At 43.7% G+C, this 144,179-nt stretch overlaps 1 protein-coding gene across 2 annotated transcripts; it reads right to left on the bottom strand.

Annotated features, from left to right (window-relative positions):
* Positions 1–40,586: 40,586 nt before the first annotated feature.
* On the bottom strand, positions 40,587–135,974 carry WNT7B (Wnt family member 7B). 2 transcript variants are annotated; one of them, XM_009937210.2, is made up of 4 exons: positions 135,904–135,974; positions 81,361–81,587; positions 53,011–53,282; positions 40,587–41,066 (listed from the first exon to the last, which is right to left on the bottom strand). In XM_009937210.2, the coding sequence occupies exons 1-4, from the start codon at positions 135,972–135,974 to the stop codon at positions 40,587–40,589; spliced, it is 1,050 nt and encodes a 349-aa protein (XP_009935512.2). The 2 variants fall into 2 exon arrangements, with proteins under 2 accessions (XP_009935512.2, XP_009935505.2); XM_009937203.2 differs by lacking the exon at positions 135,904–135,974 and adding an exon at positions 129,741–129,823.
* Positions 135,975–144,179: the final 8,205 nt, after the last annotated feature.

Genomic DNA, 144,179 nt, shown 5'->3' with positions numbered 1-144,179 from the left:
CCTTATTCATCAGATACCTAAAATAATACATAAAAATAAATATGCTTTCCTTTTTTCTATGATGCAAATGTTTAGTAATGTTTTTGAGAAGAAGTGCGATATGGTTTGACATCACGCCTCCAGTGAATAAGCTTGTAGGACATGCGATTAATTTGAGCAGACATGTGGGAAATGTCCTAAACTTGTACCAGTCAGCCTACAGGTTTTTGTTGGCAGGCAGTGACCAAGATTAAGTTTTCCTCCAACTTTTTAGTGCATTGGCTCTAGCTACCTTAGAGTAGCAAGGAGAGAGGTAGGGATGTGAAAGAATTCTAATCTAATTGACGGAGCACTGGAACAGGCTGCCCAGGGAGGCTGTGGAGTCTCCTTCTCTGGAGATATTCAAGACCCGCCTGGACAAGGTCCTCTGCAGCCTGCTGTAGGCGACCCTGCTTGGGCAGGGGGTTGGGCTGGGTGACCCCCAGAGGTCCCTTCCAACCCCTACCATTCTGTGATTCTGTGTAATCAGCCTAATGCAGCTTCCTAACAACTTACATTCTGCATCATAGATGATGACAAGAGTACTCCAGAGGGTAAATCTTTGTGGATGTTTACAAAGTTTCACCTTTTCATGAGGAACCTCTGCCAGGTTGTTATGTGTAGCCCATCCAAACCAGTCCAAGTCTGAATGACAACAGTAGCATAAAAAGAGCAAGATACAAGTCTGTTGGCTTTGGCCGCTGGTGCATCTTGTGCACACACCAGTGTTAAGGAGGCCAGTGGAGAGGAGCCCGGTTTGTCTGGTGAGATCATTGATGTCTTGATCTTGTCCATTGTCCTAGAGGCCTCAAAATGGTCAAGGTGCAGCCTGTGTCAGGCAAAGTTGTCTAGTCAGCCAGCCCCCATGCGGTGAAGCCCCTTTGGGGTGGGGGCAGATCAGGCACAGAAGTTGTTAGACGGCAAAGCAGTGCTCCTTTTCTCCCTGGCAGAAGTCATCCAGCAGGACTATGAGGAGGCCAGGCCTCTGTTTGGAGTCCAGTTAGCAACTGAGACTGTTGAGAATGCAGTTTGGTTACCATTGTTTTAAAGTTTCTGCCCAATTGATAGCTTAGCTGTCCTGCGGCTGCAACTTCTGACGATAGGAAGTGAAGCCATGCAGTGATTGTTTTGAAGAAGCCCAGATCAGAAGACAGGACACTGGTTAAGAAGTGAAAGAGCTGATCTGCAGTCTCAGCTTTATGACAAATTCCCTCTGTAACCACAGAGGTCACTATCAATGTATAATGGTCAGAACAGCAAAGCTAGCCCAGGAAATTGGCCCCTAAACTAACGTAGCTGCAGCAGAAGTATTTCCACAGCATCACTTTTGTCCACAGATATTATTCCTACATTACTGTATGGGTACTGGGCCATATTTCATTTTCTCTCAGACTGAGGTGCTTTTTCCTAAATATCTGTAGAACAAATTGTGGCTAAATAATGCCCCAGATGATTTAGCCACTTCGGGTGTTGATATTGTTAAATCTGCAGAATGCTGTTGGCTTTAGAAGCTGGAGAACTGTCAGCCTAAAATCCAGAGAAGCAATGGGGCTTACTCTACAGTAAGGGTAATAATCCAGGCTAATGCTAAAAGTTAGTGTCTCACAGAGTGAAGGTTAAATATATGAAATATTTTTAAATAGATCATTGTGATGGTGGAACATACAAATATTAGATGACAGTTTGGAATCCCATTATGAAGTAATACGCTACAGTCCAGAAACACTTAGAAAGTTGATGAAGTTACAGAATCATGATGTGGCATGCACCTACTGCTGGTACCATTTAGAGGTCTTCTAAGTATTTCCATTAGAGCCAGCTTTGTGCCATGTGGACATCTCTTAACATTTTGATTCTGCGACATCTGCTTTTACCTAGCTACTTGCTTCCTAATGAGCAAATTGTGTGACTCGTGGAGATTTAAACTCTTCATGACAACTTGAGCAATTGCTGCCAAATGATGTGGAATTATAGACCAGTGGGTAGGCATTCTTGTCAAGATCTTTAAGCCCACAAATGAAAACTTATAATTCTAATTTCTTATTTAGGGTCATGAAAACAGTATCTATGTTTTCCATAAAGTTAGGCCTGTTATATCTGATATCTCCTGTCAGAAGATGACTTATACTCCAAATCTTAGAAAACCAAAGCAAATTACCAAAGTGCTCAATGAAGGTTTAGGAACTGCGAAGTAGGCACCACTTTGGGAAATTTCATTTCCAAACAGAAGGAGGTTGGCATAAAACAACCCTGACAATGAAACAGTAGAATCTTCCCCAACAGAAATGAAAGATGGCATGGAAGCTGGCCAACATGAGATCAAAGCAGTGGTAGCAAGGCTGGAGAGAAGTCAGCTGCAGATGAAAAGCAAAGATAAAAGACTTTGCAAATTTTTCTCTGAAGTCCTGTGAGCTTGCCTACATGTGGGTGAGTATCAGTGATCTTCTAATGAGTCATTGGAGCAGTTGGAGCAAATGATTAAATGAAGGGTAATTATGTGTTGCAACAAAATGCTAAAGGAAGCAGGGTGTCCTCAGTCTCCTGATGTCTTCAGACAAAACCTTTTCTGGAAGATTGGCATCGACAAGACATAAGTTACCAACTCTGGTGCTGGGGATTTGAGCGGTATTGGCTTGTGTTACAGGGGAGATCTTTCTGACCTTAGGACCTGATGGACTCTTCAGTGAGGGGGTGACTTGGATACACGGTTGTGGCCCAGTGTTAAACCTTTGATTCCTCTGCTGCACAGTGGGAATAGGGAACAGAAGTCAGGCCAGTAAGAGCAGCAGCAAGAAGTATCGTTTGAATGTGCGTCTCTGATGACTGGCTGTGGGACTGCCAAATACTCATTTGGCTGTAAGGGGTGACCTTTGTCTCACTGGCCTTGTCCAAATAGCTCTTTGACAAGTTTTCTGGTCCTAGAGTAACCTTGGGTAGACTGTTACAACCACAAACTGGATGTTTCTCAAAGCAGTAATTGGATTAAAATTCTCCAGGTTCACCCAGGTTGTGAATACCCTCTATGGTTCCCACCTTTACCCCTGGGTAGTGATGACTTGGATGAGCTCCGTTGCATCAGACAGTGGTTCTTGTTCTCACCTGCTTTGCTGGATCAGAGCATAAATAACTTCCCCTGCATATCTATCAGAAGACAGTGCACAAAATTCAGACTGTCTTTGCACTTCCATCATCCCACTGGCAAAATTGTTTCCGGTTTTATTGAATAACCTTATTTCGTTTACTTCAAAGTAGTTGTGCAGCACTTAGACTGGTCTGCACTTCAGTGTGTGTCTTTCTTCAGTAAGAAGGAATGCAGTTCTAAGTAGCATCCATCGCAGTGACTGTAGTTTTACCCATAACACTTGCTTCGTGACTGCACCTTAACATGCAAGAGGGACTGGATAAATCGATGCAGTTCTGGGTGGGAGGTTGTTTTGTTTTATGTGTAACTTTCAATAAATTACGAATGCAGTTCACTTGGGGGCTTTTTCTTCTCTTGTTCTTTGAATGGTGAGATTCATTTCAGCAACTGGAAAAACCTAGGTTAAATGCCACCATGTAGATTTTCAGATGGATAAAATGATGCCATTGCCTTGTATATTATTATAAAAAGGCCATATCAAACTATCCAAGTGTCCTGTAATGTTATGATTACAGTGTTAGACTCCTACCAGTTGAAAAATGTGACTAATTGAGTATTAGAATATTCCTTCAATTGTATGTTTGGCTGTCCACATAGATACAGGCAGTCTGTTAAAATACTATGTCAATTTGTACGATGGTGAGCTTGGAAGGTTTCCTGAGAAGGAAAGGGGAGGCTGGAAGTGCAGCCTTTAGCATTCATTGCAGCATTGCCTAATCCTGCCATCTCATCAGAGCCTACTCACGAGGAAGGCGATGGGAAAGAAAACCCCAGAGGAACACCCAGGCAGTGCAGGAAGGTGCTGCTGGTCATCAGGACGAGGGCTGCTTTCCCAGCCCGAACCTGTGCCTCGCGGTGGCATGAAGTGGCATCCTGTGGCAAGAGGAGGCCTGTGCTGGATGGTGGGAGAAACCAAGGTGCTGGTCACCCCATGGCTTCTGTAAGTGTCTTTTTGCAAGAACTGGAAGCGCTTTTTGAAAGAACCGGATTTCTGATGACAAATAAAAGCCCACGTAAGTATATTCTGGTTGCCTCAAGTACTCCTGCAGTTTCAACTGAATGCACAAATAAATAATAAATAAATAGATTTAAAAATGCTAACTGGGCAGAATGGCAGAAGGCATAGGGGTGTGGCCATAGGAATTGAAAAAGCATACTTTATTTGATTTTCGATGCTTTTGCCTGAAATAGCCTCATAGTTTCGGGTCAGCTTACGGCCAAGAACAACAGAGATCAAACCAAAGCCCACAGGAAACCGTAACAGCCCTAAGAAAGGCCAGCGAATGAAGGGTGTAGAAAAATCACTGCGAATGATATCATTGACCACTGGCAGTGGGAAACTCTGAGGACTCGTAGCTGCTCGTGAACAGGGGTTGGGGAAATGAAATGTTAAAATATTCTGGAGTTTTATTTATTTGTCTTCTGTTTTCTAAGAATCCTGGGAAAAACAGCTTCATTATGATTGCCACCCATTGCTTTCTGACTTTTAAGGTCCCGTGGATGCAATTTATGCTTCTGAGTTGCTATAGATACAGGGGATGAAAACTGTTCCTGGCCTTGCTAAAGTTGCTGGGAGTTTTGCCATTTAGTAGGGGACGAATTTCACCATAGATTTTCAGTGGCACAATCTTAGCTTCTAACAAAGACAGAACAAGTCAAAACACTGCCACTCCAAAGAGCAACAATTTGCAAAGGAAATTAGCCCGTGTTTAACCATTGGTGGCTTAGAATCACTTCTGTTGCTTTATCAGCATTGGGTATGTTACCACAGTGTGAATGAAGTACACAGAATTTTTTCTTGCTTGTTTTGTTAAAAGCAGCTTCCTTTCAGATGTTGATGTGGACCTAAGGCTAGAAAGTAAAAGTGAGGAAGCATAGGAGCAAATTGAGAGTGCTTCAGGCAGATATTGAGCTGGTCTTATTAGATCACAATCATCTTCAGAAGATACAAAAGGGCTTTGTGTTCAAGTATTTTTTTACAGCTGGCCGTGATCTTTTGTTAATGCATCTGAATGCACTGGCTTGTGGGCTGGGGTTGTATCGCTCTCCTCTGCTGCCTTTCAGAGGCTTGATTTCATTTGTGTGGTAGACTCCATTTTAACGTAAAGCTTGTATCACAGATCACCTTTCTTGCCGTTTCTGAGCACAGATTGTGCTTTTGTAGTATCTGTTGCAATGATTTTAATAGAAACATGATACTGGGAAAGCAGAAAAGATATCATATATCATCAGTTCATGGTTTCCACTGCTCAAAAGTCAAGGAGCAAATGCCACGTGGTGAGGCAATTCTCAGCAGACCATAGTCTGGGGAGTGTGGAGTATAGCTGCACTACTCTGATGATTGGTTGGTGGGATGGAGGGGCGGCTGGCTCCTGAGCTCTTTTTGAGCGTTGGTGTGTAGGCAACCTCTCGTTAGGAGTTCATGGCACAGCCTCTTTGGTGCTCTGCTACTGCTGTTTGCACTTGGTACTGTGGCACAGAAGAAACCCTAGCTTGCCCACTGTTGCAGATATTTCTACAAAAGCGTGCTGCAAGATTACCAAAGCTAAAATTGAAGCAGAGACAAAGTGGACCAAGGTCACAAGTCAGCAGTAAACTCAGGACAAATCCATAGCTCTGTGTCCCAGTCTAATGCCCTGTCCAGCAAACTCCATGGATTGGCATACGGTGCTCCTTTCCCAGCTTCAGCATCTGGCTGACACTGGAATGAGTTGGCTAAAGTTCAGTCCAAACATACTGAAGGTGGCATGGGTAGGTGTTGGTGTGGTTCATCTTGTAGAGATGGTGAAGGAACTGCATTAAATACCACAGTTTTCTCACTATCATCATTTCCCAAAGAGTCACAAAATACTTTACAGTGTTAAATTATCTGTATTAAAACAGTCTCTCCAGTGCAACTGGAGACCACCCAGAACTGATCCTAGATACAGCAGCATCCTCTCCAAGGAGACAGGCTGAAATTATTTGGAGTTCACTGCCCATAAGGCATATTCTGAGCTGGATATACGCACACGGGCAGTGCTCAGGGGACTTTTCTCAGAGCGCTGTGTTTCTGGTGTGCTTTTTTTTGCATTTGTGTAATGGAACCATTTAAAAAATAAACAACAGTTTAAAAATAAATGAGTGATCTTCATAGTTAATGTTTATCTAGGATAACTGGCATCCATGTCCATTCTAAAAACCCTTAACTGGCTTTATGAATCTGTTTATTCAAGTATCTGTATTTCAAAAGAGGCTTATAACATTTGCATGTTAAGCAGCACACTATTTCTTTTATCGAGAAAGTTTCTTCTGTATATAATTCTATGGTGAAGAGAGGATGTCGTGCTTTGGAACAAAGCTTTCAACTAGATTTGTCTCAGTAGCACAAGTAGCTGCAGTGTAGTTTTGCTTTGCCTTAGAGTCTTTTGTTGTACACTCCAGACTTGGTGTGAGATCAAATCAAGAACCCAGCTGTTTGAAATAATCTATTATTTTGTTTAGCTGTACCTGAAAAAAAATGGTATATACTGGACTCACCAGAGGACTTCAGAGAGAGTTTTCTGTGTGATTTTTAAATGAAAGACAAAAGACGTATCAGACAATGATTCTGTATGTGCAGTCTTCATGTATGGTCGGAGGCACTGTGGATTATTAGACAAGGGTTAACAACAAATTGAGAAGATCAGAAGATCTAAGACACACAGCTTTATCACCTGCTCATTTTGGATGTCTCTGCATGGATTTTCCCTTGATTTTACATTAGGCATTTGACAAATTGACTGTGTTGTCCCAAATGTTCACTTCCTCAATGGAACTGGCTCCATCCAAGTCCTCTTTTGGGCTGTGAGTGTTAAATGTCCTTCTGCTGAAAGAGTCCTGATACTCATTTCAGCCGTGTAGGAAAGTTAGCTGGTGTCCATGGTGCTAATATGAAATACAACAACACAAGTGAGGTAATTTAATCATCTAAAGCCATTTTGAACAAGCTTGAATATTTCTTAACCAAGCCTAGTGTAAGTTGCATTGGAGTGAGCTTACTGTGGGGATTTGAAAGACCATCAGGGGGATCAGACACCGAGAGTTCATACCCGTACGAAAGGAACAGAAGAATTACAATGCTCTGCGGAGCTTTGATTAACTGTCTCCAGAGTAAATACGACCTCTGGAAACAAAAGCTTTCTCTCACATCAGGCCCCAGAATTGGCAACTTTAGCACATTCTCTTTGTTCACCTCCAGGATGGCTGGCAGGTTCAGCCAAAGGAGAGAGACTGTAAATTACAACAAAAAGGGAATTAGAAGATGTTATTTTAATCAAACTACTGAATGACTTCATTGCCGAGCTAGTGCGCGGTGTGCACAGTAATCAGACTTCTGTAGACCCGGCGCAGTAGCTTTCACTGAGGGGTTGTGCCGGAGGAGGCTCAGAAAGAAATCTTTCAGCACACGCTTACGGTTGAACGGTCAGGCAAGTCCTGTATCACTTCCCGTGTACTTCTGTTGTATCAACTTCAGATTGCTCTTTGCATAAGAAATCAGGCTGAGTTGTTTTAGCCAGGACGTCAGGCACCAATTTTGCAAAACGTGATCTACTCATGTAGACCTAAGTGCCCACAGAGAGTCCACCGTCATTCCAAAAGAGGGTCAGGGGATCCTTGCTGGGAGCTGCTGTTGAGTGATTAACTTTCACCCAAGTCCCCTGGATTATTTTAAACTGTGTCCTCATTCTTATACAGAGATGCAAAATGCTGGAAATTGCCTTGTGCTGTGCTATGTTTTGTGTTGTCTGAGCTAAAATCTCACTGTTAATTACTGGATTTAGTTTCCTGCCCTGCTGTAGCTCTCCCATGCAGGCAAGCTGAATTTCCTTGCAGTATTTCAAGTAAGACATTTACTGCCAGTGTTAGCCAAAGAAAGGATTTTTAAATGCTCTCTTATTTTGAATTATTTTCCCTGTTGATCGTATGCTTCTTCACACTCACTTTCCCTAGGCTCTAAACATCTCTCAGAAAAAGCAACTTGTCTTTCCCACAGCAGGATTCAAGACTTTTCCCCCAGAGTCTCTTCCTGAGAGTTGGTATGCATGAAGCAAAACCAAATTGCAGGATTGAATTTTTCAAGGGAACATACCTGCCTTTATATAAAAGAAAGAAACGTTTGCCATTGAACATTGCCATCATTCCGGTGGCTGAACGAGAGGCAGCAGGACCAACAGGCCATAACATCGTTGAAAATGTAATGAATAAAGTTACTCCTTGTGAATCTATTGAACAGGATAATTTGCAGAAGAACATCAGTCTCCTGAGTGTTTCTGTGTAGCTTACTGAAGTGGATGCCATGGCTGTTTGAACCCTTTGTATGGGGAGGAGAACCTGGTGGTGCAAGTCAGGACTATTTTTTAGTGCGAGGCGGTGTGTTTGGAGAGACAGAATCACAGAATGTTCGGGGTTGGAAGGGACCTCTGTGGGTCACCCAGCCCAACCCCCTGCCCAAGCAGGGTCACCTACAGCAGCCTGTAGAGGACCTTGTCCAGGCGGGTCTTGAATATGTCCAGAGAAGGAGACTCCATAACCTCCCTGGGCAGCCTGTTCCAGTGCTCCGTCACCCTCAGAGGGAAGAAGGTGATGGAGCACTGGAACAGGCTGCCCAGGGAGGTTGTAGAGTGCAAGGGACTGTCCGTGCAGCCCTGTTCCCCAGGTGAAGATGCACACCACCATCACCAGAGGAGGTCTACATTGCCTTGCTCTGTTTTCTAAAAGCTCTGGCTCAGGTCTGCTCAGGGCAGCCTCCATGTTCGTATCTTCTGTTGTCCACTCCATTTTTCTAATATCACCGACACATGTACGTGCATGCTAAATTCACCATACTCGGTGGCTCTTTGTGTCACCAGGCAGGAGAGCTTCGCTCCACAAAATTCTGAGCCAGCCTTGTCATGCAGCACACTGCTTTGCAATTTGTACTTATTCCGTTAGGAAAGTGGCTAAATTGTGCGTCCTTTTTTTTTTTTTAAGTTGCAAGTTGTCCTTTAATTTTTAATGAGAACTATGACTATTCTGAACTGTGCTACCTCAAAGGGCTGTGAATCATCTTTTACAACAATATAGCAGGTTCTCCTCCTTTTTTATCCTTCCCATGAAATTCCCAGGACAGCAGCCCGTGTTTTGCGAAGTCCCAAGTGCCAGCCAAGGGGCAGAAAAAGGAGCACCAGGCAGGGAGCTTGTGAAGCAGCAGGGACTGGGTGACTGCTGAGAAGATAAAGGGGCAGATGCATGCTGAGGGACTTGAAGATGTGCTGAGACTGTTGCAAGCCAGGTAGGTCCTGCCTCACTGTAAGCAGAATTACGGATGGTGAAAAGCAAGCAAGCCCCAAAAGATGCACCCTACAACAGCACAGGGATCAGGTGGGGAAATAACTATATTTAATCTATTTATTCTCTTCTGTCTCACTTTGAAGGCTTTTTAGGGGAGCGGGGAGTGGAGAATATGAACCTAGTGTTTGAGTTTAAAAGCCTTGTGGGTATTTTTAGAGTGCTTAGGACGAGAGTCTGGGCAGACCCATCTGAGTGTCATGCTTCTCTGGTTAATGCCTCAGTATCTGACATCACTTTTGCAGTCTCTTTCATCACCAGAATTTTAAAACTTCTGGCATTGTGTGTGTTTGATATTACCAAAGTCATGCTTAGTGTAAGGTGCAACAACCAGTATGAGCCTCAGTTTGCAGACAGAAGTCATCTAGAGAGTAGTTGCTAAAAAAACTTCCCGCAACTCAGCCTCCCTGCTGATCCCCCACCCGAACCCGCAAGGACAGATTCATTTAATGGGAGCAGCAGTGATCCCTCCTATTGCGTAGGGCACATGGTACAGCTGAGGACTTCTCGTTGTGAAATGCTCATCCATATAGAGAGTTTCCACAAAGCCTGTTAATCCTAAGCTCCCATAGGTCTGATTTTGAGAGCCTCAGGTTATTTGTTTCCCTCAGACTACTGTCCAGGAGGGTGGATAACCCCAGACTGCTGCCAGGAGAGAAGCAGACCTAACCTGGACATCTCCTGTGGAGGGAAAAGGGACTGCTGCGGAGACACATGCAAAGAGCCTTTGTGAGAAACTGTGCCCAGAACATGAATATAGCTATGTGGCTTCATTAAGGAGGTAAAGGCTAAAGAAAAGCAATTATCTGTGGTGGTTGTGTGGACTTCTGAACGTCCTCTCCTCATAGAGTGCTGACCCATGGTGGTGTCTACATGGTGGTGGCTCTTAGTGACTTGTCTCCGGAGCAGCCATGAGTGCAACACAGAACTCTCCGGTGCGGTTCCCTGCAGAGAGACTTTCCAGTCATACCTGGCAGCGTATCAAGCCACTTTGTCTCCTCAGGTATGCGGGGTCCCCTTTGTCGTGGAGGGACAACCTGGGGCTGCACACTTGCAGATACGTGGTGCACCTGGGCAGCAAACTGGGTGTTGGCAGTAGCACCAGGTTGCTTCTCCAAAAACAGTATGAATGTTTCCCCTGTGTGGTCTTTTGGGAGTGTCTAGAGAAAGGCTTGAAAGGTCATAATAGTTTTGTTGGACTGTGCTTAACCCACTGACTGATGAAGGCTAGGACTGACTGGCCCCCACACTGGTTTGTCCTTCAGCACCTTGGAGCCAGGCCACCCCTTTGGCAGGGCAGGGGTCTGAGGCATTAGAAACTCCTGTTTTACCAATTCATTACTTACCTGGACAGTCATCGTTTGCAGCATATGGTTTGCTATTGCTGGCATCATATTAGAATAAAAAAATATAAGAGAAAAAAGAAAATGGCCACATAAAAAGAAAACCCAAACCAATATTCAAGGTTGCTCCTGAAATTTGGGACCTTCTGTTCCTTGCGTGAGAGAAATGAGGGACTTGGATCTGTTCCCTCCCTCTTAGCCCTTCTTCTATTTTCTAATTTATTTTGGTTACATTAATTTTCTTTCCCAGTTACAGTTCTCTCGTCTTAAGCTTGCATTAAGTCATGAGCCAAGGGTGCGTGTTATTCATCACACCATGAGGACCTCGCTAGCCATAGGTCTTCATGCAGTTTTGTATGGATGATTGCGGAGTCTGCAGATCTTCTCCCCCTCCCTCATAGCTGTTTGAGAGGTTTTGAGCCCTTTTCTTCTGCGAGTCTTGCTGCCATGGTTTTCTTTTCAGTGGTTTGGATGCTGAGGCTAGCGTTAGCGCCAGTGCCATATTGCTCTTTTTCAGCAGCACTGCTGGGCTGTTGAACTTTTTCCCTGACTCAGATCTAATCTCGCAGTTTGGTGATCCATACCGTTTGAAGTTTGCCTTCTGCCATCCTGGAGGAGCTTTGGGGTCCTGTGGGTACTGGACTGCTACTTTTATATCAGCTTCACCATTAACTTCCTATGCGATCTTGGAGAAGTCATTTTGGATGCAGTTTTCAAAAGCACTGTTGAAAGTAAGTAAGACTTATGCTCCAAAGCTACTTCAGCCTTTCTGAGTGTTGTTCTGTGTCTTTGTCGTCTGTTTGCCTTCCCATCTCGCCTTCTGATGGCTGGTTCTAGCTGCCATCCCTGTGGAGCACTGCTGTTTCTTGCTGCTGTTTCTGTGTACGTGCCTAACGCGGTGGGATCCTGCTCTCAGTTAGTAGTGGTGGCATCTCGGGACGGCCAAGTGCAGGACCGAACTGGAGCTCACTGTGAATGAATCTGAAATCTAGGCTGGAATGACCTGACCAGGGGATATTGATATTAGATGTTCTTTCCTGTTAATCAGTTACATATGGGGGCCTGAATAAATAGGTGTATGCAGGCCTGGGTGCAACCCTGTTTAGCGTTCAGGAGAAGGAGTTTGCATCTGCAGACACGGGTCACGGACAGTGAGCGTAGAGGAACGAGGGACCTTTAGTGAGCCCACGAGACGTGGATGTGTCTGACCCATGTGGGCAGGGCAGTGGCTGCTCGTCAGGGCTTGCAGATGTCATACATCCAGTTGCATCTGATGTCCTCATCAGCCAGACCTTAGTCCAAGAGCCGAAGCAATGTTCTGCCGCAGCCACTGCAAGGGGAGGAAGGAGAGAGTAAAGACCCGTTGGATGCTCTTCATAAATGTGTACCTAGCTGTGACATAAAGAAAGGTGCGGAAGGTACAGAGGGGACCATGGGTAGTGCAAATATTTTTTTTTAATTTCATTTTGCTTGAGGAAAAAGGAAACACTGCCGTATGAAATAAGAAAAAAATTTTATTTTTTTTTAAGATAAATATTGCCGGGGAGTTTATTCCTCCAGCATTTTTGTGTACATGTTAAGATATTTGAATCAGTGTTTTAAAAAGAGAAATTTAAAGCAGGAAACCCGATACGTGAGTTTACCTGAATGAATGAAGAGTATGCATCGGTTCATCGGAGGCTGATCTGTGGTGCACAGGAGATGCTACCGGGTAGTGGGAGTCGTTGCTCTTTGCGAGTTTGTTTCTTTGCAACTGGGAATTTGGGGTCTTAAATTTATGTTTTGTAAATCCAGTAGATTTGCTCACTGGAAAATGTTGCAATATATGTAAAACTGTAAGTATTCTGTGCCACAAGTCTCAAATTTCTGTCGCTTGACTATTACACAGAAGCTTAACATCCGATGATAACCAGAAAGTTACATTAAAATGGAAAACCTAGGCAACCTGTTTTTCTATTTTCAGTTAAAACACAAGAACAGACACCACAAATGCATACCGATTGCTTCTGTGGACAGATTCTCTCAAACATTTCCTAGAGGCTTTACTCTTTTAGCGAGGACATAACTGGCTGGATGCATAGCAAACATGTTGGTATTCATGCTAATATTTTCAAATTGGAAGCGATCTGTGGTATGTTTAACAGAAACTGTTTCAGTACTAGCCAAAACCTGAAAGCTGCAGTTACTGAAGGTCTGGCGAGATGGAAGTCTAACCTTGGTTTAAAGGAGCAATATGTTGTGAGTGCTAGACTTGCCTTCAGGAGCAGTTCTGAACAACAGGTTTTAAGCTCGTTAGCATTCCAAGCCAGGCAGATTGTTTAGTGCCTGTGTTGTCCACGCTGATGAACATAAAACTGTCCCAGAAAGGCTGGGCTGAGGCAGAAGGTCTGCTCAGACCGGGAAGCAATTAGGACCTCTCTGTATGGTGGCTCCTGTGCACCACATGCATTTCCAGAGGTGCCCAGGGGAGCGTGGCACCGGAATCCTGTTGCCTTGCCCACTTAAATGGCAACCAGAGAAAGCGAATGTCAGCCCTGAAGAATGTCAGCACGCACACACACACCCCAGTTTTTTGATCCTCCTGCCGCGTCCTTTCCCCGGGTGTAGCTCCTCTCCCACCGGACGGCACGAAGCACAGCACAGCTACATGAAAACTGTCTGGCCAACCATGAGGCTTCCGGTTACAGAGCCAGTTCCAGAGTGAACTTGGCCCCTGCTGCAGAGGTAATTGGAAATATTTGTCCAGCGAGAAGGTGGATTTCTTGTGCTGTTTGTTTTCCTCATTCTTGGTGTTTAATCTGTCATATCAGAACGGGTGGGTTAGTACAGTTGGTTGGTGCTGTCCAGAGGAGTGGGAATCACAGAATCACAGAATGGTAGGGGTTGGAAGGGCCCTCTGTGGGTCACCCAGCCCAACCCCCTGCCCAAGCAGGGTCACCTACAGCAGGCTGCACAGGACCGCGTCCAGGGGGTCTTGAATATCTCCAGAGAAGGAGACTCCACAGCCTCCCTGGGCAGCTTGTTCCGGTGCTCTGTCACCCTCAGAGGGAAGAAGTTCTTCCTCATGCTCAGCTGGAGCTTCCTGTGCTTCAGTTTGTGCCCATTGCCCCTTGTCCTGTTGCTGGGCACCACTGAAAAGAGTTTGGCCCCGTCCTCCTGACACCCACCCTTCAGATATTTGTAGGCATTTATTAAATCTCAGCCTTCTCTTCTCCAGGCTGAACAAGCCCAGTTCCCTCAGCTTCTCCTCGTAGGAGAGATGCTCCAGCCCGCTCCTCATCCTCGTAGCCCTCCGCTGGACTCTCTCCAGTAGCTCCTCATCTTTCTTGAACTGGAGAGCCCAGAACTGGACACAGTACTCCAGATGGGGCCTCTTTAGGGCAGTGTAGAGGGGCAGGAGAACCTCCCTCGACCTGCTGGCCACTAAGGATGATGGGTGAAGCCAGCAGACGGCGCACACCCAGGGAGGCGAGTCCTTTGGATCCCCACTCGCTGGCAAGCCTGGCAGGGAGAGGGGGGTGAGGTTTCAGCCGGAGATTTTGGAGGAAAGGCGTTGATGGACGGCTGCCTGCTGACAGCAGGCTCTGCTTGGATTGTTGGCATTCAGTACAATGCCCTCCTTTGGGTATGAGTGATAGAAGTAGGATATCTTTGTGCAGGATCATTGGCTGATTACCCCAATGTAGTTGCCAAGCAATCATAATTGCATTTGTTCTTTAATGCAAAATGTTCTTAACCAAGTCATCTGAACTCTTTAATGTAGAAGTATTTGTTTTGTTGCTACTCTAGAAATAGGTAAATATCTTCTTCCTTGCTCTTTTTAAACTAGGTGAGCAATACCTTGACTTTATTTTAAAGCTCTTTAGCCAAGTTTCTGTCTTCAGCACCAGTGACAAGAATATGAAAGGAATTAGAAAATTATTATGGGATTAAGACAGAATTTTGCTCATACCGAAAAGACATGTTGATTCCTTGTCCTGCAAAGAGAGCAGTATAGGTTCTGCAATGAAATCTGGTGCAGCAAATACAAAAGGTAATGTATGTGGTAGGTAGGAAAGTAATGCATGGAACAAGCTTTGAATAAAACACACACACCCCAAAACAGTCTTTAAAGGAATACCCAAAAATCTCTTACAATTTTTAGTGAACTGAAGAAAAAGTATTCTTCACCTACATTTGCGAAGAAATTATTATTTCTGTCTACGGTAAATAGCAAGCGTGGGTACACTTCTGACTTGCTGATTTTATAATGTTGTTTCTGTCTCTCTTCCTCGTCAGCAAAGAGATGCTTTGCTGCATGGGTGGACATTTTTTCTAATTCCATAGTGATTTCCCGTGTAGAGTAAAATTAGATGGGGTGCAAAAATAATTGGTTTGATACTTCTTTGAGAGTTGTCCTCCACATTGAATTTTCAGCAAATAGAAATACTGCCCTGCATGTCCTCTTCCTTGTAACCACAAATGTGTCCACAGTTATCATAACAATGCCAAGTATATGAGAAGGAAACTTTTTTAATGGAAAATTACATATAGCTCTCTGGATTCCTGTTTGTTACAAAATCTGACCGAAAAATACTTATTTTGAAACTCTACTGAGTGGACTTTCAGCTATTTGAAACTCCCAGCTAACTGGCGGTCAGTCTTAAGCCGTGAACTCTCAGCTTAGTGCCTGCAAACCATAAAGTTAATGTCAATGGGACTCTTGCATCAGTGAAGACTTCAGGATGTGGCCGTGTGCATTAACTCTGTTGCTTATTCCAGTTCCTGTTTTCTTCTCCCTTTGAAAGCCCCGTTTGAAGTTCCTTCTTAATCTCCTAAGTTGTTGACTTGAAAGTGCATATCTGCCCTCTTAAGTATGAGTCACACCAGCCCTCAGTCATCAGTATTGTCCAGAAATGTAATGTTTCCCTTCTCATCTCTTCTTACCCCCTTAACCAAGGGCAGCTATGATTCATACTGTAAAAGGGCTTGATTTGCATTTGATGTGAGTCAACAACTAATTCAAGATCAAGAAACAGCATTAAACAGGCCTTACAAAAAGGGAAGGAAGATCTCTTATTTACTGCAGCTGATTCAAAAGTAGAGGCATAGACATTATACCTGAAAAATCGTAAGGTAGATTACACTGTCTTATGCCACTTTGAACAGCTAGTACAAATGTTTGAAGAAATTAATGTTAAAATATATTATGTTCCAATAAAATAAAAACGTTGCCTCTTTCTTAAACATCCCTGCCAATGAAACATTTCTGCTTTTATTTCTTTACAGAAATCTTTGTGCTAGACTCTTTGCAGGCAAGGAAAACAAGATGAAAAAATCTCCCATAAAAAATCCTTTCAGGAATGCACTTAAAGTGTACAAATCTCATCTTTATATTAGATATAAGTAATTATATTCTTACCTGCTATTGATGTCTGTAGGCTTTAATCACCTCTTGAAAGTTAAGTACATTTATAAACTCTTTTTCTTCATTGAGGTCTAAAGGCACAAAACAGAGCAGAGATCTAGAGGGAGGGGTCAAAACAGGTCAACTGGTTTCTTCTTGCCCATCTGGAAATTTGTTTCAGGGATCTTAAATGACTACCATTGATCAATGCTGGATCAGTAATAGAGCTGAGCAGGAGCAGACCTTGTGGAATGACTGCACCCCATAGTCTCAGCGCAGTTTTCCTTGGAGCAAATCAGTATATTCCAAATGAATTTTGTCTGTCGTTTACTCTCTCTCTTTTTTAAAATTTACTCTTGGCTGGATGACCTGTTTCTTTAAACCAACTTGAAAGAAGAGTCTGGAGGAGGTAGAAGGGGAAATTCTTAAGAACATAGTAAAAGAATTAGTATGTCTATATTCTCTTTGCCTATCTGTTAATATTCAGCTTCTCTTGCTCCCCTTTTCCCACCTGCCATCATCATAGCTGTCTCCCTGAACTGTAAGTTCCTTGAGGCTAGTCATGTGTCTTTAGGTGGTGACCAGCAAATCGCTTGGCATTTTCAGTGTAAGCTAACAACTGCTTAAAGGAGAGGTTTGGAGAAAGGAAGATAGATCCCTGATGAAAGTCAGGCTGCTAACATTAATAGCTGTAAACTAAGTAGAGAAAATAAGGTGTCAGACCTCACCGAGGACCCATTGACCTTTCATTTCTCCATGAAGAAAGGGGAAAAATGAAGGTATCAATGCAGGAAAGTCTATATAGCTCTCCATCAGGCTCTGAGCTGGTGCTCCCTTGCTTATAGCTCTCCGCAATGTTTTGTCCAGTCTTTCAAACCAATGTTGACTGATCCCATCTCGCTTTTCTAGTCTGCTCTGGTTTGGATCTTGGAGCCTCAGCATGTTTGTCTTTCCTCTTTCTTTTGCGGGAACTTAAGGTGGACACTGTTTGTGTGGACTTTCTTAGTAATCTCCTCAAATTAATAAACTTGTTTCACAGGAAACAAGTGATTTTTGTAACTGCATTTGCTGGCAAATACCTTTTGCATGCTATTTTGTGACTACAAAGACTTTAAGTCACGTACAACACTGTCACAGTATGTCTTCTGCTTCAATATGTTTCAATATATTTATAAAAATTCACAAAAGTGGACTAATAGCATCATTGGTTCTCCAAGGCAGGTAACTTCTATGCAAACAGAAACTTTGTATGTGATATCACATATTTCATGGTTGCATACTCTAATGGTGATATTTCTGGAAACTGGGGATGATAATCTGCAAACAAAACATGAACAGTTCTTCATCTATATACGCAAACCTATATACAACAAATGTGGCTTATGGGTCTAATCTTGTTTAAAATGACAATCAGAGTTTCTTTTTTTCCACCTCCAGTTTTTGAATATTCCTATTTTTGATAATTATTGTTGGGGTGTTGGGGTTTTTTTCCCCCCCTATACCTGCATTAATGCTCAGGCAAATGCCACATCTTTCTAACCAGTCCTCCACTCCTGGTATCACCACACCTTTCATGTACTCACTTTTGTATTTCCCATGTTAAAATTTTACACACTACCTATCTAGAACCTTTGAGTAAAGTACCATCTGCACCATAAATTTCTCCTCTAAAGCTGTTAAAAGGAGTAGGTTTATGTTCGGAAGACCAGACAGCCTTAATCACTGATATTACCTTTTGCAAAGTCTCATTTTTGCATTACGATCTCTTGTAGTGACAGACCGCATCCTGTCTGAGACCGAGAAAATTTTCTCGAACCTATTTACATGAACAACACCAGACTCTGGAGTTTGTACTGCCTCTCTTTTATTGAAAGCTCAGATGGAGTGTCTGCTGACACGAGGTCTTTTCCAGGTTTATATTCTAGCTAGAAGTCACCCATCTGCAATTGAAAGAACAACCTTTTCAAGGAGAGTTGTGTTTCTGAAACCTTCTTCTCCACCACTGTTATAAGCGGTTTGAAGTCTGCCTCTGCAAATGAGGAGCTGGGGATTTTGTGCATGCGTAAGCACCAGAGACTTTTCATTTTCCTGTTGGTATTCACTGGCATCCAGCTGAAGTTCGGGTTCCTGCAGCATGAACTACAGTGTCCAGCGATTCCCATCGCTGCACAAATGTTGTTGTGAGGCCTCACATAGCAGTCTCAGTTGACATCTTAGTATAGCAATTATCATCAGAAAATCAAAGGAAGGGCGTCTTCTTTATAAACTGTTCTTAGGCTAATTGTTATGATTAGTGGCTTTCATACGCTATCCATTTTTTGCAGATTAAAGTTTTTAGATCGACAGTTATGGCAGCCAGATTGGATAGATTTTTTTCAGCCATATTTATCATTCCTGTGTACTTTCCTTCTGTGTAAGTAGGGAAATATTGATAACCATCTATAACCTCCCAAGGCCTAGCAGGGCCCCTGGATCAGTCCTGGTTTTCCTACATAAGTTAATTATTTACCCCTACGTTTACATTGCCATCTGTTAAGTTCCAAACTTACATCGCCAGCTCCGTGTCCGTGACACTGTTCCATTCTTTATACTTACAGCAAAATACCATCGGTAAAGTTCAGTGTCTTCCCGTGCTTGGATATCATTTTGTGAAATGATACGTGTGTAGAGCATAGCCTGAAAGTTGCAGTAAAGCACTATGTTCAGAGGGCCTAAGTTCAAATTTCACAGACGTGAACTCACTTCCTAAAGAAATTTTCCACAACCTGGTGGAAGTACTTAGGGTGAGATGAGAGGGAAAGGGGCAAAATACATTTATTAAGAAACATTTGTCTTGGTAGATATGTGGAGTTCTGTACACAGGCATTGACTTGACTGCTTAGGAGGTAGGTGTAGATAAAGAGTTTCCCCCTTCTCTTCTGGAGATGGCAGAGAAAAGACCCATTCTAAAGGTGCATCAGTACTCTCTGCTAGATTCAGAGTCTAATTTCTTCCTTAAGACTAGTTTCACTTCCTTAAATCTGATTTCTTCCATAAGTTTTTGCCTAAGTACACTTCTAAGTATGTGTTGGCACACATGTAACAGGGAAATTGAGTTCTGTTAATTTTACTTTGTGTTCCATTGATAGCTTTTCTATGCCATTAAAAACATCTGAGAATATATTTTCTACCTTTTAATGGCTTCTGTCCTCCTACTGTATTTCTTAACAACCTAATATTTGGCATTTTCACTCCTTGAGTAAGTAGTCCCTTTCCTGAAAATATTTTCTAAGAAAACAATTATAAATGTTATTTCTCCAAGATTTTTTTATACTTTCACATGGAGTTCATATCCACACATAATGGTTTGATTTCACTCTAGTGTCATCAAAGAAAGCTTTTATCAATTCTTTTTCCTATAAATAGATTTTCTTTTTGAAACCATGTCTGTAACTTCGGCTGACTAGTAGCCTGTACACGCTCTCTGGGTGTAAGAAGAACTTATGCACCAAGGTTGAACCAGTAAAAGTGTGATATTTCAGTTACTGGCTGTAGCTGTATATGAAGAATCCCACAACATTCTCCTCTCTTTTCTTTTTCGCAGTATGGACATGCCCATTCTTTCTTTTTGTCCTTCAGCACCCTCCAGCCCATCCACTCTGGTCCATGGAGTCCTGTGTGTCCCGGTGCATTAAGTGATCCCTAACTTCATCTTCCTCTGCTGAGAGTGCCACAGCATGCCCATGGACTCTGCTAGGAGGCTCGGGGAGCTGGGAGGTCTGATGGCAAAGCCTACCAGTGTCAATGCACTTACAAAAACCCCTTCCTGTAATTCACATCCCTTGCTAGTGCCAGCTCCAGCTGAGTTTTGGCTTTCCCAGATTCCTTCCTGCCAGCTCAAGCAGTGTCTCTATTCCTCCTGGAATAGAGCTTGTCCCTGCTTCCGCCTTGTATGGGCTTCCTTTTGGTATCTAAATCAGATGAGTGTTCCTCTTCAGTTTTTCAGACCAAGATCTGATTACAAATTTAAGCAGTCACAGTCCAAAAGTTCTTATAAGTACCTCAGAAGTCTTTCCATCTTTTTATGTCTCCTAGGAAATTTCTGTCCCCATAGCTTAATTTTTCCTAAAACTGTATCATTGTGATTTCTGCAATTTAGGAAGTCAACTAGTTTGCTCTTCTCAATAAATCTAGTGCTTTTGACCTGGTACTATGAAAATAATAGCTACTTTTGCCTTCTCCCCACTCAGTGTCTTCACGAAGAAGAGGATATTGCTTGAACCCCTTCCAGTTGTGTGCCAGATGTATTGGAACAGTGCTGTGACTGACACGAGCCCTGCACTTGCCCCTTTATCTTCCCCTCCAGTTCTAGAGGCTGCCTCCAAGTTTATGGTACCAGATAATGCTCAGGAGTGATCATTACTCCTGTGAGAATTTTGCATTGCAACTTGTAAACTAAGCAAATATTTTACAGAATAAGCAAACTGTGGAAGGAGCGAAGTAGTGAGAAACCAAGGTAGAGAGGGCTCTCCACAAAGTCAGCTAAATCTAAGGACAGGATAAAACTAAAATGCTCCATGCTTTTTAGAGGGCGAGTTCTCTCGCAGCGTGTGTCGTCTTTTTCTCTAACCCACAAAAACATTGCCATCGTTCTCCCAGGAGCAGTAATATGGACTTCTTTTTAATCATGTTCCAATTACTCTTGTGCTTGATCAGGAAAGGAAAACAGATGAGGCCAATACTTGGCAAACTCATTTTGTACAGCAATTACGAATTAATAGATGTAACACTGAGCTAGTAACCAGAGAAAACGTATATCTGACAACGATTGTGAAAGTATGTATTCATTTTTTGAAAATGTTTTCAAACTTACTTGCCTTCCACAATATTTCAAAGAAATTGTGTTAATTCAGATTTCCCCAGTTTTATCTGTGAACCGTCTTCCTCTGAACAGTCCACAGGCATTCACTGAAGGCACTGGTACAGATGACGTTCTGCTCTTTGTTAGAGACTGCTGCTTTAACAGGATTATTTAAATTGCATAGATTATATTTTTAATGTTTTTTGGGCATACATTTTAAAAATTATTTTATTCCAGTATTCCAGCTTTTGGGAATTCATCTTTTCCCAATATGCTTTGAACTGCTCAGATGTTAGTTAAAGGATAAGAATGAATCATAAACAGAATTGAGTAAAACATTTTTGCATTTCTAATGAGTTATTTACTGATCATCTCACCCACTTTTGCAGTGGAGAAAGCAAAGCCTGAAAAGTTTTCTACATCAGAGCACGATTCAGGTTTTACAACATATCTCTGCTCTGAGTGCAGCAGAGTTATGCTAGTGCATTGCCCATGATCTGTTTGGGCCTTGCATTTTCACTTCAAAGAAGTTCACAGAAAAGTTTTGATTTATTAAAAGATTTGCGAGGATCATACCAGTCCTATGGAGAGTTTGAAGTACTCAGAAGTGAAATGGATAGCTTGAAAAATGCTGGATGAAATGGCAAATTTCAGTGTTCACAGCTGATTTTCGTATGTTTTGGAGCAAGGGAACTCTAAGCCAGTGTGTCACACTACGTGAAGTTCCTGTGAAAGTCAGTCACAATATATCCTGTAGAATTGTTATGGGGCATGCAACCACAAAATATGGATCAGAAATGTAAAAATGGACCCAGAAATCTGCAACTAGTTAGGGCTGTGCAAGTTGTCCACAACGAAAACAGAAACTGCATGAGATTTTTTTTAGTTTGAGGATTTGTTTAGAAATTCAGAATAAAAACTGCATGTGTCTGAAGGTTTGCCCAAGTTCACTAACCTGCCTCCTGACTCTAAATTCATTTTCAAATAAACCTGGGTTGATTTATAAACTGATATCAAAAATCACCCTAAACTTGTGGTTCCGTACAGTTGAAACTGGCCGTGCTACTGAATCAGGTATCACCCGCTGGTTTGGGCTGGGTTTTGGCCGGCCATTTCGAGTTCATCAGAGCCCCGAGCTCAAGGTGGAAAGCCTGGAGGTGCCAAGCCTGCCCTGCTCCCCGCCGGGAGCCTTTGGCCGGGCTGCAGGAGTCGCGCAGGGGAGCAGACTCGGCTTCTGCCGGGACAGGGCTCGAAGTGAAGGAATCGGTCTCTCTCGCAGGAGCAGAGGTGCTTGATCGTAGAAGAAAGCGTGCGCGTGTGTCTGTAAAGAGCCGAAAAGCTGATTTCGGGAGCCTGCGTTCAGGCAGAGGAGTAACTGCTGCAAGTTCAAGACTTATTTATCCAGTCGTGAGTTGAGAGTGTTTCTACTTGCGTTATTCTGTCTGCTGGTATTAACCTCTTTCTTCAGCACACGCCAGATTGTATCAGTGATACATGTTTTGAGAGCCAAGGAGCTGTTTTTGGAATGGGGCTTGTGTTTCCGTGACCGCTTCTTCTGCATCTGTCTTTGGCGATTCGGGAGCAAATTCATCCACTTGTCTTCTCTGAAGTATAACCCGCCGTGCTTCTCCTATTATGTGCATAATTTCACATGTTAAATTTATTCCTTGTGCTGTATTTATTTAAAAACTTTACTCGGTCACGTGCCTCTGTGTGCGTTTAAAAGGAGACGCAAATATTTGCAAGGCAATGTTAACGCTTACCAATTCCTTTTGTGGGGCTTGGTGTTAGAGTTGGTGCTTTAGTAGCTGTGGTTGTATCAACCTTGGCTGGTATTTCCTAATTGTTCATATCTAGAAGTGTTATCAACCATCACAGAGTGTTACCAGCATCATTTTAAGCTCTCTTCACCTTCTTCAGTCTGGGTTTCATTTGAAAAGCAGACATGCAGTCCCCAGTGAGAATTAAAGTAGAAGCATTAGCTTGCAAAATATATGCCAATGACCTAATGATTCTGACATTTCCACAATACAAGCTTTACAAGAAGGCATGCAGACAGCAAAGTCTGTTTTTCTATCTCATATTTTTTTAATGGCTAAATGTTTGGAGGAAACAAAATGGATTTATTCTGGTCAATCCAGGGTATAATATCAGGACTTATCCGGTTCCGGGCCCCAGGGCTTCAGACAACTAACAAAACACATCTTACTTCTGCTCTGCTAGTTCTCTGTTATGCTTTTCACATGCAGGAAGAAAGAGTAAAAGCATAACCCAATTGAATAAAGCAGCATGGCCTGCTATTCTTTGCTTATGAAGCATCACATGATAGACACCAAATTAAGAAGAGCCCCCCACCTGTGGCTAAGTATGTATGCAGCTGTCAAGCTGTTTTATATAATATAGAGGGAATTTTGCTATCCCCTTCACTGACAGAGTGCGGGAATATGTTAAAAATATTAATGTCTTACCAAAGAGCACTTCATTATTTTTGAATAATCCAGTGATTTTATGCCATTTAAATAAAATCAAAGATGCTGCTCCCCAATTTATTTTGAAAAGCTGCAGCCTTTCAAATCTTTTGCTCTGATATATGGAAAGAAAACTAATCTGAGGTTCTCCTTGTAGAGTTTAAGCTGCAATTTGTTTTTTGGCTATTCAGTCACTGTTTATGTAAGGATGTATTGGGATAGGGCTGTCTGCCATGATATGGTAAAAAAAATAACATCTTTTCTAATAAAAATAAGATGCTATTTAAACAAGAGGTTAAAGGAAATCTATCCTCTGCATTGACCTTTCAGGCTGTGGTAAGCATAGAACATATAGTGCCAATTTTATGACACAGTCGTGTCAAATAGATTATATGTGATATATTTTAGCTGCGATTTCAAAGAAGGTTTTGATTGTGAGAGAAGGGAAAACTCATTCAAACGTGTTCTTGTTACTTTCTGTGCAGTAACATCACAGACCAGCTGCTTAACACCGAAGACACGCCATATTCAATAACATTCCCTTAACCACGGCGTTTTCTGGTTCATTCACTTGAAGTGCTCCAAATTATTCCTGTCGTTGCCCTGAGAAGTTGCAAGCAAATCTGATGACAATGTCAAAGTCTTAGAGGTGTCTGGCATTTGTTTGGATACTGGGCTGGCGATTTTCTCTTTTGTGTTTTTTCTTCCTAACCCTCTTCTGCAGGCTTTTATCTAGGTGATGAGCTAGCTGCGGTGATTTTTTTGTGCCTATGTAGATTAGGGTCCTTGCAGCAAATGGGCTTAAATTTCAGAGGTCGCCTGTGTACGTTCAAAGCCTGTACATTTGGATTGCTTTCTTGTGATACACCGTGCAGTAAATAATCAATGAAGGAATCACTTCAGGTTCATTAGAAGGATCTGTACCACATTTCCTGTTGCTGGCTTCTGTGACAGAAATATTTCGAATACCTGGCTGTAGACCAAGGAAACGCAGGCTTCAAGTGGCTCGTCACTGTGTGCGAAAACCCAGTCCTTGCAAAGTATAAGAATCATTAGTTACTTTAGCCTGGAATGAGCATGGCTTCTTTTCTGCTAAAATTTCTTCACTGCAGTGGCTGGCTCTCCCTGTGCACACAGAGGAGAAGCATTGCTAGTGCCATCATTAGCGTACGGCGTCTTTCTTTTCTTCTTAACGTGGGCTTCTACATGCCGCAGAGGTGAAAGCTGCGGAAGCCTTCAGCCTTTGAAGAACCACTTCAGATGAAATGGTTCTGAAGTGCATTTAAGGGAGTTTACTTTAGGCACTTTATTTTTTTCTTTATTTTTATTCCTGTTGGAATTGGCTAATGTTATTCATTAAACTAACAATTTCTCCCCTGCCTGTTCTTAAGTGTGACTTGTGACCTTGCAATCTGTGTATTTTGTCATCACAATGTGTTACCATGGAACTGATTTTGATGTCATGAATAAGGGCATTGTGAGTTTCCACGTTCCCAAGCATATTTGAGACACAGGTTTGGAAACAAAAATGACTTCACCAGTTAAATATTGTTAGATCTTATAGTATATCAAAGGTAAGAACACTTGTGCCCTATATTCCTTTACATAGAAGAATCTAAGGTTAGGAATTTCAAAGCAGATATATACAAGAATGACACTACAAATAACATTTCACAAGATTAAATATTTTGTGAGAGCATTGAACTCTAACCCCCTTATGTTACTGTAGACAAAAATCTTTCATATTGTTCGTGGAGACTTCCCAGACTGTCTAATACGGAGCCTATAGAAGAGGAAGAAACGCTGTGTGCATAGCAGCGCCGGGATGCTGCTGGGACTTAACTCCTTCAAGACAAGAGCAGCCGAAGGGAACTTTCTGCCCGAGATAACTCACAGGCAGACAGAGGGCAATGTAACATTGCTGGGTTTGAAGCTGAGAGTAATGTTTGGGCATTTTTCAGAAGAGAGCCTTGCACAATGCACAAAGGAAAAATACGCTTTCCTTGGGCAGCAGTGAGCGCGTATTGCATGCCTTAAATTAAAAAGAGAGTTCCCTCGGTGATCTACCTGGTAGCATGAGGTTAAAAGAGTTCAGCTGAACCCCTTGTCAAGCTGTTCCCCGAGGAACATCACAGTTAAAGGATTGATAAGATTCTGTAATAATAAAAAAGTTTGAAAATCCTCCAGTGAAGTTCAAATCCCAAGTTGCACAAAAAGTGCTAGTATAACAGCGACCTCAGATACATTTCTGCTTATTTGCTCTGCTATATTTTTTTTCCAGTTGAGCCTTACCCATGCTTTGCATTTTACACTCTAGCTCAGTACCATTTTGCTCCTGGCATCAGGCAAATATGTCCTCATTAAGTAAAATTTATGCTAATACCATTCTGATTAGCCAGCAGTCATTGATATTCACTCTCATTAGCTGAATTGGTTCACTGGAAGACATCCCACTGAGGATTTTTTTTTTCTCTGTTTTAAGTGTAATATAAAATGTATGGATTTGCAGAGATGACAGATGATGATAATTATACCCTGTGTTTACTCAAGCAGGGTTTTTCATCCTAAAGGCTCCCAAAGTCCTTCGCAGCATTTACATCTGCAAGGAGAGAGAGGACGCTTTTTTATTTTCCCCCCTTCAGAGAAAGAGCCTCTGTCAGAAATACAGGAGCCATTCTGGTTTCACTGTTATTAGGGCGGATTGCACAAAGGAATCTTCCGTTCTGGATTCAGGAGCGCTTGTTAATGAGACAGAATGCAAGTCAGTTCGTAGGAAATCTAGCTGGGGAATAAACTCAGTTCTTGCAGCAATGGGACTTTCTATGCACAATCTTTTCGGAGTAACCTTGCAGCTCCGGCTTAACATCTCTGTGAGTTTTGCCTGCAGTAATATTGCAAATTAGCCTCAGTGTGAACCTTTCATCAAAATTACAAGGATTCTGTCAGCCTGCTCTTATACGTCTTGGTTGAGAGGGCTGATAATTTCAGCTGAGAATTTTATTGTTTCTTGTGTTAAAACATATATGATTAATTCAAGCCATGATTTAATACGGTCTGGTATGATGCTGTGGTGAATTATCATCCGTTTTCTATTAACTCTCTTAAAGTGCTCTGGTTATGCAGGGGTGACCAAGTAGAAAGCAGTTATTGCCAAGGTGCGATCATCTTGTCATGACTACTGTTAGGGCTAAGAATACGTTTCTTTGTATCAGAGCCTCCATTTCAAGGGCAAGATGGAAAGCAGGGGTCTTCATGCCTTACATTCTTCCTTAGATTAACAAAAATCTCCGTCGATGTCTATCTCTACATGCAGGCACATCTGTCCTCTAGAAACTCTGCCATACTTTCTTCTGAATAAGCTCTGTGCACCTTTAAATGTTAGTACTGCGTATACACTGTTCTCTTTAAATAGGAAAAACATTTCTATGGTCCATTCGCTCCTCGACCTTACTCGAAGGATTGTGAACAAGGACGTCCCTTCATGCTAATGTTTTACCTTTCCAATCTGTAATCAGTCCTGCTTCATTTAGGCTGCCAAGCAGCAGGCAGATGGCAGCAGCCATTGACCATCGGCAACGGCAAGATGGGAAACGCTGGCCTACAGTGAGCTTCGGCTGGGCTTCAGATTCCTCAGGGTTATTTTTTTTATCATCGCTGAATAGTTCACATCACTCTTCTGCAATAACTGAAGTGTTTTCACATGTGCTCTTCTGTTTCAAATGGTCTCACTCTTCTATTGATCTAATCTTTTCTTCAGTAATCAAAACTAATTTCACATCCAAAAGATGCTTTGGAGGGGAGATCTGTGACCACAAACGGCGATGTGAAACCACCCGGATGCAGATAAATTGCCATTCTCCCTCACGGCGCAAAGAAACTGCGTCCTAATGGTACAGCAATTACCTTGTTTCCATGGTGACGTGTGTGAGAGAGAGCTATAAACAATGTCGGATGTTTATAAACAGTTCCGTTTATACTGAATTATGCTATTTTTATGCTAATATCTGGGATGCACTTCTACTTCTTTCACAGCAATAGAGCAGCAAGCAGAAAGCTGAAAGTTTGGGGAGTGCTGCAGTGAAATGTGTGATTTTTTTCCCCCCCACAATTACATCCAAAGGAAAAATTACATGAGCTAAATCTATTTCCTTATTATAATGTATACACTTAATAACTAGGAAAAAAAATACTAGAAAGAAAAACTCACAGAGTTAACAGATTTTTTTGCTGCCATTCATCATTACTATACCAGGGTTTTGTCCCAAAAGGTAAAAAGCATTTGGGTTACAACTCAGCAAACTGTTTCTGTGCGTGCTCATTTTTAAGCCGCTAAACTGATAAAATATCTTAGTTCAATGTTTTAAAAGGACTTTTTCCCCCCTGTCATTGTGTAATAGCAAAATATTTTCTATGTTTTTGGTTTGGCACTGGATTTTCATGAATACTGCAAAACCAACAAAGAGCCATCAGCATTTGCTCAAAGAAGATAATAAATTCACTTCAACAGCAGCTTGTTTGATAGTCACAAGCTATTGTCAGGGAAAAAAACGGGGCTGTTTCTACTATTTAATATGGTTGCAAGAATACCTGCAATGAAGGCAATTTTTAAGAATAGGCAGGTGAATACCCACTAGCAGGCAGAAATGCCCAGACAAGGGCGCAGCTCTGCAATGAAAGAGCCCTATTGATAGCACCCCGTTAGAGGCACGAAGGGAATTCCTCCTCCTTCCTCCTCGGTGGCTGGGGAAGCACGGTTCACTTCTGCAGCCCCTTGGCCACCGGCCAGCGCTATGAAAACGCTGCGCCCTACCTCGGCGTGCTTTAATTTGCTGCCTACACGCTTCGCGAGCGGTGTTTGTGCTTGTTTAGCTTGGGATCTTTGATAGGCTTTAGCAGCCGGGCTTGGAGAGGGAGGCAAACACAAGCGGACAAATTGATGTTAACAGACGGTAAGTGTCGGCGCTGCCTAACACCTGTGGGCAGACACGTAGACAGCGCTGGCTACGCCGTTTAAACAGCCAGAGAGTGCCATTTACCCATTGTTTAGGAGTAAATGAAATACGTTGCGTTAAATTTGTTCCTTGGCAGTCGTCCCGGCCAAACTGCCATGCTGGTTGGCCGTGGACGCCCCTCTATTTACATTAAAATAGTTTGGAAGATTTTTGCCTTTATTCATGCGCTGAGTGTGCAAACACGATCTCCTCGGCGGCGCGAGCTGCGAGCGAGGAGATGAGGTGCGCTGGAAGCCGGGCTCACGCCTCTCCGGCTCCGCGGTCCGCGCCGCGGCCGTTTGCTGGCGGCAGGGCAGCCTCCCAAGGGCAGCAGTCCCAGTCTGGTCCCCTGAGCAGATGGGGTCACCTGTGCCTTTCATTTCTAGGCGCATGCCACTGCCGAAACAACACGAATGGAATATTTGCTTTATCAGCTGGGGGTGGTTATTTATTTGTTTGCCTCGTCCACACTTGGAGTGACTCTGGAACCTGTGCTGAGCGTGTGTGACCACACGGTCTCATGGCAGCGTGTTTATTTTGCACTGGTTTGTCACTGGTCTTGAAAAGGCACTTGCCACCAGCTTTTGGGAAAGCACCAAGAAAACAAATATAACCCAAGGCTTTCCACTTAATAGAGGCTAAATACTGTGGGATTCAGCAGGGAGCTGTTAGCCTTGGCAGGGCTGCAGTGTCGCTTGAGAAGAGCTCTGTGCTTGGACATCAACTGCACCTCTCTTCTCAAAGAATTTCTCAAACATTGGTCTTCTCCTGAGCGGGCTCCACAATAAGCAGAAATGACCACACCAATGCCAGGACACTGGTTTTCCAGCAGTTCACCAGTGGCTCCCAGAATCAAGCCTGGGAGACTTGCCTCCCGCCCTCTTCTCCCCCAGAAGGTGCAGAGGCAGTCACCACCCAACGGTGCAGAGAAGTCAAAACATTTTTCACAGCTGAAAATCACTCTAGCCGTGAATTGCCTATCGTATGGCTGTTGGTAGGAGTATTTTTGCATATCGCAAATGGCTGTGGTGGTGGTAAAAATGCCTGCTAAGTCTGTGCCTTGTTGGACCTGGTATGTGCTCCCTGGGTTCCCAAGCCTGATTTGGTCTCCCTGAAGTGACCTCTGCTACGCCTGAGCTCATGATCAAGTTCTACCAGGGTTTTCTGAATGGAGGAAAAGGGGACACTATCTAGTCATTGAGCAATATTTTACAAATGAGGTCTAAAGTCTGGCCAGTAAGCTCTTATTTAGTCACTTGTGTTTATTTTAAAATAACTATGAGAGAACATGACGGCCTGGCTTTGTTCTAATATTAGGCTTCTACTATTTAAATGTTGTTTTATGTGTTTGGGTTTTTTTCTTTATATTCCCACTACCTTTAAAAAAACACTTTTAAAACCTTTTGGCTTTATATATTTATCTAAGGTGACGGTATATCCCAGCTATGTTTGTTTCAGGTGTCTGAGCTAGGAAGAATGACATGTTATAATATATAGTATATAACTGAGAAGGTTTAGAAAGAAGCAAAAGAAGGAGCTGTCTTCTTTTGGAACTGAAATACGAAACTCCGCTACTGTCACATGGTTGGTCTTTTTACCAAATTAGGAGGGAAAAAAGGATTACGGGCTTATTTGAGCAGAAATGCTCAAAAAAGATAACAAACTCCTTAAGCTAGGAGTAAAATTATTTTCCCATCACACAGACACACAAAAAGAATCCTGAAAAGCGTTCTCTTTCCAAGGGAGCACAATAATTTATAGTTCTGTGATTTCTTGGATCTAAGATAGGGTCTGGTTTGGACCAGCCAACTTCTTTCATCCAGATAGCTGTGAAATCTTTTTGTTTCTTGTTTCATTCTGATTTTTGAGCATTTAGCTTAAATATATTAAAATATATAACTAAAATTAAACAAATATGAAGACATTGAGGAAGCCTACTCTAAAAAGTTTTCGCACTTACTAGTGTCCCATTTTTATGATCAGTTTGAGAGATTCATCCAAACCCAACCTTATTTTAGTCTTGGTTAACTTCTATGTTTTCACCAAAGAAAATTTTCTGCAAAATTCTATCACAGGTTTGGAGTTGTTTTTTCCAACAGAGGTAGGCGTGTGAACCTGTTATAGGACAGATATACCTGCTAGCCTTATAACTGTTGCAATTATACACTGAGTAGTATCTGTGCTAACATTACTGTTCTGCACAAACTCCATTTTCTTCAGTAGTTTAAATTTTTTAAGGTTCATGTGACTGTTTTTAAGAATTTTTTTCTTTCTGATGCTTCTGTTGAGTATGTGAGCTACATTATCACTTCGAGACTAATCCTGAAAATACCTTGTTGAGAGGTCTTTTTTTCAATAGCTGAATTACTGAAAGGTAGTAAAACATGGGAAGTATGCTAAACGCAAACCTTTTAAACAAAAAGAGTTTCAAAATTTTCAAAACTGAAATGGGATATTTAGGATGAGGTGTTCATATTTAGGATGAGGTCAGAGGGATTTAACCATTTTTGAAGCTGGACTTAGAAAACCCTCTCATTGAGGTCATGGCATCCTCCTGTCTGACCCTGCTGGACACAGAGCTGGAGCTGAATTTGGTGATAACCATCACCTTTGACAAGTTCTAGGACAGGAGCTTGAGCAGGGCCTGATTTAATTTATTGCTTCTTAAGTCGGTGCGGCTTACCTTGCAGTCATCCATGGTTGAAGGGTGAGATCAGTTCCCTCCTCTTTCAGCTGGAGATGATGGGAGCAGGCAAACACTTCACTGCTCTGAAGTGCCAGCAGAAAGGCTTTCAGGGCTGTGGCAAACACCCTCTACAAGTACTTTTTGGATCTGTCTCAGCTTGAGTAGAGACATTTGAACAGGCATCAGATTGTGAGAGAGTGTAGGTAACTAAAATGCTGAAGTGGAGGAAGAAGCTCAAGTGAACCCATCTAGGGAAAAGAGGCATCTCTTGAATGCAAAAGGTTTTAAACAGAAACCTAAGGGTGCTGGGTTTAAAGCAAAGCAAATGGAGGTCCTCAGAAAAGCATGCATTTGGCTGGTTTTTAAAAAATTTTATTTCTGTTTGTTCTCTTTGCTGGTGGGTAGTTAGGGATAGGGAGAAAATTTCAGGAATACCTGAAAAGAAAAATTGTCAGTGCTAGTACTTTTACTAAATGTGTTTTACATATACCTGAGTTGCTCATACAGAGTCAAAGACTACAAAAATGGTTCAAATACTAGTGGATAGCATCTGACTTACAAAATCTTCATTTCCACTTCAGGAAACCATCACAAAGGGGTCTATGACCTCTTATTATCTGCTTGTAAAACTATTTTGAATGAAAATGAGTACTGCCCCTCATTTTAAAAAGTGATATGATTTGAAAAATATGCACCGATTAAAAAGAAACATTTTCCATACGTATGTTATCATTTTAATATTAAGTTTGCAGATAGAGTCAAATCATACAGTAGCACTACCAGGGAATGTTTATGGCTCATTGCTTCCTACTTCAGGTCTTTGGGATGAAAACTGGCATTTAGACATACCTTTAAAATGCTGATATCTCTAGATGAGCTACTGGGAGCATTTCATGCTCTCAGGAGTTGCTGTTCTATGAACCTGAAGACTAGAGAAGCTGAGAATGAGGAGTAAAGTCCTTGGGAACAAGGAAATGTGATGTTCTGACCTGATGCCTGTGTGCTTTGCTATTACCTTTTTTCCATTTATAAAATGAGTTTGGTAATTTTATTGGATATCACAGGGATTATTTCTGTTTTGTGGAAACATTTCAGCACAAAATGAATGGACTGGTGCAAAGGGTTTGGAGATGAAGAGTGCTAGGGCTATAATTAGTCAAAATAAGTGTGGCTGAAAAAAATCCAGGATATTCAACTTCTGTAAAGAGACCTTCAACCAGAATAAAAGAATCTTGTTCAGAGGCTTATACCAAGGATAAAATGTATTATTAATGCTTAGGAGTGGCTCTGTTTGACGAAGAAAATGCCATTAGAACTAAGTATTTATGACTAAACACACTTGAATAGAAAACATGCAGGGAAAACTCTTGGTAGTTCATTTGTCAAAAGCTGGCTGAACTGCAGCCCTGTAATAGTTATGTACTGGATGTCACAGGCAGAGAAGCTGGTGACCACAAACTGACTTCCTCATTCCTGCTCCTTCCTCCAGGAGTGGTTTGGATTAGGTAGTCAGATGAAATTTCCAAAGCACAGATTTTCTTACCCTGCTGCTGTGACCCATCTTCAGGTATTTCTTACTTAGATTCCCGCTAAATGCCCCTTTTCTTTCCCCTTTTGTAGGTGAAATGAAAAGCTTGTCAGTGCGCTGACTTAGTTAAACCCTTCCCGAGTCCCCCTGCTTGCCTGCGTGCGCACACACAGAAATGCACAGAGAGGAAAGCAAGCTATGCTCTGAAAAAAAAAAGGACAACTGGGCATTGCTGAACCTAATCCAACAGCTCTCTGGTTCCTTGTCCCGAACAACAGATATTCTGCATCACCTAATATTCACAAACAAAAGACTTTTTCCCACGCCATTATATATTTACATTAGCCTACTGTTCAAGCTTGGCATGTTGGCTTCCTAAGACTATTTGATCCCAGATGCAGCTCTGTGCCAGAATTGCTGGAACAAAGTGCAGTGGGTGGACAAACCTGTCCTGCTGCATTACTTCTAGCCTTTTAAAAACAGAAAGCATTTATCTGACTCATTACTGTAAATGTACTAACAGAGCATACCAGTGATGATTTTTCTGACTGAAAGTGCCTGCATCTGCTCAAAAGGTTAACACGGGTGCAAAGTAAGTGCGTATCATGACACATTTGCTGATACCAGCCGGGGGCAAATATGAAGTAGCTTATCTTTTAAAGAGAGAGATAAGGAAGAAGGGTTGTGAGGTGCTTGCCAATAAACATATTCATCACAGCCGACGCTCCCGTGCGTTGCGGTAGGACTGAAAGCCAGAACATCAGAGCTGTAGCCCTAACTCTTGACTTTTGCTGGGGCCTTTGGTGAGCGATTTGGAGCTAAATTAGGCTGCCCTCTCTTCCTGAGTAGGTGAAGCAGAGGGAGGTTTCACACATCTCCATTTTCTCCAACTGAAAAATGAGAGCTTTTTTGCTTTTCTTTGAGACCTACAAACAGAAAGACCTACCAGCGAAAGAGAGGATTGTTATCAGGTGTTCAGCCTGAAGAAGAGAAGGCTGCGAGGGGACCTTATAAATGCTTACAAATATCTGCAGGGTGGGTGTCAGGAGGATGGGGCCAAGCTCTTTCCAGTGGTGCCCAGTGACAGGACAAGGGGCAACGGGCACAAACTGAGGCACAGGAAGTTCCGTCTGAACATGAGGAAGAACTTCTTCCCTCTGAGGGTGACGGAGCCCTGGCCCAGGCTGCCCAGGGAGGCTGTGGAGTCTCCTTCTCTGGAGATATTCAAGACCTGCCTGGACAAGGTCCTGTGCAGCCTGCTGTTGGTGACCCTGCTTCGGCAGGGGGCTTGGACTAGATGACCCACAGAGGTCCCTTCCAACCCCTACTATTCTGTGATTCTGTGATTCTGCTGAGGACACAGTACCTCTGGAAGGAAAGGTGGAAAATTTGTATCCCTGTATTTCAGTAAGAGGCCACAAATTCTACTCCCCTTGAAAAGGGAAAAATTGAGGAAGGATCTTAGAGAAATTTCTCTGAATATCTGCACTGTGTATTTTTCAAATGAGCACGCGCATACATTTTTTTAATCTGTTTACGTACATTTGTATGTGTGGATATGGAAATACATGTATGATGTGTGTGCATATTAGGCTTTTTCTGTGGGATATGTGATGAAATTTGAGAAGTGCCTTTTTTCCTCGCTCAGGATAATGTTTTTTAATTTAATGGGTAGGTTAATGATTTTTAAGCAGTTCTGTATATATTTCTTTGCCTTTAAAAGATAGACCACTTACCTCGGAAAGGTGTTGAGACGAGTAACTGTACTCTGTGATGGCTAGCATTACTGAGAATACGTGACTGTTAAATTTCACGGCCTTTTTAGCAATCCTGACCTGCAGGCTGAGCTCGGCCGCAGTGGCGGGGTGCGATCCGCGCAGGCAATCGGGGTGCAGCTGCTGCGAGAGCCTCTGGGCGCAGCCTGACGCGCTCAAGAGCAGCAGCCTGGATGCCCGAATGAAATCACCAGGAAAGCATCGCAATGCCTACCTGTTAGGGTCCTTCACAACCAGCACCATGCTGCTATTGAAGCTTCACCCCGTGGCTTACAGTTCTCTGCACAGCGCAAATCCTAAGAGGAAGTCAAAATGGTAAATAAGCCACTTTGTAAGAAACTGCTTCATCAAATCACTGGCTAATAGCCCAGCTTTTACAATTCTCTTTGAAATCATTTCTGTGGGGAATTAGTTCATGCATAAAATGAGGCATAGGAGATTGGTTGGAAGAGGCAAGAACAGGGTGGCAGTAAAAATGAAAAGCAAAGCCAATTTCACTGGCATAATAGAGTGTCTATTCCATATCATGTAAAATAATAAAATTTCCAGTTAAAAAAAAAAACTAAGAAAAATATAATTAGTGCCCAAGAGCAGCTGAGGCAAACGTTAGAGGGGAAATGGGAGTTCATTCACACAACACAATTTTTGGTGCTTAATTTCAGCGAATAAATTATCCGGCATGTCTCCCTGGGGTTTTTCTCCAGTTGAGAAGGAGGAGAGGGTCTGTCAGAGCTGAACTAACACCTCCCCTGGAGCAAGTTCACTCTCCCTATTGTGGAGGGAGTCCAGAGAGGCTGTCAGCTCACTTAGGCTGTCTTTTAGTCTTTTAAGTTGAGTGGTGTGAATAGTCATCAAAATGCCTTTGGGTTTCCCTTTACCCAAAGATTGAGGGAATGCTCCTTTTCATTCTCAGCCACAGGAATTAAACAATAAGATCAAAATCTTGTAATCTCCTTGGGAATTCCTTTTAGCTGTATGGGATCTGCAGTGCTGGTTTTCCCCTAAATTGATGGGCAAATGAAGGCAGAGGCTAATCATACATCTGGCTTTCGATGCAGACGTTTCCAGTGCCTGGTGTGGTGCCATTTGTTTGGGATCGCCTGTGAAGCAAGTAGCTTAATCAGTTTTAATATCTATGCATAAATTTCAATGTCCCTAAACTGATTCTTTATTGATCTTATAGTCTGTTTACAGGAAGAATAAGAGGACTGAGAACCAAAGTAAACTTTAGTATTCCCATTTTTGGGGGCCTTTCATAGTACCAAGTTATGGAAAGGACCATCCTATAAAGTAGAATCACACTGGGGTCTCCAAACAGGTAATATTTAGTGTCTTGCTTTCAGTAAAAATGGCATGACTAAAGATTTTGAATTTACAGCAGGATTGTTCTCTCTGCCTCAGCACTCTGTGGAACACATTAGAGCAAACAACCATGTATTATGTGAAAACCGCCAGCTTTATTCTTCACCAAAAAAAATCTTTTACAGCAGATTTGTCCGTACTGCAGGAGCGTGCGGGGAAAGAAACCCTAGATCTTCATTTAAAAAATGAGATGCAAATTTTAAATTTCCAACTGCGCCTTCCCTGTCAGAAAAGGGTCCCCTACATTTTCCTAATAGCAGCTAAAACACCGAGATGAAAATACTTGCCAGCCTTTGGGTGTGCTTGTTCTCCAGTGAAACAGTCTGCATTTGCAAAGATGCAAACAGGGACTTTGGATACGAGGGAAAAATGTGGGTGAAGTCCAGCCTGCAGTGCAGCTTGTTTTGCATGCAGGAGGTTTCTTACAATAGCAGCATCACAAACGGAAATTGCTTACAGCTTCCCCTGCCTTTCCAACTTTGGTGGGGTTTTTTTTCCCTTGGACGTAGTGGTAGTTGTGTGTATCCCACATCTCATGGCCATCACTTGGAGAGAAGAATGTTGGGTCTCTGCTGCACCACTTACTGTACCGCCTTCGCTGTGGGAACCGTCGTTGCGACAAAAGGTCTGAAGGACTGGAAAGGAAACCTGCAGTCATTCTGTCCAGTTATGACAATTGTTATGAATGCAAATTATCTCTAGCTTTATGGAAAGCGTTTGCTGTTGAACACCAATAGTGCCTTCCATAGCAAAATGCAGATCTAGTTGTTCGCATGGGAAAGCTAGAATAGAGAAGGTCTTGATTTTTTACGTACAGTAACACTTTTGGGTTTTAACCTTAAACTAAGAAAGGAATCCGTGGAAAAAAGTTTGAAATTTTAAGTGACCTACTTGTAGCATGCTTTAGATTTGTTAAAAGTTTTGCAAACCTTTTGATGAGTTTCATCTGCTTTCCAGATATCAGTGTAGAAACAAATGTGATATAACCATTTGCCGTAAAAACTGCCTGCAGCTCTATTAACAAGTTTCTCACGATGTAATTAGAAAGAGGGTGCAGTGTTTTCTTTGGCATCCATGGGTAAAATTTTGTACATACTTATAGTGCTATAAACCCAGGGCAACTCAATTCATTTTAATGAAGTTATTTTGGACTTAGTTCATGTGGAATTTGGCTATACCTTTATCTATAGCTGGATATCTTCCCCGAGGGGCAAATACAACAAAGGCTGTACATTTTCTTTAGATTTTCTATACGAAGACACTATTCTCAATATCAAGGAGGTTACTATTATTCTGACGGAGGCAAATGCTGTAAAATCTTTTAGGTCTAGATTTGGGTAGGTTTTCAGATGTGTCCGTGACTTACTTGAGTAAGGCAGAGCATGTGCAAGTGCTGAAGTCGGGGCCTTCAAGCCTCCCTTCTATGCTGCTTATTCCTCTCTGTTTGCTTATCTGTTACATGGGGTTCATGCTTACCAAGCATTTTGGAGTCTGACGCCACATTTCTATCACAAAACATTTACCGCCTTCTTATTTGAGCCAAGTGAAGTCTCTGGTAGTAGCAAGGTTGGTGCTTGTTTCTCTGTACCACTGGTGTAGATGACTTTGGACTTTGATACCAAACACAGGCACATTCATTACTGTTTCTCACAAAACACAAAAACTGCTTTGGACTTGGAATCTGCCTATCATTTCTCATCCAGAGAAGCAGGGACAGAAATGGCCTTTGCATACGGCCTTTTTGCATTCTTTCTTTCTTCTGAATGAATAACAAGCAAAAAGAAAGGAAACTACAAGGGGAAAAAATTAAGTTTTAATGGAAACACATTTCATCTTTTGTCTTCTGCTTGCCATAAAACATTAACATAGTAAACAAATTGATCTTTGCTCTTAAATTCTTTAATAACATACAGTATTTTGAGTTTTGTCATGGCTAAGGTATGGTTAAACCACATTGTGTTGCTGGTTGCGTTCAAACCTCTATTGTCTCAGTTCTTTGACATCAAACTACATTTTTTAAAATGAAAGTTGCATGTAACCCACTTCTGTTTATAGGCACCTTCATTAAAATGTTGCCCTTTTGGGGGGATGTTTCGATACAATAGTGGTAATGGTGTTTTTTCTGACCAAACCTGCTTTTTCTTGGGACATAGTTCAAAGCCCATGCATTTTTGTGCTCAGCCCCTGCTTTGTGCCATACAGTACCTTTCTGAATGCTGCACCCCCACATGAGCAAAGCTTTGATAGGATGCTCTGAAACGTTCTGTTCTAGACAGCTAATCCGATTGTAGGACTGTTACTGTGGTGTTACAATAGCTGACAGAGCTATTTGAAATCGGGGTATGTAATAAAAAAAGAGAAAGTGTGGTTTTGGTCCACTTTTCGGAGTGGTTGGTGTTATAATATATAACCTTTTTTTCTTTTTTATCGCAGTGTAGTTCACAATAATTTAAAATACTCTATAGACATTTAAACGATATACAATAATATAACTTAATTGGATTCCTCAATTGTACTTAACAAATACTATTCTAATATATTTACAGTATTTAGTACCATAAGACTGTGCATTCCTGTGCTTGGGAGCTTTATTTGCTTCCTGTCAAGAATGTAGTGAAAGTACAGTATATCACTATTATTCAACAATATCCATCAATCAAAGGGACTGTAAATTCTATGGAGTGACTCTAGCATTTTTAGGGGCACCTGTTATCTTCTGTGGAGTTCTGCTCGTTCGCACCAGGGCTGAGTTGGAATTTCTAGCCGCTATTTAGAAACCGACAGCAGCAGTGAAAAAAAATGAGCTCTTCCGTCTTGGGTTGCTCCACGGGAGACTCATCAAAGGGGTCTGATTTTCAGAGGGTAAGTGCTTGGGGTCAGAAAGGCAGGTGCTCATGAATGTTTGAACGAAGGTCCCCAGGTGATTAGTGGTTTTTGATAATACAAGTCCGTAAATTAGGGAAGTAATCCTGGCTCATTCACATAGACAACGTGGGAGCTGGCGGAGCGGTAGCTCCACCGACCCCTTGCCCCAAGAGCGCTGCGTGGTGTGGGAAGGGCTCCCATGTCAGGTGGGCAGTGCTCATGGCCGTGCAGCCCCTCAGTAGAAGTAATAAAATGAAACAAAAGCTAGAACTGCAGATATCCAGACGTTAGGAAATTTTTAATCCAAGTTTTCCGAAAATCGGGTAGGGACCCTTGCTGCAAGCAAACTGTTATGTGATGAAATGTGCTGTGTTACAAGTGGACGTATCTGGCTCTTGGGGTTAAAAACACTAGATTTTACAGCAGTAAAATATCTGAGGATTTTTTTTAAATCTCTTGTAGGGAAGAGGTGTGTGAATTAGAAGTGAGTGATAGTGTAAAAAGTCAGCTTCTTTCTTAACATTTATGTGTTTGCCAGGAATTATGTTACTGCCAACCTTAGAATAAAGACAACACAGACTAACCCAAATTTTAGCTTGCTTATGCTCGTGAAGCCACCACAGCTCACAGGTTGCAGCAACCTAGAGCTCAGCTACCGTCTTTTTATTAACTTCTCAGTTCATACTGAGTAAAAGTTATTTAAAACTATTGGTAATATGAACTTTCAACTGTTAGAGGCAAAATGCAATGCTTGGAAGATCCTGCCAGTGCATTTGACAGCAAAGCAAAAACCTTTGATATTTGTCGAAGCATGTCTTTGTATCCTAGAACTCCCTACAAGGAGCTGAGGGCAGGTGCTCCACACCTTAAGCCTGAGTCTAAAAAGAGTCATTCTTATTCAGGAGGCAAGCAGGAAAAGTCTTTATCAAGCATTTGTAACCACAGTTTTGCGTGATCTTTTTGCTCAGTTCTGGTAATTGCTTAAGGCCTACAGTAATTGAACTCTCTAATAGTGGAGTGACAACAGATCAGTAGCATTGAAGAACTTCGGGAGAACCAAATACAAAAATCACAAAGTCAGAGTTCCGAGAAGTTTACATTTAGTACAGAATTAAGACATAGCTACCCGTTAGTGCTTAGAATTTTTTGATACTATTAAAAACATAAATAATTATTTTTAATGTTCATTCAAAGAGTTCCAGTGTCACTGGCAGCTGATGTACTTCTGTGAACTTTATTTTTTCCAAACTGATAGTGGAGTATTTCCGCCATAGATTTTGTCTCCCTACCAGTTGTTTTTCTCTACCTGATTTCTTAGAAATTTAGGTTTTTGCAGCAAGACTGCTGTGTTCTAGTCAGTGAAGATTTCACTTCCTTAAAAAAAAAAAAAGTCTTTATTTGCACAGAGCTTGGTGGTTTTGTTGTTGTAAAATAGGAGAAAGTGTCTTTTCTTTTAAATTTCATGGGAGCTGCAATGCAATCAGCTTCTCTGATATGTATAACTTAAAACACTTACTAGGAGAACTCTGCAACACCCAGACTGTAGTTTAAAAAAAAAAAAAAAGGCGAGAAAGTTTCATGTGGTTGTCAACATCCCCTTAATCCTGTTGCCCTTGTTTCCAAAGCAGTTACAACAGCCAGCCAGCCAAAATGCACCATCCTTAGAAGTTTAAGTAGTGGGGAGGGTGTGGTTGTTGTGGCGTTGGTTGGTTTGGGGTTTGTTTTTTTTTTTCCCAAGGAAGATTAGATGTGCAAAATGATGCTGTCATCATTTGTTGTACTCCCACTTTCTTCAGTCGTGGTGATTTGTTCTGTTCGTTTGCACGTGATGCCGTTATTTGCAGGTGAACACCTCTGTCCGCTCGCTACAGGTGTTGCACTTCACAAAGCAGCACCAATGGAATTTGCAGTTGCATTGCCACACCTTCGTGTACTGGTGTGTGTTGTACCCTCTTCCACAGCACATCATGTCGCACCCGTCCGCGTTGGGAGAGGTACGGTTGCAGAGTCGTCCCTGGGTACCGACGCTCCCCGTGGAAGCGTCTTCCTCACAGTAGTTGGGTGACTTTTCGATATACACTAAATCCGTTTCCATGGGTTTTTGATAACTCTTAATCTGCTTGATCTTCAGGAAGGTTGGCTGCCTCAGTCTACTGGCTCGTACCACCTCCACCTGCACTGCAGCATTGTATTTCTCTTTCAAAATATATCCAATCTCTCTGAATTTAGGAAGAGTGGTCCAGCAGGTCTTAGTCGTACAGGAACCTGAAACTCCGTGACATTTGCACTCCAATTTCATCCTCTCTTCGAGAACCTATGTGTACAGACATTTGCATATTGTTACTGTAGGAAAACGGTAAGCTTGCCTAAATCTCAGTCTGTTTAGTTCATATGAATATTCTTTACTACTAGTTGAAATTTTTCAAAGGCATGCTTATAAACCTTCTCACCTCCCAGCCGAATGCTCATAACACCTTTTATTGTACATGGCACCTGCTCAGAAACACAGTGTTTTGTCATTTTATTAGAAAATATTTGCGTTCTCTTTCCAAATATTGGAGAGGATTTATTCACATTTCAGAAGACATGTCTTTAGAGACAAAGTAATTCATGGGAATTCAGTGACTTTAAAAAAAATCAAACAATTGTCATTCTGAAAACAGAATAAAAAGGGTTTTTTAAAAAGTTTTTTAAGATTCAGAGTATTTAACCTTATTTACTTTAAGTAATGTTCAAAGAATGTTTAAAAAATTTTCAGAAGCTTTAATATTACAGAACAATATATGCTGCATGGCTGGATAGGCATTCGTGTTCACTGCATAATTAAAAATTTTGCCTATACCCGCAGTGGTAATACCAGCATACCTGTTAATTACTGAACCCCCAGAGCATACCATCCCCTTCAGAAGCAGCACTCCTTGCAGTGTCTAGCCCAAATACCAAGCAAACGTTCAGCCGCAATTACGTTTTTTGCACCAAAGCAACAACTGGGCAATGTAGTTCTGGGCTCCCCAGTTCAAGAAAGATGAAGAGCTACTGGAGAGAGTCCAGCGGAGGGCTACGAGGATGAGGAGGGGACTGGAGCATCTCCCCTACGAGGAGAGGTTGAGGGAACTGGGCTTGTTCAGCCTGAAGAAGAGAAGGCTGCGAGGGGACCTTATAAATGCTTACAAATATCTGCAGGGTGGGTGTCAGGAGAATGGGGCCAAGCTCTTTTCAGTGGTGCCCAGTGACAGGACAAGGGGCAATGGGCACAAACTGAGGCACAGGAAGTTCCGTCTGAACATGAGGAAGAACTTCCGTCTGAACATGAGGAAGAACTTCTTCCCTCTGAGGGTGACGGAGCACTGGAACAGGCTGCCCAGGGAGGTTGTGGAGTCTCCTTCTCTGGAGATATTCAAGACCCGCCTGGACAAGGTCCTGTGCAGCCTGCTGTAGGTGACCCTGCTTTGGCAGGAGGGTTGGACTAGATGACCCACAGAGGTCCCTTCCAACCCCTACTATTCTGTGATTCTGTGATTCTGTTAGAGGAAATAAAATCCACCGCAGGGTCCTGCTCAGAGAGAAGTGGGATTATTTATTATTGCTGTTGCTAGAGGAGATTAATCTAGAGGAGATTAATCCATTGTCGGGTGGGTCCTAGAAGGGACCCAAACACCAGTGGGTGCTCGGGCTTATGTTCTGCTCGTGACCTCCAGCCTCCGCTGCAGGCGAGCCCCAACACGGCTGGGACATCCCTCCTTCCCTGGGCATGGGCATGTGCCTGGGGGGGACAACAAGCAGATGCGCTCCTGCTCCATGTGCGCAGTGGAGGTGAAATAGGCCCCACAGATGCGCCGCTCTGTTTTTCTGCCCTCATGCTACCACTTAAGCCCGACCACAATTACACCCGCAGCCATCATTAGCTTATGAAAATCAAGGCCTAAGAACAAAGCAAACTGATCTTCCCCCTTCGCAATGGGTTGCTAACAAAGAAATATGAGCTACCAAGCTTGTCTTAAAGCATTACTGATGCTGCAGACCATCTCCTGTAGTGGTTTCGTTGCAGATCCCAGAACATGACTGAAATGGGCAAAGGATGAAAGGGCCGAAATCTGAGTACAATGGCATAATGAAGTAGAAGGGAAGTAAAAAATGCTTACTGCTTAAGAAACCGTCCTTTAAATAAAAGCTGTGCAGATCTGGTTGTCCCTGCAAATAGAGGGCACCCTCCTGAGTTGTTTGAGTTTCAGTTAAATTGTATGTTTTGTCTTTTCCCAAATTTCTAGGGATTCAATATTAAAGAGGATATTTGGTTTTGATTCTCCCTTGCCAATGTACAGTAGCAAGTACAAGATAGCTGAGCATCCTATTCCAAAATACCTTAGACCTTATGAAACCACAAGCTTTTCCCAGGTCAAGGTCAAGTTAGCCTTCGAGAGGCAGAACAGATAATTTCCAGGAAGGTTTACTGGGTTAGGGAAGAAGCTCCTAGAGCTCAACTACTCTAAAAAAAAAAAGGAATCAAGGCTGTGATGAGCAACTTTTTGTGAACACTGGATAGGCCACGGGTCTCCAACAAGCTGTATCGCCTTCCTGTCTTCCCTATGAAGAAGCAAGAAACCAGAAAACTTGCCACCTACTGCTGCAGCAGCAGTGTTTCAGTGGCAATGAGCAGGGGAATGCCTTATGAAATACACCAGGGCCTTTCGGGATTCCTCAGGCTCTGCTTCATGCGTGTGCAGAAGGATGTGATTTTTCAAAGACTCACAAACAAGATTCCAATCCTGTTCCACCAACCTGGATTCAAATAATCTATTGGTATTTAAATGTACATGTAGATACGTATAAAAGTGTTTATCAGTTTTGCTTGATACTGCTGAAATATTTTTAATATAACAATTTAATATAATATTTTTTTTTAAACTAGCCTGTTTCTACAGCTCTCTCAAGAACGGATCAAGATGCAGTTTCATCCATGAGAACTTCAGCAAAATCCGTGACAAAATGGATGGAGGCAACCTTCTCTACAACTTCACCAAGGAGTGCTAATATCTAAGGACTTTCAGAAAAGCATTACCATAAGGAGTGGATCTGCCACACTTGATTTGTGCTCCTCTTCTCCCTAAGTGATAAAACCTTGGTAAAGACCAGGTTTATGGTTTAATACATGTTTTGTCAGGTTCTGCATGTGTTTGTGATGCCTGTTTTTTAGTTTGGAAAGGCCAGGTCAGTAACTTGCTCAGAAAGTGGGAGGAGGTGAAGCTTGTGAGGATCCTTATGCTTGTGTGGGCTCGAGACTCTGGACACTATTCCAAGAATCCTCCGTCTCTCTGGTGGGCGTGCTTCCCTAATACAATAGAAAGTGTCATTATTCCTGAAAAAACAAGATATCACCTGTTCTGGCATCCTAGGAGATATCTTTGTATATGTATATTTATGTATGGATGTGTGCATATATATGTCTGCCTGTGTGTGTTTGCCTTTGGCTGAGATGCTGCCATTTACATACAGCACTGCCCGACACCCTCTGTAGCACAATCTCCAGCAACTTTATCCTAAGTCTTCATTTCTTTTTTTGTTGTTCTCTCTCTGAAGGTCCAGTTTCATGAGTCATTTTTCTGTACAGAAATCTGATTTCACTGCTGTATTTTTTTCAAAGGTTCCCACTGTTTGTGATGGTGGAAGAGCTTGCAAATGCAAGCCACGCAGGCTCAAAAAAGCAGAAGTTTCAAAAAGTATTAATTCATGATCCTGAAGCCAACCTCGCAGGTTTTTTTATTTTTTTTAGAGGCTTCTCTCATGGATGTGGAATGCTTGGGGTTACAACATTGAGCACAGGCCCAATCATCAGGTAGTTAAATTCCTGAATGCTATAATTTGTGTGCCCACAGTCAGCTGTGGGTACAAAACTGTGCCCAAAACTTGGAGGTCAGGGAATGCAAGGCCCAAACTAAGCAGATTCTAAGTAAGATTATTTTTTTTTTTCTCCTTCCACCCAGATGCTGCAGAGTGTTCCTCTTTGCTAACAAGCCAGCATGCCCCGGCTCTCCCAGAGGCATGTCTGTCTGCATGGTATCTCGAGCAGCTTCCCACTTGCCAGTAAGGTGCCACTGGACGCGGCGAAGGTGGCGGGGTCTGACCCCTTTTGCTCAATGCTGTCAATGAAGAGCAATTTAATATTTTTCATCCTAAACGTCCCTCTAGCACAGTTTTCCTCGGCAAAATTCCCATCAAAGCTTTGACCCTGAGCCCTAAAGGTACTTATTTACTCAAACCTAATACACTATGCCAAGCTAGGTGCCTGATTAAAGATTGAAAATCATTAGCTCGTGCAACCCCCTCTCTCAGCAGTTCCATTTGTCATATGTCAGTGCCTCATATCTAATCTCGAATGGTTTACAGCAAGATCTACTTCCAAAGCAGATTCCCATCGTAGGTCTGTGCTGCCTCAGACTAATTGTAGGAACATTCCTTAGGTCCCTTTTCCACATACGGGCCCACTCCCACCCCAGTGTCATCTTGCCAAGTAAAATTTTCTAACTACTGCTGCTTTGTCAAATGAATTGTGAAACAGAATGCTAAAGCTTTCTTCTCCCACGTATTTTTCTACCTATATAAATCATAGGCTGAGAATGCAATTTGAGGGTTGTCCACTGCCAGTTAAGTAGAAAAAGTCTTGCAAAGGCTGATATAAAACAAAATAATATGCATGAAAAGAAATTCATTTTTTTCAAGTTCCGTATCTAGACCCAACTGCATAACATCAGATACAGTTTCTGTACATATTAAAAAACCTATCTGGATAAAATATGTAAAAACAATAGTAACATTTTGTGTGTGTTTATTTTGGCTTGCCTTTTCTGGTTTGTGTTTTCCTTAGTGGAAATGCACATTTTTGGACCAGATGTTGAATGTAACAAAATCCATATTACTTTTTGACTGCAGTATCAAAAAGAAATAGAAGACTTCAGGAGTTTTCACCCATCAAATATGCAAGCGATCAGTGTTTGTTTCGGGTACTACCAGTACCAAAAGAGATGGATCCTGGTCGTAAGATGTCACCACCCCTGTGACGCTCAAGCGTCTGCATCCACGAGAGCTGATGGCTTGCCGACGGCATGTGGGCACTGCCTAACCTTAATCTCAGTGCAGCTGCAGCCTGGGGTCCGCCACTGCTGACAAAATGCCAATCTCACGGACGCATCTGGGAAACAAGGTTGGGTTTGTCTGGGCTTGTTTTTTTGAATCGGATAGCCAGGGTGTAGCTAAAATCAGTAGCGTGTAATGCTACTCCTCTAATGCAAACGTCCTGAAAATATTCTTCATTAACAGCAGATCACAGAGCCCAAAATTGAGCAGTTCATGCCATGTCTCCTCGGGTTGTGCCATGTGAAGAGAAGGAGAGGCATATGGGTTCTTCAGCTGCGTATTTTCTTTCTGCTCCTCTGTGATGCTGCTCCATTGAGCATCAAAACAGTATTTATACTCTGTGGAATGGGAGATGAGGAACTGAATTACAGTGCTTACTCCCCCTCTTGTCACATCCCTGCTTTTCTTGCTGCGTGGTTCGATGGGAGCGAGGAGCCTGTGCTTCGCAATAGGACCGTATCCAGCCACAGTGTGAGATGGCTTTTCCCTGGCACTAGCCAGAGCTCAGCAGGGCTGGTGACCCTCTGAGGTGCTGAGAGGCATCAAGCCACGTCCTTCTGGTCTTCACCTGCATCCCTAGGCAAGGCACTGACTCCCGTAGTATCCCCACTGAACGCATTAAAAAAAAATGAAGGCGGCCCACCGCTCTTTTTACCAAAGTTCTTCTCTTGGATAGCAGGAAAATAAGCCTGGGGTTTTGGAACCTGTTGCCTGTCAGATGAAAGTCCCTACTACTGTGAGGATGGGGTATAGAGACTAACACATCTGTGCCTCTTCCTTACGTTCTAGAAGAAGAGAAAATACCTAACCCATCTGTGCCTCTTCCCTACCTTCTAGAAGAGAAAATAGCTGCAAAGTTTAAGCAATAAACTGCTGTAATTGGTTAAAACTTTCTGTCTTATTTTTACAGTGAAATGTTGCAACAAAACCAAAAGTCTTGAGAAGCACCCTTCAAATCATCCCTAACCAAGTGTGATTGCAGTATTTCACTCTCTTTTCTGCGGAATTTGCTGTAACGCTTGAAGGTAAGCTTTTAAATACCATCTTAAAGAGATGAAAATATTTCATTACTGTTTTTAGTCTGTCAAGCAATATAGAGATGTCAGGTTTGAGGGGGTGCAGTAATATTTTACTAGATGGATGATATCTGTCTTGCATGCATTGCATGGTATGCATGAGCATGCACATTTCTAGAATAAAATCATTTAGCAAGTCCTAAAATATTTGGCTATTCCCCCCCTCTACTTTTACAGCAAAATGTTCAAAAAGTAGGATAGTGCCAGATGTAGCTTCTGGCAGTTAATGTTAAGGGTGTGTTTCTGGAAGAAAGGAATAGGCCAGTAAATCCAGCCCAACTGGAAGCAGGAGAACTATCCTCATGAGGTTTTGAGCCAAAGCTTGCATATTCGGGACATATGGATAAGCATTAGTTATCCATCCAACCCACCCAAGCTGTTACACCAAACTTTTTGAAATGGGGTTTATATGTCTGCAAAGCAATTTATGTGGGAAAGCGGAAAGTATGCCATCAAGCACAACTAGCAAAAGTTTTTCTTTCAAGAGGGTTCTCGCAAGGGATGTGCAGTGAAATAGTTTGTCTCTTATAGAGAAAGAATCTTTCAGCAAATGATGGACTCAGGGCTGTAAAACCTGGAAAGTCACATTCTTTAAATCCCTGAAATGACTTAGGAAACAAAGTCACATTTTGAAGACTATTTTAGACTTATAGGAGCACAAAATCTGTTGGCTTTCAGTTTTGAAACTGGGATTCAGCCTCCGGTGCAACTTGGAGCATTTCATCCCGTGTCTTTTTCTAGAGATTGCTTCTAGTTTTTAGGTCCTGTTACATGGCAGTGAGGGCAGCTTGCAACATGTTAGGGCATGCTGTGCATCTTGCAGAAATGAGCTTATTAATTTAAATGTTTCGTGTGGGGTGAAGTGAGCTAACACTTTCTTACATATCTTATGCACAGACAACACATAAATATGTATAAATATCCATAATTATGTGCACACACACTCTACATACATATATATGTATGTACACATGTATATATATAATGAATGGTGACCAGAAAATCACCTCATTAGCTGTTCCACCGCCAAATCATGTCAGCAAAAAACCCTTCCCAGTACCACAGTCCTGTGGCGCCAGTAACTGTGAGAACAAGCCATGGCTTAGATGGAAATGTTGTCCCAAGGAATTGAATAATCTCTTCTGAAGAGAGGCTGAATCTTTTTTTTTTTCTTTTTGTCCCCACACTCTTATTGTTTCAAACGCAAAATACGATGCTGTCATCTTCCAGGCATTCCAAAAAAACAACAAGAAAAACCCCGTGGCGTTACAAAGGAATAAATATTGGGATGGTACCAGGCTGAGTTGCTGGCAGTCAGTGTGATGGGTGTGTTTCTAGAAGGGAAAGAAGTAGGCCAGCTTTTTCTGCACATAACCACAGTCATTATCTATCGTAAGAGCCTAACTGATTGATAAACTGTCAGAAACATTTCCTTTCTTCTTTTTGGTAAAAGCTGTGATCTGCTACCAATTTCTCAGCTTGTTCTTTTAGCTCCCCCCCTTAAAAACAAACAAACAGAAAATCCCATTTTTATAATTGAGATTCCCCGTGAGAGCCGGTCATTGTTTTGAAGCTTTCAACAAAAAGTTAAGATTAATGGTGCATGTTCCCAGATGTTACTCTTTCTAAGTTCATTTATCCCAGAAAAAAAGATATTTGTTTCTAAAAATACATGGTAGAAAGCTGTCTCATAAAACAGCATCAAAGCTTACTTGGTTTTGTGGGTATTTAATTTTTCATTACTCTATCAAAATTTTGCCCACAGATCTCTCTGTGATTGTTCGGATTTGCAACAAACCATTCTTTCAGTAACATTTGCGTTAGACTTCCACTGGTCTTCCTTTGGGGGCTTGTTTTCATTCACCACACTTGTACTTTCCATCCTGAATGATAGCACCCAGTTAAAAAATGATGGGGAACTTAACTACTTTGCTTTTTTACACAGCACGGCGCTGTTTTGCCGCAAGGCATAAATCTTCCATCAGTAGCATCTCACGTCACCAGTAATCGCTAAGCATTTATTTCTTCCAAATGGCACCGAGGGCCAGTTTATTATTTTGTCACTGGTGCTATTCGTTGCAAATTCATTAGAAACTTCACAAACTTGCCATCAGCTGAATCAATTTTTAGAAATGCAATGCTGAGCCATTAGGGAATGCAGTGCGGGGCAGTTAGGGGATTCATTCTTTCCATAGTTATCACAAATTCCCTGAAAAGTCTAAATAACACCTTTTTTCCGAGGAGATACTTTATAAGAGTGTTGTGCTGAGCATCTCAGCCCCGGACTCAAGTTAAAGAGCACCCAGAACTATTTCCCCCCCTCATCTGTTTCCAAAGTTTGTGCAATTATTTATATAGAACGCTGTTTTTTCCTCAAAGAGAAATTCCTCAGGACTCTAATTTTAACAAGAGTCAAATGCCAGAAGGACAGCTTTTGAGAACGTCCCTATGAGAAAAAAACATAGTAGTCACTGCTATAGTTACGAACACCTCTGACTCCCAGGCACATCTGGGACAAGTGCAGGGAGAGATTGAGGGTGGGCAAAAATCCTTCCTTGAGACATGAAAAATTCCATGTGATGGTATCAAAGAGCATCCAGATAATTGCTCTGGGGGCAAAACTGCTGGTCCGAGTCCTGGCTAATGATCCTAACAATGATCTTCTGGGCACCTGGTAGAGCTCTAGTGAGGTCATCAACGGCCTTCCACTGACTTCAGAGCAAGTTGGAAATAACTGTAGGTGAGGTTGGGAGCTCTTTGCATCCTTTATTCTGCATGTTTCTGTCTTAGGAGGCTCTGGGATTTAAAGAGAATACTAAAATGAAGATAGCAGATTTATTGGCTAACTCGTGTTCTTACCTAATCCAAAATGCCCATTGGTATGAACAGAGCCAGAAGTAAATAAAAACGTTGAGCCTTACCATTATGTGGGTAAATGTGGGGGGTTTTAAATAGTGAAAGTGCTGTGAAATATAAGACCTTGGGAAACACATCAACGTTCATAAAACCCAGTTGTTGGATTTTTTTCCCTGTATGAGTTTTGGTAAGATTGAATTGTAACTAAGAAAAATTTTAATCGTTGGCAGAATCTCTGTAGGAAGCTTACAAAAGCATGTATTTCTTTTACTGTCTTGGCAATATCACCCTAAGGTTGAAAAGAATATTTGAGAGATTCTGAAGCAACAGAGAAGTAAAAAGAAAAATCTGAATTGTCTGTGGTCTCCTTCTTACCTTTTATTCCTATTCAGAACAAGGAAAAATATCCTTACTTTGGTCCTTAAGAATAGTAGTCGTGAACCAGAATCTTGGCTCCAAACTGTTTCCAAAAGTTAAGACAAGTTGTATGCAGATCAGCAGGATAGTACTGACAGATGCTTACTCAGAGAGGTACAAGCTTTTCCCAGTTGTGTTGTGAGATTTTTGGAAGGGAAAAGGAGGAAGAAGGAGATTCAATGATTTCCTTCAGCAAGTGTCCAGATATAAATGCACTTATTTCTGACTTGAACATGAATAAGGACCATGTGTAGTATGTCAGAATGACATCCACGTCTAAGCAAAATCTCCTGGTTTCACTTTTTGCTTCAGGCTCACAATCCCATCCAAGTTTACCCAGGAGCCCCATAAGTGCCAAATTTCAGGTGAATGCAGGTCAGATTTCAAGTTTGCCTGTATTTTCAGAAGGGACTTGTGACTTCTACGTTAAAATTGCACAAAACTCCGTGGCTCCTTTCGTAAAGGTCCAACCCAGAAAATGAATAAACATATCCAGGTTTCCAGAGTTTTGTTCTAACCTTGAGTTTCAGTCAGTCTCCAACTCAGAATGTCTAATTTATACAAATAGCAGATGACCTAAGATGAACCAAAATCACTAAGTATTATATACCGTACAACTTTGCATATTCATTTCATGGGAATGTATGTCATAACACCAACATTATGTCTGAACAGGACCCCCAAACCATCTTTTAAATGAGCGCGTTCCTCAGAATTTGATGGATTGTACTTAAAAACAAAAAGCTACACCAAATCCTTTCAGTCATCTTTAGCTTTTGAAAGCGGTATGATGCATTAATGATTACAACGAAAATATATGGGTATAAATAACTACTGAAAACTGCCAACAACAGAAAAGGGTAGGAATTCCAAAATAATATTTGTGGAAAAGTGTATTTGGGGAAGAAAACAATGTTGTCAGTATTTACAAGCCTTTTTACTCCTATCTCAAAAACTTAGAAGTGAGTGTTATCATCTGGTCTTGCAAGAACATTTGCAGAAAATGAAGGCTTTAGAAGTGTTAAAAGAAATGCATTTGCGTGCATTCTGCTGCCAGAAATATCTGTAAAAACACACGCTTCTTTGGTTTGCTTATGTCCCCCATTTATGAAATTCTGATGAAGGGTAAAAATATAATGTGCTTAATAAGAGTCAGCTATGTGGTCTAGTGGTTACTGGGTTATATTTAGAACTGGGAGACCTGGGATCCGTGCCTGGCTCAGATATTGAGTTGCCTTCTGTCCTTGGGCAAGGGACTTCACTATTCTTCATCTATGCATCTGCTTTTACTCTTTTGTCCCTCTTTCACATCTAGACTGTAACATGTTCAAAACAGGGCATGAATCAGCATCGCCATGGGGGTCGCACAGCGCCCACCACAGCAGATTGCCAGTTTAAGCAGGGATGATCATACATCTAGCAGCAATAAATGCTCCCTTGCAAGTTTAACGTGTGGTTTGCATCTTCTTTTGCATCCCAACACAATGCATGATGCCAGGGTAAAACATTCAGACTAAGAGAAGCTATCAGACCTGGAGCTGGTCTTGCAAGAGCACCTCGTACTGCTCTTCAACTCATGGCAGCAAGTTTTGGGAAAAAGGGTTGTGCCCTCCTAAGGGTGCTTTTCTGTCTGGCTCTTCAGTCAGCTGTCTCCTTCACATCTGGAGACCTCAGCAACAAGCATCAACTGAGTATCAATCCTGTGTCTACACTTGAGATTATGCGCCATAACCGGTCTCTTTCACCACATTGAATTTGTAGAGTACTTTGATTCCAGGGGATGACTGCCTGCGCACCACCTTCAGTTTTAGTGCACAGCCACCTCCCCAGGAGGTTTTGTTGCATGGAATGAGTGTTAGTAAGCAAAATACAGGCAGTAAGAGAATTGCACATCTCAGCTCAGCTGGTGCTTGATGTAAGACTGAAAGCACACACCGTTTTAGAGGAGAAAACTTCAGTTTAACTTTGGGGGCTAGGTGTGGAGTAGTGGTATGTTGGAGTCTCCTAAAGCACTGGAGGGTAGAAGCAGCATTCTTTGATCTGGGGAAAACACTTTGAAGGCTATAGCAAAATCTCTCCTGAGGTACATATATATTATGCAGAAAGATGTGTTATACTTTTTAAAGGGCAAGCTTTGAGAGCTATGAGGACTGTCATTCAATGGACATAAATCAGCGTAGCTCCACGATGTTTATTGTTCCCATTGCAAGCAACTCATTCATGGTTGAAGACATGAAACTGTTTCTTCTTCCAACATGACACTTATGCAGCTGTTTGTAGCCCACCAGTGAGAAATGGACAATTGTGCATTTCCTATGAAGTGTGTATTTCGTTAGAGCTGTGGTCAGAGAAGTGTTTTGGTATCGGGTGGAATAAATAGCTGCAAGTGCTGTGGGAGTTCAGTAATGCAGACACTCAGTCCTGTCCCGTCACAAGCCCCAACAGCTCTTGCTAGATTTTTGCAAAGGAGGTGAAAAGCAGAGATTTATTATTTTGCTAAACAGCTCCAGCAAAGTCCTCTCTGTTATCAGTGGGGCTGGAAAGAAGGCTTAGAAAGCAGAAACATTTAGGGGAGCATCTATAGTACACGGCCAGCTCTGAATTAAAAAAACACAGCAACAAAACATAAACATTAGATGCCATCAGGTAATTCGATGTGGGTGTGGGATAACAGCAGAGAGAGGGGCAAGTTCTCGGGGAATGCCTCCTGCCACCGTGCCAGCCTCCCCCCGTCCTCCAGCACACACGTTTCCCCATCCCTCGTCCTTTCTGCAATACCTTTCTTCCAGCCTCATTGTTGTGCAAGTTCATCAGCCTCCGTGCATTCTTTTTGATTTCTCGGGCATCAACAAACCTCCGGGAGAACTCAATGCCGTATCTGATATCCGCAGAGCAGCCTCCCCACTTCCAGCCCTCCTCCTGGTTGTAGTAGCCCTGTTTCTCTCGGTCACAGCCACAATTGCTGAGGTTGCCCTGGCTGCAGGCGGCCGTGACAGCGTGTGCAACCCCGGCAGCAGTAATGGCATAGGTGAACGCAGCCTCCCTGCTTCCTGTGGAGAGAAGCCAAAAGCTGATGGGTTTGCAGAAAGGCAGCACTTACGTACTAAAGAAAGCACACACATTATCTACAGCAACCGTGTCAGGCAGGAATGTGAGGAGGGCATGAATTCTGGTGGGTAATTCTTATTCTTACAGAATTACATATGTATTTAAAATGCTTGGCTCATCTGGGTCATGTTAGCCCAGGTAAGCCCCAGCCATGTGATAGTCCCATCTGACCCCCTTCACCAGGGGTGAATTTGGCAGTGAGTCTGGGCAGTGGTGAGGTGAGGCAACACGATTTTATTTTACGCTGTCTAGTCAGGTTTGCAAGATGAACTTTATCTATTTCAGATGAATAATAAGCCAGTCACTGGCGGCAATGCTGATCGGAAAACAATAGTTGCTTCTAACCATTGGCACTGCGTGGAAAAAGAAAAGCATTCAGACAACGTAAGAAATACCAGACCCTTTCAGATGTGTGGGAGGGCTAGGACACAGATGGGGAAGATTATTAATCCACCTTTATAAATGCTCTGGTGGCACCCATTAGTGATGCTGAGTGTAAAGTATTGCAAGAGAGCCCTGTAGAGACAAGAGCTAGGTAGATTTTGTTTTCTTTCAGGGTAAATCAGAGACTGCCTCTTTCCTTTGCTGACTTCTCTTGCATATTGGTTTTGCTGTAATTATGCTTTTCCACTCTGACTCAAACCTCCACATTAGCTTAGCTACTGAGCATACAAGGGGTATGACTCTTTTCAGTGGTGCCCAGTGACAGGACAAGGAGCAATGGGCACAAACTGAAGCAGAGGAAGCTCCAGCTGAACATGAGGAAGAACTTCTTCCCTCTGAGGGTGACGGAGCCCTGGCCCAGGCTGCCCAGGGAGGTTATGGAGTCTCCTTCTCTGGAGATATTCAAGCCCCGCCTGGACAAGGTCCTGTGCAGCCTGCTCTGGGTGACCCTGCTTTGGCAGGGGGTTGGGCTGGGTGACCCACAGAGGGCCCTTCCAACCCCGACCATGCTGTGATTCTGTGATTCTGTGATTGGGTATGGAAGTGCTGTGGCAGCATCATTTCCTCTCCAAAAGAAGTGAGATACTGTCATGGAAGCACAGTCTTGTTTACAAAAAAAGTCTTTTTAGGAAGAAAGGTTGGGTTTTCTTCTATGATGCCATTACCTGCCAAGGTTCTGCATTCCCAATTCCATGCTATAGCTGACGATGCTGAGTATGTGAAAAGCGGCAAACAAACCACCTTTCTTAACTAGCAGCCTGTTGGCTGACCTGCCTTTGGGATGCACGTAAGCAAGGAGGTGGAGAGGCAGAACAATCCAAAGGGATGCTACAGCCCGTTCCTGTGCTCACGTGAGACCTCACTCTGTCACTGACTTAATGCAGGCTGGATCACGGCCCTTGGTGTTTTGTTGTTCTTATTTATAACATTTCCCTACAAGTTCTCTTCTCAGCTCTATCCTCATTTTCCACTGTGTGTTTATCTGGTGATAAACAGCAATCTTGTAATACTGCAGCCAAAAAATAACTGTAAAGGATTTGCAGAAAGTTGCTGAAATGCTTTAATGACCACACACAGAGCTTTAACATCATTAATGGATTTAGGAAGAAAAAAAAAGAACAAATTTTCCAGAGGAAAAAAAACCCCTAAAATCTATTTTTAATTTTTTATTTTAGGATTCATACATATAATAACTGTTCTGGAATGATGAGTCCACAGTGCGGGGAGTTTTATGTTTTGTATTTCTTATTTTCATAGACATCTTCCTGAAAGCTTACACTGCTGCCAGATATGAGAAAGATCCTACAAGAAACAATCATAAACTGGGTTTTGGCACCATTTGCTTTTTTCTTCAAAGCAATAAAAAAAGAAACTTAAGGTAAGAGAAAAATAAAAGGATGCTGTGTTCTTCAGGTACAAAGAAGGTTAAACTGAGTTGTGTATTATTTGAGTACATCATGCAACAGAAGGACTGACTTTGCTTTCAGACACAGAAGTGTTTTGTTGGGGTGTACGATGTGTGTAGTCTGGTTCAGTGATTCCCAAACTGTGGTCTGCAGAACACTGGTGGTCCAGGAGGCCACTGTAAAGGGTTCACAACTAATCCGCAGAGCCATATTAAACACTGTTTTTAATAGTGTTTTCAATTAAAAGTTTGATGATAACGATGCCTGGTGGTCCACAAGAAATTCTGAGGGTTGACAGCAATCCAAAAAAGTTTGGGAACCTCTGTTCTAGTTCCTAGTGTGCTCTCGAAAACGCATATCGATATTCACTCCTCTCTTCTTCACCAGCCAACTGAAGTCAAATCTGGGACCCATGTTTCAGAATGTATCTTGTTGACTTGCAGGATTTCTTTCTTAATCTTATTTAAAAAAAAAAAAAATCTATTCCTTATCTATAAATTGAAAGATTAGAAATATTAGGTGTAATAGAAACCACATATGTAGATATGTTTTGCTTTTATTCAGGATGAGAGTAAATGAGAATGCAAAATCAGACCCAGGAAATTTTTTTAGTTCAGACACCTTTGAAACACATGTAGAAATGCTTATAAACAAGCAGAAACATATCCCTGTCAGACAACATAGCATCTGTGAGCTACAGTTCAGTAGATTTACTCAGAGATTAGCTAGAGAGAGGTTGCTTACATTTCATGTTTAAGCTCAATGTATTCCACATGTATCCAGAGTAAGCGATTTGACCATGGCCAATACGTCCATGACCTGTCCATGAGTTTTCACACGGTGCTTCGCTTGTCCAGTTTTGTAAAACTAAAGAATATCCTGCCTTCATCTTCCTTTTGAGGAAGATTGAGGGTTGGACTAGATGACCCACAGAGGTCCCTTCCAACCCCTACCATTCTGTGATTATGTGTGATTCTGTGATTTTGCTCCCACTCATTCCCATTATACCCCTGATTACCTTCAGGAATAGAAGGAATCTTGCCTTCACCCACTTAAGAGCTGTAGCAGGGATGGAATTACCTCAAGTCATGGGATAACACCAAATGGAATCCATACTGACTCTCTGAAGAGTTTAGTCTTCTGTTTCAATGCAGCTTTAAAATAAGAAGGGCCCAGAAATAAGATCTGGCTTGAAAATCAGATTCCTTTTGCAAGTAAAGTTGTCCAGCAAAGAATTAAGTTTTGGGGGGTTTAGCTTTTTTTAACTAGAGGATGTTCCAAAACTTTCCTTGAGCTTCAGTGTAAGCATTACCTCAGCAGTGCTTTAAAGTCCTAGGACCAGTAGAGTCTATCAGAAAATGCTAATGGGAGTGGGAGGGGAACCTCTGTGCTTAAATAATGTGTCTGCTGTACACAAAGCTTTCCATTAGCATGTCATCACTTGGAATCAGTTCTAAGCAAGTCTCTGTTAGGCAGCTAAAAATATTGAAGACTTTTTTTCTGTGACACCTGAATGGAGAACAATAATCTCATATTACGGAATTTTCTGAGATTTCAAAAATATTCTTGTTCCACAATGAAACAGAGACAAGTCTTTCCAGAAATGTTCGTGAAATGGAGCAAAATTATAAATAGTAGAAAATTTGGGATTTGACACAATTTTCAAGCTAGATTTTTTTTTCCAGTGAATAACCTGGTCACCTAGTTGTTTGGTACTATATATCTCACTACGTGTGTCTCAGAAGAAAAATCCTTGTTTGACTTTTGAATGTTTTCTGTCATGTCGACCAGAGTAATTCTATGGAGATTTTATTTTGGTGGCAGAGACATTTTTTTGTGCAACCCTTGGATTCATCCTTTTCCCTCTTAGGAATGCCTGCTTTGGTGTCAAAGACAGTTCTGATTGAATTCCCAAAACACAGAATGAATATTTTCAAGAGTAACGTGAATGACACTCTATCTGATCTAATAACTGTCTGACCTGATAACTGTCTGCTCTTCTAGCTCCAACAGGAGATGACCACCAGTACTAGTCAAAATGAAGTCTTTTGTCTTTGGTGAGGGTGTTGGAGGTCACTTGTTGCAACCTGCCAGGCCATGAGAGAGAAGTCTTGCCTGTGGTCTGCTGGTCTGAGCTACTGCCATTTGCTGGAGTTCATTTGCATTCTAACCGAGGGCTGTTTTTTAAAAGTGCTCTAATACCCAGCAATGCAGGCAGTTGCTGCTCAGACAGACAGATATCGGATCATTGCTTCCTAAAATCAGTGATTTCTGGCAGATAGGGTGAGAGAAGCCTATTTATCCATTGTTGGAGTAGTGGAGCAGCCTATACTTTACCCCTCATTTAGCTGTCATCTCTGACAAAGTTTTAAACAGCTAACTGAGCGCTAAACTTAGCATGGTCTGATGTGGAAATTATTACAAGTTCCATAATTGCTGTAGTTTACTACACTCTAGCATGCATATATTCAACAGCGTATTTTCAGCATGTAACCACAATCAGCTGAGAATCATATATGCTAAATGCATATTTTGATCATTCAGCTGTGAGTGCAGGGTTACAGATTTGTTTCATAGTTATTAGCAAGGCATCTATTCTTCTGAGTAACCAGATGAGAGTATTGCTATTCCACACATCGTTCTGAAATGTCTTATGTCAGCAGCTGGATGAATGACTGCCACTGAATGTCAGCTATTAGAACTGTAATTTATCCAGAAATATTAAACTGTAGAATATACACTATTTAGCCAGTAATTTGCTAAATCATAGAATCATAGAATGATTAAGGTTGGAAAAGACCTCTAAGATCAAGTCCAACAGTCAACACAACACCACCATGCCTGCTAAACCACGTCCCAAAGTGCAATATCCACATGTTTTATGAACACCTCCAGGGATGGTGACTCTACCACTTCCTTGGGCAGCCTATTCCAATGCCTGACCACTCTTTCAGCAAAGAAATTTTTCCTAATATCTAATCTAATCACATCTTGGATCAACAATGATAGAAAATAAATGCTACATGTTGCTGTTAAATAAAACAAATTCCTTATGTACTTACACAAGACACCAGATTGATTATATGACACAATACAGTATAGGTCAGTGGTAAGAAGAAATTAACCGTGGCAGAAGTTTTTTTGCCAGACCTATCTTTTTCAACAGGTCTTCTTTTGTGAGAGAAAGCTGAGGACACTTTGAGTCATTGTTTATGGGCAAAAGACAACAGATACATCTGGATGAGTAAACTAGAACTTGGACAACAGCACCCTGAGTAGGGTTGGATGAAGACTTTTACAGGCAAGTTTAGTTCCTTTGTAGTTTTGCATTTTACTCAACACACTTATTAGCAATTCTGAAGAAAAATAGTACAGGCTCTTCTCTTTGGCTTCAACCCAAAGGCAATACAACTCAGTGAGAGTTCTCTCACTGTCTGGAGCAGATCCTTTCTCTATTTGTATTTTCAATATATTTAAGTTTGGGCTTCTTGGTTTATAATCAAAAAAAAGGGATTGGTTTAATTTCTCTTTCTCTCTAATTTGCTATACCTGGTGCTGCGTGTCAGGACTATAGACCACTGAAATCACTTTATACAAGCAGAAAATACACTGTAGAAAATCAGGGCTGGCAGGAACCTCAGGAGGGTCGCTAGTCCATCCCTCATCGCTAACGTAGGCTACTAACACAGGTGTCCTTCACAACAGCTTTTTATTTATCCTGTTCCTAAAGATCATCAGTGGTGGGGATTCCACAGTCTATTCCAGTGCCTCGGGACCCCTGATGGGATGTATTTTATTAATATTAACCTGAAACTGTCTTTCTGAATGCAAACCCACGGTTTCTTTCTCTACAGATGCTAAGAACTGATTACTCCCTTCTTTTACAGCAGCCGTTAAATATTTAAATACTTCCACCCCTTTCTAGACGTGTTCCATCGTCAGCCCTTGCAGAGCAGTTTCAGGGGTTCTGGTCTTTCCCCCAGATCTCCCAAACGGCTGCCCTGTGCCTTGCAGTGTGGTGCCAGAGGTAGGACAGGGTGCTCAAGCTGAGGGGGCAGAGCAGAAGGAGCACTTCATACGTCTCACACGCTGCACTCCCATTTACTCATGCCAGCATGGTGTTTTCACAGCAGCAGGACATTTTTGACTCTTACTCAGTTTGCAGTTGTCTTCTGTGCAGCTGCTGTCACACCAGATGTTTCCCATCTTGCATTTGTGCAACTGATTATTCCCACGTATAGATCTCCGTGTATTTGTCTTTCTGATTTGCCTCCTCTTGCTTTTCTTATATTTTTTCCTCCTTTCCAAACCATTTTTCCATGATCATTTTCAATTTTTACCCAAACTTCCTCCAATTTCTTTGCAGTCCCTCCCAGCCTGACATCATTTGTAAATTCAATGTGCACAGCTTATTCCCTTGGTCAAGTTAAGAGTATAATACTGACTGGTACCAGATCCAGCACAGATCACAAAGGAAACCCAGTTAGTACATCCTTCCATTTTGATAACTACCCTCCAAGTATGATTTCCATACGATGTGTACCCATTTGATTAGCTCTTCCTTAGTTCTTTTATGACAAATTCATATAAAGCAGTGTCAAAACCTTCATTTAAGTCCAAGATATACAGTATAAACTGCTTCTTCTCTGCCTCCAAGGCCCTGGGTGGCAAAAGAAGGAAATTAGATTGGTTTAACATGATTTGCTCTTGACAGATCCTGTTGACTGTTACTCATCTCCTTGTTCTCAGTTATGAGCTCACAAATGGGATTTTGTTCCCATATTTTTTCATTTACTGTATTTAAGCTGATTGGGCCCATAATCCCTTTCTTTTTTTTTCCTTTTAGACAAAGGCAATACATTTGTCTTTTCAATTCCTCTTGATTAGAGTTCTCCACAGCTTTTCAGCACTAATGGCTGTCAGGACTAACGACTCTAATGTGGCTTCATACATGTTCTGAGATGAGGGACTGGAATGCATTCAACCTGCACACATACTTCCCTCTATCTAATGTTGAGATGGTATTTCTCTGCTGATTATATTAGTTCTATAACCATCTGCTCTCCATTGACCTTTTTAGTGAAAGCTGGTGCAAGAAGTTCCTGCCTGCTTGACACACTTGGTTTACACTCTCCTCAGGGGTCCAATCCACGGAGTAGTAGACTAGCTTTTCTTCTTCATCTTCCACTCACTGGCAAAGAACTGACTGAATGATTACCATGTAGCCTGTTGTCAAAAAAACAGATACAGTCATCCATAGTCATGAAGTTCCTCTCGTAGCACCTGTGCTCAGAAGTGCTCCTGAATGATGAACCTCATGCAGATCAAGTATATGTTGCTCTGGCAGGACTTCCCGGTCAAATCTGATGGAGTCTTCTGATGATCATGTTGAGTAATGTTCTGTTTAGAATATTTATTCATTTCCCATTTCCTCCCTAAAATCTTTTTTTTTTTTCCTACTGCAGTTTAATCAAAATAGTCTTGTTTAGTTTTGCTTCATCCAGATAGAGCTAGCGCAGGAGGTGCAGATGATTTCAGTGCCTTCTTCCTTGACTGCTTGTGACGTCTATTTCCCATTACACATGGTTGGGACAGAGAATATTGCAGATTTCAAAACTGAATGCGTAGTGCTATGACACAATGGTTTATTTACAGATTCTTCTCTTATTCAGCATTTTTCATCTCTAGACTCCCGCTAAGTTTTTATGGTTGGAGGTGCCAGAATTTTGGCCATCTGTCTAGAATCACTCTGTCAAATGGATGGTTTTCTGTTGCTCATGTGGGTTTGTCAAATTTTCTTTTAGAATGGGCTGTACATGAGCCAGATTTATTTCACACTTGCCTTTTTGCAGCTCCGTGCTGTCATTATTTATATCCTTTTGGAAGCATGTCTGTTAAAAAGAGCTATTTACTATGGCTCTGCTTTTCGCATTTTTTTCAAGCATTTTTCCCATTTCATGGTTATTTTCTAAAGACTTGGTGGTACTTTCTACAGTGGTTTCTGTAATGAGGCTTCCAACAATTTACAGGTTTTTTTTGCTTAATTTACCCCCTAAATACATTCAATTAACTCCCGGCAACCGTAAATAATAGTCAGCATTTCTGTTCCAAAGTGAGCGTAATTCTGTTATGTTTTTGACGTTTGGCAGCATGTCCCTCGGTGGAGTTTTCTGGGACAGCTCCTGTGAGGTTAGTAAGTTAGCAGTGATCTTTGAAAAGATGTTTAGAAGTGCCTAGAGAAATATGAAATTTTGGGGCTCTCCCTTGTAAAACTGTATTTGTTGTAACAAATGTTTCTTACTAAGTCAGCCCTAACAAACAATCTGTATCTCATTCTTACAGAAAACGGGGAAATGAAGTTTTGATCCAAAAGCACTACCGCTTCTTTTTGTCCAGGTTTAATCAGAACATGGTGCTAAGCATTCGTTTAAAGAATGCGCAAGAGTATGGCTTGAGAAATGCACAGTGCACAAAGCGTGAGGGGGTAGTTCCCAGATGTGCTGTACCATTGAGAAAATCCTGTGCGGTGCCACAGCCGGCTGTGTTTTCACAATGCTGCTGCTAACACTGCCAGAGTAGTATGTGGGAAGCAATAGCTGGAGCACAGACAGCGTGTCCTGCCTGTGTTCCCCTCTGGACTTACTGACGTCCCACAGTGGGACTTAATGCTTCCCTGCTGAAGGTTGGGTGCTTTTTCTTTCCATTGATGACTAGCGGTTTGATCTATCGTTACATGCGAAAGCTCAGCTGGAGACATCTTGCAGCGTACTGTGGTTTTAAAAAGTTCTTTGCACCCCTTGTTGGAAAGCATGAACTCCTGAAGGGACCTCAGAGAAACTGGGTCCTAAAGTATGCTACAGTCCTTCAATTAAATGGGGCTATGAGGAACCAGATGTTGTTATAATATTTTGATCACCTCAATCTATTCATAATAACAGTTCTTGCATGTAGGATTTGCCAGTGCATTATGGTCTCTTTTTTAAGGGCATTTCACAGGGAGAAATAAAAACAACATTTAAAAAAAGGGAAGGGGCTCTATAGCCATGTGGACATGTTTGGATTTTCTTTAAGCTTGCTCTTGATAATGTTCTCGCACTGCAGTATGACCTGTTAAAGATTTCTGAGATAGCTGTGTGGTGCTCAGCAAGGTAAATGTCCACTCTGATTGAAGAAATAGAAATTATTCTTGCCACATAATAACAAAAAAACCTCACCAGCAGAAAACAAAACTCCACTCCGAAACTGTCAGGCAGGTGAAGGACAGTACTACCACATTTATAAAGTAAATTTGTTTTCAGGTCAACTTCATGCTCAGTTTAGTAGGATACAACAGCAGGGTAGGTTGAAACCAAACCATTTTAGTCACTGAGATTTTCATGTACGTGGATTGTACAGGCTTGAGCCTTTAGTGAGTGAAGTGGTTCAGAACGGATATTCTCCTTGGCTGTCAGCAGAGGATCCTTCCAACCTGAATTATTCTGTGACTCTGTGAACATATTTGACTTTGCTATGGACCTTATTTCACAGATACTCTGTCATCCCTACTACCATGCCCTTGAATATTAAGAAGTCATCGCCTTGCAGACTCAGACCTTCTCAGCGGACTCTCTGCTGGCTCAGTATTTTAATTAACTCATTTCAATCATTTCAGTGGCCTGACATAAATATACTGTGTTGAAGAACATGCCTAAAAATAAATCTGCACTACCATTTGCATGAAGTCATCTTTTCCTGTATTATCTTATGTCACTTCTAACCTAGATAACAAATCCCTGAGGGCAGTGGTCATGTCTGTATTCTTTTGTAAATCACTGCACACACCTGTGCTTTGCTGTAGAAACATGTTAAATAATAACACCTTTTAAAGGGTTCACTGAATGCTGAGTAGTTGTAACTAAGCTCCTATATCTGGTCATGCCAGAGTGTCTGAAGGTGGGTGTCTGTGAGTGCGAATGTCTGTGTATGTCGCAGATGAAATGTCAGCTCTTGCTTCAGAATTTCTTGAGGTGGTTTAGTTAAATCATGAATGTTACCTCAATATGTTGTGCAGAGCCTATCAGTGGACCAGTAACACTTTGCCATAATTATGGAGTTACAGATATACTCAGTGATACCCAGCTGAAATGGCTGTTAGACACAAATCTGTTTATGCAAGAGGTAGTTCTTGCCTAATGAAGCTGTGTCTTTCATCTGGAGAGGGCAACAGAAAAGAGATATTAGTACCTCTCTTCCACAAGGGCATGAAGAAGTTAAGGCATATATCCATATGGTAGAAGGACCTCTGAGAGAACAAGCTGTCCTCTTGTTGGACTCTCTTCGTGGGGAGACCACAGAGGAATTTAGCTGTAGACTGCTTAACCAACAAAGGAAACACAAATTTAATCCCGTTTTCAGGGAGGATGTCCATGCAGCTGCATGGTGGGACAGGAGAGCTCCAAGAAAGCAGCAGGAGCTCCTGGGACTGTGACTCCTCTGCTTTGCTCTTCAACATACCATTCTAGCATAGGATTGAGCTGGTCGTCTACTGCTAGACCCATAAAGGGGGTTTGGACACAGCAATGCTCAGCATCGCTGTTCCTGCCAGAGAAGTACATGGCACTTAGAGCTGGCTCTTGACGTTCTGCACTCACACACCTTCACAGGCCACACCTGCATATTGTTAGATCCTTACTTTACTTTTGATTTGAATAAAAGGACCAATTTAAATTTCTTGCCAGAAGTTCTGCTGAGGTTGCATTTGCTTCTGTTTCAGAGAGATGACAAATATTTTCATGTCCCCATATGGAGCTGATGATATTTCCTGACTAGTAAGACACGTGCAACTTTAAGCAGGATCTTAAAAGCTGTCGTCTTCTATTTGTCAGCTTAGACTTTTTTCTCATACTTACTTTTTATGTTAGCCAACACAATTGTTTGATAAAGATGCGTATTAATCTAGAACCCCCATTTTGGAAATACACACAAAGCAAGAGCAGTAGAAAGCAAGTGTAGCCCAAGACATATTGCAGGGATGAGGTACTGTTTTCAGACTAGATGCCAATGTTTACAGTACACAAAATTAATCATGTCTACAAGGCAAGAGCTAGATGCCTAGAGCTAAACCTGCAAGGAGACATTGGCTCTTAATCCTATCTTTTAGATGTTCTGCCACACAGTATTTTCCATGTCAGCAGGATAAGAAGCCAGCCTTACCAAGTCCTGAGAGAGTTAGACTCCAAAAAAGCAAGGCTTCCAGAAGCTATCAAGCTAGATGGGGAAACCCCAAAACTGGGAGCAGAAAATTCAAAGAAAGGGACAGAGTCTAAACTTACCCCATCAGAGAGTTAAACCAGATTTCAATGCACAGTGCCTTCCCAACTATGCTGGCAGTCATCTAAGTGTAATTGCTGAGGGTATATGGTGGTTTTAGAAAAGGAGATCCCACCCTTAAAATATTCCACTATCAGTCCATTATCCTGTTTTATATTCTGACTGGGGAAAAAAGATCTCGTTACATTAAAAGCCAGAAGATGACTTTCTTGGTTTCACTGATTAGGATAAAGTTATTCTACCAAACACAGTGTTCTTCTAGTGGTTTTTTTCTAGGTTTTTTCAGAGTATCATTTAACTTTATCAAGTACAGAATTAGGATTATTCTGTATATAATAAAGTACTAATTCTACCTAAACATGACATTTGTAAAATAATGTTTATGAAGAGCAGCAATATATTTTATTAAACAGAATCACGTACACTAGGCATCTACTTGGTCTAGACAGGATCTAATATTTGTTTAAATTATTTGTCAGAATTCTGATCTAAATCCAGAGAAGTATCATAAAATGTAATAACCATCCATCACACTGTAGCTTTCACTGCAACAGCAATACAAGAGGAGTACTACGTCAAATATCTATGAAATAATGACATCTAGAAATACCTTGATCTACACACCCTTTTGTGGTAATAGCATTGAATATGGAGGAAGTACTGCCCAAACTCAGCAACGGTGTCAGCCAGACTGGGGGCTCTGAAAAACATTTCAGACTGCTGGTCATGGATAAACAGTTCCCAGATGCCTGGGATAGCACTTTCCAGGCACAGAAATTGTTAGGCTTTTGTCTTGTCCAGCCACTGTGCTCTTCAAGGTGGCCTCAAGTTGTTCTTCAAAACTGCATAAACATAGAGAAAAGATCATTTTCTAAGCTTGAAACAAGGGAAAAATAATTTGTACCAAATAGCGTACCAGAACGTTGCCTTTTTCTGCAAAAATCTGCAGAGGAATGTAGCAGAGAAATTCTCGTTGCGTTTGCTGGGAATTGCTGCTGGACTGTCTCCTGGAGGATATTTCTGCACATTGTTCATTACGATTGTCCTACAAATCTGCTGCTCACATAAATTCCTGACATGGTTTCCGATGCCTGGCAGGACACCTTTGAGAACCAACTCAATAAGTCGAATTTCGCAAGCAGATCTATAACATGAGCGCTATCGCTGGTGACTCACCACTCAACCTTTAGGTGTGAGGGCTTCAATGTGTTTCTCTGGTGCATTCTTGGCAAGGTAGACTTTGACAGGTGAGATGTGTTGAGTCTTGAGGTGGCTGTTTAGGATGTTACCACTCCCTTGATGTCTCCTATGGTAGCAGAAGGACCGTGCCTCATCGGGTTTAGCTTGCAGCCCAGCTCAAACCAGTCCTTCCTCAGTAGCTGCAGCAGAGAGGCTGGGTTTGCAGATTGTCAGCATGAGCCTGCGTTCTGCTCTGCTAACGCCGCTGCAGAGATCACATCTTCAGGGCGTAAGGCAAATAGATGGGCAGTAACTCCATAAGTCACTGGTGTCCCCTGTCAGAGCTCAGATTTTGTGGAAAGCAAATGAGAAAGTTCTGGTGAAAGGGCTGGGTTAAAAGTTGCTTTCGAATTTGCTTAAATATTTTCTAAATGCTCTCATGCTTCTTGTGTGGCTGAATTCACATTTCTGATACTTTTGACTAGCCTTACAATCTTTCTGAGAGAAGAGCTACGTTCAAGTAATGATGTTCTAACCTTCTTGGTGTTTAAAGAGTCGTTGCCTGATAGTCAAGTTTGTAACGGCACAAATCACACATATGAAAGAGATTTAAAAGAGTAAAGAGCTCAGAGGGTTTTGGATAAATATACAAAGTTTAGATTCTGGTCCAAACCTCTCTGGTTTGCAAAATGAGTCTGGAAGCATCACAAGAGCAAAGTCTTTTTTCAGCTCTGGATTTTCTGGTCCTGATAGGAGTTGTGAAGTGACAAGATTCATATAAACAAGGAAGAATTATATGAATCTTCTCAGGACTGATGCAAGATACTGAATCAGTGTTTAATCTGAACCTGTCCAGATAACCCTACCAGTCAGGTCATCTTGTCTAGTAAGCTAGTGGTTATTATTTGTTATTTGTGTTGTGCTAAAGCTTGTGTTTTGCCAGATACTGAGCAAGCTCACACTAAGAGACTGATCGATACCTGCAGGAGTTTGACGAAACGGTGGATGCCAGCCCTGTCAGTTAGCTGGCCTTTCAGCTGGAAAAAACGAGTGTTATGAGGATAAAATGATCAGACTTCTAGACCACAAAGAGCTTCCGTTGTTTTGAAGTGTGATAACCTGGAACTGAAGGTTGAGTTTTAAACAAAGACCAGAAGGAAATTCTGTAGGTTTTTAAGGTACTCCAGATTCAGTTCAGGATCCAGGCTTTGTGACCAGGAAAGGAGGGACAATTCCCTTTCTACAGCATAAATACAGCAGGTTTCTAAACAGATAGATTGGTATTAACAGTAGTCTTCATGATGCTGCTCACATAAAAGCACATTTGAAAATGCTAGCAAGTGTCTCTAGAGCAAATACACCATTTAACAGAGATATGGGTCTCATTAAATAATCTTTTCAGCCCCTCGCTTTGTAGCAGCCTGTTTCCAGATCTGAAATTTGAAGCTGACCCCTGTCTTTGTGATGGGCCAAACCAAAAGCCAGATCTGAACACCACTGAACTCTGGGAAAGTTCAAATCTATCGTTTGTGGTTCAGGTTGAGCTCTAATTAAAACAGACCAGTTAGAAAGGCAAATGTCTTAAAACCAAAATAAAACAAATGTTTCACGTGAAAAGTCTTGGATTAGGCTATATGGTACCAAGTTGTGTTTTTGTCTATCACATGATGTAATGTTCCTCTGGCTAACAAAAACTGACAGCACACATGCTGCTATGTGAGATACTCCATGCAGACACTTTGAATTTAACTTTGAACAGGACACAGTATTCACAGAAATACTTCATGCTGTGCAGAAACCCACCATCAATCTTACTGCCACTCAGTTTTGAGGGTAGTCTGCTGCCTTTCAAAATTTCCATGCCCATCCCTAATAGCACAGTAGTCCAGGGTCTTTTAAAAATCAGTGTCTTGCCTGCTTTGAGCAAAGCTTATGCCTCATTATGTCAGCAGTATGTGGAATATTGACACTAATCCCTGAAAACAAACATGAAAGTGGTGCTGCAGAAACTCGGGTTGTGTAAGAGGGCAGGGAAATCCCAGCTAACTCTCCTGCGAAGAGCTTCTGTTTATACTGTAGTTAATACTACAGTGTCTGTAATAAAGCAACATGGTTGATCAACGGGCAAGGAAAAAGCAAACAAAAGTGAAGGGAACTTGGCTTCAGCATTACTGAACTGCAGAGGTAAAAGAAAATGGGAGACAGCAAGGAGAAAAAGAATGGGAAGGAGGAAAAACTGGTTCAAGCCCCACTGCTGGTGTCAGGATGTCACTGTGCACCAGTAGCTAGAAAAAGAGGGCTTTGGACGGGAAGATTTACTTGAATAATCACAGCACACGTACAGCAAGTGTACAGTAAGTAAGCAGCAGTCACTCCTCCTGTGGGCTTCATTCTCTCTCTTTTAGGTTACATGTAAGTACCGAACATGAAAGTATTTTGTCTTTGTGAAATTTGAGTTTAGGCTCTTTGTGGACAACTGCCAAAAGTTTCCAAACTTCTTTCTTATGCAAACTAAGTCAATAATCTTACCAGGCCTATTCTACTGAGATTTTTCAGTATGGTCTTTTTTCAGGCCTGGACTCACTTTCTAGAAGATCAAATCCCTCCATGACATTTCTGTCCTTTGCTTCCTGTTTGGATAAGAGCATCCATTTTTGTTTGAGGATCCCAGAGTACTTCACAAATGTTTAAGTGGAGGTCAGTCCACATTAATTAAGTCCTTCAATTCCGCACTGAAATTAGTAATCTTTAGTCTCCAGACGTTGAGGTATGATGTGACTTGCCCAAGGTCACAAGAAAAGTATATGGCACAGCTGGGAACAGAATCCAAATCCATTATCTCCTAGTCCATGCTTTAACCATAAAATGATAGTTCTCACATTGAACTGGGAGCCACAGGGTATGTGAAAAATGATAGGAAGGGAATTATACTGAGCTTCTTGATGTGACGCCTTCCTCTCAGCTTGGACAAAAAGAACAAAAAATTATTTTATCCATTCAGAATGAGTACTTCTCAGGTTAAAGAAGATGCAAATATTTTCACTCTTTGCTCAGAGGAAATTTTCGTTTCAGATGTTTCTTTACTGGTCAAGTTGTAATTAAAAGAATAACCTTTCTAATTAATGATTCTTTAACAATATATTAAGTTCTATTTAGGGCTTCCTTTAAAACATACCAAAACAATAGAAAACTGTAGGAGACACATCTACACAAAGTAGTAAAAGACTCATAATATTTCCCTGTGCATCAGTTTCATAATCTTCATGGAAGAGGATTGCCAGGAACTTACATATTGCTTCAGAATACTCTTTAAAGCAAGGAGCAGAATGGGAAGAGAGCCCTACACGTCCTACACGTGATAATATATTGATTTACAGCAAGTCTAGTTGAAAGAACCATGTGGTCTTGTGACATTGTGAGAAATATGGAAGAAAATATATGCTTATCAACATGTGCTAATCTTTCTCTTGAGTAGAGAGTAATACAAGTGCTTAGGAATGAGAAGCAGTTAGAGAATAAAAATCACTTCACTGTTTAGGTGAAAGTTCACCTTAAAGTTCACCACCTTTGCTATGCAGTTAATAAAATACCCCATGTGTTTTCGCCTGGGACACTAGCATTGGCAGTTTTCCAAAACATTTACTTAGTCATCAAGAGTATCCTTCAGAAATGCACTGACCTCAGCCTACTCCCATCTACCTACCATTAATAGCCAAAACTAGCCCAGCTTAAGGAAACGGCGATGCACAGATGCTCTGTGCTGACCACTTCCGATTCTGGAGCCTGCTCATTGCTGTCTGCTGTTACCATTTTTTCCTGTGCCTAGCCCATCTCTTTTACTTTCCTTCTCCCTTCACATGCACTCGCAGATCTGCTATGCTCTTTCCCACTTGCTCGTGTCCCTAGCCAGGCGGTTGAAAGGCTTCCATTACAGAGATTGAAAACATACTCCATATTAAATGTAACAGAACAGTATGACCGGCAGGTCCGTGTTTCAAACACATTCAATTTATATCACAGCTGAGAATAAACAGCAGGCGAAGCAACTTGATGGGTTGCTGGAGGCTGTGGCTACCCTTTCTTGTGGAACATGTCTCTGTCACTCGCTAAATAGGTGCACCATCTGGTGGTAATTTTGGACTCCCACTTGCTCTTAAATTTCCGAATAGCAGTGGTGGAGTTACGCCTGTGGTTGCAGCATTTTTTTGTTGCCAGTCTCTGTCTGAAAGTCATCAGCTAAGACAACTTTTGCAGGTACTACTGGTGAATGAGTACCAAGAATAGCTAGGACTTCAAATGAAGGTCATGTTTCCATGTGGGTCGAACAGTTATATTAGAGGACCACATTCTCCCCTGAGACACATACATGGAGAGGAAGAAAAATTTCACAGACAAATCAAAATCAGACGTTAACAGGCTAGATATCTAATTAGGGAGTCTAAGTTCCCCGCATAGTCAACAGGGACCTCCAGACAGTCATGCAGTCAAATTAAGATCCAAATTGCCCTCTGGAAGTGCTTCTCTCTTCTTTGACCATACAAGGAATACAGGCTGATTAGGTTCCTATCTTAGACATCTTGTACAAATGCCTGGAGCTATGTGGTATGAAACTGGGCCAAAGGAAAGAAGTGAGGAAGGGTCTTCACGTTTTTCTGCCTTTGTCATCCGAAGCCCTTTAGTTCAGCAACAGAGACCAAAACCACTGCTACCTCTTGCGCCATTCCCCTCAGAAACTACAAGGTTGTATTGACCATGTCAGATGGGACATTGCGTAGAGACCTCTTGTGAGCAGGATGGGTGGAGGCTGAATCTGACAAAAGAACAAGTTGCCGTGTTGTCATGAAGAAATGAGTGAACAGGCGTAAATAAATCATGATCCATGAGAAAACTTTGTTCATTTTAGCAACTTAGAATTTTCCAGTCTACAGCAATTCTATTCATGTCTGTTGAGTTTCTATCTAGAGATAGAAGTCTCCCAGTGCACCAGTGAGCTTTCTGGGGTGAGAGCAGTCTACTCCTCAGTCATCTGAGCCCACTTTTTACACTGACACTTGTTAAGTCTTAGGAATCATCTTGCTTTCCCAGTCCCAGAAATCAGAGTTTGAACCTCTGCAGTGGAGAGTATTATAGATTACAACAGATTACGCTTGTGGCTAAAAGTTGTCTCCAAATCCACTTTAATCCAAAGGCCAAATCCAATCAAAATCGAATAGGTGCAACACTTTTTACTAGCTGAAGGACCCATCGTCAGCTCGACCTTGCATGCTGGCTTGCACTAGGACTTCTGTATTCTGCAAACCACTTTGGCGTGTATTTAAAGTCAAACACTTCCAAATCCTCTTTTACTTTAATAGGACTTAAAACAGAGGGCTTAAAGTTAAGCACATATAGGGCAAGCAGAGTACAACCACAGTTGTTGGCCAATTTGAATCTTGAGAGAACAGTTACCTTGGCACTACCATGCTAGATTCATTTTTTCAAGCCTCCAAATGTAGATGATGTAGTCGTCCTGCTTGCTTGCTTGCTTTCATTTTGATTTGACTCTTGTATCAGTAACAGTAATATTATACTTCACAGTTATGGACATACAATATGTCAGTAAGAAATAAACTACAGTCATGGGTAATTTAATCCAATGCTAAAAAGTCATGCACAATACTCAGGGAGGAAATTTTGTCAATTAGAAAATAAGATATTTGTCAGATGTAGTATTTTGGAATACGCCAGCCACTTCGTTAGAAAAAGAAATTACTTGTGACAAACTGCATGGCTCGGCCATCTAAGCCTGAATGCTAAAACATTTGTTTGCAAACCAAAATGTACAGATCAACAAACGCTCTGTTTTTTTGTAATGTTTGTAAATGCCTCTTTGTCCGTTTCAAGCTTTTCAATTTAGAAACAGCTGGTTTACCAAACACAACGTATCCCAAAGAATAGAGGAGGAAAGGGAGGGATGCTGCTACACATGTAACTCTGAAGTCTAATGTTATGTTTAGCCTGTCCTGCTTGATGTAGAGGTTGAACTAGATGACCAAACCTATCATCTGTAATTCTAGGGAAGAGATCTTGACAACATAGTTAACCGCAGTAGTAAACTCAAGGAATCTCCAAAGTCATTAGAACCCCAGGTTATGACAGGATCACATCCCAGCAGGTTAGCTGCTGTCCCGCGGTACCTGTCATCTTACGTAAAGAACTTTCCTTGCCGTGGCAAGATTTGGCAGTACCCGCCTGTTTGCAAAGTTGCTCCGTACTTAAAAAATCATACGTTGTATAGTTGATTTACATTTAACTTCTTAGGATTAAGCTGAGTCCCTGCTATGAAATTCAGTTCCAGTTTGAACTTCTACTTGTACCCAAAAGCCAGGAGCCTTTTTAGTGGCTGTAAAATCCTGGATCTGGTGAAAACAGTGGCAAAATTTCTACTGACAGAAATAGCACGAGAATTCAGCCCCCGTCAGTTTGGATTAAGCCCAGCACCACTTTGTTTAACTTCAGATGTTATTTGCCTGCTTGTTTTAAGCATGCATTACATTGCAAGTCATTGACCAATAGGACTGGGACACTGGAAGTAACTGATTGAGTCAGCATGTGATGGATCATTTGTAGCCAGCAATATTTTTACAAAGTGATGTGAAAAAAAACATTAAAGGAAAATTAATGTTCCAAGTGAGGCACTTGAAAGTAAGGAAATGCTGAACTTCATGCTGCTATGCAAATTTAGCCCTGTTGTGTCCAAATTATGGTACAGTATTCAATTAAATAATAGCCTAGAATTTGCATACTATCTTTTCCACAGGACCTCTGACTCACTTATCCCAAAGCAGACCAGTAAAGTAACGTGGAAGATTTTATCCTCAGTAGCTAAAGACAAAGTTAAAAGCAATAAAAAAGGAGGATTTTTATTCTGGCCAATGCTGAGCAGGAGCTGATCAGAGTTACAGGTCATTACAGACTCTGCCTGTAAAGCTGCGTTATACAAAACGGTACCCTTTTCCACTACATCTAATTGCATATTTATCAGGATTGTCACAGAATACCAAAAACCAGAAGTACCCACCCCTTTCCAAAAAGATTTTTCTTTTCCATACCGATACTTAAATGGAGCTATTCCATTTAATAAAAAACAGGTCCATTTAGTTTTAAAGCATTGAAACAAAGTATTAAACTGATCCCTATGTCAGTCTGTTATTTTCTGAGAGCAGAATGGCCTTTTTTTAACCAGAAGGTAGTGTCATGCTCCGTGACATCTCCTATCAAGCTGTGCGATGTGTCGTGGAACCATATAGCTTAGAATACATACGTAAGCGTGTGAGAGCAGAGCTGATGACATAGACACTTGAGTCTCCCTAGTTACAGTTCCCTGCACCAATTTACATCAATGCACTTTACGAATTTAAAATTAAGTGCACTAACAAACAAAAGTGGAGCTGTTCAGAGTCAGGTATGTCAGTGTATTTTAGCTTGGAAAGGTCTACAGAAAAACATCTGTTCCAAGAAAATCTTCATTTTTATGTGTAAAAACGGAATGAAACAGAAGTTTTAAAAGTCAGCAGTTCCCTCAGGATGCAAATTCCAGATTTCATTCAGGTCAACGTCTACCATTTCTCATTCAGCTGCAAGCCATGCAGAGTTCATGAAGTAATTGTATTAACATATTAGTGCTATGTTTAGAATAAAGATGTCTGCCTTTTAAAGTAAGCGTGCTGCCGAAGAGGTAAATATTAAAATGACAACAATAACATTTTAATTTAAGAAAATTATACTTTTCTTTAAACTCATGACCCTTGAGGAGAAAAAAAAAATAGAACCACAATTGAGCTGTACTTGAACTAGACAGTAGTGCCTTACAAAAAGACTAGGGAGAAGAGAATATAAAATAAGGAATATAAAAATTCGTCTATTCATGGTTGGAAATTATTATATATGCTACAGATTATATATGCTAGACATCTCTTTTATAAGGAGACACAGAAAAAGAGAGGTGATAAAATTAATGCAGCAATGCAGTCAAACAAAATTTATTACTGTCAACTCATTATTTACAAATGATATTGTCCGTTCATGTTTATCTTTTAATCTATGATTTTCAATGTGTTTTGAAAACATTGAGCCTCACCAAATCATTGTGAGACTCTGGCATCTAAACAAATTTTTAAAGCACAGAGATATGATCACCCACAAATTTTCGAATTTATTCACTAAACTGGGAATCCTCCATCCTCTCAAAATAGGATATTTGTTTAATACAACAGTACTTCCTTACAATAGAAAGATTTTTTAATTTTTCTGAAAACCTCCAAGTGACAGAAATCTACTAAAATGAAGAAGAGACTGAACCTACCACTCTCCCAATAGGCTGTCTCCTCTGTCTCCTCAGTTAAAATAATATAAATTCTTAGCACAGTAGTTGTTTCAGAACTTTTATATCAATCCTTCCCAACCTCAGAAGCTGCCAGCTGGGAGGTTTATTTGCCTGTTCTGGTTTGGGTTACTGTCTTGCTTTGCTACTTGTGATAGTAAAAATCTTATCCACCCTTCTATAACCCGAAAGCAGTTTGAATCAATTCTTTAATTTCCCCCAAAGATGATAACGCAAATAAAAACAGCCCTCTCATTTACTTTGTAACAGCTGGATTATCACAGCTTTTTCCCCACTGTTTAACTTTCCATCGCAATGAATTTCACTGGGAAAAAACTGTCCTCATAAGGCAGCTTGCATACCTTATAGTACTTACTTTACTACCTCTAAGGTAACTAACACAAGTGCGTGGGTCTTTAGGTGGAATAGCCCAGGTTTGTTCCAGCGTGGCCTTTCTACCTTTGTAAGGCAACTTGTGGGGGAGTCACTGACATAACTGAAATCTTTCTGCAATAATAGATATCTAATAAGCTAGAACAAATATACTGGAGACCCTTAAGGTTAAGGATATTTTTGTTTCTCCTTCCAGCAACAACACGTCAGTTGTGAAAAGAAATGGGCTGTTTGAGACGTTTCAGGAGCAGGCTCTGCAATGAGCGTTTGCAGTTTGATAAATCTTTCCTGCAAAATGAGCATTCGGAGGACATCCAGATTCAGGGGGTTTTCCTCTTTACCAGCTGCCTCTGCCTGCCAGTCACCCAGCTGGCAGGGGTGGAGGTTCACTGTGCATGTCTTGTTGTGTTGTGGGTTGTTTGTTTTTTTTAATTCAGCCTAATGATGTGAAAATTCTCTCTCTAAATAATCAAGGATAGTACACCTTGTTACACACCACTGTGCTTCTGTTAAAAACTATGCTTGCATAAGCCACAGTTCATTAAATTTGCTGTGGTCTTTATAGCATCTACTAGTTTCGCTAAATCTAGTGGCTCCACAGGACATTTTGTGGCATGGACGTCAGCAGTCATTCCAAGGTAGCCAGGTGGGTAATAAAAACCCAGTTTGTATTGGTCCTACGTGTCCTTCCGGAAGTTGCACGCAGTCCTAGTACAGATTTCAGCTGATTGAATGCATCCTGTGTACCGTTCTCCCGGCATTCCAGGCAGCCTGCTGCACTAGGAGTTGAAAGCTGATGCCATTCCTTGAGAAGCCACCTCTGACACTGGAATGTTTTTACCGTATCCTAGCACTAACGTAGACATCCAGTTCAAATTCCTGAAAAGTTTCTTTCTGATCAGTTGCTTGAATGCTCAAAGGACGTTGACGTCCGGGCCCGTGTTACATGACAACAACAAAAAAACAGAAATTTTTCCACTTTAGGTCCAAAAGCCACTGTCAAATTGAGGTTCACAATAACTGACAAATGCCTAAACCAATATAGCATCTACTGCTACGACAAAGATAATTACTGCCTTTCTGTCGGTGAAGTGTGTACCCTGTTCTGTATCATATTTAAAATAATCTAATTCCAACTCATTTTCCCCCTCCAAATTGTTTCCAGCTGTACGATTCCCTTCTTTCCCCCATATTGTTTTTATTGGATATAACACAAGTCTGTAAAAATAGATTTTCCCATAATAAATACACAGATGTTAGAATAATAAATGTACAGTCAACCTGATATATTAATAGTACTAAGCATTAATAAATATATAACTAACAAAATAAATCGATTAAAAAATTGGAAAATGAGAATGTAAAATAACAGAGAAAGAAATGGCAGGAGGAAAGCAAGGCAAAATGTGAGATAGAAATATACTTACTTTAGGCAAACTATCTGGATTCATTTATGGTTCCCTTTATTGATTTGCTGATAGCATTAAAGCACAAGTATGGTTGTAAAGCATTCCTAAGAATGCCGCCTGTCTTCATGTACTGGAAGTTTTCTGCTCATACTGAAAGTCAAGCTTTCCAAGTTGGCCAACTCATACCATACTAGACACTACTGTGCTAGATTAATGTATCTACACATTTCCATTTTTGGAGAATAATGACTCTCTCTACTCCTCCCATTTTTGGTAGGAAGTTTTTATGACCATTTGGCATCTCGGTTAAACCACCATCGTAGCCCAGAATAAAAATTACGGGATTCATATCTGAGCCTGAATCCAAATTTAATTAAGCCTATATATGGCCTGAACCAAAAATAATTTACTGACTGACACCCTCTCAGTGTGCATGATAAAATGCGAACCATTTCTCCATGGTACCATCACTTATTTATCTTTCATGCCCCATTCCCGTGGTTTTTTCAGGCCTGCAGCTAAAACACTGGGATCCAATGTGAATTTAGTTACCTGTTTCCAGAGCAAATATGGAAAGAATCACTTTTTTTATAAGTATCTTTCCTTCAGAAGATGTTCCCCTCCCTTTCTTAATCTTTTGTTTGAAATTATGCTGTCTTCTTGGCAGTTTATGTGTATGTGTATGAGTGCATGTTTGCATATAACAGTGACATTCAAATTTATTTTCCGACAGTGTTTCTCAAAATAACTTGTAAAGTCTCCTTCACCTGTGAGTTAATAAAATCCATACACACATTTTCTTAGTCTTTAAAACTGTAGTTTTCTCTCCCATCCCTCCCCCTTTCTGCCTGGAGCGTGGACCAAAAGTTGAGCAAATGTGTGGCAACAGGAAGCTTCTTAAGATGTTGTTCTTCTCCTAAACCTCCCACAGCAAGCAGGGCTTTAACCTCATTTCAGGTGCATCCTTTCAACATGCCAGAAATCTACAGATCAATACAAAAGATCACAAATTTAAAAAAAAACCTTCAGAACTCCCTTGCTCTTTGCCAATTTGTTGATTCTTCCCTGTCAGATGTCCAGTTCAACGAGTTGGAAAATCACTGTATCAATGATACAGCCAAATGAATACTACTAAGTCATGATCATTTTCCACATCATGAGTCTGACAAAGGAGATGTCAACAGATTGCTTTTTATCTCTTGACAGCTATATTTTGCAAAACGCCTAATTTTGGCCCTGGAATTAGCACGGGTAAGAGCAGTCTGTTTATAAGCACTTCGATTTGGAGAATTCCAGCGGAAATGGTTAACGCACAAATAATTAGCCACAACAATCCACTGTCAAAGAACAATGGTAGGTTTGACTTCTGTCATTGATTCTGCCTCCATACTTCAGAGGCTGCACTGAGCACTCTTTTGCGTGGAGTTTATTGCTTCCAACTGTTACTAATGATCTGTGACTTTCAGAGGTACCTACATAACAGATTGCTTCAACCATGCTTTGGGGGAATAGAGACTTAGTGCTGGAGCTCTTTTGCATTAATAACGTGATAGGACCATAGGCTATACTCTTCCAGATCAGGGTCCTTGTCTTCAACAAATTAGAATGACAATTATCTTTCAACAATGGTTATCAAGCATAGAATATCAATTGATACTTCATTGACCAATTAATGTGTGAATTCATTTGTTACAGAGGCAATATTTAAAGAGGTAATTTGTCAAAGAGCCTTCTAGCAAGAGGAATGAGTAGAGAGTGCAAAAGATGACTTTATGTGAGAAGCTGGCATGAAAACTAGGGATGAATGCATGAAGGTGACAAATATAAGTATGTACAGGGATAGGATGAGCAAAGTGAGTGTAGTAGTGACTTTTCTTTGGCGATGGCATAACTGTGGAAAAATTCCTAGCTATAAATATGACAAAAAAAGCTAGACACACTGCTTGGCTAATTAATCCCATGCTAGATCCTTTGTTCATGCTACTCATTTGGAACTCTCTTGTCACTTATCGTCTCTGGCTGCTATCAATCTTTCACACCAACATGAATGCCCCATGTCTAACATAATTACTTCCGTTGTCTCTGAACGAACTATTTCAACTGTTTTTAATACAGACTCCCCTGTATTACATAGGTGGTACATCCCTCATCCACTGAAGTGCCTCTTTGAAAGTAGAGCTCAGGACCAACCCAGCTTAGCTAGTTTACTGGGGATTCCCCTGGCACAGTAGGATCCCCAGAAGTCCCAAGGGTGGACATCTGCTGCTGTATCATGTCTTCTGGCTGCTGCTTGGTTGTGGCTGGAAGACATGCATAGTTGCAGTGCAATGGCACCCAAGAGGTGGTGCTCGCAGCTCGCAACAGATGCACAGCTGTTGGAGGAACCTCATGTTGGGTGAGTCTGGGGGTTTGCTTTGAATTTAGAGGGACGGAGTGTTGCACTGGGATATGAAAATAACCCTAAATCTGCACTTGTCAGTGCTCATGGTAGAGCCTTGGCCCAGTGGCTAAAGAGTAGGTCTTCTCTTTCCCATACAGATAGAGAGCAATCAATACCATGCTATCATAGCTTACTCGCCCTCTCCTCCCTATGACCAGAATAATTTGCCTTGATAGTCCATCTCCCTAAGTGATTCTGGGAAAAATCTGGATGAGCTTTCCTTTGGGGTGAAGTACTTAAGTACTTCAGACTTTTTTAGTCTTAATCCTTTCTCCAGTGTCTTCAGGCAGAACCAAAATGTCTGGTTTAGTGTTTCTGTATGTGTCAGACACCGATGTGTTTTGTTACACATGAGAATATTTATGATTACAAGTATTTTGTACCTTTAAAGTTTGGGTGGGTTTTTTTTAGCTTTGTCCTTCTTATATTTTTTTCCCTCGCCAGTGTAATAACACCACTTTCTAAACCCTGTCCTTTTCCTAGATACTGACCACATTGTCTCTGAGCGCTACTCCACTTATAAAACAAATAAAGACATGTGGATTACGGTATCCTTTATAGACCTGCATGGAACTCCTCTGGCTCAGCTGGCAGGGGTCATGTAAACCTTCTCCATCCGTTACAGTTTGTGTGGTTTCACACCCAACAAATGTCAAAGCAGAACTCAGCGGCAACTGCCAAGTTCAGTCTGTGTCTGGGTTAAGCCATAAAAGAACCCACCAAATTCCGCATCAGTCATTCTAGAGCTGCAAGAAACCACCCAGGTTTGGTGAAGAGGTCAAAAATCTGGTGAACCAGATTTTGGCAAATATGGCCTGAACAGTGGCTCGAGAAAACCCTGGGTTTCTCAAACTTTGTGTAATCTGACCAAACTGATAGCTGGTCCATCCTGACACCAAACAATTTTTTTTCCCTGTAGCTCTTATTTTGTACCAAAATGTTCAGAATGAAAGCACAAGCATGACTTGTAGTCCTCTTTAGGCATTTGGACTGTGCTTACTTGCAAGGTTTCTGAGGATGAAAGAAGTCTCTCTGTGGTGAAGAAGAATATTACTCATGAGTACAAGGATGGAGCTGATGAGGTGTCACAAGATTCTCAGCTTGAAGAGAAAAGCGGAAGTGGTGAAAGCCTCTTCACTGCTTAGTGATGACACCAACTCTGGTACAACCCTTCAGAGTGTGCCTCTTCAAGGACGTAAATGATCTCACAGAAGTTAAGAGGTTATCTAAGGGTCAGAGCATGCCTGCAAACTTTGGCAGATCAAGACCACATAGCAGGAAGAAGTACAGTGATAGCGTGCTTCGCAGCTGTGTGTTTTCTGGCAGCAACATCGTTTTGGACATCAACTTAAGACAAACAAGCAGAAGACCAGACAAGGAGGACCAGACCTGTGCTTCTAATAGTCAAGACAAAAGTGACTGGATTTTTTCTGTTACTTTTTAAATTGAAGTTAAAAGTCAAATGTTAGGTTATTTTCTGTGTATGGTGTCTTAAGAGTGTTGAATGCCTTCAGCTTACACTCTTTTTAAGAAACAAATGTTAGGCAAGAAGTGTTCTCCGAACAGAATTAGAAATATCTTAGGACAAATGTGGGAACAGATGCTGACAAGCAAATTCCTCACCACCAAATTTTCAGCACCAAAACCAAATTCTACCAAACTTTTTTCTGAAGTTCAAAAAGTTCAGATTTTTTTTTTTTGCCATTAATTTTGTTTTGTGGGTCTTTTTATTATGAGTTTTAGCCATATTCACTTCTGTGATTTGGTGTGGAGTGATGCTCATAGAATAAGTCCGTTCACCTGATGACAATAGATTTATTCAATTGCAACGCTCCACAGCTGGGCCACTGCGCCCTTAAGAAGCCCAGACCTCTGTCAGACTCTCAGACTTGCACGTTCTTTGAAAAAATGTTCAATTCCATCATTGACTGAAGCATACCTCAGATTTTGGGATCTTTTTCACAAGGGTGTTGGAAAAAAAAAAACCCAAAGCCTTGATCCCCAGTAACAACCAAAGTACCGTGTATCTTGTTTCCTTTTTGCACAGACAGGATGAAATGTTGTGCCTTTTCTTTGCACAGTTTTGAAGAGTTCTTTTGTCTGACCACATTCAATTGTGTTGCAAGCACTAGACTCACCCAAACCACTGAATTCAAGAAAGAGGTGTCACCCGAAGAAGAATCGAATACAAAAAGAACGTGCTCCAACCACGCTGAGAAGCTGGATGGTATCACTCTGAGCACCCATGTGAGAGCCACACACCTCAAAATGTTACCCCAACACTCAGCAGCAGACAGCATAGGAGAAGGTACTGGGCAGCCCTTGGGGGAGAGAGGGAAGGTCAGGAACGCTGAGCTGGGTGGTGAGAAAAATAATGATCTGAGTGCTGGAAAAAAATTGCATAATCTTCTCTATGAAATAATATCAGACATAGGGTAAATGGAAAGTGATCATTTATCTTCTGCCAGCTAACAGTTTGTCAGGCCAAGGTCCTATATTATTTTCTTTGAATAGGTTTGCTGCCTCAAATCACTGGCACTATTTCTTCACATTATTATAGCAACACTAAAATGGATATGTATAATTGCTGCATATGGGAAGGCCAATGTTGTATGCACTGTGCTTCCATCAGTTAATTGGGATTCTCCCATTACTTAAGCTTTTGGGAAGTCTGCAGAGGGTTTTTTGGAGCCGATCTTAGTTCCGTTTTTGATTGACCGTAATATGCACCACAGTTATCATGGTAACCTTGAATAGGATGACAATTGGAAATGTTTTTTCATGGGGTGTGATGACTGTGTCCTTGGATGCCCATGCAGGCATCTGGGTCATTGCTGGGTATGAAGTTGCACAGATATGAATGACTTCATCTAGAGAACACTGGAAATCTCCTGGCTCTTGCCAGTTGCTTTTCATTGAGTGAAAACATACAGACCACAGCTGTTCTGGGAGCATCACCGTTCAACTCCAGCAGGCAAATGCCAGAGGGATATAAACCTTTGCAGGACTGCAGTGAGAAAGCTAGAAGAAAAACAACCCCGATGTATCACTTCAGCACCGTATTAGAGACACCCTTACCTACTCGAAGCTCTTGTCCAAAGACTGTTTTCTCCCCCAGCGCGGAGCAGTTCCACCTCCCATACCGAAACTGGTACTGGCACTCATTGATTCCCATTTGTGCCCCTTCCCCAATCACAATGATGGCATCAGGGCGGCTCTGGCAGATCGCTCGCTGCCGAGGGGCCAGGCCTGGGATTTTGTTGCAGATGATATTAGCTCCTAAAGCCACCACGGATGACAAAGCTCTGAAGAAAAAAAGCAGAAAGACACATTATAACCAAATTGAGGCCATTGATTGCTTTTGCCATGTGCTGCCATGTGGCAGGCAAGGCGCTGGGCAAAAGGGGAAGGGTTAGAAGTTGGGTTCCTATAATAATGCAGACTTATCCTGACCCCTCTGGTCTGGCAAATGAGGTTGGAAATCTTGCAGTAATTCCTGATCTGGTTTGTGCCAGAAACAACAAACAAATTCAGCTCTAGCACTTTTGCTTCCAGTCCTACATGCAGCCATCAGCTGATGAGATGTGGAAAGCAAGATATATTTAAAAGAAAAAATAGTGATAATTGGTTGTCCGCAAACTTCTGGAGATCTTGTCTGCTTTGAATGGCCTATGCAGATTCAGGCTCAGTGTTTTAATTACTGCAGCCAGTTCATCCATCCCTCATTTGAAACCGTTAAACACAATTTAGAGAATGACTCTTGCCCATTGTTACACTCAGTGTATTGAGTGAGAAATGAAATTTCACCAGCATAAATGTGCTTACAGATCTGACAAGTATCATGGAGCACATGCGAGTGATCCTTTATATGTGCCATCCGGACTTGAAATATTTGTAGTTCTCATTCTTAAAGTATATTTCCAGAATTCATTATAAAGTTTGCATATAACTGACACCTGCCTTATGTTTTCAGTTTAGTGCGTTTATTTTTAATTTTTCAGCTCACTTTTCAACATCTTTACAGGCTACATTTTAAGTGGTAATATTTTGACAAATAAGACAACATGAATACATGTTCAGTGATGCCTCAGGTCGCATCTGCTGGGTACCAGTCAGGCCCATGCCGGGATGGTTCAACCAGCTCTGGACAAATCAGCAGGAGCAAAGAGAGCAGTATAGCTGCATTAGCAAAACAAGCCTTGCTCAGCATGGTGTGATGGACCCTGAGACAGCTATGTGACCAAATCCTGGAAAAGCCACTGCCACGCTGACCAGCTGGCTGCCCTGCTCCTCAGCTGGCAAGCCGAGGTGTTGAGAGCATCGCTGCTTCTTGGCAGCTGCGAGGAAGTACCTCCACAAACCCTCTCCCCTCTTTAGTTCGGCCCAGCCTGGTATTGGATCACTGGATCAAATGCTGTTGTTGACCGCCTCTGTAACATAAAGATGCTTGCCCAGCTCATGCTGCAGCATCCTGGGTTGTAGTGGAGTTCCACAGCAACAGAAGTTGCCATAGATAAATAGGTGAGTAACAGGATCCAGACGAACTTCCCCATTACGTCCATCTTAAATACTGACTTAAGCCTTTCGTCTTAGTGTTAAAAATTTCCCACTGGAAATGCTCTTTTTGGAAAATGCTGACTACAGAAAATTGAAGAATTTTATAGGAATTTATCAACTTGATTCAAAGGTAACTGCAAAATTACATAAATGTTGCATTTCAACAAAATCAGAGTGTTTCATTTTGTCATTTCAATAAACTACAGTAAAGCCAGAGCAAAAAGGGCCAAATGGAGAACTCTTCCCTGGCCCAAATGAAATACCACTTTTATGGTGAAATGGAAATTCCATGATGATTCACTCTGCTGTTAATAGGTATTTGTGCATCTTTTCCAAAGTTAACAATCCATGAGAAATGTGGGGTTTTATTTATGGCTGGGGGGGGGTATAGATATAGAGACAAGATATTGCAAACACAGAACATGCATGCCATGTGATACTGCCTATAAACCAAAAATCAGAGCAAAATGCAGTTGCAGCTCAGACCACTCAGAGTGTTGGGAGCAGGAGCGCTCAGACCTGTAGCTTTAATTCATGTTCCTCTGGGTACTGAGCTACAAAGCTGGAGCATCCCTTGGAAACAGCGAGTCCCCAAGATTCATGCAGGTTTTGAGCTAAGGTTTTGAGCTAGGGTTTTGCTTCTAGCCCATCTCTACTTAAACAACTGAATAAAATATTTAAATTATGAAGTCTTTAAATCAGGACTTTCCAAGAGATATGATAATCTTGTAAAAGACATTATGAGTTTGATGTAGAGCTAATAAGATTCTCTGACTTTTACAATGGCATTTTATGTATTAATTTATGGCTTCAAAAGTTAATGAAAAACACAGGGGAAAGTATCAATGTGTAATTTTTTAAAAGTCAGGCACTTCTCAATACTGAAAAGTGTTGCTTTCTTTCATAACTCGTGGAGCTTTTATCTCTCTGACTTCAGCCACTTTCCACATCAAATGGGACGTACATTCTGAAAATGTCGCAGTAAAACACACAGTATATTTCCTTTATAGCTGATGTGTTGTATTCAGAAACATATACTCTTCAACGACTCTAAAATGCCAGGATCCTTTCCCAAATCATTTTAGGATCCAGGTCTGGCCCTTCCATGGTTTTGAAGTTCTGACAAGGGAAGGATATCTTGTACAGAGTAAGTAACCTGAAGGTACCAGGGGGACAAGGGACTCTGCCGTTACAGCTTAGCCTGTGCTTCTTCTCCTCGAGGGAAGCTGCGGGGAACCCAGGTCAGCCACTCGCTGTCTGCCAGGGCGCACAGGCAGTGAGTTGGCTGAGGAAAGGGTGAATTTCTACAGCCATCCTTCAGAGCAGAATAACGGCCAGGGCTCCCTGGTGGCAACACCTCCCCGGCTCCGCGTATGCCGCAGTCCTCCAGGTGCCTCTCAGGCTGTGCTCCATCCAGATCCCACCCCCTCCACCTGGCTTTGCCCAGTTCTCTGGGACTGAGCAGGTGCCCAAGCGTCCTGCAAGACCTCCCCACCCGGTAACCCATTTCCCTTGCAGCAGGAGCTGCTTCAGACGGTGACCTCTCAGGGAAAAACCTAATCCTGAAGAAATCCAGGGTTGGGTTCCCAGAAACAGACATGCACAAACATTCAAAATTTAAGCTGGGGCTTGACACACGTGCACAAGACACACAGTTCTGGTCCCCTGGCTGCCCGACAGTCATTGACTTACTGAGGCCACGTGACCGATTTCCTGATAGAAATTATATATATAAACTATTTGTATATGACATAAATATTTTTAAAAAGTAAAAAATAAAAATACTGATAAAAGCTATGAGATAACTTTCTGACATCATTTTTTCAAAAGTGCTGAGCCCCCAGAATGTCCACTAACTATTATCTCAAGCTGAGCTAAGCAAACTTATGACCTTTCAAAACAAAGGAAAATAAGAAACAGTTGGCTACAGTATCTACATCACATATAATTTTCAGTTTAGTTGCTTCCTCCATACTCATTGCAACTTTCTTTTAACTAGGCTAAAGAGCATATTGTCTGGTCTCCCATTGTATTTGCAGCAGGCCTTGGTCAAAGTATTTTGATACACTGGGTCAGTTTATTCATCCAGCAAATAAGCATGATCATGTGCTTCGGAAGGCACTGTGAGGATATCGTAATTATTATGCATTTGTCAAGTGTTTTAAGATATTCCTCGTTAAAAGAATTAAACTGCAATTATTGGGGGTGGAGGAGGTCTTATTTTTTTTTATTATTACTTGCAGGGACTTCCCCCTCTCTGGCCTAAACTTACCAGAATATTCCCTCAGACTTGTTTAGCCTACTTTTAAATTGTTACTATAATTTCAGTGCCAAAAGAAATGCTGAATCAAGAAACTGAGGTTTCGGAAAACGTTATTTATATTAAAGAAATGCACCCAACAGCATTTCAAGCTTCCTTTCTGCTGCTTCTTGTGGCGTCCCTCAGTTTGTGCGTCTGTCACACGTTCGGGAGGGTTGTGCCATGCTCCTGCCCCTTGGCAGGTTGAAGGTTACATTTTTTTTTTTACTAGATGGAGAACGTTTCACTTTATAACTGTCAAAAGGCCGATCCCCATGCCACATTTTGGCATCTTCTCCCATGTAATCTTTCCCTGCAGTGCAAACTTCCTTGCTTCTTCTCACGAGGAAATCCTGAGTGCAGCGTTTTGTCAAGATTTCTGGTGTAGTTTACGGTAATTGCAACCATCCCACACCACGACCGCCCACGTATGCTTCAGAGTTTTATGTTGGGTCATCCACATGGGTTATCCAATTAAACATCATCCATGTGGGTTGTCCAACTAAACAGCGTTAGTGGAATAATGTCACATTTCCTAAGCAATTAATGGTAGCGGCTGGCATATGGAGAGTCTTCACGTTTCTTCATCATTTAGTCATTAATCCAAGGGAAATACCAGCACTGAAATTGAGCAATAGTTGTAAAAAGAGTTACATCCAAATCAAAAAAACACAGATCTGGGCTTGGATAGGACCTTGCAGTTCAAACTTCCAACAAACTAAACCTGAGGAGCCATGTTTTAGAAGGCCTGGTTTCTGCATCAGAATCCTGAAACATCAGGTTCTTCATTCTCTGAAAAAATAGCTATGACTGCAGTCATAGCAAGCAAAAGTTCATGGCAGTGGGAGACAAGCTGCGTCTTATTTTCTGAAATATTGCATGTTTAATCATGCAAAGACAGAGGACTACTGTCACAAAAAATGAAAATTCTCCCTCAAAATGTATCTCCTATTATGGTTGTGTCTTCTCTCTGGGACCTAAACAAATACAGCTTTCCTTTTCACAAAGTCACATGGAAAAATTGGAAGATCACAACCATGAGAAATATTATATAGTCCAAGAAATTCATAAAAGTAAAGGTCTTGGAAAACACTTCAGAAATTAAACACTAAGGCCTAAAATCATGTGAATTTTAAGCACATAAAATTTAATGCAGTAATGCAGCCCTCATTCATAATTTGCTATTTCATATTTACAAATATAGGCATTTGCGTAACTTGAACACATTAGTCATTTCATTGATTTCAAATGTTGTTATGTTCTTGCAGCTTCAGATGAATTTCACATATAGGAAGATCATCACTTACACCATACTTCACAGAGGGTCTTAGAGTCTTTGCACAAGTGCAAAATATAGAAATACAAAGTAAATAGTTACAACAACAGTTGTTCAACCACATTCACTATATGACGAAAATTCTAATTTTCATTGTTGTTAGAAGTATCTGAATTTTGACAGAATTATGAAATAGAACTGTCTACCTATAGATAAAGAGCAGGAACTAACCAGTCTTCAGAGTGGTCCCCAAGCTCCTGTACAGGCACAGATACCTACTGAGCTTTCTCCAAGGAGCTTAAAATTCAGTTCCGACAAATGTATAACAAAACATGCAAAATAGAGAGATTAAACCAACAACACATTGCATACAGATGAAGCACTTAGCCAAGTTGATTTGAAGCTTTTGACTAAAAAAAAAATATTGCCCTAAAAATTGCTTTCTAGTAATCCTTTCTCCTTGGACAAATAACATTTTATTGCCGGCCAGGGGTGGCTTCAGGAGCTACCCCTTCTCCTCCGACACCCTCACTCATTTGTATTCCTGGCTGCACACAGCACAGTGCACGTTTTCCCCTGAGCCGCCGAGCCAGCCTTACCGCGAGCCCTTTGAATAGGTGCCCATAGGGTCACCACGATCTCACCCCTCAACCTGCTACTCGATATTCACCTGAAGCTGCTGTTGGGCAGGGGGTTCATTTCCAGCAAGGGATGAAGGGATTTAGCCGCATGAATCCCATTAACAGCACAGGACCTGCACGGCTTAAACCTCGGCACACAGTACTGAAAACTTACCCCGCCAGCTCTGATAAAAATCCCCATAATGGATTCTTTGTTAGAAGGAACCACCGAGGCATTTTGTGGTGACACTACGACTCATCTGAAACACTACACCACTACTGAATGGTTTACTTAATTAAGAATTCCTAAGTAAATATTTTGAGTGTGCACCAGTTGCAGAAATTGGCAGGAGCAGCCCGGGCTCTGAATGCCATCTGCATATGTTTAGGCTTTCGATTTTGTTTTCCACCGCTGGCTTTGGGAAATCATTTTTCAGCGCATGTGTTCTTGAAATGGAAATCGAATAGGGCTGCGTGGGACAGTCCTGCGGTGCACTCGTCACTGCTGGAGCTCCAAGCTGAGCCTGCAGACCTGGGGGCCATGGACAGCAACGTGTTCGCTCCCATTAAAAGAAAGGGAGAGATTCTTCTGAGGAGGTCACCCAAAAAAAGTAGCCCACTAGATTTTATAGTGCGGTTGCTGGCATGGTCAACGATGAAAGAGGTGGGATAGGTAAACTGCAGGGATGACTTGCACAGGGGCAGAGCATGCCTGGGGCTGAACACCTGCTTTAGAAAGGAGTGGGAATAAGGACCTCATCCCTGTACGCAATAGTGATGGGTGGAACGTCAGCAAAGCCTTGGATTCACACCATCCCCTGCCTGCCAGCTGGGAGGCACGGAATGGCTGCTATGAAGCTGGCAGCAAACGGTTAGGTTTCAGGAGGAGGGAGGGGAGAGGTGGCCTAGCAGAGAGATGTCCCTGGGTGACACTGCCGGCGTGGCCGTGGCCTGTGTGCTGCCCCTGGGACCCACGCTCACAGGCTGCAGCTCAGCAGCAGGCACCAGCTCTGACAAGGGGTGTCCTCGGGGCCCGCACGTTTTCATCTCCTTGGATTTGACGCTTGTGTGCAATCCCTGCTGATGTGGCATTTACCCCACTAGTTTTCTAACATATACCGAATAAAAGCTTGCACCAAGTACCAGAAGCAGCAGTGCAGGTGTGACCCACAGAGGTCCCTTCCAACCCAGAACATTCTGTGATTCTGTGATTCTGTGATTAGGAGACAAAATGCAGATGGTAAGAGCCCCATTACTCAACTCAGAGCACCTTCCTCTACAAGAAGTGTTTGTAGTTTGCACTGTGTCTTTAGCTGCTGTGCAAAACCATAGGATTACCAGTGGTCCTGAGCCTGAAACAGAGGATAGGTGGGAAGCAGTACTCGCTTTGGCTTTCTATCATGAGAAGCTCCAACTAAAGGCCCAGGAACCTCATCTAACTAGCATTTCGGCAGGGTAGGAGGGCTGGGAGTGGTTAGAGACAAAATCTGACTCTGCAGCTCGCTAGCTGTCACAGACCCCATCAGTGCTTGGTCCAGGCTTTTTGCTGATTCTTACTGGTTATGCCACAGCAAGAGACAGCAAAAGCATCTAAGAGTCAGGAGAATTCCTGGCATGACGTCTCCTGAGAACTGTCCTCAAAATGACAATCCAATCTGACTGAAGTTCACCCATAGCTTATTTGGGGCACGACTGGTCCACTGTAATAATTTTTGTTCATCAGCTAGTGAGGCAAAACTTCATACGTGACGGGATATCTTAAAGACCTGTTACATCTCTAGTTTACCTACATTAAATTTTTTTACACCAAAGGAAGACTCACGGAAAACAGAAATGCTTCACGTGCATCATATGTTCAATCGTAAAGATCACACTGGCAAACTGGACTTTTACATTTACACTGGACATTTGCAGTCTTACAGCAGGCGTTCTGAATTTGCATGGCAAACTACTGTATAACAAGCTTTCTCCAATCGCAGTATTCTAGGAGCTTCTTTTTATATGGTGGAAAACATTCACTTCTTGTGTGTATAAAAATCAATAAAAGCAAAATAGGATGTCAAAATGTCTGAAGTGTGGGAAACATTGATTCCAAAGCAATCTGGGTTTCAAGAAGCGTTTGGTTTGCTAAACCAGAGTAAACCGATAGGCCTGTGTTGGAAGCTGCAGGAAAGCAGCAGCTCTCCTGGCATGCACGGGGCAATTCGTGGAAGGCTGGAATGTTCCTGCTTTGGTCTTGCCAGTGATGAGGGCGGTGAAACACACGGCGTAATTGAACTTGTCTGAGTAAGTTTAATGAAAAACGTTGTTGATATAAAATGATTTGATTCCTTGTAAAAACCCAGGACCTTATCAGATTTAGAAATCAAACTGAAACACTTCTGCTTCATACAATTTTTTTCTTATAGCTATATAAACACAGCTAATAGGACCCTACCACTTCAGTTCTGCAAGCCTCCACACACCTGTGTTACGCCCTGCGAAGTACCAAGCAACATCCACCATCAGTAACAAAAATGTCCATTCCCAAATGCCGAGATGCCTGCTGGGCACTTGCAGTCGGTATCGATGTCTAGCGCTGTTATTAGCCTTCCACCCCATTTCTGTGTTCCTTTAGCAGTAGAAAGAGTCGTGCTAATATCTAACAGAAAGAGCTGTTTGCCAAGTGGTGATCCACCACAGTGGAAAGCAAAATTACCTTGCAGAATAGCTGTGGTTGGATATTGCAGTTCCCCTGTGGGAGAACACAACTTTGAAATACCAAAAGGCTGCAAGAGGCAAGCTGCAGATTTTCTGTGTCCACACAAAAACAATTCAATATTATGGAGGAATAAAAATTTCTCACTTCCAGATGTAAAATCCATGCTTTTGTTATGTTTTCCAGATAGCAAATAAGAATGAATAAACTCTCTCTGTTGCACATGACATAGATATGGGCATTTTCCAAACTTTATCAATTCCAAGCCTTAATTAAGCATAACTGGAGTGCATATTCTGGCTTTGTCCAAAGTTTAGCCGTCTTTCTTGCTCCTGTGAATGGGTTAAAAGGGGAAAAGAATGGTGAAGTCCTTCAGGCAAAGTCCAAGACTTGGCAAGACCATAGCCTGTTTAATTTGTGACATCTGATGAAAGTGTGTCACAGTCATGGTGTGGCTCTGAGACTGTGGTAGAAAGGTTCTCATGCATGGAAGTATATATTCCTTGGTAAATTCACTCTAGAATGTCATTCAGTTAACAGCAGGTATGCATTGTGGGTTTAAAATCTGATGGACTGTTGGTGGAATCTATTTTAAAACACATACTTCGTTGTATTTTCCATTTAACATTTAAATATACCATATATCTTCGTTTTTTTGGCTTTGCATGCACAGGGCTTCCACAGATATGATACAAAAATTGATAGAGGAAAGCACGTAGCAGTGAGTCTACAGGCAAGGAAGATACCTGCTTCCCCACATGAAATCATCTGGATTTGCTGCTATGGTGGTTCAGGTAGGAACTCCCTTCTGTAACCAAGAACTGAGCACTAAATGAGAATAAATTCTGAAAAAATACTAATGAGCCATTGTGATGGAAAATTTAGTCCTTTGTGTTAATTTAAGACTATACCACAGTGGCTGGTAATCAAGAGGATGAAAGCATGTATGTCGCCTTCAGCTACACCTGAAAAGCCACACAAAGCAGTCTCAGAGGCCCACTGAAGTGAGGAAGGTGCAGAGGCCATACTGACCCCACATACAATGTGCAATTTGGACTAAATGACCACTGGAGGCTGCTATTTATGCACAGATACATGACCACAAATCAAGCTGTCTAACGGGTCTTGAGTTAGCAGAAGAGGAGAAAAATGAAATCCACTTTGTCAGTGACATTGAATTTTTATACCTTAATACACCAATACACTCTGAGTCATGATATATTTCCTCTTTTCCTTTTCTCACCACTATTTTCATGGCGGTAAATCTTTGCTAAGATCATGACATATCAGGATATGAAATTAAATAACATCTGCAAACAAAATTACACCCAAATACCCAGAGGCTTGAGGCTGTCGGGTTTACTTACTGGCCTGTTTCTGCAGCTGGGATGGGGACATTGCTCAAAACAGTGGCAGCGTTTGTTGTTCCCATCTACTCTCATTGTCCCACTTCAGGCAAGACCCTTGTCTGCCAACACAGAGGATGAAGAGCATAAGAACTTCTCCTGATTTTTCTCTGCAGCTGACGGAGCTCTGGGATGTCACACCACCAGGGGAAGGGCAGCCCCTCCTGCACGGGTGTGCAGGAGGGAAGGAAGCAAGCGTGATGATGGGGTGCACCCTTGACAGGACCACAGTGTACCAGGCAGAGCGCTGGCTCCTTGACATACTCCCCATTGGGCTGAAGGCCCTTGAGCCCTAGACTTTTTCCTCCTCAATGGCCTGATTTTACCTTTCCCCCAAATTACACCAGCTGGGGTACACTCATTTACTGTGAACACACCTGCGTTGTTTCCAAGATGCAGGAAAAAAACAGGAAAGAAACACAAGGTCTCATAAGCAGAAACTGTTGACCTCTCCAGGTTTGGAATGAAGACAGGTATTCTTTGCCCTTTTTCAGAGCAACTAATTACATCACAGTTTCTCCCTGGTGATCTGCTTTTGGAATCAAGATATTTTGCCTCTAATATTTTTCTATTGATTTAGAGGTCCCACACCCATGCTGTGGTTAGTACTGCCATGTTGCTACCAAAATGCCACGTCACATTACTCAGTGGCAGGTTGGCACAACAAAAGAGAGACCAAAGCATATTACACAGGCACAAGCTGATGGAATCAGCAGAGCGGCATCCGCTCAGTTTTAGGTGACTTGGTAGACACAGCCTCCCTCCTGTCCTTGGTGTTGGAGATGCAGAGCAGTTGCACAGCCAGCCTGCATCTCAGACTCGGGTACTTCTGCACCATCGCCCAGTCGTGAGCTCAGCCTCATGCAGACATATCCAGACTAGCTTCAGGTGACCGTGTCAGCAGTTGCAGTGTAACCACCACAGACCTGAGATCGGGACAGGCTGATTGCCTGGGGACTTGTCCTGCTCCCGGGACAGGTTTGGCAGCCAGGAGGTTGTGCTATGGCTAGACAGGTAGCTCTAAATGAGCTCACTAGGCTGGCTGTGACACGAGCGTGCTCCTCAAACGGAGGTGCCCCAAAAGTCCCCTTGAGCCCACACAGCTCGGATAAGATCTTACAAAGCACTGATTTAAAGAAGGAAAATACTGTTAGGACCAGCATATTAAATATAAGAGATCTGTCACTGATCTCAGTGTGGTAGACGCGCAGTTGACACCCTTCATGAGTTCCTGGTCATGTAGTCCTATTTGGTTCAGCGGGAAATTTGTCATTAAGCTGCAAATCAGCCTAAGTAAATGTATCTGAATACATCCCTGCATCAAGTCTTCATAGGGGGTTGGACTAGATGACCCACAGAGGTCCCTTCCAACCCCTACCATTCTGTGATTCTGTAAACAGCAAATCCCAGAATGAATCCAGGAGATAGAAGCTTGGCACTAAGGCAGATATCTAAGTGATACAGAGTGCAAGAACACTGCATTCAGTAAGTTTTTTATACTTTTAATAAATAATTGTCTAAAAGCAGAAGAAAAATATTGCAGTATATTTTTAACAAATACCAAACTGGATTGCCCTTGTAAAAATATGTTTTTAATAGCCTGTTAGTGCGTTAACTAATCAAAATTGCCTTTTCTCTTCAGAGTCTGTTTGGTGACCTTTATTTCCCAGTGACAAATTATTTGCAGCCCTTCTGCACCATCGTAACTAGCCGTAAGCAAAAGTGTTTGCTCTTTTTACGGAGCAGGCCTGCATTCCTTGCAGCCAGCGAAACTCCCACTGGCTCTTAATAATCATGCAAAGAGAAATTCTGATCCATCAGATAGATAATTTATGCCTAACTTCCTTACATGAATTATCCCATTGAAGTTGCGAGAGGTTGTGTACGTGAGGTTATTCACGTTAGGAAGGGAACGAAAGAGGATTTGGTTGTCAGTACACTACGAGGCTCAGCAAGTCTTCAGATCTGCTCCCATAAGTTGGACATTATTATAAAATGCCTGCAGTCTGAGAAAGCCCTGAGGGTAAAAAATAGGGGAGAACCCCCCAGAAGCGGTAGAATATTAAAAATGTATTTCCTATGCAGATTTCCAAACATTCACAATGTTGTTGTATTCAGCATGTGGGCTTTCTGCAAACAAGAACATTGTGTTTTATAATCTGAACTGTCAACACCGGCGCAAAACAACGTAACACCCAACAGGGCTATCCATGAATTTCTAAGGTTTCTTTCAGCTGCTTATTTCAAAATTTTAATTTTGACTGATGCAAGAGCCACGGTAAACCACACAGTAACTTTTCTAGTTCCCTGGCTTGTTGAGCTTATTCCAGGTGTTCAGAAGGATTAGCAAAAGCCATTTCTGAGTTGTTTCTCCAGAGGGAGTTTCTACATTTGGTCAGCAGCCATAAAGATCGTGCATCTGTGTTATTATCCCAGTGGCTCGTGTTGGGTGTGTCCCTGGCTTTTTGCAAATTGCTATAAGCTTGTGAAAGCAGCTGGATGAAATACTTCTCCTTCTAAAATCTTCTCTCAAAAGATCACACACACACTGACAATCATACACATGCAGGCATTTAGCTGCATTTATGTTATGTTGTATATTGACCCCAATTTAGCTTCTCCTCGCTTTCAAACTGAAGATGCTGTTGGCCATGGGCATCCTGCATGCCCTCTTCCTCCAGTTCTCTTTCTAAATCTAATAATTTGAAGAAGTCCCTTTATGGCCATGTAATCCAACGAGTGAACATATTTAAAGAGGTAAGTGATGATAAACGTTTGGGATTCACAGCTGAGCGAGCAGAGGTGGTACTAAAACAGCTACAGAAGAATGAAGCATATGAAACCTATAGAGTATATAGGAGGATGGTGTGGCACAGGCAGCCAGCGAGCGAGCACTCAGAGCAGGTCGAGCACGGCTGAACAGCTACATCTGAGTCACACTCTAGTCTTCATCTTCTGCCAGCCTCACACTCTTAGATAAATCTTCCTTCATTGCTAACACTCACTCTGTTTTTTCCCCAATTCTGTCACTCTTTTGCCACTGATTTTTTTAATGTTTTTACCCGAGAGCCACAGAAATTGATACAGAAGTGTAATCATTCTGTCTGAATTACATTTAACCATTCTAGAGAAGAAAAACTTCAGCTAACAACAGCATCACAGACTATAATTCAGTTGTGAAGTTATCAAATTTTCCTAAAAACCTACAACTTCAATATCATTAAGCCCTATGGCACATACCCACTACTCAGAAGGTGAGGTTATTTTAAAAGCATAGTGATTACAGCCAAGGATAGTCGCGGGCCTGCTCTAAGGTGTGAAATCTGCAACCTGCATCCTCAGTTTCTCCCAGGGGGTACCCAGATGATGTGGCATGCCTTTGTACGGGGTGTTAACCAACCCTGGCAAAACAAACACGTGCCTCTCTTTAAGCATACCAGCAGAAACCATGCATCAAAGGATCTGTAAGCGCATGCCAAGGCACTCTGTTGGACTGCCATATGCCTGCACAGCAGCGTGCAGAGCGGGCTGCTGTATGCTTACATCGAAGGGCTCCCGTTAGGATATTACAAGACCACAAATGCTGGAGACTGAATGAGCTGCCATTCCCGGGAGAGAGTTTTGTGAGAAAGCAGTGTGGTAATCACTTCTGTCTGCGTGGTGATGGGAAGGCACGGTATTACCAACAGCAGGGAGTAAATAGGGCAGAAAGTGACCTTAAGGAGACAGTAGTCCCTCCACCTTCCTTGAGGCAGGATCAGCCACACCTTTCTCACTCCTGACAAATACTTGGCACTATTTGTTAAAACACTCTAACTTCATTTTCCCAAAATTTCTACAAATTCAGCTCATTTCTTCTTCTCTGATGCCCAATGAAAACAGAGAATATTTTGTCCCCAGAGGCCTTGCACCATCTTTTACATTTTTGGCAAATCTTCTGCAGAGCAAAACAGTCCTCATTCAACTTCTCTTCTAAGGCATGAGACCTCCGATCATTTCTATCTCTCTCTTCAATGTTTCCTCCCACTGGTTCATGTTTTTCTGCACAAGAAGCTAAACTGAATGTCATGACTGTCACTGAAGGAAATACATCCCCTTCTCCTCCTCACAGGGGTACAATAAGATAACTAGTTTTGCTACCCCACACATTTAGTGCTATTCTGGATCCTCGGCTTAATTCTAGTTCAGACAATGCCCCAATGCAGTGGTGATCAGTGCTGCTCACGCTCTTACCCTTCCTTGCTCACCAACATTACGTCCCAAACCAAACCCCAACGTGCCCCTCGTTCCTCCAGATGATGGTCTGCAAAGGCACGCAGCAAACCCTCTCGGGTCTGGTCCATGCCCTGTACAAGGGGGATGACCGACTGCACTGACTTAGTAAGGGCCCAGAGACTTCAGGCCATTTGCAGGACTGAGGATCTCTGAGTGCCCGTGTTAGATCAACCACCACACTCTGGGGGAGCTGCTGGTGAGGGGAAAGGAGCTGATTTGAGGAGTTGTTGGTATTGTATTGAGAGTGAAACTTAATACATCGAGTGTATCAAAACCAATACTGGCTTAACACTGGTATTTTCCTTTGTATCCTCCATAGCAGTGTAGGAGGAAAAAGAAGCAAAACACTGCCAAACCTGAAAACTGGTATATGTGGAGGGAGGAGAGAAACAGAGTTGAGACGTGAAGTGACTGTTTGGTCCACATTTTATAGTGAGTTTCCACTGCTTCTGACTTCTTCAGTTCTTGCATGGACCCACCATCAAGGCCATCCTGCAGCTGTGTCAAACGGGCCCTGCAAACGTATTTTGGCTCCTTGAACTTGTGTCTCACCCCCTCGTTAGTGGAACAGTAGCAATTGTGCAATTAGCGTCCAGTTATGAGCACTCTTGATTTGCAAATAAGGGCAGCTGCAGCATCTGACTTTGAAAACATGGGGCAGATGGAGGGGAAGTATGGTAAAAAGTAGTAACACAATTTGCATAGATAATGCTTGATATTTACATTAAAGCTTTTAGAGTCTGAGACAGAGTAAACTCTGGCAAGTAAAAGTATCCTCACTAAATACTTCAATACAAAAAGGTCATGTTTTAAAAAAGTCTATTTTAAGAGTCTTAGAAATATTGAATGTTTTGGCTCCCACCGATACACAGTCTGAATAAATCCAAACCAACTTTTTGTGCAGTATTGAGTGTAATTACAGCAGAGGAAACGAGTTTCCCAGTAAGCCATAGGCAAAGTAGGCTTGACCTGCTTTGGTTTCACTGCACTTCTGAGAATCAAAACAACTGGGCGGGAGAATTGGTCTAGTCGGACATCTGTGAACTAGCTAAGAGAAATGAGATGGCATCACTTCCAGCCTTTCTGGGTCATTCTCTCACGTCTCAAATCAAAGTCAAAGAAGTTTTTGTTGTAAGGAATGACATGTGTTGGTGAAAAAGTGTCTTTCAGCTGCAGCCTGAAATGCAGTCTCCATGTGATTTCTAGGCCAGTCTGTATGCTCAAAGGGCCCTAGGAGTTAAGATTAAGACTCTAAATGATTAGATGCTTCTGAATTTGCTGTAATTCATGGAATTTCTGTAGAATGTAGTATAAAGCTTTCCATCCATTACCATTTATAATAAACAGCTCTAGAATTACACCTACATTTACGGGGTTTTTTTCAACTTCTGAGCACTTCATCCTAGTAAAAATCAAAGTACCTGATTTTATCGGATTACCATTGTGTTATTCCACCAAAGTGAATCCTTAAACTCTAATTTCTCTATCTTACACACAAAAGACTTGTTCCATATCCTCGAGCTTTCCTAGCTTAGCCTATAGCATCCAAGATGAAAGTTTACCGTCACGGCAAAAACAAATATGTAGCATGGGAAAGACATCACTGTAATACAAAATTATGTGGAAGCTGAAAGCCCAAAGTAACTTTGAGAGCTGGGTTTTGGCTTCTTTGGATCTTTAATCCCCAGAATGGCTCAATTTTTTTGTCCAAATTGTTCACCCAGGTCTAATGGCCATTGAACAATCTAGCAGGCACTACACATGAGATAGGATTAGGAGGTCATGAGTTCAGTCCGTAAGTAGGACCACTCACCCCTGTCACAAATCTACTCAGTTGATAGACAATTCTTTGTGATGAGTTGGCCACCCATTTGGAGGGTCAACAGAAATCTCACTTATTTTGAAAATTGAACCATGAGACACAAACTGCCTTTCTGTGTGAGGAAGCCCACCCCACAGATGCCCAGAAAAAAAAAAATCACGGTTCTTGCTGTTCAAAATCCATCCTTCCAAGGCTCTTCCTGTGGTGGCTAGCGTTTTCCAAGCTGAGTGCTTTTATTCTGACTTCTGGTGTGTTCTAAAAAACACCTACAGAATGCTGTAATAACCTTTATTTTAAAGGAAAATCTAGTTGCACCTGGTGAATACCATACATATTTGTTCAGTAACTTTAATTAAGAGACATGATAAAGGTATTCTAAAATGATACCTTAATGCCATGTCTTCAAGTATACTTTAGACCTCTCTTACGTGTCTTGTTTGTTATGCTTCAAAACTTCCTGTCACCCAGAAAAAAAAAAAATCCACAGCATTCTTTCTGTCTTACAGAAGTACAAGAGTAAGAAAATCTTCCCTTTGGGGGTTTCTGTTTAGTGTTTGGAAAGCTATAGCTTCGTGAAGGATCTGATAACTAACCCATATGATGCATGATCCTGATAATGCAATCCAAACATCACAAATCAACTCCCAAAAGCTAACAAGAATCAGCGTCTTTGTTGTAGAACAAAACAATGCGATCTCATGCTAACCCAAAATCCAGTTCCTCTGGAGATACCAAATGCCTAACTCACAGTGAAAATAGATGGTGACAGATGATGACGCATGTCCTGCAGTTTGATGTTGCCTCCCAGAGATGAAACAGAGGGCTTGATCTCTTGTGGTGTGAAAAATCCTCTGGCATTTTTTGGAATCGGAGAACTGACGGAAAATCAGATAATTATACTTGCCTGCATAAAATTCCTGGAAGTATTAACCATATATTGTATTCTCCTCTTTCTGCTTAAATCATTCTTCTGCATTTGGTCTGAACAACGACCATCCTAGCTTTTTTCTGGTAGAGCTAGGGGCAAGAAACCTGCTGATCACTTGAATAGGTTTGCTACTTTCCTGCTAAATGGCTGCTATTTTCCAGTTCAGAATTGAATGATTCTACCTAGGAATTTAGATATGGTTTGGTATTTAACTGTATAGCCCAGTGGGACAACCCTGTAAATGTAAAATTGAGTACATGTGTCAGTGGCCTGCAACTGTTTTGGGACAGTCCCTTCAGAAGGGACAGAAAGATCACATATTCTTGACTTAGTGATATATAACACATACAAAGTGTAGGTGGCTGTGTCTCTAACTCAGAAAAAAAAGGATGTATGATTTGGAGTGTTTGTTAGGATGCTCTCTAACTGGAGAAGTGAAGAGATGCCAGGATGGATTTTGGCCATAACCTACCACAGAGGAATTGTGAGTGGCAAAAGAGCTGGCTTACAGTATGGCCAGACTTATGAAACAGGATTACTACTTTAGAACTTAAATAATGTACTTCGAGGATGTCAGGGCTTTCCAGAAATGGCAATGAATGAATCCACACTGCACAGAGGAGGATGATCACCCTTCTTGGTTTGCTAACGGAGGAAAATGTGTTGCACAGAACTGGAGACTTCGAACAGGAATCTCAACATTATAATGATTTTTATACCATAGACCCTTTTTGAACCACAATGTCATGATCAGTTCTCCAGCCAGTTCAGTTATTTAGCTCAAAGCCACCCTGGTGCTATTTCAGTGAAAGACATCAACATCACCAGTCAGTTTCTTGGTGAAGGGAATATTCTCTGGTCCACCAAATGTTCAGCACAGCATATGCTCCATTTCTACACAATATCACTGCCTAAATCCGTAACACAGAGAAAAGTTCATCAAGAGTAAGAAATTTTTCCCATGACAAAAAAATCGGTCACTCAGAAGGAAAAAGTAAAACCAAAAGAGAAATAAAATAGTTTGTGCTACAAGGTCCTAACACATTGCAGGCCACTAAATTCACATTTATTGACGGAAAACTACACAAGCCCTCACCGAAATGCTAATGACTTACAGGAATAAGATAGGAAAGACCAGAGAAAACTGGAAATTTAAGCGGGAAGATACCTCATAAGCCAAACTCCCTGCGTTACAGTGTCACCTACGCCTGTAAAGTGGTCACAGCCATGACAGCAGCATGGGAAAATCTATGGAAGAGACCAAGCAATGCAAAGAAGGCAGAAGGGACCTCAGTCTGGTCTGCAGAAGCTGTGCTTGGTAGGGCTGCTAGTCCACGCCAAGCACCACACGGTGCTGCTAGTGGTACCCAAGCTACTCAGGGTCTGGTGGTACCAACAGCTGCAGTGTGCAAACGTGGTAACAGTGATCCCAGAAAAGATGTGCGCTCTGAGATGGCAGAGATAACTGAGCTGCTTGACCGTAGATGATTCAGTGTGACAAATATGGGGATTGCAAAGGAAAATAAACCTCGACATAACCAAGATTAAAAAAAAAAATGTGATAATTCAATAGCAGGTTTTTGCCTGATGGCCTTTTTTCCAGTTGTATAAAAGATTCTTCTCCAGCTCTTCCAATATATAGTTTGTGTATTTTTTTACGTGAGAATGAGAGAAGAAAAAAAATTCTGGCATGTATCTTTTGGTAACGTTCTCCCTCCCTGTTTTCTCTATCCATAACCAAGGACTGCAATATTCAGCACCGAACTGGAAAAACCTTCTCTGAGAGTGAAAAGGTAGTTTCTTTTCTGTAACGGTTCAGTCCTTGAATTCTGTGTAGAAACTGTTAATGAGGGAATGTCAGATAATGGCAGCCACGGTGTTCTGGGCTGCTGGAAATTATCCCAAAGCTGGTCAAACTCACATCATTCAAAACTACTAGTTTCATCATGATGTGAATCAATGGTGTGCAGATAAAAAGCTGTGTTGTGTTTGCCTACAGCAAGCTGTCTCCTTGGTCACTGATGCTTTGCAATGCTATTCTGTCTTCATGGGTTTAAAATTCTGCGTAAAATACCACAGATTCCACCAATGTCACCCATGCTTCACTTAACTCTGTGAACTCACACAGAAGTAAGCTAGTATTTTCAAACTGTTGTTACTTCAAGCTAGAGGAGACGGAATTAAATATCCCTTGCTCCAAACATGGCAGACCATTGGGTAGCCTTTATTTTTGCCTTATTGACAGACTGTGTTCCTGGTGGCTGAGATCCTTGGGTTTGATTGCAAGCTGTTGACTTGCGAGCTTACAGCTGTCCTGGCCTGTGTGAAGCCGTAAGGAAACTTGTGCAGAACGCATCCAAATCGTAACCTGACACTGGTATAGATGACTGAAAAGAAAACATGGAGAAGTTAGGCCCTGTAAAGACCTTGTGAGTTACTGCAGCCAGGAGTCAAAGCCGGACTCCTGCGATTTCTGTACAGCAAATTTATAAAGGAATTAAACGTGGCTGCAGCAACTCTACACTTATCCTTGCTGCAAGGAGTTCGTTTCCATTGCTTTTTTCTTAATTGGCATCAGCTGTTGGTGGGATCCAACACATTCCGAACCTTCCTCTGAGCATGCTGAGACACTGTATAAGCAAACCAAATCATTTTCAAACCTGTCCTATGTGAAATAAAGAAAAGCCTAGGGTCTTAAAAAATCAGGGATTGAAAATTCCTGGCAATACCAACAGATGAGAAGTGGTACTGTTAGAAATGCGAATACTGAGGCACAGAACTACGCAAAAAACTGTATGTTTTGAATATGAATGCAGCAATTAATCCAAAACATCTTTTTCTTCACAAAGCTTTTAATGAACTATAATTGAAAAGCTTTTTCCTGTCACTGGAGAAGAACATCTTGAATGGCTCCCTACCATCTTAACTTTGTGAAATTTTTCACATGCAGCTTCTTTGCCAAGCAAACTCTTACTCAGCTCCTCAGTGCTTATTAAAACTTGCACAATTACCCATTCGCTTTTGGAGATGAGTGATTCCAACCATTACAGTACAACATAAAAGCAAAGGATCAAAACCCCACGCAGAATTTTGTAGAAAATTGTTAAATATAGTTTCCAATAAATGTACATCTTTAGATGGGATCAAAACCAAGCCACTGGACACTAGATTAAGTTCTGCTGGTTTTAATTGTTTGTCTCAATATCCTCCACATTTTAGAGGCTTAGAGCTTCTAAATGGCATGGGAAGTCTCGCTGGCATATACTTAGTGTGGTATTTTATCACATTTACCTTCGTACTGTCTTTCTGAATAAAGAACCTTAGCACTATAATGTCAAATCAGGGACATGACAGGCCAGATCATCCCACATCTTCATGTTTTGAAATGGAAATCTGGGAGATTTTCCTATGGAGTCTCAGGCCCATAGAAAATCAGGCAACCTGACTCAGGTCTCAAGCTCCAGGGTATCAGCTCACTTCCCATGTTCCCAGCCTGACTCAGGTTGTGTGAGGGGTGCATCACATAGGTGCAGGATAATTGAGTCTCCCGGTCCTGAAGAGCAGCCTACACTTGCTCTCCTTGCTTACCTATTCTCACAGGAGGTCCACAGACGAGAGGTGGAGAGCCACTTCTCCAGTGGACCAAACTGACAAGATCTGCCTCTAGTCCTGCCTCTGATTTGCTGTGTAACTTTGGGCAAGCCACTTCATTGCCTCGTGCTTCTTTCCCGCTTCCTTGAATTTGTCTGCTTTACCTTCCTAGACAGTATGTGGGCCAGGACAGCAACTTGCCCCTTCTTGTAATCTCTGCCACAGTAAGGATGCAGTGCTAGGCATCACTTTAGTTGTAAAATTAATTAGAAGGCACACACCAGCTGACTCCCACGTAGGTACCACCCCTAACAAACAAACTGACAGCAAAGAAGAGAGGTACTAAAAAATTAAAGAGTACCATCATTTTTAGTGCTTCCCTCTGCCATCCAAATTATCCTTTTCAAACTCTTTTACATGACCCTGATCATTTTTTGCTGTAGTTGCTGTTATTCATTTGCATGGAAGAAAGATGTTGGGTTAGGATTTTGTCATGTCTTTCTAGCTGCCCTTAAGGTTTTTTTCCTAGCTGAACTGATGTTGTTTCCAAAGTAGTAATTCTAAAACAAACCTTTCTCTTCACTTTCGCCAAACATATGTCAGTGTTTTCCAGCTCCAGAGAAGGTACATGAGTGGAGGCATAGCAAACCTTAAATGTCTCCTTCAGCAGTACCACCTTAAGGACCATTTCAAATTCAGCTATGTTAAACAGCCTAACATTAACTAACAAGTTAGTTACATGCTCAAGATGTTAATGTTATGTTGTGTATCAATTATCTCCTACTAAAGGCAAGAAGGACCTGCCGAGTATATTATATCTCAAATTCTTATCGTAGATGCAGCCCAAGTACAAATACTTTGGAAGTTTTGTGAATTTATAAATGCTGACTATGTTGACTCCCCACTTGGCAACAGCACAGCTCTGCTTCGGTCCTTTTCTCCCTTGCTTGATGAACATCCCCCTTGGTCTGGAGGAACTGAGCTCCTCCCAACAAGCCGAAGCTACCACACTGTGCCTTGGCTAGTGCAACCATGGGACACCCATACCTGCGCTGCCTCTCAATCCTCCCACCTTGGAGGAACCAAGTGGATGCATGCTGCCATCCAAAACTTTGTAATATCACCCAAATCCTCTTTTGGCCACTAAAGAGGTCACAAATTACTCATCTGAGAAGCCCATCACTTAAGCACATGCCGGAAAGGATCCAGACTTCACATGAGCACTTCCCAAGGTGAACAGCCTGTCACTCCTCTTAGTGGTGTGCTTTAGTGACTCCTGCTGTAACGTCTGCTGGCATAAAAATAAGGATGGTTCTGCTTTCAGCTTCCAGTCGTTGATTCAGACACTAACGCTTGTCACACGAGAGCAAATGACAGACAAAAATGAAACAGAAACCTCTGCCGTACGAAATTTAGTTCTGTCCTACGACACTGACAGTAGCATCCTAAGATATAATTGCTTTCTCTTTCTTCTCTAATAAATTTCACTGCTTTTCCTTGGGGTAGTTAAATGGTGAGATAGTGAATTTAACCCATGGCTTAGGTTCTTCCCAGCTGCCTACTAGCCTTGGTTGTCCAAAGGCCAAAGAGTACTACAGTACTCGCTCTACGAGTTTAGCCACAACCTCGGAGCCTCTCAGAAGGAGAACTGCCGCCTTTCCACCCCTGCCTCTTGACCTTGGAGCTGACACTGGAAATAGGTGTGTTAATTACCACTGGTTACAGAAGTGGCTTGGTGGCACCTATGGGGGAGCCACTGTCAAGCCACAACATCCATTTTTCCTCAACCACACAGCCACCATGGTGTGATGACGCCTGCCAACTAATGCTGCTCTAGACAGAATTTGGGCTGATCACCATGAAGCTGGGAGATCTCTGTTCCATGAGCTTTGGGAGATCTCTGTTCCATGAGCTTTGGTCAGCCTCAGGCCACCACTCCTGCTTCTATTCCACGATATCATGCTTCTTCTACCACCCTTCTTCATTTATGCTGGCCCAATGCAGCCAAGCTGGCTTGCAGGCTGTACCTTTCACAATTATTTTTTCTTTAAAAAACACAAAGTAAACGCAGAAATTGCCGGGGTTGATTTTTTTCTTTCAAATAATAATTAAATTCACCTTTGTTACAGATACCTGCACACACATACACTGGTACACATGTACCTATGCTCACACACACCCAGAGATTCATCTTGCTTTCCTTCTCTTGCAAAGTGCAATCAGCCATAGAAATTACAGTGTGTTCTAACGTCTTTACCTAAAAATACACCTTGTTTTAATAAGGCCTACAGTTTAAGAGTTAGAATGGCTTTAACCAAAAGCCTGTAAGCAGGGTGCAGTCTTTAGCAAAACGCCGTGTGAAATTACCACTTAGCGGTTTTCCATCAGCTATGTGGCAAAGTTTTAATTTGCCCTGTGAATGCTTCTGTTTCTTTGGCAAGACACAAAGTAGTTCTTTTTTTTGCCCTGCAAAGGCATCCAAATATGCCTCTTCGTTTACCGAGTTGTTGACACAAAGGAGTCCAGTGTAATAAGCCAAGTCGCTGTATCTCTTCATTGTGAGTAAGGCTAGCAGGATTAACCTTCCAAAATGAAAGGGGTGCAATAAGCCAAATACCAACGTCATTAGAGTAATATGAGGGATGAATTTGGGCAATGCTTCTAAAATCCCAAACTGTTAAATTCTCTGATTTAATAGGCTTCAAAGAGCTTGTTAATTTAATAGTGAGTGAGCCACTGTATTATGATATGTCATAGAGGAAGCCTCAGAAAATGAAGTATGGAAAGAACCGTTCCCTAAAATGTGGTGGAAAAAGAAAAGAGAATTTACATCAGGGTTTCATGTCCTAGTTCATTCTATCAGCCCTTCTATTAAAAAAAAAACCCACAACTGTAAGTATAGATAATATTAACTGATAGAAAGCAATTCTACACTAACATTTTAAGGTCGTGAGATCAAGCACTTATAAGTTAGGAAATGCCACAATGAGGCTGACAGTGAAACTTTAATTCATCTGTCTTCAGTGTGAACACAGGGATACAGCCAGCAGTTCAACGGCAACACAACATTTTTTTCCCACAGGACCCTCTCCTCCACTTGGTGCACAGGGTAGATGCACCCCCTTGATGAGGAATTGTTCTGTCTCGCTTTCTCCTTGTTCACTGTGCACACTCCAGGCTTTATTAGCACCTCAAACTCCATTTTACTGATGAATTTTGAGCTTGACCTTGGCTTTTGTATAGTGCTGATCAACACAATGTGTGAAAGAATCACAGAAAAATCATTTCATAATACGCCCTTGAGGTGAGGAGACATGATTCCTCTCACCTTGGAGATTTAGCAAGATTTAGCTATGAAGTATTGGCCAATCCAAGGAATTCAGTTTGACAACGCTTAGGACGCCAGCCTTCAAAATATTTTTTTTTCTCTGAAAGACTGATCCTTCTGACTTCCACTGCAGCTGGGATTGCTCCCCATTGCAGCAAGTCACATTCTGGGAACCCAAATCAAGCTATTAAATACAGAGAAGAGCTACCAGTAACTTTAAAAAAAAAAATAAGTTTAAATTACTCAGCTAGGAATACATGGGCTGTTCGGCCAGGGAAAGGAACAGGATGTAGTTCCTGATGGCAACACTCAAACGCTTGACCCACAGGACCTGCCCGCTCCCCCCTAGACAGTGCGTGCTCATTTCCAGTCCCTGGAGGGAAGCCTACAGACCCAAAGTTGCCCTAAGTAAAATGTCCCAGAGCAGGCGCTCCTGAGGCAGGGATCCTGCAGAAAAATGTGACTGCAAAGTTAAAGACCACATGCTAATGCACACCTAGGCAGGAGCCACACTCAGGAGCCATCAGCAGTTCTTGGGAAAAAAAGAAATAGCTACTAAATTGAAATTTTTAACCCAAACTTCAAGCTTTCAAATGCCAAATTTGGACACAACTCCAACACTGACTGCAAACTCCTGTCGAAGAGCACCCCAGAGATTATGCGACAAACAGTCATGAAGGTCGGGGCAGTATGCTTTTCTGTAGCCCCTTTCTAAGAGTCTTCTGAACTGCCTTGTCTCAAATTACTGAGGCTATCACAGAACAGGAAAAGTCTTGACACCAAATTAAATACATAACAATCCCTTTTATAGTTTCAGGTAAAAATTCTCCCTCCCTGCTTTGGCTTCTATGTGTAGTCCTAGCTTACGTCAACTGCGGCCCAGTTTCTCACCCTCATATCCATTCTGAGTAGTGCTTTACTCAACCTGTAGACAGAACCACCTGAGAAGGTTTAGAGTCCAGCATTGGCAATTATATCTGAAATTCACTGCTATCTGTCCTCCAGAAAAGAAAAAACAAAATCACTTCTGTGTGTTGGGAATGCCCAAATGTTAGGCTTTATTTTATAACATTCTAAAAGGGTGAAAGAACACGCTGTATATTCCTAGGCATTGTACTGCTGCCTTACCTTCAAAGATGTATTTCTATCATTTTTTGCACAATGTCTGTTTTGTTACTGAAATCAAAAAGCTGTGTAAGTATATTGTTATAATGCTTATCATCTCCTTCACCCTCCAGTGCATTTTCTGAAGGAAGAGGAGAAATTAACCATTGATGAGCTATTGCACCTCACAGGGCAGGCCCTTGTGAGAGGTAATGTCGTGAAGTAAAAGTAGTAAATGGCGGTCTCCACATTGACAGAGTTCCCCAAAATCAACTTTCAGAGTTAAAAATAGTCCTGCAGAGATTGTAAGCCTCACATTCAGTGCCATCTGAAAACCAAAGCAAACGAGTCGCATAAAACTGAAATGAAGTAGCACTTGAGAAGAAATGTATCTTGCAGTGCTTTATGGGGAAAACTTACGGAGTTGTGGAAAGAAAAGCCACTAGAATAAGAAGGGTTTTTCTTGTATTGTACATGCATGGTAGCACCCTTTTAATAAGAGATTACTGGGAAAAACAACACAGCATCTTTCTGGAAAATCTAATCATCTGATCTCGTTGTCCCTGCCACATAATTGCTGCTAATCCGTATTCCATTATGTCATACTCCGCAATACCCCTTTCCTTGTGTTCACCGTCCTGTTATCTCTTTTTCCTCCACTTACGTCTTCTTCTCTGGTCCTTCAAACCACAGGAAACAGTTTTCATTTACGACTTTCTGAGGGTCTGCGGTTGCTAAAACCTCTTTGGTATTTATGATAAGTATTAGTATCTGTAGGATTGAATTGACTCACACAGCAGCCCTGTGCTCTTGCATGGTATTTGACTTCTACCCACACTCTCTACCTTCCCAGACTTGAGCTCGCTTCTCTTTCTCTCTCTCTCTGTCCCTCCCTGTGACTCACCCTCACTGCCTGGAAGTCCCAAGCACACTTCGGCAGCTCTAGAGCTTGTGTTACCTCTCCCCAGACTGCTGCTGAACCCCTTACCGGAATTAGAAAACCAGTTTGCTCTGCCTCCTCCTCAACTGTACATTGACTGTGGTACTGATAACCCACAGCAACAAAGTCTAAGAGGTTGGGTTTCTTGAGGAACAGCAGTGGGTTGGTATAAGTGGGCCTTCACTATCCCACCTTCAAAGAAATGTTGCTATCTATCAATGCCAGCACCCTACTTGGTCCAGCAGCCTAAAGAAGGATGCCGCTGCTGCAGCACCTCAGGACTATTTTAATTTCTAAGGGGCTTTTACAGCTCTAGTTCATCAATCTGAAAATCCATGCAGCACTAAGACTTCCAGTGCTGCATTTTCCTTTACACTACTTGGTATCCACACGTATCATGGGCACAGAGCAGAGTTTTGTCCATTGTCTCTTTAGCATTCCATTTGCTCCCTTCTAACTCTCTTGCATCCCAGCATTCAGGCAGCCCGGCTAGGTTTAATTCAGTTTAATGGGAATTAAACAAAGAGTTTTGGTAGCCTTCTTCACTGGGCCCCATTTTCTGTACCGTTCACAGTGCCGCCAGAGGTGCCTGAGTCAGGCAGCCAGGTGCCCCAGGTTCCCTCTACCACCAAGGAAAGAGCCAGCCACCTCCCAGGATGATTCAGAACGGAGGTGGATTGAATTACCCCATGGACCTGCCTGTTTCTCCACTAACTATAGGAGGTACCCAGGGAGGCCAGACTCCTAACCTGAGAGCCTCTTCTCATTGCCTAAATTTGGTTGTATGAATCCACCTCTGCATGTTGCTGCAGATAAACATTCAAATGGATTGCAACATGCCACTGCCTTTCATACCTCCTTTTGTTCTTCTCTTTGTTTACCTCTTATCATGGAGCAATTGCGGTTTCCGCATATTGAATTTTTCAAAGGAAAAATCCCATGCACAAATAGATATTCCAGCTGACTTGGAAAACAATTTTGGATATTAACACCGAGGCCAATTTTCTGCCGCTCCACAGAGGGTCATCTCTGGGGACCCACTCTGATATGCCTTGGCTTTAACAGGAGCTACCAAATGTGAGCAGAAGCTGTGATATCTCCCATCCTTCTGGGCCACATGTTAACGCTCGACGTGCATAATCAGCCACCCCTGGGCTTTATCCAAAGCCTATTGAAATCAGCAGGAGTCTTTTCACTAGATTAATTGGACTGGGAAGTCAGTTCTCATACCAAAAACAGTACTTTGCATGTTCATCGGTACATGACAGACAGGTGGGTTTCAGATGTTTCATGAGAAAGGACTCTCAGCTAAGACTGGATTGAGGTGTCAGTTCTCCAAAGATCAGGGGCCATTTGGGTCCACTGTCACAGTTTCTAGTGTCTGTACATTTTAATGCTGCTGGTGGTGCACTAATCTTCATTTGTTAGGCTGGAGATGACTTGTCATAACACATGAGTGGTTTAACAAGTGAAGATAAGAGCCTTTTCTAACACTAAGCTCTTCTATATCTGCTTCATACAGCATTCTGCATTTGAATAACAGGACTGTCGAGTAATCTCAGACTTGCACTACCATTTATGGCTTAGCTTTTGCCTTTTATGCAATTAGCAGAAGTGGTAGCATTTATTTGCTTTCAAAGGAGACTATTCCCTCTTTCTCCCTCCTACTGCAACCTCCACACCCTCTCTTTCAATCAGCTGTGTCTCAAACTGGGAGGGAACTGGTGTAGTTTGACTCACCCCATTAAAGCAAATGATTGTATCAAACAAAGGTGGCCCGAGCCAAAGTCCATTTAAGTCGACAGGAGTCTCCCAGGACTTCAAAGAAATGACTGTCCTCACTGCAATAGTTGCCTGGCACTATGTATGTAGAAACCCAGGCTCAGCATCAGCTCTCATTAGTGTTGCCTTAGTGTTCCTGTCCGGCACAGGACCTTGTCTGTGCACAGGCTTTCCCCTTTCCTTCCCTGCTAGATCGGCAGATGGGCTGTAGATGTTGAATGTCACTGGTGCTGGTGACCGGCCCTGCTAGAAGCTACTTTGTATGGGCAGCTGTAGAGCAAAGGTCCAGCTTAAAAATAAATACATAGCAAATGTTAGAATGGAAATGAATGGGAGAGGACAATGCTGAGGGAGGAGTGACTGTCCCTAAAGCAGAGCTGGAGAAGACCCAAAATAAGGGGTCGTGCCACATCTCTGTGTAGGGGGTGGTGAGGCAGCCGGGGGTGCAGCTCTGTGAGAAGAGGCACCGGGAAGGGAGCCAGTGCTATATGCATAGCGAAGGAACATGTGCATCTTCAGCTGGATGTACGGACAACGGCACACATGGAAGTGGATGAATGTTCTCCAGGCTCTCAGGGAAGGTCACTACCTGCAGTAAGCTTTTAACAGTGCTAGGGATGACAGTGGAGGCAGATAATTAAAAGGAAATCTGTCCAGCACCCAGATTTTCCAAAGAGTGAAAAGCCAGATTTCCGACACAGGAGCAGTCTAGTTGCCTAAAGAGCTCAAATCTCCTTTAGGCATCCACGGGACATTATACGTTCAGCATGTTCCATATGCAGACTTGTCCCTTTCGGTTTTGATGATTGCAGGCATATTTCCCAAAGAGGTCTAAGCTCCTGCGTTAAAGGCAGCTCTTAAAAAGCGACACAGACTGCCCAACCAAAGGTCTGAGAGCAAAGGGACAAACTAAACAACCCTGGTCAGGAAAAAAATGCAACTGAAAACAGTCTGGTGAAGCAACCGCCCACCCGAGGGAGCGTGCTGTGACCGAAGCACGCACGTCACCGGTGGCTGCTGATGACACTCAGCCTTTCGGCGTTCGTCCCGTGGAGCACACCGGGCACGGGCCTTAGACACGCTTTTAAGAGCGTGTGGAAAGTTCAAACGCACATCTGTTCCCACTGAGCTCGAACCAGAGCCAGTGGGATACTCCCAGGCTTAAGCACTTTGGTGAAATTAGGCCACAAAGCGTCAGCCTCTTGCTGAACTGAGCTGGGCGGGAGCTCGATACAACAGATTGCTTTGTTCAGCACATACATTGATATCGCTTAAGTTGTGGTGATATCAGCTGGTAAGCTGCGGAAATGCCTCCTGCGTTACTTACCCTGCACCTCTCCTGCTCTCAGTCCATTAACCCCAGCTTGCTGGAGCCACTTCTGAAGCTCCAAACCTAAGCAGCAGTTACAAAACCACTAGAGCATGAAGAAACCTATTTCCCAGCAAAATCAGTATTTCCTACATCAGACATGCAACAGTCAGCCTTGGATGATTGACAGCCTTCATGTGTAATATCTTACAAGTCATTACCGCTGGAAAGGAGCGTGCTATACCACGGAGGAGCTGGGAATTGTCTTCTGCCCATTTCTAGGCATCATATGATTGTGCTTACTGACTCTGGGGCATTCCACACTTTTATGCAGATAGTGGCCTCAGGTTGCCTAAAAAGCACTGCTCTTCCGACACGTTCTCATTTGCCCTGTGGCCTGTAAATTAGGAGGATTTTTACACTCACAAAAATACGATTGCATTTTCTCCTGGTTGCAAGTAACTACACTAGACAACAAAATATCCCATCCAGCACCGGGACCAAAGTGAGAGGACACGATGCTGGACATCGGTTTCCAGATCTACACCAACTGCCAAGTCATTAGGGCAGCGTCAGCTGAAGGGATTTTGCACAACTGGACACTTTCACAACTCCAGAATGTTGGTGCCGTACTACAGACAAGTGCCTGAACTCTTAGTGTTAAAAACACCTGGCTTTAGAGGGAGGTGGGCATGACCAGTGGTAAAAACAACATGTTTTATAACACTCTCAGGCATTCCTAGGATAAATCTTTTTTCTAACACTCTCAGGTATTCCTAGGATAAATCTTTTTTCTCTACAGGGTACCACAGAAGAACATACAAGGCAGGCACCGCCGGGCAGAACTCAGAATCACAGAATCACAGAATAGTAGGGGTTGGAAGGGACCTCTGTGGGTCATCTAGTCCAACGCCCCTGCCGAAGCAGGGTCACCTACAGTAGGCTGCACAGGACCTTGTCCAGGCGGGTCTTGAATATCTCCAGAGAAGGAGACTCCACAACCTCCCTGGGCAGCCTGTTCCAGTGCTCCGTCACCCTCAGAGGGAAGAAGTTCTTCCTCATGTTCAGACGGAACAGACTCAGGGCACTGTCTGGCTGCAACCGCATCCCAGCATAGAGGAGCACCCACAGGGTCTGCTTGTGCCATGCGTGGGGCTCCAGGAGAGCCATCCCTGGAATACGTGATGACAGAGGCAACAAAGCTTTGCTGGCAGAAGTCTACACACACCCAGCAACGTTTTGCACATGTACCAGCAGGCTCTCACACAAACAGTAATTGGAGCCAACTACACTAACACATCCTCGCTCACCATTTGGAAGCTGCAGCACCATTCTGCTCCTGAGCATTTTCTTAGCTCTGTCGTTAGCCCTTCGACATACAGACTGCTGTAATCTCGCAGTTCCCCTCAGTCTGCAAGGAGTCTGAAACAACAGCTCTGAGAGAAACGTGAGCTGTGCAGTTCGTGCTACAAATCTGCTTTTCTTGAAATCTGACAAAAATGGCCATTAGTGTACTTCACCATTTCGCTCCTAATAATGTACCCGAAAGCTTTTAGGCAATGTGCTCATGTGTCACTTTTGGTTGAAGTAGCAGCTGAAAGGGATGCAGCACAGAGAAGGTTCCTCAGAGCCATCGTTGGTTGTGGGACTTACGGAAGGAATTCAAGGCCTCCACCTTTGCATATCAGCCCTGCTCCACCTCCTGCCTAGAAGACATGCCAAGGCGTCAAGCCATCAAAAACCCTTCCTGTGGAAGCTTCCCAAGCTCCAGAAAAGCCAGCTCCCAGATCCTTGTGTCCAAATCTCTACTTCTCCTCTGACAACCTCTTGCACTAAGAAGGCATGGGGAAAGGATTAGTATTACATAATTAAAATCTGGAGCAACACAAAATGCCATGTATTTTATATCAGAACATGTAAATCCACAAAATAAGTCTTTTAACAGTATAGCAGGTCATGACCAACCAGATATCTTGTGTGACTTCAGAGGTATAATTTAGCTGCAATGTTGCTGTGACACGTTTTGCTGGTGCAGGGATAGGCCATACGAGCACAGCTCCATTGATTTCCTCTCTCTTAGAATTCAAACTTGTTTCCAAAGTCACAGCTCTAGTGAGACTGGAGATTTTGATGAAGAACAGTATTCGAGTTAGTCCTCAGAGCTAGTCCAGCTCCAGAGGTGGTGCAATACAGAGGAGGAGAGAGAGAGCAGAGATAAAAATACTAATGAGGATGCACGTAGGATCTTAAAGGAAAAGGCGTAGAAAAGTATCGTTCTGACGTTAGCTTTCCCCCTGTGCTCTGCAGGAAGATTAGCAGCACAATCCAACATTTTTCTGTCTGGTCTGCAACGTGCCAGCATACTGACAGACAATGTTTGAGAATTCCCTGCTCCTCAGTAGTTAAATTTTGTCCTTTACAATTTTCAGATTTCTGACAGAACTTCTGGTGACAGTTGCAATAATGCTCTGTAAAATGTTGTGGTGGTGATTCTTTGAATGCCTCTGTGGTTTGCTGTCCAGAGTTATAATAACCTACGTTTGCCCAGATATGTGTTCTCAAGTTGGAAAGGCTGGAGCTAGCATCTACTCTTCTGCCTGGGTGACTGCACGTGTCTGCCAGCGTGCGTTGCTGAACGTGGGAGCGAGTCTCTCTCCAGTTATTTGCCAGGTGCTTGCTGGTCCCTGGGAAGCATATTTTGGGGTCCACATCTCAGGGAAAGTGGGTGATGTGAGGTTTATTCCAAAGAGCAGAATCCATCGGTGGGGATCACCGGTGGCTTCTGAGCCTCCTTTCAGTTTCATGTGTTTCTCTATCAGTTATCTCCTTCCTTAATAATGTTAATTTAGAAATAATAATGGAGAGAATAAAGGAGAAGGAGAAAAAAGCGAAATACAGCTCTGTGATTGTATAACAAGACTGAGATGGGCATAGCTACACTGAGATTAATTTTTATATGCTAGTTTACTTCAGATGACAATCTTGCTCTGTTCATCTTCTGAGCTCCTCGGAAGGACGAGATACAATACCCAGATTACATTAACTTTTGCCTGGTGTTAGGTCTATGCCTATATGTCCTTACTGAAAACTGCTGCATGAAACTTTGGGAGTCAGGCTTGTGAGACATAGATTGAAATCATATATGTGTGTATGAGGCACCAATTTCAACTAAAACTGTGTGCAGCTTTGGAAAGAGTACTCTAAACAAAGCTAAAAAGAAGATCCCAAAACCACTCATAGTCAACCATAAAGGACTTCTCCAGAGTCTTTCTATGTCTTATAAACCCTGTCTATATATTTGTATCCATGAAGAAAACAACAGAAAAGAAGAGAGAGATGTGAAATATGCATGGTACTGGACTTAGTTTTATATAAACAAAGACATATCCCAAAAATATCTTACAAAGTAAGAAACTAGACCCTGGTAATACATGGATGCTATAAAAGGCAAGGTCTCTATTCTGTGCCAAGCAATAGCTCCTATATATATTTTTAAAACTGGATCCCAGTCAGCTGAAATATTGAAAAGAGTTAGCTCTAGAGATGGGAAGAAAAGAGCTGAATTTAATTTGGGAAGAAAATCCCTCATGGTTTGGCTGCACACAAACGATGCTATACCCCCTGAAAGCTTGGCTTTTGAAACGAATTCGTGCACTAGAGGAAGGAAAAGCTGAGCATCCCCTCAGCAGTGGCTGTCCCAGTTCAGCCTTGCACACCAGTATTATGCAGCATTTGCTGTGACTGAAGAAGTGTAATATTATGTATTGCCATTACGCACTCCAGTTGTGGTACTCTCAGGCCAAAGAGTACGTTTACCCCAATACTCACAAATGAAATCCTGTAAAGAGAGCCTTTAAACCATGTCCTTTTTAACCAGTAATATTACAGCATTTCTGAAGCTCTAAACTTAAAATTGCACCCACATAAGGATTTCGGTTTCATGGATGGTAGCGTATTGGGATGCTAAACAGTAAAATTGCCCTTACAACTTCAACACCCTCATCAGAGACCTCAAAATCCTACAACTGTAGAGCTCAGCCATGCAGAAAATCTTCTTCCAAAGCCAAATTCTCATATTGATGTAAACTGTGCTTTGTCTCTTACGTTCCTTCTCCCACATCTCTCCCCCTGTCCCCTCCTCGAAAGGGGGATCATCCTCAGCTAGCTGAAATCAGCCAGCTATGAGTTGTGCTCTGTCCTTTGCTGTCTCTCTTCCTGACCAGTGAGGGTCAGTCGCATCCTGGCTGGGGACAAATAATCCTCAGCAGCATGGTGGGTGTCTCTGGGCTGAGGTCGGTTTCCCGAGCTGCTCTGCTCACACTTTCTGATCATGCTTCCTAACCCCGAGCTTGCCCCGTGGTTCCAGGCCGTGCTCCTCTCCTGGCTGTGGTCCTCACGCTGAGTTGCAGAAAAGCTGCTCTCAGGTGATTAAATTTCCGGCCAACTGATCGGGCCGTGACTTGGACTGAGAAGACAGGTTGAGCCATGATTCGGCTAAATGCTGAACCTCTCGAGAACTGCCTCCCTCCCTGGCAACCATCCTCAAGCCTGTTTCATCCTCCAGCTCCACCTTTTCTGTTTTCCATGCTTCCCTGACTTCTCACTTTCTTCCTTCCAGCTACTGCACTCCTTCCCCTTTTCTCTTCCTCATTCACTCACTCTTCTTCCTGTTGGGTTTTCCACCCCACACTTCTCTCCATTCCCTTCTCCGCGGGAAACACGCAGGCCCTGCCCTGGCTGTCCCTCTTTTGCTACCCATCACCCCCCAACACCTTTCATCTCGAAACTCCTGAGATGGTAAGTTTGGTCCTCGCGCATAGCCAACAGGCTGAAAGGAAAAAATCTGTCAAACTCCAACGTCCCAGGCTGAGATTTCACTGACACTCTGACACTGTAGGTTTTCAGCTCAGTTTCCACGGGTTCGTTAGTGAAAAAGTAAAATTGAGAGCTGTCACCTATATTTAGAACGTGGTTGAGGAAAGACTTAAGCATGTGCTGGAATCCCTTTGTACTCGGGGAACATACAAGGGTGCTGGGCACTGTACATGTCCCGTATTTTCTGTGTTCGGGACACAGTCTGCTTAAATATATAAATGTAACTGCAAGCTCTCTTCAGCCAGCAGGCTTACATTTCTCCATGTGTTTTCTTGAATTGAAGCCTCAGCTGCTGTTGAAAGGGAAGTTTCTATTCTGGAAAGAGAAACTATGCATAAAAGGGCTCCAAATGAGCAGAGAAACTTAAAAAAAGAGAGCTTTGTAGTGATGCATTTATTTTTTTAGGAATTAAAGAATTATAATTTCTATACATATCTGTGTGACTGCATATAAACTTTCAAACACAGATTTTTCCTAGTTTTCCCATCTTCTTCTATTTCTCTTAACAGAAACAATTTTTCACAGTGGAAGGATACATTGAATAAAATAAATTTTTGGTTATTATTTTAAAAATATAAAAGGAAATCCAAAATCTATGTTTCACAGTCTAATGCCTATAAACCACTGTGAGTTATCTACTGGTAAGTTGTTCCTGACACTTTTCTCGCGTGATAGAAAGCAGATTCTACCACAGACTCACAATACCGTCAGCTCAATACCATCACTTTTTCCACTATTTGTTGCTTCTGAACATCCACAGCTGTAATGGATCTGCTCAGAATTTTCTATATCATCTTAACAGTCACTCCTTTGATAACACAGCATGCTTCACTTGCGCTTGTGATAGAGAAGAAGGCAGGTGACTCACTGTTCTGAGGAACTAATGCAAGCAAAGTAGTGCCTTCATGCTAGCATAAATGTAAATTACCTCCAGGAAAGAGAAACCCAGTCACCTCTTAGGATTTGCTTCAGCTCAAGGGAGAGCTGGTGGCAATATTACGCAGCTTTGTATTATCTGAGAAAGGCCGGAAAGATGCTCCTCCAGCATGCTGACAGTGGGCTTCTCATCCCAGGCATTCTCTGAGGCTGGGTCTTTTCTGGACACGAGACATGGCCACAGGAAACAATATTATTCATTGCCAGCTAAACTAAGAATTTCACCTGGGCCTAACTCCACCCTCCAGTGTGCTGAAGAGAAGGACTGCTAATGGTTTGGGGGCTAGGCTGAGATCAGGAAAACTCCACTCCCGTTCCCTGCCCTGCTGGGCTGTGAGATTTGAGCCAAATGATTTAGCCTCTGCCTCCCACAGTTCTGCAGCATCTGTGGAACAAGTCCTCTCCCGACAACATGGGGTGATAGCGGGCATGCAAGAAAGTGTGTGGTGGGTTTGGCAGGGACCACTGACAAGATAATTAGCTGCTGGAAGAGCTACCAGAAAAGCTGGTTGATGCAGCAGATCCGACACAAATACCCAGGTATCTCCAAAAGAAGGAGAGCAAACAAAGCAATGTCATCTTCTTCAGTTTAATAGTACTTTCCCTGCTGAGGCACTGTGTGATAAGTTTGAAGGTGTAAGATCAGTTTTAGGTCCAAATATCATGCCAATTGAGGCACTAGAGTGTGTCACCACGATCTCTGAGAGCTCATTTCGTGTCACACCACATGGATCTGCCACCTGCCATCTACCAAAATCTTTCCCAGCATCTGAACCCTCTGCAGTCAAGTAATGAAAATTTTGCACCTTAAAGGGCCAATCTGCATGCTAAAAATCAGCAGATCAAAGTAGAATCTAGGACAATAAATAATGTTTTCCTTCTTTAAAAAAAATTATTCCGGGAAACTGTATGGCTCAGGGGATTGGTACTGGGATACGGAGCCTTTCATCGCTGATCCAAACATGACCCAAGTCAGTAGTGACCAAAAAAATGGTTACCGTTTGGCAGATGCTTTGTGGCCTAGAGTATTTGAAATGAGTTGATGGTCTTAATCCAGTTCCCAGTGGACAACTATCCACATCACAGAAACCACCACCACAATTGGCACCCTTATTGGCAGCCTTAGCAGGTTGGCCAAGGATTAAATAAGTACAGAGCCTGAGCCACCCGCTTACGCCTAGCTAGAGGTTGCCCCTCTAGGTCATGGATGAGACACAAGGATGGGGTGGAGTGGGGAAGCTCACACACCCTCTGCTTGTGCCGTACTGGTTTTGTGGGTAAGGAGAGGAATTCATTTTCCAGGGCTGTGATTCAGGCACCCTTCATAAGCAGTATATTCATGTACATGTGTTTAAACATGAACTTAAAAAGGAGTCAGAAACGGAGAGAATTTCAGGATTTGCTCTCCAAAAATAAGGTGCCAGATTCATTTCTGGGAAATTCATCAAAGTCTGGGTAGTTTTACCAGGGCTGCATTTAACTAAATGCATACCAGCAACCTGTAAAGCAGCTCTACTTTGGGAAACATTCCCTTTGCTGTGCTATGTTGTCAGTCATCGCTTTAATTATCTCAAAAGATGTCTCAGAGTGAGCATAATCCGTGCCAGCTATTGCCAGAAAGCTAAAGCTGGTTTCTAATTAGGGATACAATGGCAACTATCATGTAAGCAAAGACCTGATACACCTCAAAAAACATATCTGTGCAATATGAAGAAAAGCAGGGCTTTTGCTAACGCTGAAAGTGAAACTCTGTTTCGGAGAGGTAAAATACATCAGTCCCTCTGATTTATCTTTACTCAACGTAGAATATCTTCCTTAATGAGTTGACGGATTTTACCATTTCTTTCCAATAAACAGCACTGTCCTAACAAAATACCTTGAGCTAAATCCTGCAGTTATTCAGGCAATGTTTGGATGAAGTCAAAATTTAAACCTAAGATTTAAATTAGGCAGCACCTATGCTGGCTGAGTGAAGGGCAAATAGCACAAATTTTGCACATTCTTCCCTGTGTGAAGGCACTGAGAGATCTTACCCCGCTAGCAGCCCAAGCAGGCAGTGCTGGAAGAGAAACCTCAGCGGGGAGGCAGCAAAAGGCTTCCCCAAAGTCATACCAAGACCTCGGCAGTACTTGACTTGAAGCCACTTCTGTGCTGTTTCATTTTATACCTCTTACAGTATTTCAGCAGACGTGGCAAGCAACGACAGCCCTGCCCAAGTACAGACATGGGCAACAAATTCTGCCAGCAGCCGGAGACCCCCCCTGTCCTGTTCATCCCTGTGATAGCCGGAGCACCGCGTTGTCTGTTGGACCTTATTACACCAAGTCTTTAATAAAACAGGAACCTGCACGAGTGATGGTATGACTGTGTGACTGGTATTTTTCACTACCAGACTGATTTAACACCTAGCTTCCGTACCTATAGTAAGACTGAATCACACAGAATCACAGAATGGTAGGGGTTGGAAGGGACCTCTGTGGGTCACCCAGTCCAACCCTCCTGCCGAAGCAGGGTCACCCAGAGCAGGCTGCACAGGACCTTGTCCAGGCGGGTCTGGAATATCTCCAGAGAAGGAGACTCCACAGCCTCCCTAGGCAGCCTGGGCCAGGGCTCCGTCACTCTCAGAGGGAAGAAGTTCTTCCTCATGTTCAGCTGGAGCTTCCTCTGCTTCAGTTTGTGCCCGTTGTCCCTTGTCTTGTCGCTGGGCACCACTGAAAAGAGTTTGGCCCCATCCTCCTGACACCCACCCTGCAGATATTTACAAACATTTCTAAGGTCCCCTCTCAGCCTTCTCTTCTCCAGGCTGAACAAGCCCAGCTCCCTCAGCCTTTCCTCATAGGAGAGATGCTCCAGTCCCCTCACCATCCTCATAGCCCTCCGCTGGACTCTCTCCAGCAGCTCCTCATCTTTCTTGAAGTGAGGAGCCCAGAACTGGACAGAGTACTCCAGAGGAGGCCTCACCAGGGCAGAGTAGAGGGGAAAGAGAACCTCCCTCAACCTGCTGGCCACACTCCTCCTAATGCATCCCAGACAGAATCACAGAATGGTAGGGGTTGGAAGGGACCTCTGTGGGTCACCTAGAAATGAAGTGCAAGCCAGCCTGTGAAAGCAAGTCATTTTCTGCCTACAAGCAGGAACGGTCATTTGACCTGTGCTGCAATACGGGCCTCATATGTTTTAGTTTTTAAAGCACTTCTTGCGAAATGGAAACCCCAGGAAGCGAAAGTGGCAAATTCCTAAAAGGTTCCTTGCCTGTGACGCGTACGAAATGGAGTACCTTGTCCCAGGGAGACGTTTCCATTCGGTTGTATTTGCAGCTGAATTAATGCTCAGATTAGTGGGTCTTCACGAAGGGAAGGTCCAGGTTCGGAAATAAGCAGAGAGCAAAGCAGCAAGAAGTAGGATCCTTCCCTGGTAGTTGCAGGAACGTCACTCAGCACAGTGCATTGCCTGACCCTGGACGTCCACATGCTCTTGCCATGCCAACACATGTTAGAAGTGAAGAGGACCCTAATAGAAGCACTTGACCTAAACTGAACAAATTTCCTAATTGCAGTAAGACAACACTTGAGGGTGTGGTTACCACAGAAAATCACACCCATGGACAGATTAGGAGCACCTGGCTGCACCTTATGCCTCCAAATGTCCCCGGGGCATGATTATCTCATCAGGTGCCACCTGCCAAGTCTTGTTGTTGAGGAGCTGGCTTTGGCATGCTGCGTAGCTGGGGTGGGGAGAGGAGAGGAGCACACAGGGGCAGGCACACATGCTTGTCTCAAGTGCATTCCTGAAAACTGAGTATTTGCACTGAGAAGATGCCTTGGTTCTGCTCAGCAGCACGTCTGCGTTTGGGGGTTACAAAGGAGCAAGCTGTTGCTCCTAAATCCTCTCCTGCACCCCTCGCATCCTCAGCACAGCTTGCGTTGTGTGCTACTGGTGAACGGACATCCCTGAACCTGCCGCTCTCTGCCCACAGCTTTTCCAACCACTCCATGCAGCCTACAACAGACCCAAACAGATGGAGGAGCCTAAACAACTGCCCTACTGGCAATTCTCAAAATTTTTTGCCCCTTTCTCCCAAAAGATAACAAAGCCAAAGTGAGGCACAGGCTCTATGACTTCCAAAGTGCTCTGACCCTGACAACAGCACTCTGACTTCAAAGAAGATGGCATGTATCCCGGGGAGGTTATGCTGTGCAGATTGTCCCTGCATGCAAGTCCTTCTCACCTCTGCTGTTCTCTTTCATCTCCAGTTCAAGGTGTGAAGCCTAACCTCCACACCGCAATCAACGGATCATGGCCCAGCAAGAGAAGGCAGACCAAACTTCTACCTCTGCCAGGCCTGTTGAGCTCCTCTGGAGCAGTGAGCATCGTAAACCCCAAGACAAAGCTCTAAGCCCAGAGGTAAGTTACTCTCGGTCGAGAGGATCTGTCTGGGGAACAAACTTTCAGAGATTAGACTAATCCAGAGTCTGATGACCTTTAGGTCATAGTGCAAGAACTTCCTCTTTGATATGCCTTTCACAACATAACCAGAGTGACGTTAACAACAATAACCTGACCCCATCCCTCCCCTCAGAAGCACCTACCCTGGGCAGAGCTCCCCAGAGACAGAGAAGGCAGAAGAACAAGAGACTCCAGGAAGTCTACCAGGGATGTGCCAATCTAATTATTATGGGCGGTGCTCAGATACTGTGATGAGAGGTGCCAATAAAAGAAAACAACCAAAAACTGTAAAGCTAGATGATGTACCCTTTAGGCCATGGGAGTGGAGAAAAAGGAATTTACTATGAATCAGATGAAGCCATGTTTGTTTGCTCTCCCACCCTTGGCCCTTTTGACAGCGTTGCAGTCCACTGGGTTTGAAGCTACCCTGACAGGTTTAGCGGTAGCCCACAGCAGAAGGGAACAGATTTAAGCCCCTTCCTTTGCTCCTTGCTCACTGTTCTGTACAGCAGTGCTGTTCTCCATCCAGAAACGTCCTCCTCTCCTTTAAGGCTCAGCACAACAGCTCTGATTCAGAAATGTTCCCCTTCCTCTTCACCCCCCATGAATTTCTCACCCCCAGTCATCGGACTACAACGTAACTTCAATGCGGAAAGTTTTGTGGGTACGTTTTGTTTTCTTTTAAGTTCAGAAAAGAAAAGGTACAACCAGAGGGGGGAAAAAAAGTGTCTCATGGTTGAGAGGACTCTTTTAACCAAGGAGTCACATGGCTCCCCGGCGAGCAGCCAAAAGAGTCATGAGAGATGCTGCCATTCCCCTCAGCACTCCCTTAACCATGTCCTGCCTGCTACCCAGGCTGGCACCGGCCACCTCGCACCCCGAGGCCAGCAGCTCGCCCCGGCCAAGCTTTGCTCTGCTGTGCCCACGGGTGGCTGGCTGGCTCCCGTGGAAGCGGGAGACACCATCAGAAGTGATGCTCCTGGCTTTGATAAGCGGAGCTTTTCACCTGCCTGCTCCCCAAGGCCGCAATGGACATGGTGGTGGAGTAGGCGATAGCGATGCCACATCTCAGACGAGCCACAATCACGCCATCTCCAACTGCTCGTGTTCGGAAAAGAGTCGCCGAAAGTGATGACGTGGCACTTACGTGGCGTTTTCCGTTTTCAAAGTGCTGTGGCAGCTTTCGCTCTCCTGCCCCTCCCCTACCTCCGAGCCGTGCCAGCGTTGTTATTGCCGTGCTCAAGCTGTGGGAAACTGAGGCTGGCAGGAGTCAGGATGCTGCTATTCAGCATCTCGGGCATCGGCCCAGTCTCGGACCCCACCTGCCTTCACCGCAGAGCAGCTCCCACCATGTAAAAGCGTAACCTTTAGAGGGGCTACCCCCGTGCCCTGGCCAGGCTCCAGAGCAATTAGAGATGCACTTGGGCTTCTTCAGATGCTTTCTTGCCTTGCTGCCGGGGATGTTAGGCCTGGTGCCGGAACTGCGTGTCCCTACAGCTCTGCCGGGCACTGCATTGCAGCTGCCTCATTCCACCCCAGCGGTGAGTGAAATGATCCTCGCCCAATTCACTTGAATACTGGGAGGATTAATTCACTTACGATCCTTGAATGAAAGAAACTATTATTAAATAGTAGTTGCATTTCATAATTATGTCTCACTTCAGCCAGATTAAGAGGGTGGATGTGATATCCAGTCCCAGTACTGCAGCACTCAAACAATTTTAAATTAAATAACCCTCAGATTGTTTTCCAGGCCCTACTCGAAGGCAGACAGTGGTTTATATCTTTACAGCGTACTCTTACTTCCAGCTTTGAAAGCTGGGCTGCCTCTCAATGCCTTGCACAAAATGAGCAAACGCTGCAGTGCTTTTGAAGTGCTTCTCCCCTCAAAAAATAAATAACATTTTATTTTTATGTCAGCTCTTACTGGCACCAGAAGCCATAATGATTCTTTCACTAGCCCATAGAACTGATTTTGGGTTTTGTCTGACATGGCCTCCTATTAATATTGCTTTCGCTGTATGTTCTTGGGAACTATGGCCACATTCCCTTTGAATTGCATAATATGGCAGCCTGTGCCAAGGCTGTGCTGGAGTGGATGCTGGCTTGTGCTGACTCTCTGTTTGGTTCTCCTCTCACTTGCACCAGAGTCACTCCGCTGACAGCAGCAGAGTCACTCCTGCTTTATTAACTTGCTGGCCTGCGGATGGAACCCCAGGGGAGAGAAGCCTTGGGCCCTCAGGCCTGAAGAGGCAAGGTATAAGAGCTTCCCAAAATGATGCACAGATCTATAGCGATGGCCATCCAGAAGAAAATATTTTTTAATGCCTCTGTTGTGCATACCAGGTACGTGCTGGTGGAAGGTGCAACTCATCAGCATTACCTTTGCACCACGAATCTGCTGGTAAAGTCCCCTGAGTTCAATCAGTTTTGAAAGTGGTGCCACCAGCTAGTAGCAGGGTGGCTCTACCTCAGATCAGCAATCTGGGACATGCAGTACAGTGACCAGTGGACTTGGTGCCACTTCGCAGGGGAAAATTCTCCTGCCACATGTTGAACATCTGAGGCTAGATTTTGCCCTCAGTCGCACACTTGCTATACCACTGGATGGCCTTTTTTTCTCATTACTTAGGAACTCAGGGTGAAATTTGACCTTGGACAAAGAGCTGGAACAAAGACTATGTCACCATGATGATTAAGTGGGATTTTTGCATAAACGTGAATTTTATCCTTTGTGGGTTCCTGCCACGAGGGAAATCTGATCCACAAGCATAGGCTGAAAAGAAAATAAACGTTCAAAACTGTAACGACAATGTGGGTACAAACTGTATGCACTATTAAAATTATTTCCAGAAAAAGTTACAATAACTCTCTAATTTAGCCTGTCTTCAGATTTTCTAAAAAAGGTATTGTTGTAAAATAACGAGTAGGTGATAATCATCTTGCTGTCAGATCCCAGTAGAAGAAAGTCTTTTTTTATGACGAGAGCAATCATTTGGCTTTAACTATCTTAACTTTAGAAAAGATGCCTGAACTCCATTAGAACTGAACGAGGCAGGTAACTTTCAGCTCCATTGCACTATCAAGAATACTGTCATTTAGAAAGAAAGCCCAAGGGGAAAGCGTGGAAAAGCCAGCTCCGTGCTTTATACGAAGGTTTGTTCTAACAACATTTAGGCTGTAACAGAAGAGAGAAGTCGTAGAAATACATTGCATACGGACAGAAAAAGCTACGGAGAAAATACTTTGTGTTTCTGTGTCTAGAATTTCTTCACGTTTGCTCTAGTTGAAACATTTGCAATGCTCCTTACGCGTGCGTTGTAGCAAAAGCACATACATAGGAGTTTTCTTGACAAGAAGTAGTCAGCAAGCCCTATGCAGCTCTCCACGATGGAGGGAAAACCTATCCTTTTACCATTGGGGGAGGACTGAAGGGAGAGTAAAAGAGAAGGAAAGGGTGCAAATAACCCTGAAAGGACTGAAAGACATTCTCCAGGAACCTGACTTGCTCGGCTTTTCTTCCAGAGCGCTCCTGTGCCTGAGCTCCTGGTCTTTCTCAGCCTCCCAAGTAATTCTGGGCTTGTGATTCTGTGACAAGTTTGTTCAGCTCATTGGCACTGTATTCCCACATTCACAGCACAATCCCAGAACCCACCAGTCATGGAGATTTGGCTTCCATGCATAGGTATCTTGGTCACAGCTCCCACAACTAGAGGTCTGACTGGTTCCCGTACGACTCTTCCGTGAAGAGCGCTATGCTGTAATACTCTAGAAGTTCTACACCTGCGGTAATGCTGTACAGCAGGGCAGTGAAGCATCGAGGAGGAAAGAGCAAAAATAAGGAGAAGACTCAAGCAGGCAGGTGAACCTGGAGTTGCAAAAAGCCATCTGTCAGGTAGTTAGCAGGTAGAGGTGGTCTGCCGGCGTGCACGAAGGACACCAGCGAGAGTCCACTGAGGGTAAACCAACACGCAAAGCCTACGGGCTGAAGAAACGGGGCTCACAACATTACCCAGTTCTGTAACGCGTTGTGTCAGCACGCCTGCAGAACTCCTTTGATCTGTGGCTGGTCCCAGCCTTCTGTTTCTTGTGGGAACTCGGAAGGACGAGAGGGTTAAGCTGTATTTTGGGGGTTAGGAACCTCTCTGACAGTATTTCAGTCCAAATTACGCGGTCCCGTGCACTGAGAAAACACTCGGCACCATTCTACCTTTAGCACACCGTATTGCCAGGTACACACGCTGCGTTTTTTCCATTGCATAAAATGTGTTTGTCAGTCTAACTGTATAATTGCAGCTCGCTCTGTTTAGCTCTTCAACACCTCCTTTGAAAGACTGTCTTCCGAGGGATTAGCCTTGTTCTTTGTGTAGAATGCGAGCGTATCTGCATTTAATCTTACCTACTCATCTGAATATTTCATGTTGCTTTATACCCACTTGTTATACTACTAACCTAAAATAACAAGTGGGTGTAAAGCAACATGAAATAATGTAATAATAATGTAAATAATGTGATAGTTCCACACTGTTATCCTTCAAATTCTGAATGCTGCCACCTTTCCTTCTAATTATTTAAGTCATTACTTCTCTTTCAATTTTAAGGCGTGCTAGACATCTAATTCCCAGAACCTGCTTGCCCCAGAGGATTGAGGGAGGTGCCTGCATCCAAATGCATTTGGATTCAAAGATATTCAGAACTTGGGTGTTTGGCCCAGACTGTGGCAGGGAGAGGGGTGGCCAGTCACAGATTTGCTCCGTGGTTTTAAACAGGGAATTTTAGTCTGGGTCTCTCAGAGAAATGATGGACTTTATCTTCCAGAGCTACCAAGAAGTGAAATCACAATCACTCTCACATCTTTGCGTGGCAGCTTCAGCACATGGAAGTAGCCTGTATCAGGCAAATAAGCCAAGCTCGTGGTGATCACGGCAGCCCAGCAGGCAAACATTCTTTATCTTTCATGTCTCTGCTAAGCAAAAGCTTTAGGTGAGCCTGAAAATAACAAATAACCCTTTGGAGGTTCACCTGTTCTGTCTCTAAGCCAACACTTCTCTGCGGGATGGTAAAGTCAACGTCCTATTCCAAACCCTCTTATAGATGACTATTGCTACGGTACCACATACAAGGAGTATCGAAGGGTCTCAGCTGAGCTCTCCTTGGGCACAGGACACTGCACAAATAGAGGTCGAGAGAGCAGGCTTGCCCTGAAGAGCGCAAGATCTCAGTTATAAAATGAATAAGGTGCAAAAGCAGGGAAATTACGGATCGATGCTGCAATCCAGTGACTAAGCCAGGGACAAACCTGTGTCCGTAGCACCCAGTTTTATCACAGAGGTCGATACAGCCCTGATCTCACCGCGATGAGGAGAGTGGGATGGATCATGTAGCCCTGACTGTATCAGCTAATGTGGGAGCATCAGTCTCGCTGGTTGCTATTAACGGGGAAGCCGTGCCCGCCGTTCGCTCACAGGGTCTGCACCGCAGGACCTTCCCGTAGCTCCCTCCCTCACTGCACAGACCAAGAGACAAGCTTCAGGGACCGTCTCCAGAAGTCCTAATCTTGCCGGATTAGGCATGAGTACTTTCCTGTAGGCATATGAAAAATATGCATTCCTTCTAACCCGCTTCCCACGAGCATGGAGAAGCCCTGTTGTAAGGGATGTGGAATTGTAAGGACAGGAGAGCATCAGCAGAACGGATGCAAAACGTGCAGCGGATTTTTTTCTCTCTACATTTCCATCTATCCACTAATATAAACTATTTGTTGTATTACAGTGTTAGAATACGTAGCCCTCTGAAGATCTATGCTACTATTACTACATACACACACTCTCTCTTATGAGTTATTCCCGATAGCTTTATAGCAAATCACTGAATTAACTCTGTCTATGTACCAGCAGATAATCCCCAAAATAAGCTTCTTAAGAACTGACTCTCCTGTTGCTGGTGAATGCATCCAACCCTAAAGAAGGTGAACAGTGAAAGGAGTACACAAATAGAAAGTTAGACTAGCACGATCTTCATCAGAATAAGCTAAATCTGTATATGTGTACAGACACCTGCGCGCTCAAACAGGCGCTGCAAGAAATGGTGCCAGACAGTATTCTATATAATCCCGGTTTTTAGACATTTATACTAATTACATCGATATTATTAAATGTCAGTTTTATACTTTAAATAAGTAATTGGCTTACCAAAATACGTCCAGTGCATTAAAATGCATCAATCGTCCTACTACCAGCTACCCTAGCTGCAGTCAGTATTCTTTTTCGAAAAGTCAGACACTAATTGCTCTGGTTGTAAAAGTGTTTACAGCGTCTCAGAGGGCCAAAGGTTAGTAGGCAAGCACACCAAAGAAGATCACTTTATCAGATAGCATACTTACAATACAGATATCAATTTTATAAAGGAGTTGGCTCTTTAAACTAATTTTGGATGTAGTCTACTGTAATTTAACTTTTTCTCCCAGCTAGTGCACGCAAAACACTGAGGCCCCGGTGCCTTTTCCATTCTGAAAATGAAATTTCATTTCATCACTGCCTTTTTCATTCCAAAAATCCCACTTCATCACGAGGGGATTTTCGCTTTTCGAGCAGAATAACTGAGCTGCGCCGTGTCCCCCCGCTCCCTGCACGCACCCAGCGAGACGGAGCACGGACACCCTGCGCTCGGTTTGCTCGCCCACCACATGTTGCCCCTGGTAGGTTCGCCTCTGTCCCTGAAGGAGCAGCAGCTCCGAGGCCGAGGGGTTGTTGCCATAGCCAAAAGATGATAGAGATCTCGGGGAAAATTAATGTAACCGTTGACAGCGCACGACAGCTCACGAAACAGCAGCTTGGGAAGCATCCTCCCCACCAGCGCGAGAGGGTAGCAGCAACAGACACCAGCAGACAATGCTCGAACAGGCTCTGCTGTGCTTTAATCTTCAAAAGCTACCATTAGTAAGCCAGAGGAGTATATTTACCCACAAGATAAACACCACAAGTTCTCTAGGCTACTATCCATTAAGCACTGAAATAACTTTCGAAGGGGAGAGAGGCGAAGCACCGCAGCGTGCCCGGCTCTCCCCGCTCACCGGGGGCGAAGCGGGGGACACGGCTGGGATGCAGCAAGCCTGGCCGGGATGGAGGGAGGGAGGGAAGGATAAAGGGAGGGAGGGAAGGAGGGAGGTGTGAGCTGGTTTGGGGCTCCGCTTTGTTGGGTTTCACCTCCTGATCCCTTTCCCTTCTGCTCCGCTGGACCGCAATAGCCGCCCCGGCCCCGGCTCCGGGGGTCCAGCTCCCAGCGACCCGCCGCCGAGGGGGTGAGCCGGGGGCGGCCCGGGGGAAGGCAAGGAGCCATTATTTGTCCGCAGCAACTCCTCATTGTCGCGGGGCAGCGCTCAAAAGACCCCCGAGCAGCTCGCTCTAAATAAAGCAGGCATTGCTTCCCTTGTATTTCCCCTCAGCAGTCGCCTTAGTATTATTATTATACTTCTATAGCTTTTGCTTTCGGACCTTATAATTATGTCACACAGCAAGGGAAACCGCTAGCATCCCAGCATCTGGTGTGCGGTTTAAAACTTTTGTTTCAAGATTGGAACTATTTATAGCAGGAAGACTTTGTAGGATAGTAATTTCCTACGGTTTTGAGAAAAATATGGCTACGCTTCTATTAAAAGGGTGCATTTATTTATTTATTACCACTCCTTTCTCCTGTTTTAAAAAAGATAGCACTGCTTTTTCTTTTTTTTTTTTTTTTTTTTTTATAAGCTACTGGTCACCTACCAGCAGACACATCCCGCCTGTGAACAGAAACAGGCAGCTCTGGCTATTTGGCTTCATCAACAGCATCCGACCGAGTTCATCTGAACGCGCTTCCGTAAATCGAGCGCCTGTACAAACCGGTAGCCAAGGCGTGTGCGTTTCGTTAGGAATTAAGCACGCAGAAACCGGCGTTTGGTTTCTTTCTAGGGTTCCTGCTTTTTGTTCCATAGCGGTGGGTGACATCTTTCTACAGCCCGCAGAAAACACGCACCCCCGCGCATCCAGACAGAGGGAAAAAAAGCACTGGGGTGTATAGATCTATACGTCCACACACAGCTCAGGGGCAGCAGCTCGAATTTTGCACCCGCCGGGGTGCGGGAAGGTCCGAGCTCGGCGCGGGGGTGGGAGGGGAGGGAAGGGAAACCCGTCGGGACCCCGCAGCCGAGGTGAATGCGGGGCCGGGGATACCGAGGGGGCTTCTCCCAGTCACCGACCGAGGCCAGGCGACCCCCGCTGCCGCGGTCCCCGGGCCAGGACCCGCACCGCCCGCTGCGCTCCCCGGAGCTCCCCCGGGCCCGATCCCCGGTACGGGACGGCAGAAGCCCTTGAGAAGTCCCCGGCAGCCCCCTCCCCGCGTCCCGGCACGCAGCCCCGGCCCGGCCCGGGTCCCCTCGGCACGGCGGCTGGTCACCTCGGCCGCCGTCCCCGACCCCGGGGAGGGGACAGAGACCCGCCGGGGGACCCGCCGGGGCACGGCGGAGGACGCTTTCCCCGCAGCCCGCACCCACCGGACCCGCCGCTGCTTTATCCGCCGCAACGTTAGATACAGATATAGATATTAAAAAAAAAAAATAAATAAAAAAGGAAAGTAAAAAAAAAAAAGAGCCCGAAACTCCTTGCAGTCCCACCCACCGACTCTCGTTTCCCCCACCCCTACCTCCACCCCCTTCCTCACAAGGAAAAGGTCCCGGAGCCAGCTCTAACCGCGGGACTGGGGATCCCTCCGGAGCGAAAGCAGCCGGTTAGCGAGGGCCTCCGCGCCCCCGGGGGGGAGGGGGGGGGGGATTCTCCTCGGGCCCCCGCCGCCGGCAGCCTCTGCACCCCGGGGGTCTCCGCGCAGCGATGCCCCATCTCCGGTTGGGCAGGAGGAGGAGGAGCCGGGGGTCGGAGTCCCCCCGGTGGGGAGACGCCGGCCGCTCGGTGCCCCGTCGCCGCGCCGGGCACCGGTCCCCTCCGGTGGGACAGCCCCGGGAGTTACCTGGCGGTGTGCGCCTTCCTCCGGCAGCGTCCGAGCAGCGGCACCGGTAACCGGGCACCGGGCGCCGGTCACCGGTCACCGGCACAGCACCTCCGCCGCCGTCCTCACCGCCGGGCACCGCACGGAGCTGCCGCCGGTGCCGCCGGCTCCCTCGGCTGGCTTTGCGCATCGCCCCCGGGTAGCTGCCAGCGGGCTCATTTCAAACAGTATTTTTGACCGACACCAAAAATAAATTAAAAAAAAAAAAAAAAATCTGGATCACTTACAGGTAACTCCCACTGGTAAGGATGAGGAAAATCTGAGGGTAATACACTGAGAGTAACACACTGCGAGATGAGAAAAGGATCATGGCTGAATCCCGTTTACACTCTTGGAGTTCGCTTCCTTGGTTATTCCTTTCTGGCCCCCCCCGGTCGTAATTCCCCACCCTTTTTGGTGTCAGCTGTGGCTTGAATCTGAGTTGGAATCCAGTCCCTTGGGCTTGGGGGGGCTTTGTCTGTTTGTTTGTTTGTTTGTTTGTATGGTTGTGCCTAGTATTCCCCTGGTGCTAATGCTGCTCCCTGTGCAGAGTGTGTGCTGCTGCGGCTGGTGCTGCTCTCGCTGCTGCTGCTGCCTCTGGGCTCCTGCCTGTCATGTCTCAGTGGTTGGAAGTTGTTACAGTGGGTTCTCGTGTTGGAATGAGGATGGTTTAAGGGATTTGGATGGCAGAAAGTGCCTCTCTCTCTCTCTCTCCCTCTCTCTTGTAACTCTCCTGAGACCCGGGGCTGCCATTGGGCAGTCAGTCACTGCAATCCGCCTACTTTTTTCTTTCCCTCTCCCTCTCTCTTTTTTTTTTTTTAAAGGGGAGGATGACAATGGAGAGACACGGATCCAGCCCAGGCTGCAGCCAACCCGCCCTCCCCGCCCCGCAAGCGCTCCTCGCCCTCTTCGCGGGGCATTTTTAAAGCTCCCCCCCCCATCCCCCCGGCCCTCGGCGGGCTGCTGGCTCCCCCGTCTGCCCTGGCACCCGTTCCGCTCGCCCTGGGAGAGATCCCGAAGGGAGCTGGCAGCTCCCGGCTCCGCTCTCCGTTAATTGCTTCATTACGGGCGGCTGCCCCAGTTCCCCCGAAGGGCTCCGCCGTCCCTCCAGCCGCGGGGGGGGGGGGCTTGGCTCCCCTGGTCCTCGGTGTTGCAAATCAAGCTCCGGTTTCGGGGGGATCTCTCCGAAAACCACACAAAACAACAACAAAAAAAAAAGGTATCTGCTGTCGTAGCCCGCCTGAGTGGGAAATCAGGACGCGCGCACTCGCGGCTTCATGGCGAGACCGGGTTTCTCGTGGGAGAAGGGGAGGGAAAGGGCTGGGGTGAAGCCGCCGGCCTGGGGGGGGGTCTGCCGGCGGCTCCCGGCTCCCCGCACCTCCCGTGGGAAGAGCCCGCATCTCCTCTCTTCCCTCTCTCCTCCCTGAGAAGATGCCAGTCCGGAGAGCCGTCTGCCGGCAGGTTAGCCGCCTCTCCCCCCCCCCCCCCCTCCCCGTTTGTCCTTTTTATTTTTTTTTTTCCCCCCTCCGGAAAAAAATTGAAAAAGAAGTTTTAGTGGTGGGTGAGACGGCGGAAAGTCGTGCGCTGCGGATGCCTGGGTTGGGGCTCGAAAAAGAACCCCGACAGAGAAACGCGCAGCGCAGACGGTTTAGCCCAAATGCAGCCGAAATGAGCAAGAACCGGGCTCCGGCGTCTCCTCGGTCCGCAGGGTTCTGTAAATGTCCGGCTCGGGTTAATCGCCTAATGACGGGAGGAGTTTTCTTGGCCAAGTGCTCTTCCAAGCACGCCGGGAACACCTCCAGCCAACCGGTCCCGGCACACGTGTGCAGCCGTCTCGGTGACACAACGAAATCTCCCTTCAGACGGAACGGGAATCGCAGAAGAGGTGTGAAAACGTTGCCTGCCGCCCCGCATACCCCAAAAACCTTCCCGGGGTTCGGTTTCCTTCAACCGCTCTCACCTACGAGCTCAGCGCGGGCGCTGGGACAGCCAGCGTCCTTCTCGGCAGCGCTGATCTCGATGAAGAAGGCACAGAAGCTTCAGCCTTTCAACGACAGTTTGCATCCCAGAATCGTCTTATTTGTTATTTTAAGAGTCTAAAAAGGTCCTATTTATACTTCTGTGTGTGCGTGCGTGTGCAGATAGATAGAGAGACAGAGGGACGTATAGATGTGTATCTCCCGCAGCGCCCGTTCTCCCTCTCAGACACGCAGGCTGTGGCTGGGGCAGCTGTGCTGAACGCGAACTGGGAGAACGGGCAGGCACTTCTGATGTTTTATTTCTAGCACTTGTTCGGCTTCGGGTATATTTTTAAACGCGCATCTGCTTTTAAAGATGTGCCCGGGGAAAAGAAGGGGGCTGGGGGGGAATGAATTGTAAAAATGAAAAGTAAATGCTGGCGCTGGAAAACTTCGAACGGGTGCTGGCAGAGTTTGACTCGCCCCAGCTAAAACGAAGACGGTTTAGCAGTCTCCACAATTTTCGGATCGAAGCTGGTGTTATCCACAGCTTAGCTGCGTAGGGGGAGGAAGCTTGTGTAAAAGAAGCCAAATCGTGCCGTTTCTTTTCGGGAAGTTAAATTTTATTCTAAAACCACTGGCTGGTTATGACGTCGGAAAAACGACAGTGATGATGATGATGATGATAAGAATAACCCGCTAAACTCCATCCAAATGGTCTCTACACCTGTGTCAGCCGCGGGTAGCGAGCAGTGCACGTGTTTTATTGATTGAAGCCGAATATATTCCCTTCCACCAAATGGTGTGGCACTGGGGGAAACGGTATTGCCGGTGCTACCTAATGTGGGCATTTCAGCGTCCGTCGTTCCCTCTTCCACGAACACGTGCGTTTTGGACAGAACAGGGGCAGGACGGCGCTGGAAATGGTTGCCGACACCACAGCCGAGAAGGTGGAGCAGAGCAGGCACGAATAAAGCCTTTCCTTGCCTTTGCTTTATCTCTCCGTTCCCAGCCGCGGCTGCTTTCTCGCCCCGAACCCCGGGAGTGTCCGGCACAAGAGCACGTCGGAAGCCGGTAAGAGCTTCGAAGGCGGCCCGGTGGGCAACACACCGGGCTCCTTCCTGCTCGGAACCGGGGGTTCCTCGTAGTTCACCGAGCTGCGAGCCCGGTGCCGGCAGAGAGAGGAGGGGGAGGGGGAACCGACGAGACCCTCGAAAGGAGCGGCCGGGGGGGCGGCGGCACAGCGGAGGGTGCCCGCCCAGGGGCCGGGACCGTCTGGCCCCGCCGCGGGGGACGGTCCCGGGGGGCTCCCGGTGCTCCCACGCCGTGCCCGCCGTCTGGCCCCGCCGCGGGGGACGGTCCCGGGGGGCTCCCGGTGCTCCCACGCCGTGCCCGCCGTCTGGCCCCGCCACGGGGGACGGTCCCGGGGGTCTCCCGGTGCTCCCACGCCGTGCCCGCTGCCTGCTGCTGGGCCGGGGGCGGAGGGGTCCGAGCCGGGCCCCCCCGCAGCCGGGCAACTCCGCGGGCGGGCGAGGGGAGCGGGATTTCGTTGGCGTTAATTAAATTCGCGGGAATTTGGCGTTAATTCTTCGCGGGAAATGTTTCTGCTTCAGTCCTGCTGCTGGCCGGGGCCAGTATTTGATGCGATCTATTTTCGCGAGGGGATGCCCGGAGTCGGGGGGGTCGCAGGCGCTTAACGCTTCTGCGCCTGGACGGGAACGTCATCGACGGAGAAATACCCAGGGATGCTTCACCTCACGCCTCTGTCGCTCTTTCCGGCAATCTCGGGGACAGAAAACAGAAATGGGAACAACGGGAATTCCCTGAGAGGAAGGACCGGTGGAAGATGTCCCTGCTCACTCCGGGGAGGTTGGGCTGGATGACCTTTAGAGGTCTCTTCCAACCCAAACTATTCCATGAGTCCATGACTCTGTGACTACCCGAGCGGGCTCTTGCTCTCTGCTGCTCGCAGGACACAGCGGCTTCTTCACGGCACCCCCCGGGACACCCCTCGGGACACCCCCCGCCCCGTCCAACAGCTGGGCGAATTCTCCTGTCTGTGTTGCGCTGCTTTCTCTCCCCCCGGTCTCACGTTCGCCACCGAAAGTGGAGCTTTTAGCACGTTTTATTAAGACCTGAACACGTGCTCTGCAGCGAAGGGGGAAAAAAAAAAAAAGAAAAAAGAAAAAAGAAGCCTGCCGAGTGTAACCTCTTTGCTACCGTCGACAAAACGGCTCTCTCCTTCACGCTGCAAAATAAACCCAATGCACTGGAAGACAGACTACGTTTTATCTAACTTCATTCCCCCCCCCTCCCCTTTTCTGCGCAAAGAGGTCACTAGAAAAGGTATCATTACACTCCAAGGATAGGGTTTCAACAAAATGGTAGTTCCAGTGGCTGATGAAAGAGGAAATAATTGCATCCCACATGCCTAGCCTAGAAGTGGCCCTGGATCTCACAGAAAATTTCTCTCCTGTTGTTCAGAGAAAGTGAAGTGCCCTCATCGCCTTACAGGCACGGTGACGGATCTGATGGGGTTTCTGTCAGGGCTTCTGCCGTTCCTGCTGCCCACTCAGTTTTACTCCCAGGCTCAGTCCAACAGCAATCTTGCGATTTTTGCTCTGAATCCCTTTCTAAAACTGCCACAATCAACCTTGAAAACAGGTCTGCCTTCCAGACTGTAACACGCGCCCAATCTTCTGTTCTCTTTAAAAATAAAACCGCAGTGAAAGCGAACAGCAATGCCATCACCCTCACTCAGCACCGCGTTTTCTCTGCCCCTCTGTTGCGCGAAGCCCTCCAGCTACTGAAGCAGATGGGGGGTGCCCCCTTCACGGCTTCGCTTACGGACACACAGCCCCACCGCATCCTCCCCTCCTCGAAAACCCCCGTCGAGAGCCCGGAGGACGGCGGAGCTGCTCGCTGCCGGGAGAGAAGGCCGGCGCAGGTACGCGGCCCCGCAGAGGTCAGGGCACCGCAAACCGACGAGGCAGGGTGCGGGGCTGCCCCCGGGCAGGGGCTCCTCACCGGGGCAGGGCGGGTCTGCTGCGGGGCGGGCCGAGAGCCGTGCCCGAAAACCAACAAATAAGCAAAAAAAAAAAAAGGGACGCAGCCTGGCTGGTGCCCTGCGAGCAGCCGGTTGAGGACCCCCGGAAGGCAGCCCCGGGGAGGGAGCGGGCTTGGGGAGCACCGACCCTCGCTGCTCATCCCCGAGGAGGCTGATTTAGTTCCCCCCCCCCCCCCCGGCGTAACCTTAATCCTCGGCTCTGGTGTCCTCCCTCCTGCCGATCCCCCCCCTTCCCCCGCCAGCCCCCTCCTCCCCGCCGCTGCCCGGGCTGCGGACAGCCGGGACGGGGCTCTGCCCGCCGGGGACGGGGCTCTCCCGCTTGCCGCTGCCCTCCCGCTCCGGGACGGGCTCGGAGCTGCGGGCCGGCCCGCCCGTCCCTTCGGGGAATTGCCCCGGGCTCTCCCGCCTTTGGGGGCTGCTCCTCTGCTCCCCCCGCCTCTTCCCCGTATCGATTTCCAGGCGGGAAGCGAGCGTTTTCGGATCGCAACTCACCTTATGCATTCTTGATCATTAAAGGAAAAAAAAAAAAAAAAAACAAAAACCAAAAAACAAAACCAAAAATCCCGCAGCTATGCAAAGACAGGATCTTTAAAGAGTTTGTAGCTCGACAGGTAAGGACTCGGCTGGGGCTCAGGAATGTGGAAATTCAACTCAAGTCAGCCTACTGCGACGAGCAATATTAATAAGGGCATACAGGTACCGGGGGGGGGGCAGAGGGAGAAGCTTGGCGACTGAAATAACAGCGTGCTCTCGATCGCGGCGATCAGACACCGAGGGGCAAAGAGCGGGCTGCCCCTCCCGGTGTCCCCGGCCGGCGGAGCCCGCCCGGCCTGCCGGGAGCGGCGGGCGCGGAGGCGGCCGGACCAGCTGTCAGCTTCATTTCAACACGTCCGTGTGACGGATAGAAACGCAAATTGTGTCTAGGCCTGCATAAAACAAATCCCCGAGTGCAGGTTCAGAGCCGGGATTCCCCTCCTCCCGCCCCTTTCGCCTTTTTAATACTTCAGCTCCGCTCTATTGTCCCGGCAGCAGCGGCTGAGTTAACTCCGCCAGGCTGCCTTTATTTTTTTATTTTTTTTTTCTTTTTCCTGAGGGTACCGTACGCCAGAGATAATATTTTAAGTTCGCTTAAGCAAGTACAAAATCAAAGGATCCGTCGTCACCCGCGGCCGGGCATCGCCCCGGGACCGGGACCGGCAGGGACGCCGGCGGCTGCTGGGGGCTGCCCGGGCACCGCGGGGAGAGCGACAGAGACAGACAAATATCTCTTCCTTTCCTTTCTTTTTTTCTTATTTTTTTTTTTAACTCCCTTTGCAACGTTCTGTCCGCAACTCCGCGATAACGTGAGCCGAAAGCCGAGGAGAGCGGTCGTGCGCGAGGACTTACCCTAGTTTGACATAGATGACTCCAAAGCATAGAAACACGTAGAAAATCCACTTCCGAAAGTTTCTGTGCATGATCTAGAGAATGGACTGAGCCATAAAAGAAAATTGCACAAAAAGCCGAACTGATCTTGTCGATTAAATCCCAGTCAAGAGCACTGCTGAAGCTACCCAGGAGCGAAGCCGGCCGAACTGTAAAAAACCAACGCCGTGCAGATCAGCAGCGCTTCCCAGAGCCATGGTGACCGAAACCGGCTCCGATATTAAAGCTAAAGAGGGAGGGAAAAAATAGGAAGAGCTGCTCGAAACGGTAAAACAAAAACCCAAGACAGTCTGAGGGAGAAAATGAGCAAGCACTGATCTTGATCAACTGCCTCATAGAGCCCTGAAGTTCAATGTGTTTTTACTTGTTCTGACTTCCCCAGGTAACACTACGTATCTTGCAATCTGTGGCTCCAGGTAGGAGGATCTCTCTCTCTCTTCCCTCTCTCTCTCTCCCTCTCTCTCTCTCTCTCTCCCCTGCTCTTCCCCCCACCCCGTATGTGTCAGGATCTAATACCTATCTTATCTGCCTGTGTGCGTGTGCGGCTTGTGCGTGTGTTTGTGCTCCAGAAGGCACGTCCTTAAGCCGGGCTGCTGGGGAAAACGCACCAAACGTATCCAGCGAGGGAAATGAAGGGCTCGTCCTCTCAAACCGAAGCATTTTTTCATTTCCTCTAGCACGGTAACGCGGCTGGATCTGCTATGTAGAAACTTCGCAAAAGTGATTGTTAAAACATTTTTCTTCTTCTTTTTAATCAAAAAAAGGCAGGCGTTAACCCCCCGTTTGCTTACAGCTCCGTATCCTAAAAGGCGATGTGTGTGTGTGTGTGTGTGTGTGTGTTCAGACTATTTCTCTTTGGCCATCCCACCCACCGTTGCACACTTACAAACGCCTGTCACTAACTTTTAGTTCATTTTCCACCGTAACAGAACATTCTTCCTCCTTTAAGAAACAGACCTACGCGGCTTTGAACACGAGTTTGGGATATTCAGTTTGCTGCTCCTAGGGAGACTGATCGCAGAGACAAAAACCCACTTTGTGTTCACACCCCAACAGTCTAGCAAGGCTGCCTTTTCTTTCTGTCTTTTCTGTCTTTTCTGTCTTTTCTGTCTTTTCTGTCTTTTCTGTCTGTCTGTCTTTTCTGTCTTTTCTGTCTGTCTGTCTTTTCTTTCTTTCTGTCTGTCTTTTTTTTTTTTTTTTTTTTTTTCTGTCTGTCTGTCTCTCTCACCGATTTCTGAGCTGCTCAGTTTATTCCCGCATTCTCTGGAATTATCTATTCCAGTCTACTACACAACGTGTGCCTGTCTGGAGGCATATATCTGCATGCATATGCACGCTTAAATAGCACTCAAAATACAAGTCTGTGGGCTGTGGTAAGTTATATAGATACGGATAAACCTATGCCCACTTACACGCATACGTTTGTACACACGTAGTAACAGTAAACCCAGACAGCTCTGGGCTTCTCTGGGAGAGGCTCGGCTGAACACACACCAGCGAAGGCTGGAAGGCAGGAGGGCGAAAGCAAGCCAAACCTGATGGCAAAGTGTCCGTCCTGACGGAGGACACCAAGGGATTTCGCAGAGCCCAGCGGCTGAAGGGACGCGGTGCGAAGTGGCAGGTCGCTTCCAGGCGCTTCCCGCAGCCACGGCTGCCCGCACCCCGCCACCGCGCACCCCGATTTGGGGCTCTGCCCGGGGCACGGAGGGGTCACCCCGAGCCGGTCCCCGGGGAGCGGACCCGGCGCGGAGGGGGCTCACGCCGGGTCCCCGCGGGGCGGACCGAGACGGTCGAGCCCCGCGTCCCCCCGCCGCTGGGTCTCGCCCGGCCTTTCCCCCCGCATCCCTCACGCTTTGGTCTTTAACCCCCCACGGGCAGCCGGCCTCGGAACGCCGCGTCTCCCCTCGCATTCAGACGCCCTCTGCTCTCCTCCTCTGACCCGATACCGCTTTGGTTTGGGTTTTTTTTCGCATCCCGACTATTTTTCCGAGGGTTTTTAGGTAAGAGCAGGCCCCGTTTCCCGTCCGCAAGCCCGTTTCTCCGAGAGCCCCGTAACTACACCCAGAACCGACACCCTGAGGGCATCCCGGATACAAGCCCCCCCCCCCCCCTCCCCCCCGTTTTCCCGTTACCCAAGCGAAGCCGGGGCGCGGCCGCGTCCCGCGGGGTGACACCGCCACCCGGCGGTAACACCGGCGGCCGGGCCGGGGCTGCGGGGCGGCTGCGGGGAGAGCGCGGGGTGGGGAGCGGGGTGGCGGGTCTCCCCGTTGCCGCCGGGCTGCGGTGGGACCGTAAGCCGCAGTTCCCGAGCCCCGGCCTCCACCCCGGGCCTGAACGAGCTCTGGGCTGGCATCGCTATCAGGGAAAAAAATCTGCTCCCGTTTTTCACCCTTACGCCACCGCTCTCTTCAGCTAAGTGATCTGAACATGCGGGGCTGAGGCTGTGATGCGTTTTTCCTTTCCTTCAAATACTGGTTTAACCATTGCTGAAAGTTTAGGTTGAGGATAAGAAGATTTCACGAAGCTTAGTAATTCTGTGATTTAAAAAAACCCCAACCTGCAGAGTATTAACATAGGTAATTTTTACATTAGCGTTCAGAAATTCACAGTTGCTTTAACTTTATAGGCAAAATATGTAAAGCTTGTTAAGCTACTTTAAATAAATACCACCCTAGTGATGCTGAAAGACTTCCAGAAAGCAAGGTAATATTCATAAATACAAAAGCATCGGTAGATGTGGGTTGAGATCATTTGCTGAACGCTCTTCTGGTGCACAATCATCATTTATTACTCATCCTAAATAACTGGCATGGTAGGTGGCACAGTCGCTTGAGAATTCAGCACTTCGTTCTTCCACCCATTGATCTTCTGCTGACAAAGCTGAACATTCACTTCTCTAAACCTGCAGAGGGGAAGGTCATCTGTGCCACCCTGCTGTCCGCTCCCCACAGCCCTCTGATAAAATGGCTCTTGCGATAAAATATTTCAAAGGCTCGTTGGTCTTCACCTTTCACGATCCATCACAAATGCATTTATCTCCACTCCTTCAGCTGGAGAGGGTTTTCCTGCACCTGGGGAGCAGAACCCAAAGCGACCTTCAGCAGTCACCAGCCAGGCTGCGAATTTATCTGACACCTTAGCGAACAGGAGGTGACTACTGGCTGTGCAGTTACTCCAGGGTAACTTGGGTGTCAGCCTCTCAAAAAATGGAGATGACAGGAACACGATTCACCGGCCGAGGCTCCGGTCTCGTTTTATTCCAGAGCGCACATCGCCTGTGCTGTGCCACGAGGGACACAGCGCTGCTAATCTGACCTGGGCTGCCACGGGTTGTAGGGCCACACGGACAGGGGCTCTCTCCCGGCAGGAGAAGCAACCCTCACAGCCTGAGGAGACTGTGAATGGAACTGCGAGCAGTGCCCAAGGGGAAAGGGATTTTTAAACTGTTGGTCACAGCTCACATCATCCTCCCCAGAGCTTATTTCCAAGCGTAGTGTTCAAAATCAGAACAAATCTGTGAAACTTCTGGGGAATGGGATAATTCCTCTGCGACAGGCCGCTTTGTGAGGCTTCCTCTTCTTGCTGTACTGCTCAGATCAACCACAGGTAACTGGTACGCTTGTCACAGGTCCCAGGGGCTAACCACAGGGAAAATCCAGCTGCATTTATCCCAGCCAGCCACTGCCCGGCACTGTTGCTCCATGCAATTGTAGAGGAAGGCCCACATCTAACATCAAGAAGAGTGTGAAAATGTTCTCAGGAAAAATACATAGAGTGTATGTGGTTGAAAAAGAAAGAGAGGAAAAGAACTCAAAGAATAAAAATGAAAAGAAACAGCATACAAGGAGAGGCATCTTACAGCTGACCAGCTTCTTACAGACAGTTTAGAGGTGTTCTTTACAAATGTCTGTTAAATATATACACATATATACTTACTACTAATCTGCAATATTTTGTATTTATGTAACCAGGCCTTTGCACATGAGGTCTTGTCTTAAATGACACTCTCTTATGTACCCAACTGCTTCCTAGGTCTAAGATGTCCATTGTTTCTGAACATGAGCCAGCAGTGTGCCCAGGTGGCCAAGAAGGCCTCTTGCTAAGTGGATATTTACTGGCTTTGTTGCACTGCACTTACAATTTTAGATCCTTTTTTCTGTTCTTCATGAACTGGCCTTTTACTTCATTGATAACGTTAGTCTGAAAGACTCTCTGCATAAATGGGTTCAGCAGTTACAACGGAATGTGAGTCAGCAATATCACCAAAAAAAAGTTAAATACTCTGAAGAAACTAGCATGTTGTGTGTACACGCTGTATGTGAACTAATCCTTTTGCTGTTTGCAGCAGCGGGAAGCCTAGCCTGATGGATGAACTCTGTCTTCTGGGCAGCATACTTCAAGAAGGATATAGATCGACTGGAGGTGACCCAGAGGTGAACAACAGGAAGATGTGTAGAAGACATGATCCGTGAAGAAAAGTTGAATCGGCTGGTTTTGTTTGTTTTACAGAAGTACAGACTGAGCAGTGAGAGGACAATGGTCTTCAAATGTGCAAAAACTTGTCACAAAGATGGCAAGGAATTGTTGCACAGAGACACGGGGGATAAAAGGATTTGAGCAGCATTTAGAGGGAAAATCTTTGTTAGATTTAAGGTCGGGTTGAGTAAACATGTACAGAAATTTAGCTGTACAGGATCCTACCAAGGCTACAAGCATCAAGGTCCCTTTCAGACACAATGTCTATGATCTGTGACTCTGCTTTCAAGCACTGTGCTGTGAAAATTTTATTCCCCTGCATAAAGCATAGTGAGATATAAAGTAAACCTCCCCAGCTTACTCTGAAAGAGTTTCAGAAAGCATCTAGCTTGACCAAAGGAGATGGAGTTTGTAACCAGGAATTCAGAGGAATAGCCAAAGCAGTTGTGTCTGGGTGTATTTCATGAGGTGACCCACTTCATCCTAATCTTGCAGTAGCAAGTGCTCTCACTGGTCCTCACAAAGAAAATGTCTAATACAAGCAGCCACTGCACCTTTCTAATTAGGCCTGCAATTCACAGACTTAAGGTTTAAATCTTCAGGTTTTGAAACTCTGTGAACAAATTTCATTCCCTGCTTCAGGTAACATAATAGAGGGAGACAACCTCATCGAACCCAAGTCAGCTGTTTGCCCGAGGCAGCCCGGCTAAGGCAGCCCAAACGAATGCAAACCAAACTCTGAGTTCTGCAAGGTTTATAATGGAATCACAGTAAAATATATTTAGTCCTGTAAGTCAATCTGTAACCAGAACAATCTTCTAGTGTAGTTTTTGTGTTGCTCAAAGGGGAATTCTGTCTCTTCGCTTTTTCTAGGAGCCATTGCAGGTCTCTAATTCAGCAACTATCCATGATGTAACAAAGGAAAATTGGGACACTGAAGTAATTTTTGTTGTGATTTGTGTAGTCCGGTCATGTTTTCTAATCATACTCTCAGAATGTCCGGGTTTTTTTATTCTAAAATTTCTTTTTAGTTATCTGTTTTTTCAAACGATGATTACGAAAGATACTACAGTGGTTTACACTTACATCTTAAAATCATCTTTTCAAAAGCTAGGTGACTGAATAGTTTTATTATCACTGAATGATATATTCAGCTATTTTTCCTGCTTATAGTGTGTTTATAATATTAAAAGGGAAGCTATACATTGTTAAGGACTCTATAGGAGAGAGTCTTTTTCTCTAACTGATCTTCTGTTGTAACCTTACGCCATCTGATGCAAAATAATTTTTGGCTTCTACGAGTTGCAGACCAATGAGCATCGATAATCAGCCTGCAAAGTCGAAAGCCATACCTAGTCTGTGTATTTGGCCTGATGTCTTGTCCCAGTGAGATGGCATGATTGTAGATTTCAATTACGATTTAGAAATTATTATTTGCATCACAGGAACAAACCTTGAAATCTCGCTAAGTCAAAGAGCATCTTGGCCTTTGTTCAGATAGCGGGAGACACACAGGGCGTTTGTCACTTGGGCAGCGTGCCGCTGTAGGTCGGGCCAGAGCGGCCACAGTGCCAAATTATGGGATGAGATTGTCGGTAGGGAGCCTGGCACTCTTCCACCAATGCTAAGAGGAGATTTGTTCACTGCAGAAATACAAGAGAGACATTCTTACCCTCTAATTACCAAACAGAAAATTCTACCAGGCCCTACTATAGCCTTTCTGCAACTGCAGCTGTCCCCTCATTTGATGTTAGCTTCATCCCTACTACATGTAGGTAGGTTGTGAGTCTGGAGTTGCAAGTCCTTTAGATTCCTTCTCCAGGTAACCTTCTGCAGAGGTATCTTTCATTCTAAGAAGCTGAGGCATCTTGGTAAGAATCGTCAAAGGTAGACACTAAGAATACTCATTAAAAAAAGAAGTGGGAGAAATACAGGGGGGAAAAAGGATTAGCAATAAATAAAAAGGTACAATGGTTCTATCCTCCAGTTGAGTCAGGTGTCAACATTTGGAGCTCTAAGGTGTTGTGAATTTTACACTCACCCTGCCTCATATCCATCCATCCATGCCTCACTGCTGGGCAATGAAAGAGAATTTACTCACTCACTTCCCATTGACTTGACCACAGCATGGATGAGCTCACCTCTTTTTTTAAATTTATTAGTATATCACTGGTGATATACAGCTCTGTTACGTGAATCCCTTTTAGCAGGATTCACATTATTATTGCTTTCAAAGGTTTTACTCATAATCGCTCGGAAAAACTGTTAAATGAGTTTCTGTCATCAGAAGAAACACACGCCTCTGTGGGATCGCCAGCAGACCACTAAATCAGCACTGCATTTAAGCATACAAAAATCTTGTAATGTCACTCATTGCAAATAACCGTATCAAAGCCCACCCCCTTCCCCTTTCTGATGTCTAAACTACGTTTCCCAGAAATCTCAGGGCTACAGTCAAAGTGCACATCCCTCTCTTGCTAGAACAGTTCCAGCTATCTGGTGCGGTCTCCTGTTAGGGAAACATCCTGAAAGGCAAACAGTAAGTGCAAAAAACCACACAGCAGCACCTTTTTTCCCCTCTCATATCAAGAAAATATTACACAGATTTCAGCAACCAGTAAGAAACTTCACAAGACCGGCCAGATGCTTGGGTCATATTTCATATCTTGCAATCGAGCTTTTAAACATTTATTTTTTCCTAAGAATAACTCATTAAAGGACTTGATAACCATCTCTGCATAAAAATACAAGACTTTATAGACTTTATAGTCTTTCTTTATATCAAAATTGTTAATTTGTTTTATTGTATACTTCTTACTATTCCGAGATAAATCTGTTTGAACGAGTGCCCTCCTGTTTGGAATAAAAGTAACATCTCTCCATTTTTTGTATCTTGTTTTAAATATGACTCCAATGGTCCATATTTATATACATTTGACAGTACATCATTGACAGATTTCAAAAGCTAATTGCATGCCTTCCAATGCTTGATTTTTTAAATAGCAGATAAGAACCGCTGAGTTGTTTCTTTTCCATATATGTGAGATGCCAAGAAAAACTCCTAAATGTGATTTTTTTTCCCCTCTCTTCCCTTCTAAGAAAGAAAACACATCTAAAATGGCTATTTTTAAAATTACCCTGATTTTTTAAGTAAATCTAATAATGGGACTGGGGGGAAGGAGAGTCCAGGCATTAGTTTTGAAAGCATAGGACTGATGATACTAATGTTGCCAACCTACACATGAGGACATGGGTTTGTTTAGCTTCCTGACTCTTCCACCCAGCCACCATCAAGGACCATCTACTGGTCTTACCTAGGAGGGACTGCATTTCATTTAAAGCTGCAGTAGTGACTGTGCTGACATACATGTCCATCCATGAGCCTACTTCTTAAGAGTTCAATCTATTGCTACTGTCTTAAACCTAAAAAAAATAATCTAAAAAATCCATTAAGAATGTTTGCAGGTGAAGATGATGCCTAGTGAGTAGTTTTATAAAGCTGTGTCCAACTAAGTTTACTACATTCACTCTCGTGCCTGTTTTCCAAAACAGTTGTTCCTTTTACACTTCTATTTTAATCTTTGCCTCTGTGCATCAGGTTTTGACTAACCTGGCTATGTGGTCGCACTGCAGTTCTATGGTATAGCTGTACTGCATGAAATAACTTCGTTGTACAGAAGTGGGCAGACTTTGGAAACCACCTAGAAAAGTTTGCCGCTCCTGCCTTTACCGTTTTCAACGATCCATCGAATCATGTTTGT

This window comes from Opisthocomus hoazin, chromosome 1 (assembly GCF_030867145.1).
Source record: "Opisthocomus hoazin isolate bOpiHoa1 chromosome 1, bOpiHoa1.hap1, whole genome shotgun sequence".
NCBI lineage: Eukaryota > Metazoa > Chordata > Aves > Opisthocomiformes > Opisthocomidae > Opisthocomus > Opisthocomus hoazin.
This window is presented reverse-complemented; position numbering and strand designations above follow the sequence as displayed.

What these genes read in the sequence shown, in the direction of transcription:
- WNT7B (XM_009937203.2), bottom strand. Translation starts at nt 129,823, where the DNA reads ATGATCCTTTTCTCATCTCGCAGTGTGTTACTCTCAGTGTATTACCCT. An exon ending in CTTACCAGTGGGAGTTACCT is followed by an intron (nt 81,588 to 129,740) that starts GTAAGTGATCCA and finishes TTTTTTCTTCAG; the next exon opens with AGCTTTGTCATCCGTGGTGG. An exon ending in TGGACAAGAGCTTCGAGTAG is followed by an intron (nt 53,283 to 81,360) that starts GTAAGGGTGTCT and finishes TTCTCTCCACAG; the next exon opens with GAAGCAGGGAGGCTGCGTTC.